The following is a 144,179-nucleotide window of genomic DNA, read 5'->3' as shown; positions in this document are numbered from 1 at the left end:
AGATCTACATTTTTAAGCCACTTTTATTGGATTATTTCACTGTTGACCTGAGGGATTTTAAAACATCAGATTAGAGCTTGTGAATTTCAGACTTCTCTTGATAAAATTGGATTCCTCAAAGTTTGACCTGTGGCAATTGTTTTGCTTTGCTTTCTTCCCCTGCGGCAGCAGTTTTCAGAAAAAATGAAATACACAACAGCCAGTGAATGACTGAATACACCAAATATTGTCACAACAACACTCACGTGGTAGGAAATGGATAAAACGACAGTTAAAAGGGACAAAAAATGATTTAACAGTATTCATTTTCTTCTCCCTTGCCCAATGGATTGTCTGTTGGTTCAACACCTGATGTGAGGCACATTTTGCTGATAAATCAAAGTGGCTCATATTAATCTTTAAAATGAGAGTTGTTCAAGCCTTTGTATACACAATAAGGGTTTTTTTTTTCTTACAGTGAAGTCTTGGGGACATGTGAAATACATTTCCGAACACAGGCTGCATGGCAGAGAGCAATTCAGCAAGAGTTAGATTTAGATCAGCAGTGCAGCCTAGCAAATCTATTGGGGATATAAAACTTGGCTGCCATGGCATCTGCATTCCCTCTCTGCTCAGGAAACTTGCTTGGCTTCTTGCTGCATGCTGAGGCAGCCCCTTTCAGTGATGGCATTTGTGCATTTCATCCCAGGAAAAATGCTGTCCTCCCATTATTCAGTACCACAAACAAATTACATTTTAGCCTTTTATCATAGGCTTAGACTAGTAGAGAATGCAAAAAGTGATTTTACCTCCCTACATTCCCCCACTGTTTCACATTTATAATGGCTCAACACAGGTTCTTCCCAATTTTTTTAAAATTACTCCCCCAGAATGGTACATCTTTTCCTCACAGAAATCTTTCTCCTCTCCCCATATAAATTTAGGATTTTTTTTCCTGAATAGTTTTGTTAAATCACAGCTGAATTTCCAACATCTGATACCCAGTAGCTTAAAGCTGGAGATGAACTTATTCAGAATACAGATAAACCACACAATTTTATCATGTGAATAATCAAATCTTAGAACAATTTGCCTACAGGTGTGCTGAATTCTCTCTCACTTGAAGTCTCCAAATCAGCATTTCATTTCTTCTAAAAATGTAAGCTCTAAATCAACCAGGAACTGCATTATATCTCATGCAATTGTTACTGCAGTAGATTCTAGGTGTGTGTTACCCAGCACAACAGACAAAATGAGCATTATAGGTCAATTTAACCTTAAAATATTTTAATAAATCCATATAGTTATTGGGCGGCTAACTAAGAAGTAAACGTAAAACAGTAAAACTTCTGTAAATGACAGCAGTATAGGGAGGCAGTTTGGATAAAGCTAGTCTGAGTTAAGACCTACAACTCAGAATTCCCCAAAGCTTCTTGAAAATATTTTATACTGGCAAAAGTAAAAGTCTCAAATAGAAGTAATCCTTACTGGTTTTGAGAGACTGGGGTTGGCATGAGGGTTTCTGGCAAAGGCAAACCCCCACCTCACAAAGCTGCCTCTGTATATCAATCAGCCAGTTTCATTAACATTCCATGGAAAGTCACTTAAACCAGGCAATAACACTGATAAAAATTCTGCACTTTTCCCCTGCATCTTTAAGTAACATCTTCCCCTCCAAATTGTCCTTACAAAACAAGGAAAACTAATGACTGAGAAAATGAGCTTGGTTCTTCCATTCTCATCCTCAATATATGCATTTATTTTTTCTTTAATCCACTATGAAACCAACTCTGAAGTATTTCAGCATCGTGTTTTTTTCCCCAAGTGATGTTTGTCTGATAAACAAGAGAGTGATTAAGAATGAAAAAAAGCTGAACTGCTGAGTGCAATGTTCTGGAGCATTGTGATAAAAGCACTTTGGTAAAACATGTCAGGATAAATACAACTCTGAAAAAAGATAATGGACACAAGCAGAAATATGGAACCTGAGTACATTCCTCTGATCTCTACCCTTTCCTTTTAATATATGCTTTTTACTTAGCCTCTGGGAGACACTGAAGACACTGAGATGCTGATTCTGCTACAGAAACATCAACAGGCAGACCTTTCAGCAGTGCCAGCAGATTAAATCAATTACTGCCTTCTCTAGAAAACCACAGATCTGCTTTCTTATAGCTGAAATGAAAACCAAACAAAATGAAACCCACTGCAGGGGCAAAACTTAGCATATGAAACTTAAAATCAGAACGGATGTTGCATTTGTGAAGTTTTCAGGTTATAACCATCACTCTGGTAACGCAGCTCAAGTGACAGGGCAATGTATAGGAACATTTCCATTTCTGAGCAGTGGTACCAAGTCTGAGGAGATGTGGTTCTATTAGGTTGGATACCTCTGAATATATTTTCAGAAGAGTCAAAGATAATGAAAAGCTATCAGAATATTATTGTCTGCTTATGTTTATATTCCAGCAGAAGTACATGACACTTAAGAGTGTATTTGGCATCATAGACTGTTTAATATTTTACTTTTAATAAATCATGGCCATCACTGATTACACTGGGCACACACATTGCATTCAATGCCAAGTTGTGTCTGAGGCCATTTGCCATTTTTACAACTCTGAATTAGGAAGGCAGAAGGAGAAACTGTAGGCATTTATGTGATATCCCATACTTCAAAATTTCTCATGGAAGACAAGTTTAGTGCAATAAAAGCTTCAAAATAGTACATAAGAGAATGAGAGAGTTCTTTAATTAACCCTGAAGCTCTCCTGTATCGTATATTTTATACAGAAAGCACTGAGAAAATGGACTTTATTCTTTTTAATAATAAAAATTACATATAAATCTCTAGCCAAATTCTCAAAGCAGTAAATGCATTATCAGCACTGCTTTCTGAAGACACTCTGGTATTAAGAACAGATAGTAAGACAGTGCCAGTTTGGAGGCTGCCACCTCTTTATCAAGGTATAAGGGCATAATCTTAACCCAAGCCAAACTTCCATTGCAAGTCAGTGCCAAGGTAAAGAACACAATCAAAACTATTTCTCTTAGACCAGTCAACCTAAGGGATTCTCCTCTTGCTTTGCTCTTGCCTGAGCTCAGACAAGACTGTCCTCTCTTCCTACTTGACAGTGGAAAATTTGGCAGCTCAGTTTCTGTCTTTCAGACAACAGAGAACAAAAATGTGTTCTTAAGATGAACGTAATTTTTTCCTCTATTGAAATAAAACAACCTTCATTTTCTATTTTTCAGAATTGGCGTATTCTGCAAACAATGTTCAATCCAACAAATCACTTGAACATATGCTTACAGGTAAATTGACTTTCACAGGGCTACATTTGATATTCGGCATTTACTTACTTTACTGACTGAATCCTGACATTGTCACTATATTACTTCACTGGCCCTCTATATTACTTCATCTGCACCTCCCAGGCATATCACAATCATGGTAATATTTATTCCAACACATAATAATGCAGCACCTGATACATATGTTCAATAAAGACAACATTATAAAATATCATGCCAGAACATTTGTTTTACTGGAAAAATTTCTGCAGACTCACATATTAGGACCAATATCCATTCATTCTTAAGAAATCAAGGGCATATACTTGTCCTAGGCTATAGAAAAATTCAAATGACTGAGGACACCTAGGTGTCAAGTTTCCTATGCAGAAGATTCCATTCTCTAAAGTCTTTGAAGGTCTTAAAGGCAAAGCAAGTTCTATTAATTGAGATTTTTTTTAAAAATAACTGACTTGAAAAACCTAAAGAAATATTTCAAATTTCTCATTGCTGACTCCAAAAATATATTTACTCCTCACATTAAGGAGTAGTTGTCAATAATGCAAGATCAGGTAAATAGATATTTGACCTGACCAGGAAGTCAGCACTGAATTTGATTTTTACATTGACAGAGTTGAAACTGGTAAAACTGGGGTTAAAGAAGGAATGCAAACAAAAATGAATTATGTTGCACATAAAAGCTAGTTTCAAAGGAGAAATAAAATATGAGGTATAATTTAATTGGAGTCACTAGACTGTTCTCCACATTATACATAGTCTTCATACAATCACTCGTGCAAGTAGGTAGAATTCAATAAAAATGAATAAAGTTTGCCAACAAATTTTAATGCATTTATCTCTTTTACTATGAATCATATACAGAAGTTGCACAGGTCTCCCAAGGACCACATTTCCAATTACACCCATCCCAGATAAAGGAATGCATTAAACACTGATTTGTTCATCCATTCGTTTACAGTGCTCATTCATTATGAAAAAAGGCACAGCAATTGGATTGAGCCAAATCCCATTTCCATTCTTTTCTGCAGCAAAATCCCCACTTACTGGTTGTTTCTGTAGTACTTTGCAATAAAGTCAAAGGTAAATCTGGGGGGAAGGGAATGTGTGCCTCAACTGGAGCCAGAGAGGGAACTTCCACAACTTTATTAACAAAGATAATCAGGTATGAAAAGACAGTCACTTCTTCTTTGATGAACATAATTAGTGGTTTAAGATAGGAAAAAGTAGTCAAAGCACAAATATAAAAAATGGATAAACTAAAAATATCAGGACTGAATTTCCACTGGCATTCCTTCTACCCAGTTTCAGCCAAGTCAGTTTTTCAAGACCTCCAACCCCACATGACTCCAGGGAGCTACCAGTAATGGACAATAAACGTTTGCAAGGTGGCATCAAAAAAAGAATAAATATGTGAATATATGCCTAAATAATTTCCCCAAGTGAGCTAGTCACAACTTATACCTACTTCTAGCCATTGCATAGTGAACATACAAACCAGAGGTTATGGGATACTGGGGGGAAAACAGCCTAATTTAGCAATTGTCAGCCTATTCCTCCCGTTCTGCATTACCAACAAATGAAAAATGCCAGTGACACAGGGCCTGACTACCGTGTAAATTATTTTTTTATAGTTTTATTTATAACATTAAAGCATTCCCTTTGAGACACTGAAGGAGAGGACTTAGCAATACATGATGCATGAATCATGCAGTACTTTTAAGGGAGATATCTATGTGCCCCTATAGCATAATTTTGTTAGAGAGATGTGTTTTAGAGTGCAGTGCTGGAGTGGACAAAGAAAAACATTATTGGACATGTGTGAAGTGTAATCACATCAGCCCAATTATAAAGCAAACCACTGGATATGTTTTGTCACTGATGTGGCACAGCTATAATAGAGAGCTTTCTGGCACTGTGAGAAATACGTTCTGCAACTTCTCCACTGTGCACGGAGCACATCAGGGATGCATCTAAGAGGGTCCTTTGGAAAAGTCCTCATAATTATTTTCAGATGGGAACCATCTCTAATTTTGTGTATAAAATAAAGATCCTTTTTCACATTCCCGTTTACAGGGCTGATCCAACCCCCCTGTTTCCCAAGCCACAGCATCTACTGTAGTTCAAGGAAGAGTGATCAAAGGTAACAAGGGGCTTCTGATTCAGGAATTGTTGTTTTTCAGTGGAGACTAACCTCATCTGCATGAAGTAAAGTACTAATGAGGTAAACAGCGCTGAGAAAAACTGAAAAAAATAATGAAGTGGAATGATTTTATAATACCATCTACATGCACTGTAAAGTAAATCAAAGGATCTCATCTATTAATATTTTATTGATTGTTACTTATAAATAGGAAAGAAAACCAGCAAATTCAGTGGACAGAGTGGGTGTAATAAACCAAACTACATAAATCACATATTGCCTCAGAAAAAAATGAGCAAAACTGAATCTTTAAGTAGTAAAAGACCTACTTTAAAAGTCAGTTCTTTTTGAAGATTCCTAAAATGTCAAGAGCTGGTTGTGTGGCAGTGTTCACTGGATTGGAAAAAAAAAAAAAGAAAGAAAGAAAGATAGATGTTTATGAGCAGTGGGATGCATCAGCTGAGCAGGACCCCTCCAACCCACACTGCCTGAGCAGGCTGCCTGCTACCTGAGAACAGCATCGTGACACACTTGTGCCTAAGTGTATCTTGCACAAAAGTTTCAGATTCATTTTTAGCTCCTTTTATTTTTCAGAGAGAAGCTTAACTGTTATTTAACCAATCGCAAAACTACTCAAAATCCCTATACACACAAAAACTTAATATCAGAGTCATCAGGCTTGTCTTCTAGCCACTCTGCAGCCAAGACCCAATTCCACAACCTTTCATTTTGGAAGCTGGTGACAAATCTTGATATGTCCAACTGTCCTTGAAGTTAGAGGGAGCCAAGCATCTGAGCAAGTGGCCTCATTTTTCAAACCCTCAAATTGCCTTTTTCACCTTTCAGAATCTCCCTGCTATTACCACAGAGCAGATCCTGACAGACCCTGTGCTGATGAGCAGGAAGAAGCATTTTAGCAAAGCTTTCATGTATGGGTTTGTCAGAATTGCAGTGCCAGGAGAGAATGAAGATCTCACAGCAGGAGAGGGGGAGGCATTTTGAACCACCACAAAGGACTGCATCAAAGCTTCTCCTTTTCCTAGGCAGCAAATTAATGCCATGAAAGAAAAAGGGAAGAAATAGACCCTCCTTCTCTGAGAGAATGGAGAACTAATAGAGATCTGTGGAAACAAATAACAATTTGGTTGCATGCAAACTTTGGGGGGATAACATTGACCATGGACCTTAAAGAGGCTGCTGCAGAAACGTTAATAAGGCATGGTGGGAGAAGGTGCAGGAAAAGGTGCAGGAATGCTGCTCCAAGAAATCACTCACTAGTTTGCTGTACAAGTGATGTGCTGGGAAGAAGGTCTAAGATTTAGTGTCACCTTTCCATTGTCGCTGGAATGTCCTATCCCTCCCCCTCATCTCAGTTATAATTGAACATTTCTGGCCAAAAAACAGAGTGTGCCAGAACCTCCAACACTGCCAAGCCTCCAGTGTCTCAGTATGTTGTCAAACAAGTTTTAAAAGTACACCTGACCCCTTCTGGATGTTAAAAATGTAGCAAAAGTGCTTAGTTAAGAAGATACTTCCTGGTCAGAAAGTAAAATTTATGGACATTTGTAATTATCATTCATTTTGCATTATTCTACAAAGATAAAATAAAAACAACAAACACAAAGAAAAATTACCCACAAACCTTATAACGAATTTGAGGTGGAAGTTGATTTCAAAGTCAGGTCTGCTTCTATGCAATTTGCGTGTAAATTCACATGGATTTCAGCACTGGGGAATTTTTTTTGGACCATTTGTCTGAGGCTGTTCTCTTTTTACAGTTAACTTGTAATTTTTTTCTGTGTTTCAAGAAACACCTAGAATCAGAGAATTCCCATGGACAAACACTGCCAGACACCCAGCTGCACTGCACGTTACTGATATACATGACTGTGCTTTTACCAGGAAATCAGCTGCAGTTCTGAGGGTAGGAGGAATTTTTGCCTACATTCAATGCATACTATTACTTGGCACTGATACTCATAGGATTCTTTTATGTTTCTAGGCATAGATAAAGTTATTTACAAGATAAGCATAGATCACAAGATAATCTTATGTGCCTAATACAGCAAATGCATAAGACCAAACTAATCCAATATACATCTGTCAGGGTTCAACCCCAGCTGGCAACTCAGTACCATGCAGCTGCTCCTCATATGACTGAGAGAGGAGTCAGGGAGGAAAAAAACCCCCAAAAACCACTAAACCTCGTGGGCTGAGACAAGAACAGCTTAATAACTGAAACAAATCACATATAACAATAATGATTAGAACAATACTAATAATCTTTGCAGTAAAAAGAAGTGGAGGAAAGAGACAAAACTCAAGAAACCCAAGTGAAGCACAATATAGTTGCTCACCACATGCTGACTAATGCCCAAAGCAGCCCTGAGCAGTGATTGGTGACCTCTGGCCAACTCCCCCAGTTTATAACTGGGCAGGGCTGTCCATGGTGAGGAAAATCCTTTGGCCAGTTCAAGTCAGCTGTCCTGGCCAAGCTCCCTCCAGGCTCCCTGTGCAGCTGCTCCTGGCACAGCATGAGACACTTGCAGAAGCAGGGCAGCCACAAGGCTCAGGCACACATCCACATCAGCACCTACTCTCACAGCAATCCTCTGGGATGGACTTGTAACATCTCCCTTCCTTCCTTTCTTCCTTCCTTCCTTTCTCTTGTAGCTATAGAATGCCTCTTTTGCTCCAGTGGGCTCTGGAAACAAATACTGAGCAAAGCAGTAACAAACACATGTTTTTGCCTGAATGCATCTATTTCAAGTCCCAAGATACCAGTAATTTTCTTACATTTACTGTATTAAAAAAACCCAAAGCATCCAAACAGTAAGAAATGCATAGGCAACAAAAATAACTTTAAAACTAGTGAAATAGTTCTTTTACAGGACTAGTCTTAATTTTAGCTACTCCACTTAATTTTAGCTACATGCTCTCAAGCTGCAGGATAATTTTGTATGGGATAAGGCTTTAGTGACACAGCTTTTGTAAAAAACACAACTCTAACAAAAGCAACACCAATGGCTTCTGACCAAAAGGGTTTTTTTTACACTCTTATTAAGGTGTCAGAAAAATTCTGCCTTACTTAATTTTTGCATCCATGAAAGTCTCCAGTATCCACTCAGTAATGCTTTTGATATCCAGGTAGTTGCTTATTGTATGGGCTTCCACTCTAGCATGGCCATGGATTTCAGTTTAAAACTGTGAGAACATAAGCCACTCATTCTCAGGGCTTGCCGGATGTTCTAGGGTCAAAACAGAGGACATAAACCACAACAAGGTGTATTTATTGCATCTTTGCCAACTGGCAGAAAGCTAGGGAGGACCATGAGAGAAATCTACTATTATTTTAACATTGACTGGGTTTTTATCCCATACAGGACACAGCAGTAGGGTGAACTCTTTCCTTGAAAAATACAGTTGAATCAGAAAATGAGTTCATGATCAATATATCAAGCTTCACGTATCATGCAACTGGAGATAAATAGAGTAAAAAAAAAATAATTATTTTTCTACAAAGAATAAATTAGGAGTCAACAGGGAGAAAAAAACCCAAGACCTGACTGTCTACTGAGCTCTTGGACTCCAGTCTCAATAACAAACTTGCTATTCGTGCTTCTATCCAAAGTCTCTCATTTTGTTTTCTTGTTAGAAATAATAGCCAAAGAAAAAAGAAAGAGAACAGGGTCTATTTGAGATGACAACAGATACATTTCTGAGAAATGTTAGTAGAGAAAGACTGAGACAAAAAAAAAATTTGGATTTCACAATCTTGACAGCATGACTTTGAGTTTCCTGCTACAAAGGCATTCAAGATCACACACACTGTTAGAGCAAACTCAGGCTTTGCTTATTCAGACACTCGTGTGGAACTCAACCTTCTGAGCTACTGTTTGACTTTCAACTCAGTCCTTACAAGTAAAGATTCAGCCCCAATTACTGCTTAATGAACGTTTTTTGTTTTAAACCAGTTTGACATACGGATTGTGAAATATACTCTTATTATGCCAAATCTAATATCTGTAATATAATAATAATAGTCTCCATACAAACCGTCCATTCAAAGAAGCCAATACCTTAAAATTAGACTTGTAAAAAGCATTTTTAAAGTACTTGACCACCCTAATTCACTAAAATTTTAGAAGTGTATTCTTCTATAGTCTCTTTGCAACACTAATATACAAACGAAATAAATAGTATTATTAGTCTCAGTATGCATGTCCAAGTTAAATACAAATTTTCTAGTAATCCCCAAAAGTACATATATAGCTCAGGCAAATCAAAATGACTCCTCGAATAAAGGAAGTGAAATAGGGCTATGGATCTGGTCTCCAGGAGGTGCAATGTTTTAGACTGATAACTGCTAATTTCTGAAGATACTTTAGAATACTCCAGGAAGAATACTTCTGGAAAATTAATGTCTTCATAAAAATGTGTAGAAGCAATAAACCCCTGAGATTAGCAATAGAGCATCTGTTAAGTAGTTTATTTTTTATGTTAGTGTAAGCCTGACAAAGGGGTCATGCAGAGTTAGTATGTATGTCACAAGTTACAATACATTTATTTCTCTGTGAAGCATAAAATATTTACTGTACTGTAATTTGTTGCTCATATTAAATAATTCTATCAAAGCCAAGACACACATAAGGATTTGACGATTTCCTGAGAAAACACCAACATAAATCTTAGGCTTCTGTATAATTATCTCAAACCTCCAATAGACCTCATATGGTTTCTTCAAGCCTCTTTGTTTTTCAGGGCAAAAAGCAAAATGGTGCTTCTTCAGGGAGAAATTGCTCAAATATAGAGACATTTACACTCAGTCTCTCAGCTTCATGAAACCTCATTAACTCTACTGCTACCCTGAACAAGAACCAAATGTTTTCTCAGTTACATCAACCAAAACTGACTTTAAGGTACTAATGGCAGTGTAAATAGAGGAAAATAGCCTCTTTGCACTAAGTGAGCAGGTATATCTGACTTTCTAACTTTACCAGTCTGAGCTTGAATCAAATATTTCACATCAGGAAGAACCATTACCTGGACAGAGTTAGCTAACAATACTACAGGAAGAGAGTATTCACCCTTGAACTCCTAGAAATTTGTAAATTGATGCACTTCCATCTACTTTTCAACAAGTTTACAGTATCTTGAATATTGTTTCTTGCTAAGCATAAACAAAATATTTTGTGCAGATCTCAGTGCTCCTGTTTGTCTTCAAACACCTGCAATGGGTAGTTTACCTTTCTAACTCTGTCAATGCAGCAACTGTTTACTGCTACTTACTGTTTATAAGCAGGAAAATAATACAGTCCAAACTAAAGAAATTTAAAATTGTTTCAGCCCCAGTGTTCTACAAATGGTCACTTTCTTCTTTAGTGTCATTTTAAGACTGAAAGTAGTACTTTATTTCAGAAAATCATCAGCTTAAATTTCTTTGTGAAAGCTAACAGTGGGGAGTGTTGAAATTTCTTAGAGTTACAGTTGCTGTGTAATGAAAAGCCCACTACTCCATTTAATTCTTTGCAAGTCTTGGTACTGCCATGCAGGTTTCAGAAGTAAAAGGAACTTTTCTTGTCTGTGTACTTATGGCCAGTTGTGCTGATCTAATGGCTATCTAATAAATAGCATTTAACATTTTATTGGATTAAGATAAAATAATCAGGCAATGAAAGGGCTGAAGAGACCAGACTTCAAAGAATAAAGTAGGTAGAATTTTGTGAGCTACCCTTTTGTTCAAAGCAGATCTCTCTTTCTCCAAATATTTAAGGAGCCTTTGCCCTCCAGCAAGACAGACACATTATGTACATCTGTCCTGGACTGAGGAGCCACTTCAGAAAGAACATCTTACAAATGAGAACTTCACCTTCAATGCTAACTGCTTTCCCTAATGAAAGGGCACAAACCCTCAGATTGTGGTTCATTTAAAGTCTTCAGTGCAATCACTGCTCAAGACCATCAGCAGGCTGCCCTCTGAGCATCTCATTACAGGCCCTGACAAAGCGATGAAGCACAAACCCCTGCAGTATAAAAATTGTCAACAACACTCTGGTGACATGATCACACAGATCATCTTCCTAACTTGAGGAACTCCCTTCTTAATCTCTTTCCAACACTCCCACAGGCTCTGCTAGGAGTGAATTTACATGGGCAGGTACAAAGAGTAAGTAGGTCTACAGAAACAGAGACACCCTGGAATCACCTTTGTTCCCACAACAAACATGCAAGTTTTGTGCAGATTCTCCAAGCAGGTATTTCCTCACAGATGTTGAAGAAGGAGCACAAAGAGCTATGGAGGCCAACTCAAGGAGAAAGTACCCAACTTGCTTAGGAGTCATACAGTAGTTCTGCCACACACCTGCACTTGCCATACACTTGCTAAATTTGCCCTGCAAAGTCTGTCTTTAGGAAAATAAACTAGAAGTGCCATGTGGCCATCAATGTGTTCCAACACCTAAGGCAAACCATCAGGGTCCAAAGCAGTGAGTTCTCTTTTGGAGAGCTTCAAAGAGACCGAGTGGAAATGATTCTTATCAGGGACCAGAGTAAACACAATCCAAAGTAACACAGGTGAAACAAATACAGCACAGCATAGATAGAGATGAGAACATCAGCTGTTTTGATCTACTGAACTGTTAGATTGCAGCAAGTTCCTTGCTCATGTAAGCTGTTATCATGTCTTCTTTTAAAGGATTCAGAGCTTAGACAATAATAAAAATAGCCGTGAGCTAAGAAGTCAAACACAAAACTTGCTATATGTTTATTATACTTTCCCCTTACGATTTTCCTCCACAATTCTGGGGGAAAAAAAGGTTTTATTTTGAAATATAGCCCAGCACATGGCTTCCAAAAATGTACTTGGCCCTGAGAGGACAGTAATTCACAACTAATCTAAATTTTATTGAACAACAAAGATTTCTGAAGACAAATATTGGTGTCTCTAGTTCTATACCTACAGAAAATTCAGCCATTAAAAAAAGATTTGAAACTGGTGTCAATTAAGGAAAATCTAAACCAAAGACCTCATCCATCAAGAGGAAAAGGGCCACTTCCTGGCTCCACCAGGTTCTTTTCTAGGCAATGATGAACAGCACTGGTTGTGCTGTATGTGTAATACTCTGCTTCAAATACCAAGCAGGTGATGGTAAGCAATGGCTTGGTTTGGTCAGTAATTCTGTGATGAGCTTTGTGGGGAAAAAGAATGACTAGCATTAGATTCTTGACTTTACCAGTCTGTTCATAATCTGTGCACCCACTGCCAAACCCCAATCCCTTGGTTCACTCGTTTCATCTGCCCAAAGGTTAACATATAAGAAAAGCTCTCCATGCCATATGAAGTCATTCAAATGGGGATGTTACCAACAGAAACTTTGTAGATACACCTACAGAACTGTGCTTTCAGCATCCCTGCCATTTATTCAATTCCAGCTGATGAAACAGTACAATTGATTTTAACCATCATAACAGAAAATGCACTTAAATCGGTATTAACAAACAGGAGTCTGGTACACTGGAAATTAAAATAGGCTTGCTGCCTAGAACAGAGGGACTGAAAAATAATATTTCAAAAACCTCATACTCTCTGGATAATGAGCATTTAAAATTTAATTTATAGCAATTCTATTTTTCCAAATGTGTCCATATTTAATTTTTTTTAATTTTTAATAATAAGCTTATTAACCTAGGAATGATTTACTTTAATCTACCTTCTTATTGGCAGTAGAAGTGATTGTGACTGGGACAATCACAAAGGAACCACAATAATGCCATAAAGAAAGATGTGAACCCATTTTCAAAGTCTCTTCACACCTGTTTCCTAACATTTTAATTTATTTTCATACTTGCACACCATGCTTTTATCTTCACCTTCACAGCATCAAGTATTTATTACAGTTAAGCAATCAGTGTCTTTATTTTCTCATCTACTGAGTTGTAGTGTTTTAGTCTGTATATAAAGTGAGGAGATTATCAAGTTAAGATCTGATTATTAGAGTACATTAGATATTCTGCATAATTATGGGCCCAGTGGAAGGCTAAGAAGATAATGCATGACAAACCTCATTTGCGAGGGGTTATTTTTTTATTACATAAATGAAGCTTTCCTTATCTTAAATTGTATCTCACTAGAATTCTTGCTGAGCTTAAAAACAGTTGGCCTTTTTTTTTTTTTTTTAATGAATGTTGCTGCACTTTGCCATGTGTCAGCAAAAAGGTTCTGAAATATACGGACTGGAGAAAAAAAAGAGCAGCAAGACCTTCGCCACTAAGGACCTAATGCTTTATTACTTGTCAAGAAACATAAAAGCAAAATAAATAAATTAAAATGATGCACCACTTTAGTGAGAATGGCAGCCTGTCATATAAATTTAATCCCAAAGATTTAAATTGTGTTCCACAGTAGCATTAGAAAAAGATAGAATCCAATTAAAACCATGCTGGATTTCAAGGACATTGCGATATTCACTCTGCTTCTGTCATGTAAAATAAATTTAGGCCTGATTCAGTGCTGAGTACAAGGAATTAGGTTTTGTAATGATCTATTTCCTCAGGTATTTTGCAGTACTACCTTAAAATACTGGAAAACAGTCAACAAATTTGCTGAGCCAAGAGGTATATTTATAAAGAGGCATATTCATAAAGTGAATCCAACCATTAGGCAAATCTTTTTCACACTCAGATATAAGCTCCCATCTCCACATGCAAAAGTGAGTGTTAAACAGTTTTCAGTGGGCAGGACACAAGGAAAAAAAAGAAATTAAACTTTCAGAATATAAATGAGGTATTGCACATTTTGTTAAGAGAAAGGACAGCTGCACAGCAGAAGGAATTTACTTTGCTCATTTTTCTGGCTTCTACACTCTGCACCAGGGCAAGTTGGAGCATGGCAGAGAGAAGATGTCACCTTGGCCCAGGAGCTCATCCCAGGGCAGGGGCAGGGATGGACAGCAGGAATCAGGGAAAGCCTGTTGGGTACAGCAGGAGCACAGCAAGGGAGACAGAGAGCCAAAGCCAGCATCTCTCCAGAGCAGGCAGCAAGGGCAAAGCCAGCATGGGGACATACAAATGAAGAAAAGGGAAGGAAATTCCCCAGGGATGCTGGAATGGAGGAAAGGCCATTACACCATTCCATCTACAACCTGCCATGGGATAAAGGACAGGGCACATGTCCTGACCTTTACTGAGGCACTGATCTTCATGACTTGACATGATAATTGTGCTGGGTTGTTTGTTTTTCATAAAGATTATTTCTTACCAAAGTCACTCTCATGACAAACACAATTAAAATATTTGCACAAATTCAGTTAGAGAAAAATTAACCGAATTATTTGTAGCCAAAAAATTAACCAAATTATTTTATACCTCATTATAAAAAAGGTATGAATTATTTTCTCTGCTTATGTTTAAAAAAAAGAAAAATCATGAAATGCATACTAACTACTGTTCTTCAGTTGGCATATACTTTATCAGACAATAAAGAATTTTCCCAAATTATCAGGGTATTTTTTCACCACAAGCCAGTCTTCAACAACCACAGTGTTTTGCTTCTTTGTTTAAAAAGAAAACACACTTGTGCCATGAAAAAAAAAACGAAAACTGTAGCTTGTGTGTGCCTCTATGCATCTCTTAGAAGCAGAGAAATAAATACACTTTGTTTCCTATACACAGATCCTATTACAAGTCTGTTTCCACAAATTGCAATATCTCCAGCTCTGCTGTATCTTAATTAGGTCACAAAAGAAGTAAAAAAAAAAAAAAAATCTACAGACACACTTCTAATCTCAAGTAATTCAAGTAATGCAAGAACATGTTTTCAAGAGAAATTCTCTCTTCAGATATGATTGCTTTTTTATCTTTAAAGCAATTAATTCTTTAAGTCTAGGACAACACACATAGTATACACTCCACATACATGTTCACTTAATGAATTGGTTTATATATAATTACTAATGGTGCCAAAAATGTTTTAGCACAACCAAGAGTAGAATGTCTCACTCAAACTATAAATTAGGATACAGAATGTATCAAAACAATGGATTTTAGTAACACTTTCATTACCAAAGATGAATATTTTTTCTAGGTGATGAGTAATTTTGTTGTTTCTGAAAAATTAAATCCTAATAGTTACTTTTCAGTACAAATGTTATCTGATCGGGTCTGGAGGCAAGTCCTCACACAGCACACCACTGAATTGAAATGCAGCATCATTTCTGAGATTTATTAGCACTACTCTAGTTACAAAAATCTAATATAAGTGCAACTTATGCAGCAACTTTGAGGGGGAAAATATATGTTCTATATCTTCAGCTCAACATAAAGAAGATTCTAGTTTTTATCTTGCCAATCTACCACTGTCAAAGTGAAAAACCTCTTTTCTTCAAGTCAGTCTTTTCCTTTTATCCTCAGTGACCTTTTTAGTAGTCTCAGGTCACAAATGATATAGCCTGGTGACCTGAGATTAGCCATCAGTGAAAAATAGGCTACATCTCTATTCAGCCTCCATGGAGTAGAGGTTTGACAAGGTAGTGCTTAATAGAATCTCCAGGTAAAATGACATCGTTTTCCTTTCTGTGTGGGCAGGAGGGAAAGTGCACCTTGCAGGGCTTAGACTTGGGTCACCATGTCAGATCAAAGCTGCTAACAGGAGCCACATGGCTGAGTGGAACATATGTTAGCATCAGAAATTCAGATCATCCACATAGAGTTTGACAATTTTAATAAAGCTACATAAAGGTATCTGAAATATGCACTTATGCTGAATTCAAAGGTCCTTATAATGGGTATAAAACACTGCTCTCCTCACAAAAAGAAGAGATATCAGAAGGCCATTCAGACTTACACTACCAACACTTCCCCTTCTCTGTGCTTGTCCAAGTAAATTGCAAAGGATGAATGAAAAACTGCAATCAATGAACTGGATGCAACCCCAGGCCAACGAGAGGATAAGAACAAGATGCAGCTTCCACATCTGTTGAGCTGTTTGCGGTTTTGCTGCTTATGAGGGAACACGAGGAGCACACAGGCATCTCATGGTGTGACACCTATCCCACACTGATAATTGTATGCATTATTTGTTGATAGGAATTTGGTGCTAGAGCAACTGCAATACTACATTTCCTTTTAAGATGTGCTACAGTTTGCTCTCCTGCTGAATATTCCCCCATTTTACTGGACAATCTAAGTAAAGGAAGGCATTTAAGTAAAGCAGGTACTGAGAACTAATCCTTTCATTTGCTCTTCTGGGAGAAGTCAGGAAAGAGGTCAAAAAGTAGCATTCCATTAATCTATTATGTCTATTAGTTTAATTTCCAGAACACAAATGAAATAGGCTTCTCAGTTTCCACAGTGATTGAGACAAGAGTCACGCTCATAAGACTTTTATCTGTAACACTTTGTTTTCTCATCTGTGACAATAACAACCTGATAAACTCTTGAATTGCTCTGCACCACTGAAGCCTTATGACAGAAAACACGTTTTCAGAAAAGTACATATTTGAGCAACATTAATAGATTTGAAGACAACTTATTTTTCAAAGCACCAAAGACAGCTCACCAATTATCTTGTTGAAAGCCAAAGTCTGATGACAATTAAACAGAGCACCAGATGTACAAAATGACATTCTATTCTGAAAGTCATTCAGCAGCACAGTCAGATTTAGATCCTTTCTGTAAGGAAACTGTACATGAACTGTGAATAATGCACAGAACTTTGACATTTACCAGTACAAAATTTCTGAGTGACTTGTGCCCTGCAGAGGGTCAAATTTAAAAATGCAGAGTTACTGAACACAAGGGCAGAATCTATTAACACCACAAACATCAAGAGGCTTTCCAAACACGTTTCAGCAACCGTTCAAAGCTACACATTCCACATCCCAGTGAAGTGTTTATCAAAGGGAGAATGGAACAGCCTGTAAGAAGTGATCCCTTCTGGTTCTTTATTGTTCGCAATATAACCTCGTGCCATTGCTCTATTTAAATAGCTGCACATTTTGTCTCTGCAAACCTCAGAAACAGTTGTGTGGCACCAGCAGACTTCCGGCTCAGGAAACACAAACTGCACTGAATGCTGACTAAATCACAAGCCAGAAACCAATGTGTCTATTCCCAGCCTCTCTAAACCTTGAGGGCAAGCTGTAGTGAGAAATGAGGTACCTGCAGCTGCATGATGAGTGGTGCAGCTCACACACTCATGCTAAAGTGAGGTTACATGTTTGTAGCAGACGTAGGGAAGGAACAAGTCGTTCAAACCACTTTGGAGTATTATTGAGAGATACTTTCTTCGCCTGTTTTGTTGCTGCTGGAAACAGAAAATTATTTCTTTTCTAGCAGAAGGAGCATAATACTGTATTTTAGCCTTCAGATCTGCCAATATTGCCCAGTTACCAGGTCAGGTCACAATGAAGGCAATAAGACCAGCTTACTAAGCCCAAGAATTTTAAAGGTCAAGACTTTAGAAGAAAGAAGAAATCTTTTGAAATATTTATATATTGCAGCATCAAAATTTTTTGGCATAACCAAGGTGATTAGCTTGTCATAGTAGTGCTATTTGCCAGGTTTAACATCTAAAAAGATACAGGCATGTTCACAGTAATTCCAGAGATGAGGATTTAAGGTAAAAGAGACAACCTGGGTCCTGGGACGAAACAACCAGCTATGTTAGCAATTACAGCTATATTCCAAATTCTATTGCTCTTGAATCCATTTCTCTTACAATACACCACTTTTCTGTCAGGTACCACTTTAGTTTCCTCTAATTTTCCTTGAACCACTTTCCTTTGAAGTGATTTAAAATGCTCCTGGCATTGCTCTTATTGCTATTCACAGGTGCAATGAACTTGCAAAATACTGCAATTCTCTTATAAATTGTCACATTAGGGCTTCAGACCTGTTCCCATAAATGTGTCAGTTGTTGGCTGGTTTGTTTTCTGCAGGGTGGTTGAGGCAGGGAACATTCAACCCTGTTTTCTTCCAATGTGGCTGTGAACATAAAGCACCATCTTTACTACTTAGTCCTTTTCAAATAATCAAGAACTACTACTTTAGTCCTAGTTTTCACCTCTGGAATTATTTCATAAAAATTAGACCAGGAAATATTTAATGTAACTAGCAAACAAGTCCCACTGAACAATATAAGAAGCTTCTAGGAGCCCAAGTTTATTTGTCTGTTGCAATGGCTCATTTGGTAATGAGCTGGGAAAGCAATAATTCATCCTAAAGACAGAATTGTAATAAAGCTCTTACAAGTTTATCATTTGGTACTTTTCAGCCATAAGTAAATAAAATACTTTTCCTCCATGAAATATCCTTATCTGCGGAAGCACAGAGAACTAATCCTCTCTTTGATCTCTGACAGATTCCTCTACCAGAAGAAAATCTGAAGTGGGATGTACATGAAAGAAAAACCATCTAGGGAAAAATGTTGTAACTACCCAAAACAAGTGTGCCAGGTACAGAAACCCATTGTAAAGACATGAAAAATTAAATTAACAATAAGAAAGGGATGTAAGGAAGGCAATGTTAGCAACCATAACATGGATGACCCCTTCAAGAAATTAGAGAAAACAACAGGGTTCTTTTCTAACAGAAAAGAGACTCAGTAAGTGCAGAAGATGTATCTCCAGAAATAAGTGTATCAAAACGTGATCTTTCTCTTCAGATCAGCAACTGAAGGTTACCCTCATTATTTTTAATAGCTAGTCCAAATATCTTTATCCCTCTGTTTTGAGGAAGATGATTATAGGATTCAATAAATATATGAAGAATATGTATAATATGGGTGTGAAATCATGTCCAAGAAGAAAGGAACATATGGGCATGGACTCTTTTTCATATATTATACTTCCCTGTTGAAAATGCAGTCTGACTGCACCAAGATCTTGAAATAAGCAACTAATCAATATGAATTTGAGTACTTATTAACATTCAAAACATTATGCTGAAAGTCTTCTTGCTTAAATATACACAATAAAAAAATCCATTATGTAGAAAAGAACAGTAGCCCACGTGACTTCTTGTTCTAATTATGACATGAATATTTTCTGCCATTAAGATAAGTCAGATCTGATATGAATTTAGGTGATTATCACCAGTCTGAGACAGAAGAAAAGCTAAAAAGCACTGCTAAACAATAAAAGTCCCAAGAACAGTGACCAACAAATATTTGCTGCAATTATGAATTAGAAAGCAACTTGGGCTTTGGGTCATTGCAGAATGCACTGTTTTCCAGCTGCAAATCTTTGCTGGCTCCTAGGTATGGAATATGTTACAGAAAGCAGAGGAATGGTGACATAAGCATCTACAAGACGCTCAGCACTCACAGACCACATTACAACTGTTTAGTGGATTTTACCTTTGAGATATATTTTGGTAGAAGAGCTAGGTCCTTCCAGATGAAGATGAAGATTTAAAGAAATGTTATCATAATGGTACATTTAGTCTTACTATCTTACTAGAAAAAATTCCCTGAATGTTATTCACTTTAAAAAACCCAAAAATACAAACCCTCACAACACCCACATCTGTCCCCCTGCAAAAAACCCCAAACCCAATGCAAAACAATGAAAGGAAAACCAAATCACCACCAACCACCAAAAAACCCTGACCAACCAAAGAAAACCTCCAAAAACCCATGAAACAACCAAATACTTACTGAAACAAAACCTTATTCTCCAGGAACACCTTGTTCTGGATTAGGAAAATTGATGTTATAATTAAAAAAACCCAGGCCATGTATCACTCTTTTTTAATATATTATTTATAAATAAGCAACCCTGCAATGATGCCTCACTTTCATGAGTGCAAGAAAATATTAACACAGGGTTGGGAGGGTTTTTCTTATTCGTAGCCCTCTTTTACACGGCACCCAACCCAGCAGCCTCTCTAGAGTTTTCTTGGAACTAATTTTTTTTCAAAGCTCTTTCTGATTTTCCCTGGCTTACAGCGCTGTGTCTGTGATAAGCTCTCATGTTCACAGTCTCTCCCCCTTGCACATCTAGTCAATCACCTTTTTGAGCTTCCTCATATTAGAAAGCACGTCCTCATTTCGGATGGGGAAGTGTATCTGAGCTTGGGAGAGAAGCCAGCACAAGTTCATAAAAGAAGCAGACCCATCTTTTGCGTGTGTTTTTAGAAAAATGCAGTGGTTACGTTAACTTATTTGGCATTCCATCAAAATTCCACCACCACAAATGAAATACAACATTCTTGAATTTTAAGTCCACAGACGTTCCACGCGGAGCTCAGAGCACAGTGCATTAGCATAGTTCTGAAGCAGGTGCCAATTCAACCCTTATTGTTTTGTTTAATTTAACACACTGTAACTTCCAGCAAATATTACAGAGCCTTAAATGCATAAACCAACCTAATTCATGGCAAAATTTCATCTATTTCTTAACTAGTTTTGAAACATGTATGCATTATATTGTGGAACTGATCTTTTCTAGCTTTGCTCAGCCCAGGTAGTGCTACTCTGCCTTTATTGAAACTTTTTTAGGAATAAATTAGTAGATGGTTCAATGAATGGCCATACTGAGACAGACCAAAGTCCATCTAGTCTGCAGTTCCAAATCCCTCAGCAGCCAGAAACTTGTCTGAGAAAGGAGTTAGGAGTAAAGCAACTACATAATGACTCTCTTCAGGTACAGCCTCTCAGGGTCCAGGGCAGCTCAAGAACCTCCTAAGTCAGAGGTGGTATTTCATGTTCCAGTGAGACCACAAGTGCCAGAATCTAGCTCAAAGCTAGTAATCTAAAGTTCAGAGAAACCTCAAACTGATAAAGAAAAACAATTTTAGGTATGTTAGAGAACAGAATAAAAAGTAGAAATTATATTTTAAAAAAGCCAAAAAAAGAAAAAATCTTTTTTTAAATTAAGTTTTTTAATAAAAAATCTTTGGAGAGTTAACTCTCCAAAGGCACTTTTATTTTTCTTAATGTCTATAACCACAACTCAGTCCTGCTCCCGTGTGTATGTGTACACTCTCTAGATTCAGAAGGGAGGAAGGTTCCCTTAACACCACTGGCACACATGCAAACCATGTATATATAGGCACATATAGACATATTTATCCCTATCCCTGTTAAAAAAAAAATCAAGCAAAAAAACCAAATCACAGAGGTGTTTAGATCTCCATATCTGTTGTACAGTTGTACCTTTGTGAAGTGAGATTTTTTTTTACTTAACTGCCTGTAAGAAAAATCCTCCTTTAGCTGTTAAATATTCTGCTCTCTTAGCTACAATACAGACCTGCCATATTATCTAATTTGGTTCAATGCATTTCCCCTTACCAATGCTTAAAGCCACAGAAGTGCTGTCAGGACCTCATATTTTACTTCTCTTTAGCTGATATTGTACTTCAGGGTTTGTACTCTTCAAGCCATCAAGATTGCTCCCAGATTGCCATCTTCTCAACCATTAATGCTCAATTCTACCTTTCAGTGTTGCAAATTCTCCTTTACTGCTGCTTTTTCTCAAGAATTTGTAGATAATGTCCCATCTTGAATTACATCAATAAAATACAGGGATAGCAACAGATTATTTTAATGCTGTTACGTTTACAACACTTGGGTGACATTAGGGGGTTGTCAGAAGGTCATCTGGTGAGGGTTTAGCCAAGGATTGCATCCAGAGGTTATTTTGATTTAACAACTACTGGAAATCTTTCTTTGACAGCTCTTTTAAAGCTCAGTTTAGTGACAAAAAAGAGAACTAAGGGGAATTCAATTTTTACTTATCATTAGAACTTTAATAGCTGATGCCTTACTATCATTATTGTCAGCTCAATTTATTGGTGAGTTTTGAGCAGTGAGTATTTCTGATTAACAGAGTGATATCAGGAATCATCCCAGAACAACTCAAAACCAGTGAAACCTCTGAGGTTATGAAATGGACCATGCCAACACTGAAGAACCTTCAATGAGTTGCACTTCCTGGTGACATCAGTTACTTAAGGACATGACACAGTTACTTGAGGACATCGTATCAGACAGACAGTACAAATGCACACAGCACCATCTAGAAACACTTGAAAAGAGCAACAGTTGGTGTTAACAGTAGGAAATAATCTTTGAGAAAGCTGAAGCCATAAAAAAAAAAAAACCCAGACAGAATCAGAACCTGAGAAAATAAAAATCTGGCTGGTTCAATATGAAAGGATAGACAGGCTAAAAGATGTTTAAAGCTGGTGAGTCCTTAGGTCCAGTTTCAGGTACAAGAGAAGCCCTTAAATAAGATAAGGTGATAGAATGAAAAGCTAGAATATGTCCAGCAAATGGTCTATAAACTCAGTTCAGAGTAGTCAGGTGTGAGCTGAAGTTGTCAAATACGTTTTTGAATTGAGAATTGCATGTTTGAACCTAAGCAATTACAGAGTCTATCTGCATACTGGAAACCTGCTACCTACCAGTATCACTGCTAAAAATGGAGCTTTGTTAAATTTATCTTTAATAAAATTCCATCTCTTTTTTTTCTTTTCTTTCTTCTTTCCAAAGGAAAACCAGAGAAGCTCAAATATTTTACCTAAGGTTTTTTTTTTCCCTTCTATAATACTAGAATGAAAGACATTAGCAGCCAAGAGAACCTGACAGTACTGGAACTTTCTGAAACAAGGTTTTGCATATCTCACTTGGCAGCTGGCAACAGAAAGTGACAAATGAGAATTCTCACTCCAAGCTGCTGGCTGCCAGTCATGAGTTATCTTATTCCTTGCAGTGAGAGCAGACCACAGAAAAAACAGGGAAGCAAATAGGCCATAGATACAGGGAAAAAACAGGAGGAAAAAAAAAAAAAAAGACAGGAAAAAATGAGAGGAAAAAACCCCCACAACAAAGAAAGCAAATCGGTGATGAACACAGTGGTACTCATACTCTTGATGCTTTATTTAGCAACAAGAATTCTTGTGTCACATCATCACAGGCTCTAATGAAGGTTATACAAAATTAAAAACATGGTCCTTGCTACAGGCATGTTTTAATTTGTTCTTGAGTTCATTTGAAGTGTGTCAACTTTTAATTGTTCTTTTAGAGGAGCTCGTGGATGCTGAATCTGATTATAATCCAAGGCCTACAGCTAAGCCCAACTGGCACTCATCAGACTGTCTGCTTGTGATATTACCAGCTTCAGAGCACATCCTGGCCAAATAAACACTTTTTCTAACAACCATGAACTCAGCTCCCATCAAAGGGGGAATTCAAGGGAGGAGCAACATTTCTCTTATTCATTTCCTGCTGCACTCAACATGCCACATGTGCTTTACTCCAATGCATTGTAACTTACCTACTGCAATGTTCATTTGTTGTATGTGTGAATCTCATAATCTTTGAATGATGCACTTGTGTCTAACTTCAGATGTGACCTCTCAGTACTTTTGTTCACTGCCTGGATAAAGATTCCTCTCTTTCACAGCCTTTTATCCATTCACAGGCCATTGTTTTGCTCTTGGAATTGAAGCATTCACTCTGTGCACACACAGATCTCACTGCTCCCACCTCATAAACTGGGAACTGGAAACCAGGGGAGAGCCCAGGTGACATGGCAGCATTTTCAGAAGATCGTTTCTTTAATGGAAGACATTGCAACAGCAACTAAAACCAGAGGGAGCTTGTTTTCTAAGCAGCCTGGAAAGGGAGAGGCTGAAGAGTATTTTCTGTGTCTTCCTCCAGTGCTGTAATGCCATTCATCCTTTCACAGGGTCTGCATTCCTTCCTGCAGCTCTGGTGCCCTGGCTTCAAGCATCTGGAATTACCTAGGCTTAATATTTTTATGCTAGAAATATGCAGATATTTTAATAGGTAATTGCCCTGAAGTTTGAAGAAGCAACAGATAAAGAACCAGCTAGCACCACCACCTATTGGTGAAATCAGGGAATTTAAAGTTATTGATTTGTGTTATATTATGTAAATTTATACTTAATACTTCAGGTTTTAGGGCGGATATAATTTATCCTAAACCCTGAGTGAGGATGCTTAAGAGTAAATAAAGTCCTGAAAATGACAGCTTGTAAAAAAACCCTAAATAAAATTAAGGGAAATAAGTACAAAAGCTTTCTATAATCTTTTTCTGCAAGAATAATGAAAACTGGAGTAGGATATCTCATACATGGGGTTTCTTAAGCTTTTTTTATTCCATTGTTTGGATTTACTTAAAGTTTAGACAGACCTAAAAAGGGTTCCTTCCTGCCAGAGATGACCACAATTACAATCCCTGAAAGGGATTTATGTCTTTTCCGGCATCTCATGACAATATACAAGAACTTCTCAGAATAGCATTAGATTTTAGAGAGAAGGAAAAAAAGTAGATGGCATCCAGTATCTTCTTAATATCTTGCTGTTGTGAGGATTCTACTAAGATTTACTCCACTATAATTTAGGAAAAGAAATAATCTTGTGGATGATTACTTTTACCTTCTTAGGTTATGGAGCTAGGATAGTCTTACCAAGTCTTATTGGGTATTAGCCCCTGAAATAAATATTTTTATCAGGATTAAAAGAGTATGAGATTCTTTTTTCAGTGACACCATTATTTCCTGCTTATTTCTTTTTCCTTACCTATTATTGTCTTTAAGAGCAGAAACTCCACAGATTAAGAGACACGCCAGGACTGCATAGGTCAGTTCAGACAGAACAGATCACAGGATAATATGCTATTTAGTTAAACACCAAATTTTGCTAAATGCTATTTATTGGAAACAGGGATTCCTCTGGTATTTCCTAACAGCATGAGATAAAAGTAAAGAACCTTAACATTTTCAAATAATAATGTGAAAAGCTGATTCTGCTTTGGACTGACATCTGAGATAATCTTTGAAGATATTCCTTAAGAAGATGGAGTAAGAATTCTTGGAAATGGATCCAGTATGTGGAATAATCAGACCTGAGATAGCACACTTAGCTAGATATGCACTAGTTCGGCAGTGTAGTAAGTGAAAAGATACTTATAAATATAGTTTTGAAAGATTAGTTAATTTTATAGATCATTAATAAATAACAACTTCTTCTGAAGCACCTGAAGAAAGAAATTTTGTCTGATAACAGCCATCTAGGATCCAACTGCTTAGAACAAAAAATGCAGTTGCTGATTAAAGCCTTGCTGATGTCTAGTGAAGGCTCTGTATGTTTTCCTACATAGAAAATGTCTGAAAAAATCTTGGATAAAGATACAGATAAAGAGTGGAACTACTTATGTTCATTGGCAGTAAAACAGAGGAAGCTTTAAGGCACATTCCTCAGATAACCTTTTTCACAGTAGATCAGTTCCCTTCCAGAAGAAAGCTATTTCAAAGAGACCAAACATCAGATATAAAAAGTTTCCAGAAGTAATCAAAATGATTCAATCTGTGAAAAGCAGGTGAGAGCAGAGCTTTAAATGAAAAGAGACCTTGCTTGGTCACTGAAAGAGCAAGGGACTTAACACCCTTCTACCTTCCTGAGAGGATGAAAAGCCACACGACCATTCCCATGGCATTCTGTCCCATCATGCATCTCCTACAAACTGTATGGCAGTGATAAAGGTTAAGATCCCAGGGCTGTGTGAGCATATGGCTGAATCTATTAACTGTGCTATTGGCACAGTTTAAAGCAGCCATTACAGAAGTGTTCCAATTTTCTTGGACATCATCCATTTAATAATATCCTGAAGACACAAGCACAGTCAGATGGTCATTCTGCATGCAGAAACTGATTCCTGATGACAACTCAGCCACCTAACTTGGGAGCTTACATCCACTGGAAGAGAGGCTCTCCCAAAATACAGTACAAATGCTTGGTTTTAGTGCCCTCCTCCCTCACCTTCCATTGTCATTAAGCCATCATTGCTCCTTGGCCCTGAGTGATCACAGTGAGTTTAAATCACACCACCTTACAGGCAAAATAAGGATTGATTCCCCACCCCCATGTCATTTTACACATATATGCAGCAAAATCCATTTGCTGTTTCTTTGTTCAGTCTCATGCCCTGTTAATCCCAATAGGGAGATGCAGAAAATTTAATTCTCTGATGTGGAATCATCCCTGTCAAAACCAACTGCCCCCTCAAAGCAACCCTCTCCTATCTGCATACAGATAATATTTGCAGAAACACAAACCTCAGCATCCACTGCCTCCCCTTCACAGGCTGCACAAACACAACTACAGCTCATGTGCAGGTTTATATATCCTAATCAATCAGGCTGATTTTAATTAATCCTAATTGTCCTATTAAGGTTCCTGGCTAACAACAACACAGCAAAAAGGATTCCCTAAGCAGCCTAATTGACTTAATCAGCTCCTTAATAATTCTTCTTCAGGCCTTTAAAATGAACTAACCTCTGGTTCATTTTAATAAGCACATTGAGGAGGAGTATAAAGCCAACTGCTTGACTCCAGGAGTCAGATCTCATCTCTGCAATGAAGAGCAAGGCAGGCAACAGACATGCTCAGCTCCACAGGTAGTGGATAGTGGACTGCATCAGAAATATGTGTCCAGCTAACCTCCTGGCAATGGAGAAAGTTTAAGGATATCGAGCTGTGTTTTCCTACAGAGTAACATGGGATTTCAGTCTTGGACTACAATTAGAGTTGTTGGTGAGTCCTCAAAATGTGATTGAAGGTACTGTATGTATTAATATAGTCATGAATTGAACACCCTATAAATTAAAAATACCCAAGTTAAAACTAGGGTGTGAAAGAGTAGCAAGCTACTTTTACAGTATTTTTAATTCTGAACTTCTGCACTGTATACATTTAAACCATTCACATTAGTTATATATTGGAGGCCTACAGTGAAAGCCAAAGTAATGAAAGGTCAATTGCAAAAGCAATGTGTATTATTTTCTTCTGGCCTTCTGATTTATTAAACATTTTAAACTATAGGAAAGCAATAGTATGATATGAAGTAATAAAGCAATATTTGAAGCATTAATTTTGTTGAAGTTCCTCCTGTTAAAGAGTCAGAGCATCTTTATGAAGCCAAATTTGGCCCATTTCAGCTCACACAGTGACACCTTTCCTGCAGGCTGCTCAAAGTACTCTCTGCAATGATTTATGTGAAATCCAAATCAACCTGGGAAAGCAGACTTGGAATTGAAAAAAGCTGAAACACTGTACATTCAGCCTGTTTCTATGCAGGCAACCTTCTGCTGATATTTATTTTCTCCTCTTTGCAGTGAGAGAAAGAGGCTTGATGTACCTGCAGATACAATTCCAAAATGCAGGTGGGTGGCTTAGCCAATATTCCATGTCCCCTCCAACCTCCAGAACCAGGAATGCACTTGCCTGGGGACTGTGGATGTGCTTCTCAGCAGAAGTCATAGCAGTAAATAGATGGCAACCTTCCATTCCTAAGAGTCCCTAGTTACATAAGAGGCTTATTCTCCTACTTGGAGATGTCATGATTTCAGAAGATTACGCAATTCTGGCCTCTTCATGACATTGTATTCCCCCAAAAGAAAGCCAGAGAATGTGTGACGTATTATAAAGGTACTCCAGGCAGTTCAATTGAGAGCAGTTTCCTTTACAATAATTATAAGTTTCAAGACTGAAAGTACTGTCCATTCAAAAATTAGTTTTCTAACAGTTCTTTTATAAATCAGATGAAGTATTTGTTTTGGTGAGTTAATGGAGACTTACCCTGAACATTATTTTAAATTAAGTTCCAAGAGATGGCAAGAAACCTCTTCTTCATCTTCATTGCCACACTAAAGGAATTTGCAAGAGTAAGAAATGCTCTGAAGTCAGACCATTTGTCTACCTCACCCAGGATTCTATCTTGGATGGAAAGAACAGAAAAGGAGAAGTAGGAATAATCCCTGGAATCAAGTCCATAAACTCAGTTTGGTTTTTGAGCTTGCTGATGCTCTCTGCCTCCACAGCCTCCCAGAACACTGAGCTCCTGGTGCCAGAATCACTAATCCTACCTATCCCTGGAGAAACCTTGAGTTCCCCCATCTGCTTTATGCTGTTCTGCTGCCACTGTTGAGTATCCGGATTTCTTCTATTCCACGAATCAACAACTCTTCTATATTCAGTTTACCAAATCCCTCAGCAGTTTTGTAGACCTGTATTCTACAGTCCTCTCAGCTTTTCTTTGCTCCAAAGTGGAGACTTTCAGATTTTTTAGCTTCTCTCTGCAGATGCCTGACCTGCTCTGTACTGCTCTGCTGTAAGCATGTCCAGGAAGACTTGAACAACACTCGAGGTGTCTGTGTAACAAAGCTCCATTTTCTGTTCTGAATAGCTCAGCTGCATCAGCATCCCTGCAATATTTCATTACTTTGACATTGAATTCAAGCTTATGAAAATACTTGAAAGGTGTTTGTGCTCGCAGTCAAAGTGCCTAAGTCATCTTGACCAAGAATGTTAGATAAAGACTTCTCACATACTAAAGACTTTTCTATTTCTCTGTAACTTGAGAGACTTCCTATCAAAATGTGTGCAAAAAAGCAACCCAAAACTCAACAGAATAACCCAACACCAACCCAAATTGTGCAAATGGTTTCTACAACTGTCTCCTTATACCTCACAACCACATCTTGACACTTAGATCAAGTAAACTAAGAGATCTTGATGTGTGTCTATGCAGTACTGCTCTGAAGCTGCAGTAGCTATTTAAAACTAACCTCCTACTGGAAATAATTGCTTTATTATGTTCCAAATCATCACAAACGACCCAGTGACATTCAAATATTATTTGTCCTTCTAGTGTACATTTGAGGAAAACATCTCAGTTAAGAATTTTGAAAGTATTTAATCTTAATCTTTCAAGCTCTCTTTTATAATTATTTCAAACTGCTATGACAGTATGATTAATAACTCTATAAAAGGCAGGGAAAAAATAGCAGTGTTTAGACTTTGCATACACATACAAATTATTGAACTGCTGATTAACATAAAGATTTTGGATATGGTAATAGCAAATTTGCATATCTACCCCTTCTAATATTTTTTAGAAGTTCAGATATTTCACATTTAATTTGTAACAAGATCATCAAAACAGAATTACCAAATCTGAAGGTGATTGCTTTTTATTCTGTGATTATTTTTCTATTCTGTAGTTTTGCAGGACTTATTTAATGGAAATAATACATTTCCAGGCTCCAGATGAATTTCAGTGTGCTCACTGTACGTTAATAGTCCAAAGAAATTCAACATTAGGTTGCTGTTGAAATGAAACTCCTGTAATTGTGCCACCATTCTTCCATTCAATAAAGGTCAAGCTGTTAGTTGACTGTCATTAGGCATAGTCTCTTGACTGCTTAAAGGTTATACAAATATTAAAGTTTATGAAGTCAGCCAGGAAACTTTCTTTTCAAATATCTTGTCACAATATTTTTATCTTTTACCAGAAACAATTATACATCATGCAAAATAGGGTGATGTGCTTTTCTTTTGAGAGAAACAACTGTTTTTCCATAAATAATGGCTTTGTCCAAAATCACAGTCAGCAAATAAAAGGAGACAAATCTAAGTTAAAAGTGATGATTCTTATGCTTATTAAAAAAAACCAAAGCCACCCTATGACTTTATTTCATTTATCTAGACTCTGAAGAGTGTGGCTTTCATTATTAGGTTACAATAGATCAAGATTTACGTTCACACTAACATTGCCCTCATTTCCATTTATATTAAACTGGTATTTGTTTTTTAAAAGAGGCACATGAATGAACAGAAATTTGCCCAATCTCTGTTTGTTCAGCTTGCAACTTGCACAATAGCAAATTCAATCTTGTTAAGAGGCTTATTCTTCCATTGTAGAAGTTACCTGAATGGTAAGCAAGTTGGAATCTGCATAGGCTATAGGTTTACGTCAAAGGAAAAAGACAAATTAGGGAAAGGCAGTTTTTAGCTCACACTAACACATTGCACATAACAGGCTCATTTCAAATATCCTTTGCCCATTTTATTTCAGAGGTGGAGAAATGTCCCTGTGTGACAATGGCAAATGGAAGGTCCCATCACAACAGTGTAGGAATAACAATGAAATCACATTTCTCCCAAGAACATCTGTCCTTGCCCACTGCTCAGGGAGGTAAGTAGAAGCCCAAACTCTGATACTCTGACCACAAGCAATTCTTGAAAAGGTGATCACTGATCTTAACTGTTCACCTTAACTCTGTTCCAAGCCTGGCTCCTGCTGGTTCTCTATTGCCCTCAGCAAAACAAACCCTGTTTCCAGCTTCACAGCTTGTAACATGAAAGAAATGAAGTAGATCTCTCTCATAAGGATATAGGGAGCCTTGTTTCTGGGAGGTTCCTAAGCATGAACTCAGTAACATTTACCTGAGCAGTTATGGGGGAAAAGTATGTGCTGAAACAAGTTGAGTATCTTGTAAACCACACTGATCTTCTTGAACTAAGATTCCAGGGGGAAAATCATAAGCTTCTGTTTGTTTGCTCTATTTTCCTCAGTAAAAAGGAAAAAAAAACCAAACAAAACCAAAACCAACAGTAATGCTCACATATTTGAGAGCAAAACAAGTAGGAGCATTCAGGTAAGTGACTAATCAGAACATATGCTATTATTGGATGTGGCTGATGACATTTTTTCCTTCAGTAAGTCATTAAAAATATTGAATAAAAGCATGTTTTAAGTCACTGGTTTCCATTTTCTATGTTTTGTGGTTTTATTTTTTTTTCTGCTGCACCCATAGATATTAATTCCATTCATAATTTTTGTAGTTGAATCTGCGTCTTATTCATGCAAATAAGAAATATCTTCCATTTCTTTACATTTTGAAGTGTTTTATAACTGCTTCTACATGGCCATATTTGCTTCTCTAGCCTCTACATCAGCTCCCTAATAACCCCTACCACTCCAGCACCAACCCCCCCCCCCCAAAAAAAAAAGAAGAAAAAATAGTTCCAACCATTAACATTTGCAATCATTGCAAAAAGAGAGCAAGAGAAGTTTAATCATTCTGCTGAGTTGCCTGCATTAACCATTAAGATTCTTCAGGACCTCTAGCAAAACAAAAACCAAGCAAACAAAACAATGCCAGCAGCTGTAAGATTGCAAACACAGACTGCAACAAAAAGCAATTGAATTGTAATCCTTAAATATCATCTTCAATATACTGCCAAACACTGAGTTAATTATCAAAGTTATTATGCACCCCACACCTTTCAGAGTTACAAAAATAATTGAATTTTCATGTGGAAATATCAGCTGCAAACAATATCATCACTAGATCTTGAAAAAGAGAATTAATTATTTAAATGCACAAGACCAACATGCTCAGACAGACAACAAAAGAGCTGAGTGAAAAAGGCATTATAGCATTCCCATGTTTCATTTTTAAGGCTAGTGTACTTAATGAAAAAAAATCATTGCAAGATATCAGCTGTGAAACAATGTTACAAATTAATAGCTATTTAATAGGCTTGAAGAATGAAACGGAAGTGATAGCAACATTTTAAACAGCACCAAGTCTCCATGAAACCTTTCCTAGATCTGCAAGCTCAGTGCAAGGAGGAAACTCTTATACAGTACAGACAACTTGCAATCTGAAGTGACCCTGATGACTAAAGCCCACCAAAATAAAATTAGACAGATAATCCCTTTCAGGTAAAAAGCACAACTCTTCGGAAAAGCCAAATATTTAATTAATAATTTACTTCATCAATGTTACCCGCTGTAATATGTTGAAGGAGGAGAAGAATGGATTCTCCAGACTTCCATTTCTGTTCAGTTTTCACAGTTTTGGGAGCCATACAAAGACAAACCCATTTCCAAGCTCAGGCAATATTTGCCTCTATAAATCTGCTGGATTAACCTGGTGTTACATTTCCTATCACTGGTTTTTGTTTGCTGTCTTAGGGGGTTGTTTTTGGTTTTTTTCTTTCCTGTAAAAGGTGTTTGCAATGATTGATGTGAAGCTATTTGAAATAATAAATTATAGCATAAAAAAAGTTAAGCTACACAAAATGTAGCTAGGGCTAATTCTGGATCATCAACCTGCAATTTCAAAAGGTGCACAGACACCTCAATTCTGTTTTGGAGAAAACAGAACTAAGCATGTTTAGAGCTTATATAATTTCTGAGTGGAAGATTTCATTGACTCCTGATGACATTTTAAAATGTCATCATTTATTTATTAAACAACTTGAAAACAGCTTAATGGTTTAATAAATAGTGCAGACTGACAAGCTTAAGACCTATTATATCCTCCAAAATGAATCCCCTGTATATTAGAACAATACCTAAGGGGCAGGGTAGAAATCCCAAACTTTTTAATATTGAACTTCCTAGAACTACACCACAACCTTAAAGAATAATATCTTTATACAAACATTGAGATCAATACAGACTGTGGACATTTCCATCTCTCAGAGGAGATGGAAAGCTCAGTATAAATATGGCCTGAAGGCTAAAAGCTCATTGGGAGATATTTTTCCTTCAGAAGACTATTGGGTAGATTGTTTATCTTTGGTATTCGTGCTGAGCTCCCACATGGACACTCTAGTGCCCAAAAGGGAAGTCCTTATAGGTGATACCTAATCAGCTTTAGATTTTTCCACATAACAAATTAATGTAGGGAGTTTACACACCATAAAGTCAACATTTCTTGTTACTCCTGATTATGGATAAACCCTAATTAAATGCTACCTCTGCAGTTATTTTAGACTGTGAAGAGGCTAGCATATCAAAATGGTTGAAAAAATTAATGTTGATTCACATTTGTTGTCTATAAATTATTCAGATTATTTCCTCAGTTTGTAGCAAAAGGAGTTTTATTCTCAAAGTTGTCAGAGCTGCAGATTCTAGTGAAACCATGAAAGTTAATCTCATTGCTTTATTGCTTGTTTTGACTTGTCCAGCATGAAAGTAGAATTGCTTCCTTAGCTGGAGCATTTACTAGCACAGATCAGATGCACACAGCACTGTTGTCCCTGCTGTGGGACTAATCTCAATTAAAAGCTGGCAGCTAAGTGTTTCCTATTGAAATGCCCACTTAAAACTCAACTACATGCAGGCAGCAGCACAAATTTCCCAGTCTTAAGTGAACTTTTTCTCCTAAGAGCAAAGTCAGGAACTTTTTCCTATCATATTTTCTAAACCATAATTCTAATGAAAGAATATAGTGCTCATTATAGTAATAATCCTGATTAAAAGAACTACCGGAGCCAGTGATTTCTTCTGCGATTTAGTTGGTGATATGGAATATTAAAAACTTCTAGAAATTATTTATTTTACTGCAGGTGACATGTGATTGAATATTACTGTAGAACCAAAGCTCCCAGAGGGTTTAATCAATACATTTTTATGTTTTCCTATCATATCTGCCTTGTTTTATTTCCTGTGCGCCTGCTTTGACCATGAAGGGTAGATGGTTTATATTCAAGCAAGTATCAAGAACTGGTGAACCCAATTACTGTTTTACCCTATTGATATTGAAGCAAAAAAAAGGACAAAAAAATTCTTATTCTTGTAGCATACACAGGAAAGAAGTCAGGAACATGAGTGTAAAATCTTCCTTATATAGAACTAGCACTGCATATTTCTATACTGCTAGCAAGTAGAAAACAGGTGTAGTCCTTAGTTAGGAGGTTCACATATTGTAGCTTTTCATTTTTTTCCCACCAGATGGCAGGTGAAAGTTTTTATTCCATATAGAAATATGTTATAGCAAACAATATGATTTCTACATTTCTAAGCGTTATCTTGTGTCACTTACACTAAGTGTTTTGGTTCACTCAGGGGTAGGTTAGTGTGAGGTTTTGGCAACTGGATTAGTGGTAACAGTTTAAATTTTGAGATTTACGTTAACTAACAGCTTAAATATGCAGAATCGTTCCAATTACAATGCTTTGGACAAATATGACTAAAGAGGAAAACACACACATATGTGATATATTTCTGTACTCAATATTTTAAATACAGGCAAGAAGAACACATTATAATTTTTTTCCTGCATTATATTTGCTCACTTGTGAACTCAAATCCACTCTCTTAAGCTCATTCTCTCTTTCCAATTGTCCCACATCACTAATGTGATTCTTAACCTTAGAAGCAAAGCCATCACAGGAAAGTGCCCTCAAAATACCTCTTGCTCCTCTTTTAAATGGAATTAGAAATTCAATAAAACAAACCAGAAAACTAATTTTTGCATAACCTAAACTCCAGGGACTAAATCCTGTAAAAACCAGTTTTCTCTGTCCCCATAAAATGTCTGTCCCAGAAGACAGAAAGGATTCAATTTTACCCTTCTCAGAATGGAAACCTGCCTGGGGTTGGAACAAGGAGCTCAAGCAAGGTTTGGAACCTTGCGGTTCCCCACTTACCCCAATGTGGTTATCCAAGGGCAGGAGAGCTGAGCCCTTCCTGGGGAGGCTGCAGGGGCTCAGGGATGCTCTCCAGGCACAGATGGGCACTGAGCTCACACAGCCTGGAGCCAGCAGGAAACATCCCTGAGGCACTGTTCGGGTGGAGGTTGGCTCAGCCCCACCAGGGCTTCCCCAGCAGCTCTGCCTCACTTGGCCCAGCCTGAAGCAACTCCCTGCTAGCGAGCTAAAATCAGCCACAGGTGTCCTGGCTTAGCTACCATTGCTAATTGGGCTGCCCATGGTCAAGGAGCCCAAAAAAACCATGATGTTATATACTGAGCCTTTCCCAAAGAAAGAATAAATGTTCATAACAAAAATATGAGGGTAATACTGAAATAAAGAATGTATCTTGCAGTACTGGGGCATCTAAATTGTGGTATCTTGGCCATTTTTACAGAATTTTATCTCAGTGCTCTACAGCTTTTCAATATTTGGCTTTTATCTCCTCTATTCTGCTACTTAAATATTTCAAAAACACAAAATACAAAACCCAGGACACAGAATGGAAAATTAGCAGGCTGCTAAACTCTCAACCAAGGTCAGTAAGCTGGATTTATTAGATTCTAGACACAAAACATATCTGAAAACTGAACTGTGATATTTATTAAAATTAAACTTATTTACAAAATAGATTTGAGCTGCATCTAATATTGCTTAATTAGAGTATTCCACAGAGTATATTTTTATCTCAGTGAGAAGGTATGGAATTACATCCAGAAATCCCTGAGCAAGAGGATTTAAAAATACCTTTTGGGTTTTACACTGTTTTACAGTGTAAGCTACATATTTGATAATTTCATACATATTATGTTCCTACCTACATCTCTCCTCCTACAGCTCCGCCTTGAGCATCATCAAAAGAGTGACATTACCTTAAATACAGTGTTTGTCTCGCTAAGGTTACCTAAATTAGGAACATTTAAGACCAAGTTTACCTTTGAAATCATGTTTTATCATGGCATAGTATTTGCACGAGTTATATCAAGCATGTTTACAAATAAACTTCAGGGTAAATGTATAGCAGGGTACTTAATAACTTCAAGACAGATAACAATGCTTAAATGGTTTTGAATTGTGAAGAAATATTGCTGAGTCTCATTCATTTCCCCTCTTAAACAAAATCAGCAGAACCAGAGATATGTTATTTAAAGCTCCTCCTTTCAGTTGGAGCTTGGGTTGAATTAATCTAAGCTGCTATACAATAGGCATCTTCTATTAAACAAGACTATCATAACTGTTTTTATCATCATTACTTCTGCTTCAAAAAAAACCCCCAAAACTATAAGTCAGAATCTGTGGTGAAAAAAACCCCCAAACCCTCACAAAATCAAAATTTCTCACTGTCCTTTCTCAATAACATTGACTTAGAGAAACACACAAGACTTTTCCATCTAAAGTAGTTTCTCCCAGATATTCAGCTAACACTGAAGTCCCACCCAGTCCTAACTATCAATGCCTGAATGCTTGGACTCAGGGCATTTCAGGGACATAAGGATGAAGCCTTGTGATGAGCTTGCTCCTCTTACACTATGGGATCTTCTTTAGGGTTAAACAGCTCTCATCAAAGTGCTCTCAGGGTGCTCCAGGGCTGAGGAACTCAATCTCAGCCCAGGGAGACAAATCTCTTTACCTTTTGTTCCAAGAACGGAGCACATCTATTCATAGTGACTTTCATATCAAACATATAAACACAATGTTATCTAGAAACAAATAAACTCTATCATAGTCCTTGTATCTCTCTGAGAAGGAAAGGCAAAACAAAGTCACTTTGCTTAATACACTCCTATCAGGTATAGTGTGGAACAGAGTGAAGAATGTGTGCACCACATGTGAGCCATCAACAGCACAACAGAGCCCTCATCCATACACAATTTATTTGGGAGAGAAAATTGGTTTTGAAACAATACCAAATATGCTAAAACAAATTTACCTTTGATAATACCTACACTCCCCTTTCTGCCCACATGCTCAGGCTGTCCCACACAATAACACAAACATCTCACACAGCTGCTTTGCAGAGTCTAAAGAGGCTCATTCCATTATCCACTGTGCCAGCTACTGCAAACACCTGCCTGTCTCACATTTGCTCAAGGAGCTGAAAAAATGGCTGAAAGGCTGACAATGGGATGCAGATCTTAGGTACCTCTAGCACTCAGTTTGATTCACCTCTGATCAAATTATTTAAGTGAACAAGCAGTTCAGACTAAGCAAAACTATCCTACTCGTCTCCTGAAGGAAGAAAGCATGTAAGCAGCTAGAACTGGGAGGGGAAATGTGGGAAACAGACCAGTGCAGCTTTTCACTGCATCTTGCACTTCCATACATTTAGCACCCTGCTGATGCCTATCACAGCTATCTTTCCCTGAAGCCTTGATTTCCTCCTAAATTTTATCTAAAGTGATATGACTGTGTCCAAAAGAATATAGAATAAGCACAACATTACTTAAATGCAAACAGGTGTCTTTTCTAAAACACCACAGGTGCATATCTCTGTGGACAAATGGGTAACTGTGTGCCTTTTGAGTGCAGGCACTAAACTGCTGCTTTGATATTTCTCATTCCAAAATTAAAATGATTGAGGAATCTATCACTGAGTGCTAATGTTCTGGTCACAGTGATGATTACAGTCCATCCTGTCCACATGTAGGAAGATGTAAAAAGTCATACAATATCAAAATGAAGTAAATAGAGGAATGACCCCACTTGCTACTCTTATGAAGAAAAAAAATACAATATAATCCACCAATTCTTTTAATGTCTCATTTCACACTCAAAAAGTAACACTAACCTAGGTTGACACAGTGTAACATCAAAACAAATTTAAAAAAATTCTAATATATCCTGTTGCAGTCTTTCAATCTCTGGCTAAATAATGAACCACCTTGAAATGGGAACAGTTTGAATTTTGTTTATTTACTTGTTATTTCATTGGCACTTTCAAACACAAACCCTTCTACAAAATGTTTACCATCTGAGCTAGGCAACACACTTCAAGAGCTGCCAAATTAGATGGTCCAATCTCAAAATGAAGAAAATATATCAATAACTGCACTTACTATAATCACACTTACTTCTGGCTTTGATGAAATAAAGCTGAAGGAGGAACTGGCAGAAAGGCATGACTGGTCTTTTGCCAGGCCACACTCCCTGCAAAGTCAAAAGTGAGAGAAAGTGCTCAGGAAGATGGACCACTGCAAAGTGATACGGGCAGCAGGAAGAAATAGGAGCTGAGGGGCAAGGAAGGCAGAATGCTGCAGTTTTAAGATCCAAACAGATTGATTTTGAACCAAAAGGGAGCAAGCTCTGACATCTGGCAATTCTGACTGGAACAGAACAAGTCCCTTGAACGGCTGTTTCCCTGCCTTGCCTGTGCAGCCCCATGTCTGCTGCTCCTGCAGCTGTGCTGTGCACAGGGTGAGCACAACGAGCTGCTCTCCAGCACAGAGGGGGTGAAGCTCCTGCTGCTGCTCTTGGCCCCAGAATTTAGTGACAGCTCTGGCTCAGCTGAACAGGAAGGCATGATGCAGCTCCTGAAGGATCCCACACACATGGCTGTGGGTGTGCCTGGTACCTGCAGCCCTGCTCAGTAGCTGGTACCTGGGGCCATGCCATGCAGCTGGCTTTTTAACAAGTGTGCCATAATTTCAGAAACTCTGGTTCAGCTTTTTTGTTTGACAGGAAGGCACATTCTAAACAAAAGAATCAGCCACATAGGAAGCTCTGGTAGAATTAGAGTTAAAGTGAAAATGGAAAAAGAATTAAAACCTCTGGTGTTAAAAAGATACTTAATTGCGGAAAGCAGGCCTGTTCAAATCAAAGAGAATATATTTTATTCAAGGAAAGTTTCTTAGGGAGTTTTCAAAGGAGCTGAAAGAAAATAGCTTTCTATTTCAATTTTAAATAATGCAGTTCGGGAGATAGTAATTTTTTATCAAAAATAATAAAAATTTCCTTTGATAAGAGAGGCATTTAGAAATTAGTTCTGTAAACATGTCTCACCAAAGATTGAAGCCAAATCTGATGAAAATGTTTGCCAGGTTCAACAGCAGCCAGACTACTTTTTATATTGATCAGATCTGGAATTCAATGCATTTAATCATTTCTCCAGAAAAAGATTTCAGCACACAAGCTACCTGCAGAGTTTCCACTTATTATTAGCCAGCTTCATACTCTTGTGTCTTAAAGAACCAACTACACCAAGTAAAATGCTAGTGCTTGCTCCAGCTAAAGGCAAGATTTGATTTGTTTGCAATGAACAAGAGTCAGGGAAGGTAAGAAGTCTTCCTACAAGTTGCATGGTCAAACCACACGGATTAAAGTGCAGACATTTTGATATAACATCCCTTCTCTGTCAAACCCAAGTGATTCTGTGGAAGTGAGTACCAAGCAGCACACAGCAACCTCCAAACAACACGGCCAGTTCACCAGCATGGTGAAGAGATTCTGAGATCTGCACCCTGACATTTCCCTTTCAGTAATATGAACCAGCTGTGGTAGGAAAAACAAACATATACTGAGTGGTGAAACATCTGCCTTTTTCAGACTAGACATTTCACATCTCTGCGAGGTACCTGATGAGACTGAAAGATGTTGGAAAGTAGAGGTGATGAAAGGTAGGTGACTCTGTCACATAGACCATCTACAGGAGACACACAGCTATTTAGAAAATAAGAAGCTGGTTTGTTCACTGGTTTGAAATGGAAATTTGCTAGTGTGGCAGAGAAAATGTAAAAATGAACTTCAATTTGGAAACCTGAAAAAAACGGAAAGCAAGGAATTGAGTAAGAAAGTAAACACTGCTGAATAAATTAAAGACACAAAAGCTGCTTTTTCATGGGTTTTTTCCCCCTAAACTGTCTAAAGTAGTATACTCTGTTGCTTAATTTCCATACCTGTCACTCATAATTGTTGACACTTCACCTCATGCAAATTGAAAATATATTCTTATAACCTGAAGAAAACGTGAAGGAGAAGAGACAAAATATTTCCTCAGTGACACTGATGGCAATGTACTCCCCTGGACAATAAGATGTTTACTGCAGAAAGTCACAGTACCTTAACAAAATCCTAATAGTCATAAGTCAGAGGGAGGCACTACTTCGAGAGAATCTGCCTCACACTATGTTATAATAAAAAAATTAAAATCTATACTCTTCTCTACACAATCAGAGCCAATATTCATTTAGTTCCACCAGGCTGCAACTTAAACTCATATGGATTGAAACAAAATACATTACATTAAATTTTATTTGGGAATACAGAAAAGTGTTAAGGAAAATTCATGAGTAATCAGAAAGGCAAAAGGATGACATAAAAAGGAATAAATGTGAAAAATCCTGTCATTTATCTCATAACAATTGAATGCATTGTTAATCAGTGACTTTTGTTACAGTGACAAAGGAAAATGAGAGCATCTTCCCAAACTAAGACATCTATTCAGCCTGCAGACAACTCAGTCCTTAAAAGCTGTCTGAATCTGTGAATTTTATTTCAGTGCTCTTTAGAAAAGCACAGTGTACAAGCCATTATACCTCTCAATCCTGGCAAATTTAGTGCATCTATGTCTATGTTATGAAAAATTATTGCTGTAATGATATCAGAGAAGATCATTAAATACATACATATCCTTTAAGGCATTGGTATGGTTAGCTTCAACTAAAAATTTTTTTTGGGGTTACTTGGAATTCCATGTTTCCTCAAAGGGCATGTTTATTTTAATTGACTAAAAGATCTTGTTTGCACAGCCATTTCTTGTTCTGTTGTTTTTAACAACTAATCTGGAATTCCTCCCATATTGCATTTCTGCTCCTTCTGTACACAGGTCAGTAGGATTTATAAAAAATTGGAGAGATGTGAAGATTGTCCAGGGTAAATATCGAAGTTGCTGGAATTTCATCTGCTTATACCAATTCCTAATTTGCTCTACAGTTTTGTGCATTAAAGATGGCTGGGTGAGGCAGCCAGGGAAAGCTGGCTGCAAGGTCAGCTCCTCGTGACCTGCTTTTCATCTGCCCATTGCTATCACATTGTGTGTTACATGATGGTGTCATTGTGATGGTTTTGGAAAAGATAAAATCTATATGAAAATGCATTTTCTTACTGCTCTCCCATTTTATCAGAACCTTCATTATCATTCCTCCTTCAAGCTCTTAGTGTGTTATTTAATATGAATGGAGCCATACTTGGTCCATCACTCAGATGTTGTACAGTAATTAGACCCCAAATGCACACAAATAATTTCCTGGCTGCCAGCTGGAGAAAACGCTCATTGCATGTTTTGTTGATATTTGGATTCTGATTTAACTCTTTTCTGTCTAAAAACCAAAAGAGAGAACATATTGGCAGAGGAGGAGAAAGGAATAGACCAAGTAATTCAGTGTTCTGTAGGCCTCATGGTAACTCATAATTATATATGAAATAGAAGAGTTAGTACAGCATATCTGTCAGGCTCAGTAACACAGGTGGGTTTGCTCCTTCAAGATTTCTCTCTCTCTTTTTTTTCCTTCTCCTTCTTCATCAGCATATTAATGCTCTTCATCATCATTCTTTGGAAGTGTGACACACACCACATTTCCCATCCTTCTGAGCATATGGTCTGGAACTATTCAATAGCTGCAATATGATGATTCCGGGCTGCTGAGCGCAACTGATTGGCACATTAAACTGCTGGGAGACTCTTATCTGGGGCAGACAGGATTCTTTCCAGTGCAGTCCTAAGGGGCCCTCAGTAATGAAAAATAGTAATTCTAAGTCTTTTCCACCTGTCTGTTGCCAGGCATTTTAAAATGCAGTTTCAATAGTTTTTCATTTCCCATAACCCTTATTAAAGCAAATCAAGTGTAAGCCAGAAGAACCTGGAGAGTTTCACTAGAGACCCTGCAGTTATCAGTTTAAGAATAGCTTTTTCAAAGCTTATTTAGCCTTGCTTTTAACACTGTAAAGCAACCTAATATAGAAAAGATGCTAATATGAAGAGGTATCAAAATAACTAAGTAAATCCAGCAGTATGATGTTTGGTTAATAATAATAATAATAATTAATAATCTGTTATTTTAAAAGAGATTTTTTCCTTCATTATTAAATTAATAAAGAGTAAAGAAAAACATAATATCTTTTGCATATAAGCAAAGTTAGGGAGCCAAAATCTAATTGAGAAGTTTACCAGATCTAAAGAGATTCTTTCATCTTTTTCAGTCTCTTCTGAGCTGTGATTATAGTGATAAGCACTCATGCTCCTGCCCGGAACAACAGTGAATGAAGTATTTGTTTCCCATTCCTATTTCTTCAGCTAAAGGGGCAAAAAAAATCAGCTTCCAGACTCATGGCTCTTTACAAAATAAGGGAAGGATTTTCTAAGAACCATGATTGCCTGAAGAATTACTGTAGGAATTGGATACTGATATTATGATCTAAAGACAGAGCTTTTGTGGTTGACATAGTGGCAATTTAATGGTTTAAATGTATTGTCTTTTAACCCAATAAGATAGTGCTTCACTTCCTTTCATCCGTAAAACTGGAAAAGCTGATTCTTTTCACTTCAGTGTAGGTTTTATTATGCTTAGATCAGCATAATAAACTGATCTAAGTTGTTCCCTTCCAGGAGATCCTGGTAAATTCTGAATAGGTATTAGGATGTACAGGACATTGCAGCAGATAAACCTTCTGCAGTAGTGCCCAAATCAGATAAATGGAGCATCACTAAGAAGTCTAGGAAATATTCTCAATTGCTTTACATTTTCAATGAACATAACTTTCTTACTTAGGTTTTCAACTTTAGTAACATTTCTTGCACTGGATATCTCACATCACTACACAATAAATAATAGTTTCTGTGAGATTACAATATTCCCACTCTCTGTCAAGGTCCTAATGCTTAGAAAATATGGATAAAGAAAGGATTTTATACCATAGGAGTAAGCCATTCATATTACAGACAGTGCTGGAAATTAGAGTTCTTACTTTTGAGATTGTAGAAAGATCCCAGAGAGAATCCGGTACTTAGGTCTTCCTCAAAAGTATTGCTAAAATTGGCAATTACAGCCCATTTGCAGGGATTAACTTCTATCATTTTTGTTTTAAAAACTTCTCAGAGGAGAAGCAATCACTTTAAGACAGCTAGAAAGAAATCACACACAAAATTGCTTATTTTCACATAAAGAGCAATATTTAAGTTATATGCTTGTCTTTATGCTTCACATAAAAACTGCATTAACATTTGCATTCTTCATGGGCACACAAATATTTTTACTTGGTTTCCAATGTTTATGTGTCAAAAGCTGTATTTTCCTCAAGCATCACTCTAGGTAAGGTTCTGGCAATGCTGTTTGCACTCAGCTTGGTGAAACTGAATTCCTTTCAATGGTGATGTATTAAAGCAGTTGGATACACTAACATTTGTGCAACTCTCCTGCTGGATATTTGCAAACCCACTCATTTTCATGTTTACCTATAAAAGAGAAAATCACTTATTTGGAGAACTTTATGAGTGGCTTCTTGCAGAGCAATCTGCTGCGAGAGACAGGGCTGTGGATCTCAGAAGAACTGCCTGACATAGAATATCTTACATGCAGTTTTACCTAAAGAAATATTTACCCATTTTACATTTGCTCATGGCTTGTTTTTCTATACAGGCTTCTCTTCAAATAAGAAAGAGTCAAGAATGATTTGCCAGCAGTGCAGTGACCAGCAGTGAGTACAATAAGAATTTGGACTAAAGGAAGCTTTCAGATACTGGGCACAATCTGTACTTTATTCAGGATCTTGGGGAAGAAGCAGCAGTTATGTAACTCTATTAGATATGTTCTACTACTATTAGAAGTGCAGTACTTCTGTAAGTCAGTAGGCAAGTCTTATTTAGCTGTGCATAAACTAAATTATCAGCTTATCAAATTTATAATGAGGCTCTCATGCTTAGCCAGCTCTTGTGTCCTACTCTACCTTTTGACAAAAGAGTACTGCAGGTGAGAGAGTACTCTAGAATTTCAGAATTTTGGAGGGTTGCTTCCACACGAAGGCAGATGTCACGTCACCAATATCATGTAGTTTTTTCAAACCTAATATAAATTAGAAGTGGCTATGGTAATCCTAAGTGTTCAAGGCTTAGAATAACTGTGACATATATTTTTCAAGTAGTCTAAGCTGAATCCTTTCTCTCCTGAGAGACTCTTGAGGGTTGCTGAATTGTATTTAAAAGTAAATAAAATATTTATTTTACTAAATAATTTTTGCTGACAGAGTTGGAAAATTAACATTATTGATTTTAATACATTTAATAAAACACTGCTATCAAAAATCAGCAGTTAAACACAAAATACTGTATATTTTCTTGTTCTGTGTTGAGAAATACCCTTTCATGAAATAAAGTTATACATTATGGTTGTAGTTTAATGAATATCTTTAATGAATAAGATGTTTAATTATCAGATATATTGGATTTGGGGAGATACTTAAAGAAAAGGAGTGCATGATGAAAGAAAAAGTTCTCATCTATTTAGGCTTCTTCCTACTCAGATCTCAGACATGTGCTCCTTTTCCCACCTTGACTAGATATCATGTTCCCTGAATGACTTTAGAAGAATTTTTTCCCGAGTCAAACAGTCTGTCATTAGCACAAAGTAATCCTTACTATAATGGTCTTTAATTGCCTCTAATTATTTTATATCTGAATTACCGTACACTGCAGGACATTCAAAGCCATAACAATAAAATATCTTATTACAGTGGCTTATTGAAGTACTTCTGGGCTTAGACTTCTGGGAATCATTCTAAAGTCCAGCAGTGACTGTAAATCATTCTGATCTCTGTGTAAGTCAATGGGGATATGGTGTAAGAAACTGAACTTGTAAACTTTAAAACATTCATTCCTGCTAGAACAAAAGGCATTACATTCCTTCACTCATTGTACTTGGGCTACACTAATGCTCCAAAAGTAAGGCAAACATCAACTACAGCACAAAATCAATGCTTTGTTTTCTCCTAAATTTCCAGTATTGGTGACCCATAAACTCCCTGAAGGGATTTATCCCAGAAAAGAAAGCATTGCTCTGTGGTTATTAAAGCCACCTGTAGACAGGCCATGTCCTGAAATCACCACTCAAAATCCATGCTTTGAATCTGGAGAAGTTTTAAGGTAAGGTTATTTCTTGAAAGGCAAAGCTGAAAGACAGCCTATCCTCAGCACAATCTGAGATAGCAAAATGGTCATTAGAAAAGTTGTTTAATGTAGTTGCTAAAAGCAAGTATTTAAAAAATAAGTCAATTATATTAACAGTAGAGGGAAGTTTTAGAAGTATTGTGGCTAGCACAGGTCTTTCCCACGAGAACTTTCCTCTGTGTTTTATAAACAAAGATAAAGTTTGGATGTTGTTAAAACAGTGTCTCGAGATTTGGACAGTTCAGGTCTGGCCAATCAGGCCTAGGAGGAGGTTTCTGACTGACCAATCTGGGTGACCTCTGAAAAATCTATATAGGTTGGAATCAAAATAATAAAGCTCTCTCTTTTCTTGTGACACTGAGAACCCGGGTCCTTTTCTCTGCTAGCGGCTCAACAGCGACAAAGTATGGAATGCTGGCATCAGGAAAGCCTTTAAACAAATTGACCAATAATATTTTCTAACACGAGAGGCAGCCCTGCCATCACAACATCATAGAATGGTTGGGCAGGATTTTAAAGATCATCTCATTTCAATCCCCTGCCATGGGCAGGGACACCTTTCACTAGACCACATTGCTCAAATCCCCATCCAAACTGGCCCTGAGCACTTCCAGCGATGGGGCAGCCACAGTTCCCCTGGACTACCTGTGTTACTCTTATTAGTCTGCTGTTCAGCCTCACACACAGCTCCTCTTTGAGCCAAAACATCAACACCTAAAATATGCAGGTAATGGTGCTTCAGCTGCACATGGGTATGGCTGGCCTATGTTTGTCTAGGATCTGGACTTAGAAACAAGGATTGTCCTCAAAGGAAACACAGTAATTACCATGAGATGCTGTTATTATGTGTTTATTGTGCAACACACAGAGCACTGGGTGTTCCTGATGTCTGGGAGTGCTGGACACCACACAGATCTGGGTATGCACAGGGGAAAGCTGCAGCCCAGCACTTGGATCACCCACCCCATTCTGGCTGCAGCACAACAGCAGAGATGGGAAAAACAGTTCTGGGTCGTGTCACAAATCAGCTGCCAAATTGCACCAGCTGCCATCAGCTCTGCTTTGCTAAGCCATCATTACTAATGCCTTGAATCTGTATTGACTCAAGCAGCTCACTGTGGCTGGGGCAGCAGGACAAGGAAACAGGCAGCAGCAGCACAGCACAGAGCTGAAAACAGCCCCACCTCTGCCCTCATCACTGCCCCTCCCCTTGGAATTTCTCCCTTTTTTGTTATCAAGTTTACCCACTGCAAGACATGCTGCACTTCCAAATGACAAATCACAGCTACCTTTAACATGAAGAAAGTCAAAACCATCTCCCATTAGGTAACAGAATGAATTAAAGTACAATTAAAGCAAAAGCTAAAGACAGTGTTTTACAGGAATTTCACTGGAAAACAAGACAGACATGAGAATCTCAAGAGAGAGCACTAGACATGATATCAAATAACTGCCCAGTGGCTTCAGATATTCAGATAGTATTTGTAGTGACACTACAGAAAATAAATCAATAAAACACTCTGATTTCAAAGCATTCTTATACATCTTGAAGGAATTTACTAAAGTTTTGCCTTACTCATCCTTGTGATCATTCTTTTTTTTGTCATCAGGTACCTCAGGCAAATGTCAAAAAACTGCAATCCTTTCCATCACAAACTAGTATTACCATCAAATCCTTTTTGTTCAGATGTAATACAGCCATTCTGTCAATATTGTGTCACAAGATGTGCCCTCAGCAAGACCAATCTTTTCATTTTATTGTATTTTGTCTTTCATTAATAGTGTGTATTAAAAATCACTTATGGAGAAGACAAGCAAACATAGACTTTGCTCTTTGGAAGACAAAATGTTTGTTAAATTTGTTGGCATATGCCTACCAAACCAGCACAGCTGAGACTGATAAATAAGAATTTGATTAGTATTCAAATTATAACTTGTCCATTTCTCTTCATAATGACAGCTTGACTGAGATTGTGTTTGTCCATTTTCAGAGATTAATAACTGTGGCATTTAGTAAAGAAGTGAGAAAACCGTGTTTGGTTTTTAATTTGCTTTAAAGACTTTCTTGGCCATGGTTAGAAGAGTCTAGCCAGATGCCTTTATTTCCCCTCCTGCTGGATTATGATCTCTCTCTCAAAACAACACTTGAAAATAGCTAATCTGAACAAAATTCAGAAAGGGGTACATAGCAGCTGAAAGACGAAAAGGAATTGTGCCAGCACCACTAAGCTAAATTCAGAAGAATGATTTATGCTAAAAAAACCTGAAGAAAATTTGTCCTCAATCTTCCCTATAAATAATTTGATTTTCAAACACAGTCTAGCACTGGGCTCTTCTGTTTCTCTGTCCTGAGGCATGGAGTGTTGTTAGACACATTTTCAAGAGTGCTTTGCGTTCTGCATTCACAATCCACAGAGAAGGGAAGAGAAGAGAAGGGAATTGCTGTGTGCCGTAGCTCAGGGATGCACCCTGCACACCTGCACAAGGTGTGTGTGAGTCACTGTGAATGTGGAGTGAATGTTTAGGAGCTTCAGTTCTCAAATGCAGGTCAAAAAGTGCCTTTCTTAAAAGTGCTGCATGTCAACTTTTCTGTGACAGATGCATTTTGTTAGAGCAGATCAGTGAGGTGGTAGTCAATCCACGAGGGGCTCCCTAAAACATTCTCTGTTCTCCATCACAATGAGCTAATATTTTCACAACCATCATTCTCTCCCTTTCCACAGGACATACAGTGGTCTATCAGTTATTCCCATATTCTTATGCCATCTGGTGAAGTAGGATGAGTATTTGTGACTAGAGAACACTGTCAAGTGGCAAGTCATGAAAAGATGAATTTACCAAAGAATTTACAATTGTTCTTAGTCTATGTATGCTAAGCAGAATAAAAATAACCTCTGCTCAGTTTTGTTGGTCTTTTTATATGAAGTATTTTAGGCAATTCGTTTGTTATCAACAAAATCAAAAATCAATGGATGTTTCAAAACTGTTCTTCAATGTCCTTCTCCCTTCCACAAGCTTCCATGCTTTATTCATTTACATGAACAATATGGATTTCTACTCTCCTGTGTTACATATTCAATATTACATGCCAACATAATTCAAGCCCAATTTCTCAAAAGTACTTAGCCAATTCAAAAATATTTAACTAGTTCATCAAATGGCTTACTTGAAAATTCAAAGAGGTGAGACCAAAAATCTCAGGTATCTCGAAGTGTTTTCTCTGTTCATTACACAGAGTAGTAAGTCAGTGCATCATGAAAAATAAACTTTACATAAACATTACACTATCTAAAGACCACACTTATAGGCATAAAGTATTGGCCATCTAAATAATTGTGGTAATCCCCTTTTGCAGTTATAGAAAATTCTATCCAAGTGAAAATTCCAAAATCGAATAAAATATTTGTCAGTTCCTGGGCATCTGACAATTTCTTCTTGCTAAAAATCCAGGCTAGCATCTCTGCACTAAGCTACAAAAGATTCTCAGTATGATAATTAATTGAAATGAAGAACAGTCCCCATGTGGCACCAGATTCACATAGGAGCAGAACAGGTTTCCTAGTCAATGGAGTATTTGTTTTACCTTCATATAAAATATATTAATAACAAAGCAGTTAAGATTGTTCAAAAAGCACCTACTTTACACAATATTAATATTTGTATTGTAAATCAAAATATACTGTCTTTGAAAGTACAAACCCAAGAACTTCTTATTAAAAAAAACTCCAAACTTTAAAGTAGCAGGTGTTTCTGCTTGGACTGAATACTGTCTGGTTTTACATAAATTCCTGTCTTAGAGGGAGCTGTAATGTTACAGTACATCTGGCACAAATGGGCCAAAATTCAGCACAAGTTCCCAGGCCCGTTCACTGTGAGGCTTTCAAGGTGTGGGATGTGTTACATCCACAAGAGTCCTCTATAGATACAATACAATCTCATGAAAAGATTTCTGGACTGACTTTTTTATTACATTTATATAATAAAATTAATTTTTATAATCAATAAATTCTGGAGATTTTGAGGGAATGGGTAATTTCAAAAGAATTAGCTTCCAGATTTCATCTTACTTCTGAACTTCATATGCAGGAACCCAGAAACGAAACTGCTTTACAGATCTGTAACATTTGAATATGTCAGTCTAAAATATTTGTTATTTGGATATTTACTGCATTCAACTGATCTTTTCTTCTTTTTACATCTTTTTGACATATTCACACTTCATTAGCATTTTGTCTCTCTCCACAGTTGTGACAGGATTGGCTGAAAATTAATACTCTTAATAGTTTCCTGAATTCTCTTTCCTTCTGTGAGCTACAACTAATTTTGCATGCATTCTGTTAATGCTTCATAATTATCTTATCTCACCAACTGCTGTGCCACAGCAACAATGGCTTACTGCTACTGGTATGGATGAGGCATTTTCCCTCCTATGAAAGCAGGAGATATGGAATACTCACTGCTCCCAGCAGGCTCCAGGGGATGGCTAGAGACCCCGTTGAATATCTGCTCTCCTATGACAAAGACTTTTCTACAAACTTAGAAATCTGTAAACAATGAGTCCACGATGAGGATGTCATGGTGGTAGATAAGAGTGCTAGTGAAGACATTAAAATAGCAGCTGTCAACTGTTCTCTTCAGTGAGCCTTGCTCTTACAGTTGCTCAGTGCGAGGGAAGACCAGACTTGAGCAGCACAGCCCAAAGCAGAATAAGCCCCTTGTTCTCAGGTGAAGCACCAACACAAGCCAGAGTCAGCATTTGGACACACAGCACAGCTCCTGTACCCTGCTCAGGAATGAACATCAGATACAGCACAGCTCCTGTGCCCTGCTCAGGAATGAACATCAGATACAGCACAGCTCCTGTGCCCTGCTCAGGAATGAACAGCAGATACAGCACAGCTCCTGTGCCCTGCTCAGGAATGAACAGCAGATACAGCACAGCTCCTGTGCTCTGCTCAGGAATGAACATCAGATACAGCACAGCTCCTGTGCCCTGCTCAGGAATGAACATCAGATACAGCACAGCTCCTGTGCCCTGCTCAGGAATCCACACCCAGATACAGCACAGCTCCTGTGCTCAGGTGGTTGTGCTGCCCTGTGGTGGGTGTTGGGTGAGGTAAAATCCATTCTGTTCTGCAGTGCCCAGGTTTGGGGATTCCCTCAGCATGTGCTTAGGCAGAGTTGAAGTTTTACAAGCTCAGCTGGGCTGTTAAACAGCTCAACAGTTATATTAGTACAGATTCAGGACAGGCTGTTGCTGAATTTTAAATATGACTTTTCCTTAAAAAATGTGGAAAAGACCAAAAGTGTTTCCCTGGTATACAAGATGTGACGCATTTATTGCATTTATTGTAGGGATTACAAGCTCTGTTTGTAATCCCACCTGGCCCATTCTGATGGAAAATCATTATGCTTTATGATTTTTTGGCATTTCTGTCCCTGCTTCAAAGAAGTAGTGCAGCAGGACTTAGTGAAAGACACTGAAACAGTGTGCCCTGGACAGACTCTGAAAGCATTAATTAAAATAAATAAATTTTAAAAACCCTATATTTGTAATATTAAAAACTATAAGGATTACTACTTTTAGTGTATTCATTTGCCCTACTGCATATATTTGTATAATTCAAGATGTATTCACAGCTGTTCTATAGTCCTGAGCTTAATATCACTTGGTTTATGAAAAAAATTCTCAGCTGATAAAAATACTGATTGTTGCATTGATTCCCAAGATCTATGCTCATTGAAAGCAGTCCAGGGATACAATTGCACAGATATCACTGTAAACTCATCTGCGTGGGCCTAAATTTGCAGCAGAGCAAAAATCACAAGTACCACTGCTCCTCTATTTTTATATATTTCTTCTTGCCTGGGAGAACTTTAGAAATAGAACCTGCAGTTTCACATGTCATATTTTGAAAGGGAACATCAGAGTGAGTCAAGAAAAAGGATTTTTCTGATCCAGATCCTGACACTTCACCATTACAGAATGTAAAGATGTTCCAGTGTCACTGTGGAGCTGTCTGCACTCATCAGACACACAGAATTGACATGTCCCCCCTTCTGCAGATTCAGTTCACCAAGGGGATTCAAAATGAGAGAGAGAAAAGCAGAAAAGAGAGAGAAGGAGGAATTGAAGCACCACTTCATACCATCTCTGTCAGCAAAATAACCCAATAACTGCAGTATTATTAAAACATGAATGCAGAGCACCTTGCAATGGTGTAGGGCTCTAATGCCATCTGCTCCAGGATCCAACACTGCCCTGGCAATATATCCATGCTGTTTACTCATTGCATCACACACTGAATGCCATGGATATAGTTTTAAGAGAAAAACATCACTTGCTGAATACTGCTAGAGATATCTGCTTTCTTCAATATTCACTCTTCCTCTGATCACTATTTACAAACTCTGGTTAAAATTTTCCTTTACTTTTGAGAAAGATGAATTGTGTCTGAAGCCACTAATAAATATACATACAAATTGTATTACATAGTCAGAGACAGGAGTACACCTTGACATGAATTTATTAGCAATACAGAACTCTCATCACACCAGTTACAATTCCATTTTCACCTGCCTAAGGGGATATTGGCATTAACGTTACTTACTGCTTATGAGCACTCCCAGGCTGTAGGTAATCCTTATTATTTTCATTATTTCAACCCTTTGGATCTGATTCTACTTCATATGAAGAGTTTATGAAATCACATAGATTTGGATAGAAGCTAGGAATAGCTGAACTAGGATTATTTTATACCCATAACTTTTTAACACGTAGCAATTTTTTTTAAACACAATTTTATGCACTTGCTGGTGTGATTGACAAAACACAGAAAAGTTAAATCTGGACAAATCATAAACTCAAAAATGGCTGTATCTTTCTTAAAAAAGAAAAAATCCACAGCATTTTTCATCTGAACATTGTGAAGTTCTTTTACAAAAGTCTCACCGTCCAATTTTCACAACTGGGAGAAGCAGTGATAAAGACAGGTTCATTCGCTCTTAAGTACATGGAATAGTTGAGACTAAACACTTGGGCTTGGTTTTGTTCTGCAAGATCAGAACGACCTTCCGTGTTCTGGAAGAACTACTCCATGTACTATCTTTTGGCACAAAAGATTTCAGATAAGACATCCTGAAGAAGCAGGATCCTTCTGGCACCACTAAAATCTGTATTGTCTTCTTTTATCTTAGGTGAGACATCATTCAGCACTCCTTTATTCACTTCTCATGTGTTCAGTAATTTCTTGCCCTGGTTCTGTCCTGGTTACAATTAAATCCTTATGACTCCCAGTCGTGGAATTGTCTACTTACACCACAGTTTACTGCGTTTCACATTACATATATAATCCAATTACCACTATCTTTGTTTCCACTGCATAATGAATTTCAACACCTGTAAAGCAATTTTCATTTAGAATGGAGCTCACTGCAGTTGATGATCCAGTTCAAAACAGTGCTTTTTGTGGGGTGGGAGAGCCACAACAGAATGCATCATTATCTTATTAATGAGAAAGCAACTAAGCAGGTGTGGAACACTCACTGGCCTTAAAAAAGGGAACGTAATGAGTGGCCAGAAGGTGTAAAACCCTAGCATGCAGCACCAACTTTATCTATCGCAAAAGATGAATAACAAACATCAGAAAGATATCGTTAGAAATTAGTATTTTAAAGTTAAATGATTGCTAAGGATGGGTGGATGAATATTAAAGCCTAATTCAAATTGCTTAGAAAGTGATACCTGATAACAACTAAAGCATACCAATCATCTACACAGGTTTTTAAAGTTCAGGTCTCAGTCTTAAATTTGAGTGATAGAAAAATAAAAACATGTAATTGCTCCTCTAGCCTTTCTGAGAGGAAGAAAACATATTGGGATACTTATTATATATCAAGAGTTCAGACACTGCTGTCTTTGAAGCAGCCATTAAGGAATAGTTAAGTGGAATAACCTGATTCAAAATACCTTCCTCTTTAACTTGACTTTCAAAAGATACAGCAGGTGACAAGGAGACTGTTCACAAGACTTTCTATCCATGTGTGTTTTGCATTTCAGTACAAAGCAAAAGGGCAGAAAAGCCATGAAGCCTTAGCAGTGACACATCTGTCCTGACAAGCCCTACATGGCATCACAGTCCCATCTAGCCAGTGGAGCCCTTCAGACTCAGAAGCAGCCTTGTTAGTGAGGCACGAGGCTGAGAGAGAACTGTTTGGGTTCACTTCATATGCCAGGGACTGGGGGTGGGGAGCATGTTCCTTTCTTCTTTTTTAAAGAGAATGTGAAGTCCATCAAGAGAATTAAACACATTTCTTCTTTACCCTGTCAGGTCACCTCTTCTCTTGATTGTAGGAAAGATAATCCAGGAACACTAGTCTGCTGCATTTCAATTAGAATGAAGGTTTGCCTGTTTTCACTGCCTTACAGGAAGAGCCAGACAAGGTCCCTCATAGAGCATTTCTTCAAATGCACCTTTATCATGTGCCCTATGAGCACTCCACATCCAATACTTCCATTTGCCTCCCCACTATTTCCAGATGTGGCTGTTGGGAATTCACATTTGAAAGCAGCACTGAGTGTCTGCAGTACTTGTATCAGTGACTTTTCTTGAGTAAGGCAAGGCCTTCTTGAGTAAGGTGGGAAAGATGTTGGGTCTCCATTGAGGGGATGTGCAGGATGTGCAGACTGTCCTTTCCTTCACAAAAGAAATGCAGGATTGTTTCATTACATAAGAGGCCTCACCTGTCAGTCCTTGTGCCATATAAGGCTTGGAGTTTAATTTTAAAGGGAAAGAAAGCCACAAACCCTTCCTGGTGATCTTAAGACATTATGGCAGTTTGTATGCAAACAGCGTCTTTGCCTTAGTGCATTTTTAGAGAGTTGGAGCCCTCAGTTTCCATCTGTCAGGAATGAGGTGTGTGGATAGGTGCTAGTTTCAGGGGAATTCAGGATTCAGAAGAATTCATCTTAAGAACAGGTGGCATTGTTAGGCTGTGGAGCTGTTTGCTAATTTAAGAGACCTATAACCTACTTAGAACTCATTAGTTTCCAACAGCGATGAACAGGGTCCTCTGGGCTCATATTTGGGCTTAACCTTCCAAACAGAATAAAGTAAAAATACTAAGCTCAGAGCTTGCACTAAAGCTAGAGTTATCTAATACCATCAGCAGCATTTTATAGGGAAAGGGGAGTGACACTGTTAATGTGCAGTCATAAAACATGATTTCCATTTGAATGTTTGCCATGTTTGAGTGAAATTTTCACTCTGGCTTCAGCATGTAAAAAACAATTAATTTTGTTGTGATGAAACTAGCAACATCGCTCCAAGTAAAATAGGATTTAACAAAACAAGGATTAGTAAATGGTTTTTGTTCTCAAGTTTTCTCCCTGTATTTAGCAAAATATGTGCAAAGTACCAAAAATGTTGTTTGCCTGTTTCCAATAAAATACAGTAACAAGGTAAACATTAAAAAAGATTAATGATCCAAAAGCATCACAGTTTCATGAACTAATCATTTGTGACAAGTATAATGTATTGACCAGTAAAATGCCCCAAGGTTTCATATTCAATCCAAAGTTTAATGTATTTATTAATGGCAGTGCAGATGAACAACAAAGCAGCAGTATTTGCAAATAACAAATTCAATTCAGGGAAAGCTGTGAAGAATTTTGGGGGAATTTTGCCATACTGGGTGAATAGGCAATGGGTAGAAGTGCAAAGTGAAGGAAAGAATTTGAGCTGCTTGCACTCCTGCTAGGTTTGGACCTGGCTGTTTTAACACAGGAGGCTCAGTGAGAGCCTCTGCTCGGACTGTTCTCGCATTGAGATGCTTTAGGTATGAGTGGAAGTTGATGTGCAATCCATTCTAATTCAGCCTCCTCTGGAATGCTACAGGCTGCACTAAAGAAGGACAATAAAAGCAATACAAGCATAGAGAAAGTATCACACAGAGAGAGACTGTAAGACTTAAACAGTTTGTCTTGAAGAAGAGACAAATAACAAAGGACACGAAAAGGGCATATTCCAAACTAAAACGACAGGGAAGATAGATCTGACATTACCATTCCACACACATCATAAAGCAAGAGTAAAAGGAAAGCTAATGAAAGATGGTGGAATTGAAAACACTGAATAAATGCTTTCACTGTGACAATTACACTGTGAAACTCCCTGCCACCAGGTACTGCAGATGTGCATATAAGAGTGCATCCCATGTCATTTGGGATTGGATATTTACACATGTATAGTAAGGATATCGTGAATTATAATGTCGGGAAAGAACACTAAAAAAGAAAATTCTATTTCATCCTCAAAGGTTGAATTGATATCTAAGTAGGGCAGTTTAAAATCTGACCTCAGCAAGAAGAAGGGTCTGAAAACATTATTTTACATGTATCTACCTTGCAGCTCCCAAAGTATCTGCCATAAGCCACTATCAGAAGCCAAATTCTGAGTAAGATGGACTGCACTGAGTACAGCAATTCATGTCACGATTAGCTTTCCCAAACAAATTATGATTTTATACATTTTTAAACAGCGTATTGTTCAGTCGCTGCTCCAGAAAACACTTTCTGTATCAGAAATGACTCCAGAGAGGAGCCAGGATGTCTGACTCCTCACACACATGGACCTGCCAGACTCAGAAGACAAAACAGGGAGGCTTCACTGCTTATGATTTTGCATATCAGCTTAGGCCAGCACAGCTATGTTTATCCTGGTGTGTATCTGGGCTGTCTAGAAACTGTCTTAACATATACTCTGATCCTTCTGCAAATAGGTACGTGATATAACACTCATAGGCAGAGGTCTGAGACTAGAAAATTGAAAGATGCCAAACTGTGAAGAGATGCACTATAATTATAAATTACACATGCCAAAACCCACAATCATGTACATCAAGCAAGCTTAAAGTTACTCATTAAAGCAAACAAAAGAACAGGTTCTACTTACTGATTCTGATTGTTTCCCTTGGCTACCAAATTTAAATTGATAACACCAAAGGGAATTTGCTGTTGCTGTTTTGTTCCATTATAAAAATAATACACAAATCCCCATTCCCCTTAAGCAATCTCAAAACAAGAAGACACAAATTTCCTGTATCTTTTATGTTTCCACAGTTCACTTGCTATGATGCAAGACCACTTACTTTTTTTCCCGTTTTTTTATACTGTAGTATAGTATAGAGGAAAATGTGACTGCAGAAAAAAAAGTCTAATAGCCCCACTGCCTGATGCCTGAAATTACTCTCCAAGAGAAAAGGCTTTCACTAGGAAACACATCATTTCAGACTCCTTCTTCTTCAATGACTTTGAGAACACCTCTCTCTCAAAGGTACTGTGGCTAAGATGTACACAACAATATTGTTATCATCTTTACCTACAAGATGTTGGATATTCTTGTGTTACCTATTACTTTCCATTTCAGCAAGAGGCAACAGACAAAGAAAAAGAAAGAAAAAATAACCCCAAAGCCCCTCAAGCTTCTTTGCCAGGTTCAAAGATGATGCAGTCCAGCAATGATTTCTGTAAAGCTGTTAAGGGAGCTGTGAGATTATGATCTTCCCTTTCACAGTGCCCACAAACCCATCATAAATAGGTTGGACCACCTTTTCCATTTGCACACAGCCCAGCACAATCTCCTGCACTTTCAGGCATTAACTAAACCCAGCGAGTTACTTCTAAAGAACTGTGAATCTGCCTACTCAGATTAAACAGATCTTCTCACTTTCCCAGTGCAATATGATTTAGCTCTCACCTGGCCATTGCAAGAAGGTTTAATCAGGAGAAAAAGCAGCTCTCCAACAAAAACAATATATTTGAAATGGTCCCTGAATCCATGCTGAATTTGGGTTTTCATGCTGGAAAAACTGAATTAATAACTTTCAATAATTTCACTTCCATAAAAATGAAAGTGGCTGCAGAGGTGAATTATCACACAGCACAATCAAAACTGAGCTTGGCATCTTGGTTGATACAGCTTAGGTTTATTAGTGCAGCAACTAGACTTTAAACAGCAGCCTGTTTGGGGTGGATAGCCATCATTATCTATTCAACTGGACACAAAATAATTTGTTACAGCCACTTGGTTTTATCATTACTTGATATTGAAAACTGACAAGCCTCATAACTCACTGGCATTTTGAAATCTCTTAATACTTTGATGCTTCAGAAGATTTGTTTTCAGTAAGTAATCTAGGTCTGGCCTGCTAGGCTTATAGTAATTAGTTTCCTAAGTGTATATACTACCTCAATGTGTCTTATGGCAAGAATGAAAATGATGAAAAGGCCCTGTCATGGTTCAAACTAATAGTTTCTCCAACCTCGTTGTGAATTCCCCAAGCATATCCTCCTCAGCTGCTACACTTCAAGGCTTTTATCTCAGGTAAATCACATGAAGCTTTCAGACCAGAAAATGTCCTCCTGATTAACCGTTCTTATCATGAGGGCAGCTCTCTAACCTTATTTATTTTTTTTCTACCATCTACTCCCTCCTCTGCATGCTATATTTTGCTCTCCTTCTTTACTGGTGCAGAACTCAAACAGGGAGCCCCTGATTCCCTCTGTCCCTGGGCTCTGTGGTGCCAAAATCCTCTCTGCCCCCTAGGCCTCTCCCTGCCTTTCCCAGCCACCCATTCCTGCCTCCTCTTGCTCTGCTGTCCTGTGGTCTGACTCCATTCACATTTGATTTCTTCAGTGCTCCTGCACCCCTCATGCTCATTCCTGCCCTGGCACTACCTCTCATACTCTGCTGGCACAACCCTCCTATGGGGCCAGGAGGGGACTGAACATGGGAAGTGTTCCAGCAAAACCTGGAGACTCCTTCACGAGCTGGGTCAGTTCCCTGATGTAACACACCAGTTAACGAACATGAAAGCTGAGAATAAAAGTTGGTGCTGCTTAGTGTGGGTGAAACTCCTGTTTGCCAAATGAGACACCACAGTCCTGGTGTCTTTCATCTCAGTATTTACAACAAGGGAGACCTGGAGACAGCTGACAAACACAGCTTGGTCCAAATTCCTGGAGGACCTAATTTTTATACAGAGTCCTTTTTCCACTGTATCCACTTAACTGGGTTTTCAAATTGCCAAACATACGTGTAAAACCACAGAAAACTAAGGGAAATACTTTATCAGTGCTGATATAGCCACCTTGCTCCCTTCCCTTCTAGTCACTAGAATTATTCTAGTTACCCAACATTCCATAAACACCTTCTGACCATCAGAGAAATGAATATTCATAATTTCACTTAAATTTTATCACATACAGATTAAAATCTAAAGAAATAAGATAATATTATCGCATTAGAATTTACTCTTTCCTTCCATTTTGAATTCAAGCAGCTGTGATAATCCAAAGTTCACTTGTCACACTGCCAGAAAGATCCCCAAAATTTTGTGATATGTTCTGTATTGGATGCTACTTCCCTCTAGTGTGCAGCCCTTGTAAAGCCCCAGTGATACCAAACTTCATAATCCTTTAAATTTACTCCAAAACAATAAAAGCTGCAAAGCTGTTGAATGTTTAAAGGACACCACCTTGCAACACCATCTCATTTCTTTGCAGTCAGATGTGGCCTAGCATCTTTTTAATTTTCTGAGTACAGCCAGAGTTCCTAAGTATGATAGAGCAGATATGAAGCTCAGGCAGAAACTTAACAAGTTACCTTTTGACACTACAGAAAACTGACTAATGTATCATCTAGGACTTGTATGAGAAGGTGGTCAGTAATATGTAACTGATTATTCCTTGGTTCCTTCATTATTCACTCATGAGACATTTGTAATAAAGCACTTGGTCAAAGGCAATTTTAAAAGCATGTCAGTATTTGTTACAGTCTCACTCAAAAGGGGTGATTGTTTTTGAGAGTATTTTCCACCAGCTCATAGTTAATGCACAAGTCTGTAGTAAACTAACACAATCATACTGAGCATTATTTGAAACAATCTAACACATTTATCATGCTGATAATTTGACTTTTGCCTAAATTGTAGATAACTGACAATAAGGATTGGAGGAAAGATTTATTTCTGTCATTTCAAAGCACAATTAGGCTTCTGCCCTTCCTCTGACTGTTATGGATATTACAGGGTACACTTTCAGAAACAGTTATTGAAACTGAGCGTTCAAGTTCCCCATTCACATGCAGAAAATTAGCATTAAACTTTCCTCTTAAACAATCTATCAAAATTGTCTCAGAACAAAAATTTTTCTCATTTCAAAATCAACTATTAATGCACTATTTGAACCTGCCACTGGCCATAAGAGAGGTGAGAGACAGGCAATGTGTAGCCAAAATGAACATCAACAGCCCTGGTTTTCCCCAACATCAAGGGCTTCCCTGAGCAAAGGTGATGTTATCTTCAACTATGTTATCAGCTGCCCGTACTGGCTGGCTGTCAAGCAGCCAAACAGGTACAGATTAATTTCTTCCTTTTCTCTGATTTCATGGGCAACTCACACATTCCCTGAAGAGAAGTCCCATGACTTCTCTTTAGCTCCTCTTCCACTAACTTGTCAGTCAACCAGCTGCATCTGCCACAGCAACTCTTGGAGCAGGAGAGGAGCTGTGCAGCTGTACAGTTCTGTAGCCTCAAGAGAAGTGAACAGTTTTAAGCAAACAAGTTTGAAAACAACCAACAACATTGCAGTAACTAGACAGATGCTAAAATTTTAACAGCAAGTAGATAGAAATTGACTGTAAATAGATACACATGGATTTTTACTATTGATACATAACTTGAATTTCCAGGGTCCCTGAGAAATCTGGGAACCTCGAAGTATGAGTGTGGGCATTAACAAGGATATATTAAGGCAAGCTGGAATCATTCTGAGAGAACAATAGTGAAATTCTGTGTTCTAAATGAATGTAAATCTGTCTCTGAAGAAAAATATACCCTGATGGTATTTCTGAGAGCTGTTGATTCACAAGATGAACAGGTTATCCAAGCAATAATACATTGATAGGCTGCCTTCACTGAGAAAACCACTTAAACTCTTACAAGAATCATTTAATTTAACCATGTGGGGAATCATTAAACCTGATCACAACTTAATGCCATGAGCAGAGTCATCTCTGTGTTGACTCTAAGAACACATCAAACTCCAATGAGCTGTGCAGGCATTTCTTTTTTTTTCTGAATAGGGTATGCAGAATTGTACTTCTGCAAACCACAACTGTATTTCTTCTGTGCTGCTACTTGTGTAAGTCTTGCTCCATTATTATTATCAGCCAGGCTGGAACTCAGATGCACAAACAGCAGTATCAGAGCACAAGCACCCTCACACCTCCCAGGCACAAGCTCATAGTGCATGGCCCTTGGGAGTTTTTGGGTTTGAACACTTCTGCTAAGCCAATATCCTCTTTCTTCCACTCCCCCAAATCACTTTTCCTGTTTTCTTGGACACTGAATCAGGAGCAGAAGCAAGTATATTGGAGTACCTTTCACATAATGTAGGACACACTCCACAAAATCATGTAAAAATTCTTTACACCTTATCAAAATATGCACAAGCTGGGGAAGAACAAAGGCTGTTCTTTCCTCCCTTTCTAGTCCTCTGTCTCCACTAGTCTTGTATGTGGGAATGAATAACTCTATTTCTAGATTCATTGCTAGTGTAAGCTTCTGTACAACACAGACAAGTGTAATCACTTTGTCTTTTCAAACTGCTTTTCCCTTTTTGGGTGTAGCTAAGCCAGCTCTGCTACCTTATCACACCAAGTTGGCTCCCTCTCCTTTCCATTTGAGCCATTTACTCTCACTTCTGAACTCAAGCTCACTGCCACGTAACTGTACTGAAATGGTCCAAGTTAAAAATAAACCTCTAAAAGCAACAGCAGAAATTAAAACAAACAAACAAACAAACAAAAAGATTAAAAGGGAGGTAATGCACAGTTATATGGTGAGTGTTCAGGGAAGAAGGTGAGAAATTTTTCAGGCTGCAACACCTGGTATAACACAGCCCCAGTCACCCATGGGTGTCTTGGGTATTATAATACAAATAATTATGAACTAGAAGTAAATTCACTGTTTAAATCTTTAGCGTCTCTTTCCTATTCGGTTCCTTTTACTTCAGTTGTTTCACCTGGGGTTACTGAATCCCTAACTTATTTTTTAGCAATGTACCAGAAATATTTAATCCTTGTCCCACATTAAATACTGAAAATACTTATTTAGAGAACATGAAACATAATAGATTATATGTCTTAACACAACAGACCTATTTGAATGAGTGTATTGAATTCAGCCTTGATTTCGAAATTAAAAATTTCTCATTGAAACACCAAAATTAAAAATTTCTCATTGAAACCCCAAGGTCTGTTGGGGTTATGCCTGCAAATATGTACTTTACAAAACTAGTAAAGGGGTAATGACAGGAACTCCTCAGAAAATCACTATACCTTACTTCATATGCCTATATTTAAAATCCTATGCCATTTTCACAATTGTACTCTCCTGTATTTTTTTGCATCAGTTTTTTAATAAAGAACCATGCTCAGACTTGTAATGGTAATGAACTTACAGACGTCCATCTGTCTCCTTTTCTATCCATTCAAAGAGTTTTTAGCCTGTGGCTGTGCCTGAGGCAAAGTTATATCATCTTGACACAAAGAAATAGCAAGTCTTGCCTTGGAGATTTCCCTGGCTTGAAAGCAGCACTACTGTAAAAGCTCCATGGTGTTATAATTAAAAACATATCAATTAGTTATGCAGCCAACTAAAAGAAAATGGCCATTCAGAATTATTTTCATCCATATAGAAACCTTTCCTTGTTCCTCTGCATTTGTACTTTTAAATTACTGATTAAAATGCTGTGTTTCTTGCAAAATAAAATCATACCAAGTGTGTCTTAAATGCCTCCAAGGACTACTAATCTATGAACCTTGTTATGTATGTGTTTAACATACATTGGAAAAGACATCAATTGAGATGCAGATTTTCTGACCACTGCTTTGGGCAGCTGAATAGAACCTCTCTAGAAATGCTAATATCATTTTAATAACAGACATGAAATTGAAATTTTAATTAAAGAACACTTCTTTTTTATTATTTGATCCTTTTTGGTACGTATACAAATGTGGAATATAATTAGACACATTGTAATTAAAGAAATAATTAGCACTGCAGGCTGGTAGCACAAACATTTAGGGCAATTTCAGGCTTTTACCACCATGTCACATCAGCAAATTCCCTCCCTCATGCAAAGTTTGCTTAACAAAATCACCATCACTTTAGTCATTTAAAATGAATAAGATATATTAACAAGAAAAATGAACATTTTATCTTGTTGGGAAAGGGAATAAAATGATTCCTGCATAAATTAAACCACAGAAATCAGTTCTACTTAGACAAATAAGAGCAAACAAATTGCTTTTTATGGACAGCCTTATTTTATTTTAATTAAACGACAGACTCAACCCACTGCAAATAATTGTGGTGTTAATCTCACTACATTAATTTGAGCAGAAACTGAAGAAAAACTGGTCAATGTTAATCAAGTGCCTTGGAAAAAGAGAGTACTTTTTGACAGACTTGCATAATGGATGAAGCAGAAAACGAGATAATTGGGAGATGTTTGTCCTAGAGGGTGCAAAGTTTGTAATTACAGGTAAAAAGTTTCATTATAACCTTACATTAAGTCCTTTTCATGCATGACCATGGTGTGCTCACAGAAAAAACTCAGCAAGGCGGGGTGAGGTTGGTACAATGTTATCAGATAATAAAAACTATGCTTACTTTATTGTGCTAATGAAGGCCTTAGTCAACAGACTGTCACCTTAGGCAATCTTCAGCAAACTAAATTAATAAAACAAAAGAAGAATATTTCATATTTGCCACATACTTACTTTGCTTATAATATATACCAAAACTATGCAAATTGAAGTGATGCATATTTAAATCTAACTTAGAAAACTCAAAATCCCAATATTTACTTTTTCCTTTACAACCAACCCTACCATTACTGCCAAAGTACATAACAATAAAACCTGAGAGCATCCTGTAGAAAATAGCATCATAGAGACAGTATTTTCACAGGAAAGTAAATTACTTGGATTACCTGGTAGATGATACAGTCTGACATTATCAGAAGCAAGTAAGTAGATGATCTAGAGATGGTCTAAAGACCCAGGCTTAAAAGAAAAATTTTCCCCAGGAGAGTGGGAAAGCCCTTCTTCTTTCATTAAGAGGTTTTGATCACACTCCTCACTAACAGATTCTGGGTAACACTCAGGTAATTGCTCTATTTTCACCTTCTCTAATGACAGGACAAGACAAGCATTAAGAAAACTCCAGTATGTTATTTCATATATAATTCTAACAAGGACTTGGAAGAATTTTCCTAATACAAAATTAGAATGCAATCTTCCTTTCAATTGTAATATTTTGTTTCCCCATATGTTATGTTATAATGCTAACTTAAGAAAAAATTACACCTAAATCATAACAGCAAACAGCCCAGGGGAAGTTTGCATTTATGGCCATGAATTCCAGCAATATAAAACTGGAATTAATGTAGTGAAAAGCAACATGTCAAAGTGCAGCTCTTGTTCCAACCACAAATTTGATTCAGTAAATCAAATTATTCTTTTGAAGCTGCAGAGCAACTTGTTAAATTTTGGAAGCAATCTTTACAAAGAAAATTTTAAAAAAGCAAAACAAATGAAGCTGAAGAAATAGATCTCTAAGCCCAGACCTGAACTAACTTTCAAGGATTCAAAGAAGTTTTGGATATCATTATAACCTTTTAACTGATGTAAATTTGGCCCTTCCTCTTTTAATAGCAAGTAGTTCCTATCAAAAGACAAAACTGTAACACCTGAGGGAGTCAGCAGCCTTTGCATGGGGAGAATTCAACAATTTTCCAAAAAGCTTGAAAAAGTTCATATCTATGGCATCTTGCAAGGAACATAATCAACACAATAAACTAATCACATTTTACTAATGACTCTTTCAGCTGTGAGGAGCAACAGAGTTTGCTAATTTGCATCTAATTTTTAACAGCACAGCAAAGCAGGCCACATCCTTCATCCCAGTGCTACATTTGTCAAACTTTTGGATTGCTTTGTCACTCTTTTTCTTGGTTTTCTGCCCATCTACAAAGGTATACACCTGTAGCCAGAAACACCTAAATTCCATATCAGAGTTTGGGATGAAAAAAGTGTCATTTCCATAAGAGACTGTTTTGAAACGAGCCAGTTTGACAGTAAATTATAAGCTGTATTATGATAAAACTCTAATAAATTGGACACACATCTCATTAATGAAAGCACAGTGACTGCAGCAATATTCCTCTCCTGGACAAACGCTTATCTACAGGGGGACAAAAACCAGACCTTTTGCTGAGATGTGCCACTAATGATAACATTAACTTTACACGTTAAAGACTGTCTAAACATTTCTGAAAATACACGTTTCCACCTCCAACTATGCTGTTCTGATTAAGTTACTGTACTAATGAATTCTGTGAATTTTAACTTTTCTCTATCACAGAACTGCACTTTAATTTAAAGAGAAAAAAATGTTTTATCCTGGATTTATTTTCATTGGCTTGCAACTTTCCATTTCATGCAGTAGAATAATCTGTAAATTGAACTTGCTCTTGACCTGCTCTACACTTTGAGCAAATTTAGAAGGAATATTAAAGAAGAAGCACTCTGCTGTTATTGAGCTTGCCAGGCTTAGCTTTTATTTCTAAAGAAATTTATTGTGTTTCTATAGACTGTTGGAAACTTAATTATAGAAAGCACGGAGGAAAGTCTGCTCTGCAATACATGACATAAAGCATTGCACTGATAGCATTAATTAATGAAGGCAAATATCACATTAGGATTTCCAATCACTCCACACTTCTTACAAAAGCAATCATTTTGTGTTCTCAGCCAATGTCCCAAACTCACCCTGCTATCAAGGGAGTTCTGTAGCTGCACAGTAACAGAGCTCTGCCCAGTGGGAAAGGACACAGCCACACCACAGTCTGAAAACCAACGTCCTGCCTCAGCACAGCTGTCATATGTGCTGTAGGACAGCCCAGAAAATAGGATCTTAGCTCTCTGTCAGCCTTTCTCCTGGTCCTTTTTATCTGGTGAGGTGTTATGGGAATGTCTATTGCCAAGAGTCTGGGTATCTTGCTTTGATCTGGGTATCACTCTCAGAATTTCCATTTTGGGTACATAGGAAACTCTCAAAAGAAACTGTAAGTCTTGAACCATCAATAAATTCAAATAAGCCATGCAAACAAGCATCCCTGGAATCTTAAAAAAATCACCCTTTTTCTAGTTGGCATCTTTTTTTTTTGGTACAGAAACTGCATGTAGGGGAATGACGTTCATCACAGAACAGGTGGAAGGTGTAATTCTAAGGTGATAGTAGGATGTAATTTCTTTTTGAAAGCATGTCTATCACAGAAAAATTTACAGGCAAAATGATACTGTGAATATAACTTGAAAAGAAATTACTAGTTGTGAAATTCAAAGAGCTCTTCTTCCTTTATTCAGTCCAGCCTGCTTGATTTTCTCCTGTGATGGTAATATATATTCTCAAATAAAAAAACCAACCCCAAAACAATTTCCAAAGTCTCTTTAAATATCGTATAATACAGTAAAATCTTATTCTAATATTCTTTACTTTCCAAAAGTATTTTAAACTTCAATTTTTATTCTAAATTACAGAAAATTCCATAAAAGATAATTCTCAAATTCAGATATCAAACTCAGATTTAAATATTATGTAATAATTATTTATTTTGAAGGGAAAATATCAGATCCCTGTAGTGATAACATTGATATAAAACGTGGCCTCTTTCTAAACAATACTGGAGAGTTTAAATTGGCAAATGTATACATTCTATGAAATTTAGGACCCTTGAAATTATTTAGTATTAGATGATCTTCACTAAATGTATGAGACTAGGGAGACAGCAAAAATATTTTATGAGATGATGGCCAAAGAGGGCAATAAGAAATACAACTACAGCAAAACAGTCTGTCTGCTACAGGTTAATGGACCCTTGACCAATGTAAATCAGAGTAAAATTAAATCCCTACACTAAGAGATTCTTTCCTAGCTGGTGGTTCTCTTCAGGCCCTTGGAGCTGACTCCACACCTGATGCTGTGGCTGCTTCTCCTGCCAAGTCTCACTGCACCATGCAGCTGCTTGCCAAATCAGTTTGGTTTAATAAATAACAGCCCACTTACTGAGAAAAGTCTCTCTGAAAAAGTAAAACTAAGAGAAAAAAAGTCTTAATTCCTAGGAAATTTTCAGCCTTGTGAAAACCATGGATTCTGCTAGGACTGATGCATTTAACCTCTTGTGAGTCTTTCAGCAAATCAGGTCATCCTGCATATGCTTCATTTCCTACAGTTTCTCTCTTGCATTTATTTCCCTACCCTGTAGGTAGTACTGCAGAGACCAGCCCCTGCTTCTCCTGTTATTGTTACCTGCAGATGCAGAAGTGGAGAATGTAGAAGGATTATTTTCAAATTTATTTCTTGATCTAAATTTTACTAAACTTTAACCCCAAGATTCCAGAAGGCCATATATACTAACAGCATCTAGAAGCTCATCTTTTCCTTTTTTGTTCACCCTGATCTCAGAATTCACCTTAATTTTAAATATTTTTAGTTGGCTTATACTAAGTGTAACACATAGCAGATAGAGTTCACAATATTCCCAATACAAGAGTAATTTTAGGGAAAAGATTGTTAGTGATGAGATTCAAAGAATAATTATCATGGATTTTTTCTACTAGGTATTTAAAACCGCAGGTATTAAAGATATTCTTGTGGTAAAATATTTTCATTTTCTCTGTTTCCAAACTAACTAAATATTTGGACAATGAACTGGGAATTGCCAAGAGGCAGAATGTGATGGAATCAACTTCATGAGGCACAACCAAACTTATGTCAATTGTGTAGCCTTTCTTACACAGATACATCCAGCCTGAGGAGGGACAGAAACCCCAACTGAGTCTGTGAGTTTGGCTTACACACTGGGTGAACTGGGGTCAGCACACACACCCAAACAAAATCTGTCCCAGACCTGTTCTTTAATATACCACAATCAACTCAGAATTAGTTTGAACTCGTATTAGTGCAAGGGCAAACCATTACCTACACCACCTCTGGCTTATCAGAATTATAATGATCAGACAGCACTGACAATGAAAGGTATTCCAGTTTTTTGGGGGATCTTATTCTATAATACTGCAAAGATCATGCTCAGTAGAACAGATGAGCTGGAAGGTCACCTGAGGCACAGATACTTAAAATCTTATTAAAAATAAAATCTTATAAAATATTAAGGTAATTCCACAGCATATATGATTACAAAATATCCATACAAATAACTTTTTCACTCTTGATTCTGCAGCTGTGTTTACACTTTTATTCCTGCAACTCAAACAGATTATTTTGTTGGCTCAGTGGCAAAGTTTCAGCTTGACAATCTACCTTCTTGAATACCTTGTCACAACATCTCCCACAACTTGTCCTTGCTGACAAGGACATAAAAGTAAGAAATAGGCAGCAAACTGCCTCTGTTCTTATTCAAGGAGCTCTCCTGGCAACACTGCTGTGTGTATGGCCCAGACATCCACAAACAGGAAGACTGGCCAGACAGGATCCTATTGCATTTGGTCTTTCATTTTGGTCTCGTCTGTCCCTGAGATATCATCCCAAATGTGTGTCTAAAACGAGAAGATTGATTTGTGGCATTCTATGGCACAGAAAGCACAGACTGGCTGGGGTGAGATGTGGGAGAGCAAGGAGCAGTTTGGGATAACCTTGAGGAAGAGTTTTGAGCAAAGGAGCCAAATCCTAAATAGGTTATGTTTGCTCAATCCCAGGCCACTCTTCCAGAGATTCATCAAAGACTTGTGACTTTAGGAATTGTACTTTTCTGGGAAGTCTGACACAAGCACTGGCTTTTTCTGTGTGATCTGAAATCATAGCCTGACATGCAAAGTCTAACTATTAATAGAATTTACATGTCATTGAAATACTTATTAAAATTTTAGAATCCCCTCCTAAAATAACTGAACCCTTATTTTAGCAGAAATTCCACCATACTTTTAATGCTTCATAATCTGTGTTACATGGGTAATTGCTCTCAGGATGGCATGTCATATTTAGATTCCATTATATTATTGTATTAAATCTGAACAATATTTATGAACAGCCCTTCATGGGTTTATACTCAAAAGAGATTAGTTTGTACCAAAAATTTCCAGCAAGCATTCCAGAATATTTTTTCTTGTGTTCAGAAGACTTTATAAGACAAAATCTAGACCACAGCCCAGACAAGCTGTGTATTACAATGAATAATAAATACATTACATTGGCACTTCTAAACTTTCCTGTAAATTAGGCAAAACACATATCTGCATTTTAGCTAGGCTAAACAAATATAATTAGTTTTTGCTGCATAAAGTTATTGTTTGTTTAAATGTTGTAAGCTTTATACTAAATATAAGACAGAAGTTAATTTGATAGCACAAGTAAATATTTCAAAGCAGTTTCATCCAAGCTACCTAATATAACTTTTCTTTTTCTTTCCTCATGAAATTTATATTCACATAATTAGAATTCTTTACAATTTCTCCTGGTGTTTCCTACAGATTGGTTAATAGATCTTTCATGAAGAAAAAAGACAAGAGGAGAAAAAAAGGAGCACAACATCTGTTAATTTATGAAAGATATGTTGATCTCTTGGTGTGTATAGATTAGATTTATATGCAGATGTGACAGAGTGAAGAGAAAAAGCAAATCATACAACTGAGAATTTTAGCATTTGGTTCAATTGTCTCCAAACACCCATGTCATCCCTGGGAGATGGTTTGACCACAGTCTCTGATTCAGGTATAGTCCATGCTTAAATCCTTGGCTTTTTAAAGTCCCCTCAATCTATTAAAGTGTAGCTTTAGTGCTTGACTGATGTAGAAACAAAGTTTGAATCAGCACATGCTTGGGAAAACCCACACACTCCAATGTGACTTTCCAGCTATTCTGCCACTAATCATCAGGCAGCCTCAGCTCCTCAGGGTGGCTGAACACATCTGCTCCAGGCAGTGGATGCTCCAGGTTTCTCCACATTTCTGAGCTGCACTGCTTCCACTACAGAAAAATCCCACCGTTGGACAGGAGAAGGAATGCAAAGGGAAAATGCATCTGAAAGGTCAAAAGCAATTCATTTTCACAACTTCTGAGCACTTGTGACATGTTACAGAGAGATTCCAGCCATGGATCTTGACCAATCCACTTTCAGCAGCAGGGAGATGAAATTTGAGCTGTGCTGAATCTTCAGCTACTTTTTAACATCTGGGGGGTTTTGACAGCCCATTCTTTTTATCATTTACTAACTACACAGGGGAAAAAATATTCTTAACTGGGGATAGTGAACATTCATGTATCATTGCCAAGGATGCGAGAACCACCTGATTTATATGGCAATTAATATGTACCCTGGCTGGATGATCAGACTAGAATGAGTGAAAAGCAGAAGGTAAAAAATTCCAGAAGGTTCTTTCCAAATATCCAGCTCCAGATTAGCTTGCATTCAGATCTCACTAGCTGAAGGGATGTCTCTGCTGAACTCTAACTATGCAAATTCTGCCACAAACATTTGGAAAGTAAATAAAAATGAAATGGGAGAGGTAAGACTGAAATAAAGAGCAATTCACCTTCATCAATGCATCTTCTGGGACATACTGTTTTTTTCACTCTTCCTGAGATCTATTCCACTGGACAATAGGCTGATTTTGAATAAACTTCAGAGCTTTTCTCTTCCTCTGAGCATTTCCAAGGGATTAAGACTGTCACATTAAGCCTTCTCCTGACAATTTGGCTCCTATTTTTGGTGAACAGCAATCCCATCTCAGGAGTGTAGAAAGCAGATCTCTTTGCTGATGCCATTTCTAAGGTATGGGTTTCTGCCCATTGGAATCCATCTTACACTTCATTTATTTGCTTTTAATCGGTTTCAGTATTAAGAGCAAGTTCATATTTATGTTTCTATTATGCTGTAATTTATTTATTAACTATGAATAATGTACTAAAGTGCAGAACACAGACTGGGAAGAGGCATTTATGAAATGTAAGGGGAAATTATTGTTTCTTCAGAAGAACACAATGTCCTTATTCAAAGGTCTTGAAGTCAGAGTCTGAGCACTAATTTCTTTAAATAAGATCTGGTGAATCTCAATCCCTCCAAATTAGAAAGCACTTACAAAATGGGCTGGAGCTGACTATAGCAAGGTGAAAAACAATTAAATCTGTCAGTGCATTATTAACTCATTAATATGAATTTGCACGGTGCTGCTAATACAGGAAGGCAATGGTCTCTCTATTTCAAACAGACCTGTTCCAGCTACACATAGAAGCACTGCAGTTAAAGAGGGTTCTCATGCTTTTCAGTTGGCAGTCAGGCATGTAATTAATCAATTTCTAAATGCTGATGCAAATGCTGGGCTTTGCATGTGCATATTTACCATCTTCAAACACTATTTCAAAATTTGGACCACTCAAGTAAATCATCTATAAACTGCTTCTTGTCCTTTGCTTTATGTCTCTTTCACAGCAGTTTAAATATTACAGGCTGGTTTGTACTGAAAGCTTTGTTTCTTTGCATAAATAAATAAAATGCACAAAAATAACAACAATCTATTTCCATATAATAGCAAACAATTTCAAGGCAAAACAGCTGCCTTCAACTGACATTGGACCTAAAATGGCACTTCAGAACTGAGGAAAAATGTCTGTGTTGTGCAGCTAAAAGCACATCTAATAAATGCTTTTTTTCCCGAGATGATATAAATAAAACAATTTGATCTCAAAGGACAAACTAAATACAAACAGAGGCAGCAGGACATGTCCTGCAGTCCTTCACAAACAAGGGAATAGTTGTTCTACCAGTAATGATTAAAAGGCATTTTTACTAAACGCAGGTGATAGCAACACAACACTGTAATTTAACAAAGAATTGGAACTTCTTCTTCTGGGTGGACTTCTATAATTATTTTAATCTTGGGCCTCATCAGCATATTTTCTTGCATCTTGAATCATAGGTAGTATATTATGTTTGATCTCACAAGCTGTTTATTTGACCATGTAAGAAAAGAAATATTACTGAAATCTTTTAATGTATTAAAACCACTTTGTAGATCAGATAAACATTCTCCAAAGGAACAGGAATCGGCCATCCTGGTTCCTGCCTTCTTTAACTAATCACCTGAACACTTTCATTTGTTTTTTTTGTTTTAAACTCTAAATCCAAGTAATTTCTTGGAAGCTGAAATGCTGATTACAATTGGCAGTCACAAAAAGGGGAGTGCCATGTTACAGAAAAGAACCAGACTGATTCTTCCAAGCTCCTGGAGGACTTCACACACATTGTTGTGTATTGGATTCACTAAATGGAAGGAAATGAAAGGGTTCCTGCAACTGGATGAGATTTTTTACTATTTTCTTAAGAGCTCTGACCAGAAAAACAACAGCAGCCATTTACACAGGACTTGAGACTTAAAAATTCTCTTTAGTTGCTGAGGTGTGAGAGTATTCAGCCTCAGAAATGTGGTTACAACTCATTAGAAGTTGAAATATGCCTTGGCAAGGCAACTCTATACTTAATGCAGTGAACAATGAACAGCTGAACCTTAGACAATATTTCTCCTTTAACTAATTTTCATTTTAATAAAGCTCTCTTCATGTTTTTTGGGACTAAAAGCCTATCCAGGGATTTTATGCTAGTCAGACTGGAAATACAGTATTCTGCAACATGAACAGTATTCATTTAAGATACTAGAAAAAGTCCTGTAGACCTATATGGTTGAAGACCAAAGCCCTCTTATTGCAAGCCCCAGCACACCTGAGAGTGCGGCAGGACATCACTCCAGCCCTGTCACTTGGTGTAGATCACTTCCTTATCTCCTCCTTTCCAAAGTTTCTCCCTCTGCTAAGTGGCAGCAATACTAAAGCTCCTCTGAGGTATTTTGCTTCTGCCTTGCACATTGGATATGCCAAAGACAGTATTTTATGTATAAAATGCTCTTCCTAAATCTTTATATGCTACCTCTCACCAGTCTGTTTCCCTGAGGTTCTAAACAAGCCATACAGATCCTAGAAAGAGCAAGAAAAAAGCAGTTAACAAATACAATTATCAATTTAAAGGGATGCCTGGAGCTATTTTGCTGCTGAAGTAGTTGCTATTGATTTAACTAGAAACTTCTCACCCTTGACTCAGTCAGCCCAGTACAACAGAGTTCAATCTTTCTCTTCTCTGACCTTCTTGGCCTAATTACAGGAGAGGTTCATGGGAACACAGGATGGCTGCTGACTGGCAGCCAACTTCCACCCAATCACAATTCCAAAGTAATTATAGCATAGGCAGTTTAACTTTTTTTAAGCATTTATTATTTACTAATTAGAAAATGCCAATCACACAGAAGCACACTCTTTCCATGCTCACAGTTCCTTAGCAACACTCAGAAATTGAAGCATGTGCACTGTCTCAAAGTAGCACACTTACAGCAGAGCCACATCTGTTAGCAGAGCTTTCATTTTTCAGACTTCATTTTACAGAAAGCACAATTATGTTGGAGTTTGTTTTTTAAAAGCATTTTGAGACCTATATTACATACAAAATAACACAGAAAAATATTTAATTGGCCCTCTCTCTATAAAGCTCTTCGCAAGAAAACTGCATTATTTTGACAGTAATGCAAATTTTAACTGCTTCACTATTATTAAGAAAGAGTAAATATGCAAACATAAGGTTCCTAGCTGGAATTTCAACACAAGCCTCAAAATAGCTCAGCAACCCAGAATAATGTTTGAAGGTCATTTCAGTTGAGAGGCCATGGATAATCACTATAGGCCAAATACTCAGATACTTTTCAGGCAAGTTCTCCATCCAGCACTCCCAAAGTCAGATATTTAATTTTCTAATTTTTTGTATTTCTCACCCTTTATCAGGGTTTAGAAACTATGTCACACCAAAGTGACCAAAGTCCCATGCCACCCACATGGCTGGACTCAGGGTGCTTTGGGACTGAAATGGAGAACTGAGTCCAGCTTTGTGCCAGGCTTCTCACAAGAGGGACATTGAGATGACATCAGAGTATGTAACATGAGTGAGTTAATAATAGGAGCACTAAAAACCTGAAACATAATTAAGAATTATTTCAAAGCTCCAGGAAGAAAACATCAAGTGACCTCAGAAATCCTTTCTAATGCCAGATAGAGGCTGCAGGAGGAGTCTGATCTACCAAACCAATCTGCAAGAGCACCAGTGTTGTAGAGAGAATAGATTTAGATTATTATAGTTTTGTTTATTGGATTCTGTGACAGGTCTGTGTGAAACATAAGCAGAGTTATCATCCTGATATAGAAAGAACATGGTCCTGGAGATGCCTAAAATATAGTTGGTTCCATGCAAAAATGTAACCTTTCAGAAGAGAGTGTCCGTGGGAGATAGCACATTTGAATCTCCATCTTCCTTGCTGGATCCAATTACACTTTAAAATCCTTATTTTCATTCTTACAATTACAGATGTTTAGAACACACATCCAAGGGAAGATCTTATTAGTACAGTGAGAATGAGTTGAGGATTTTCTCCCTCTTATGCTTGTTACAATCATTATCACAAAAAGAGATTCATGTTGTGCTGTTTATTATTTATAGTTCTCATTATATTCTTTGTCACAAGACCACCGAATCAGAATTTTAATGCCTCATATATTCTGTGGGAGATAATAGTAAAGTGTACTGCTCTGACCTTTTCAGTGTCCTGCAGTTTGATTCATTAGCCATTCCTATTCTCTCCTATTAACAGCATCAGTAACCTGGGAAGAGGTAGCTCAGGCAACCAACCAGAAAGCAGAATATTGAAAAGGTTAAAATCTGGATTTATAAATCTATTCAAAGTTTACAATCCTTTCCAAACTATGCTTAGTATAAAAATTATATTTTGGTCTTCTGGCAAAGCTGTCACTGTACACAAGTAGTGTAAATAAACTACTTACAGTCACTTTTGAGATTGAAAGCCTTTGCTTTTTAAAAGGAGTCAAAGGTGAATGAGCTCAATATATAGACTATTTGTCACATACTATGTCTATCAATTTATATCCAGGTTATAGGTGCAGTTTGAGGCAATACTGTAACCATTCCATTGTCATGCAGTAATAATATTATAAGTGCCAGAGAGAAGTGCTGCTTGCAAGATATTGTAAGAAAAATATATTGAATAACAGACTTGTATTTCATTTCACAATAAAGAGGATTTCAAGTAGGAAAGCTGAAGCAGCTTATACACAATTATTTCATGATCAGCAAGTATTCTCAAATGATTTCTTAGGCAATGTTTACTGTGCAATACAACTAGACTCTTGAGTACAATATAAATGCATTCCTATTATAACAAATATAACGATGCTAATAGCAAATGAAAACAATATCAGGGTATAGAGGAGATGTAAGAAATGCATTGTATCACCATTCCATTTTACTACTGCATGGTCACAATTTGAAAGCAGAATTATTTTAAATTTGGTTATAAGTTAAACAAATTATGAAATGGCAGTAAAGCCATATCCTTTATGTGCCTTTGCTTGGCTTAAAACAAAACATACAATAGTGTTGTGCATATAGAAGATTCTACAGCTCAACAATTCCCTAAACTAATAAGGACGTTATAAAAATTTGGTTATGCTAAATCTCCCCAAACTCATGTATTTCTCAGCACAATATAGCATTCTGAATGGAAACTATAAATAAACCAATAAAGTAAACAAATCCTGTAAACTCAGAATTTCTTTGCTTGACTATGAAAATCTGGTTTTACTGTATATCCACAGATAAATTAAAAGAAACACAGGACATTATCAGTAACAAATTAGCTTTGTTAGGGCAATAGGCCCATGGTGGCTTTTCTTTCTGCTTCAAACACTTAACTATAGCAGACACTGATGACTTTGAAAAAAAGAACTATGCACTTTTCCACTTTTTTTTTAATCTGAGAGCTCATTGTTTCCCTTTTTCACATCCTCAGCAATTGTGTAGTTAACAATTTGCAGAGGTGAAGCTAGGAGGGATATACATGTTTTTATTCAATGCAGTCTTCATCAAGCAGCCAATAAATGTGTTTTATTGCTCTTCCCATAGTAGGCATTATTGCCTCCTCCATGTAAAAATGGCCATATATTTTGAGTCCTTATAGTCACTCAATAGCTAATCAGGAACTCATACCATTATAAATGTGCTGAAGACAATGCATATTGTCACAGCCTGAGTGTTGATTATTCCTTAAAAAAGAAACTTCTACAAGTAATAGGTCACTTGTGCAGTATCATGGCTAACTCTAGGCATAAATTATTTTTTAAACCCAAATATATTTGTATAATAGGAATTATTTAAAGACCAACAACAGAACATAATATATTTACACAAATCACAGGGTAAAAATGTTTTCCATGTACTAATTTAATTCCTTGCTTTTTCTTGGCCCAGTACACAGACTGTATAATGCTGCCTCTACACTTGCAGCACAAGCTCATCTTGTGCTTGCAAAGGTTTCTGCACTACATTTGTTTTCTTGGTTAATCAGTGACGACATTCCCATAAAATGCATGAAACACCTTATTCTTATGCAGAGTATTGTGAAGATTTCAGTAGTTTCCTATAGCACAAGCCTGTTATTTCATGTGAGCTGCCTGCACTAAGCTTGCACTGCATTTGCCTTTTTTCCCAAGGCACTGGAGCCCTTTGCTGTTTGTCTGTCCATCCTGGCACTGTGCTCCCCCAGCTGCTGCCCCTCCAGAGCCAGCAGGAAGCACTGCCCAAGAAGCTGTGCAGCATTTCCCACACTGCAGGCCAGCTCACAGCAATTCTTCCTGAACAGCTCAGGAACAAGTGAGAAACGAAGCTATCTAAAGAACAACCTTACCTGACAAAATAATCCAAACACATTGAACTAATTAAGATCAAAACAATGAATTGTAACACCACCACTTCTGTCGAGAGATACTACACTCTTCCTGCCCATTAGATTTGAATTAGGGGAGGTTTCAAGGACCTTTACTCTCCAGTTCCATGATACCCACACTCCATAGAGATGCTTCCACTCTCCAAAGGGATGTGGCCATGATGTGTGATGAAATTTTCCTGGAGCTTCTTTAAATATACAGTCGGGATCAGAAAGGTATGTGTCCAGATTCTCACAGAATTATGAACACTCCTGCACTTTCTATTATTTTCCTATATATTATATAGGAGCTCTTTCTCCTATGTTTAGTCAAGAGGTTACTTTAAAACAAAATCATATAGCAGATGAGTCATTAGGATATCCATAACTGTAAATGTTATTCAGATTTCCTTCTCAACACAACAATCATTTAAGTGGACTAGGAAAACCTCTGCAGATTATGACATTCATCTTATTGAGGAAAGAGAACATTAAATAGTTTTTGAATCATTACAGATTAAAGGTGTAACTGTTAACTCAATGGCTATACATTCAGCATATATATATCCAGAATAAGGATCAAGTGCAATAGTATTTTTAAATTTCATATTTTATCCTAGAAAGGAAGGGTAGATTTATAGCAGAAAACCAGCAAGAGGTGAACTAATTTTTCCCCTCAAGGCTTCAATTGTCATCATAATATTTCTGCAGACTCTTTCATGTTTGCACCTGTCCCTAACACAGAAGATAGAGATGTCAGTAGAGATGCAAAGTAAAACACTTCAGAAATATTCACAGCCAGTATGACATAGAGGGGTATATTTCAAGTATACTTTCTGGAGAAAAAAAAAGTCGTCATTTTGGTCTTAAAAAATTAAAGCCCTAATAAAACAATTAACATAATTTAATAATTTAATATAATAATATAATTTCAGTATCATATTATGCTACATGCTGAATTTTCAGGGAAAGGGCAATTCAGAATCAAGCCCTTTCTACTTCAATGAGGTAGTAGGAGTCACAAATACAAGAATAATAAACTTCCTGTGAACTAAAGGAGTTTCTTGGCAGTCCTCCTTCGTTTGCCATGCTTTGAAAAACCCTATGTGGCACACAATTCCTTAAACATAAATCCATCAAGCACTGCAGGTCTATTCCTATTTCAAGTGAGGCAAGTTATTTAACAATGTCTTAGGCAATGTCTCTTGGGTTTAGCAGTGGGCAGGAAATGAAGCGTAATTAGCACTTTTATGTGGCATTAACAGACAATCTTGTTACTTCATTACTTTTTAATATTTGCACCAGTCTTCTGAAAGCAGATTAAGACCAACAGCAATTTCCATATGTGAGATTCCAGGACTATAAGGCTCAACGAATGTTCACTTTAATAAAATTGCTATGATGTCTTCAATGATTATTTTCCCCAAAATCTTTTTGAAAACTTATTGTTATGTGAATGAAGAGCTAATCTGAAATGTTTATTCACTTGAGTATGATTTCTCAACTCACAGATATGGCTAGGGTCATAAGGAAAAGGGTAGGTGTACCAGCCCAGAGTTGAATCCATTTATTTACTGTAAAAAATTACAATAATATTAACTCAATTGTTGAAGTGGGAAAAAACCCCAACCAAACAAACCCACAAGCTAACAGATATTCTGAATTAAAGATAGATCTGACCAGGGAACTTAAATAATTAATCAGGACTTCTCAGCCCTCTACCTATAGGAATACTTCAATCTTTGAGTTTTATTCATTATTACAGCAGTTGATGCTGTTGGACAGTTTAGAGCCTGCTATGTGGCAGTTTATATCTTAGTATGTGGATTCTGAGGAGCACTTTCCCAAAACACTTGGCATAAGTGCCCCAGGGATGCTAAGTAAAAGCCAACTCTAATTAGGTTTACTACCCATGCTGTAAATGAAAACATAGTGAACCAAGTGGTCTAACACTCTGCTGCATCCTTCCCTAAAACATGAAAGAGAGAAGGAATTGCAAAAAGTCCTTCCAAAGTTTAGCTCCACACTGGTGTCAAATAAAAAGCTTTCCTTTTTAATAGTTTATGCAACAAAACAGGCGCAGAACTTGCATTTAAATGGAAAGTGGCAAGAGGGTATTGAAATTTTTGTAATGCATGCTTTCCTTAGAGTGGACATGAGGAAGCATTTCTTTGCCAAGGGTGATGAAACAGTGGAACAGGAATACTCGAGAGGCAGTGGAATATCCCAAGCCTGTCAGAGTTTTAGGGATATTTGGGCTTCATGCTTCAACTTTCTGTCAGCCCTGAGCTGGCCAGGCAGTTGGACTGGGTGGTCACTGTAGTCCCTTCAGTGAAATAGTCTGTTCTAGTCCCTTCATTAGCTTTGATCATAATTCAAATTACAGAAGGTATTCTTTTAGAACACATTGTATTATCACTGTAGTCACAGAGAAACCTAAATAAATTCCTTTTTTTAATTTTCAGGACTGTCCTTTAGGCTCCCGTTTTACACTGAATCGTGGATTTTATGTTCATGACATTTTATTTATTAAAGTCTATACGGTATTACAGGAAACTTACTTTTTCTGGCTAAAATCTACATCTTCCATTGTTCCCTTTTCTTTTGAGTCACTTTGCCCCCTGCTGTATAGAGAGTTAAATACTACAACTAGCACAGAACTGTGCCAGGCAGATGTTAGAGCAGCCACTCTGCATTTCATGTAAAGCACCTCTTTTCAGAAGCTGCCTGTTCTGGCTTCAGGATCATTAATGTCACAGCAAGCACTGCTCTGTGCTATCTGCTGCTGCAGTAAACAGAAACACAGGCCAGCAGAAGAGAGAGAGGAAACAGCAGGTCACAGCACCTTCATCATCAGTGAATAAGGAAATTAGCCAGTAGTGTTTGTTTATAAGTCTCCAGGCAAAATGGTGAGGTGGAAAGGGAAGGTGCATGAATAATTATCTTAACTCAGTGGATTTTTTTAAAGATGTGATCAGCACAGGGAAGACCATTACTTGTTTTTTTTTTTTTTTTATGTTTTGCAGTGAAAAAAGCAGCATAAACACTGTCTAATCAGAGCTAAAAACCAATTGGTTGTTTCTGAGTGAGAAACTTTAGGTAGAGTCTGGTAAGATTTGGGAAGAAAGATATTTATGCTTTGTCATGAGCTAGAACCCAGTATACAATGCCACCAATGTATGGCATGGTCTGATCACAAGAGATGTTTTAAAAATAGTTGGGTTCTTCTTATTTGAACAGTGTACTTCTGTTGATCCAGATATTTCTTTGTTCTGGGCAAACTGGGTTCAGTTTACTTTCATCTCACCCAAAGCAGGACTATGTCTTTTTATACATTCTTAAAAAGTTTTGCCAGTGACCAGAGGCAAATATTATCACTTTATCTACGAGGTTTATCTCTGAAAACTACTTGGGAAAAACATAGTATCGGAAAAACCAACAGAGCAGCATGGTTCAGACATACAAACACAAATACACATATACTTACACAATTTACTTTAAAAAGAAAAAAAATCATAACAAAATAAAATCAATAGAAAAAGAACCCTTAGATCCAGAAACATAGATGCTTCTAATATTAGCTAAAAAAATGAGCAAGAAAAACCAGAGACATCACTCTGAACAGATAAGAATGGGAAGAATTGTATTTCTCAACCAGAGAAAATGAAGGCACAATAATCAAGATGTGATGCCAAAGGCCTATATGACAGATTTTGATATTAAATAATTCAGATATTAAACAGTTCATTCACTATTCAAAAGATTTGCTCTTTGTTAGACATCCAGAGCTGTATCTCAGCCATCACAACTGCATACAAAATACAGTTGCTGCACTGTAAGGAGGACCCACCACATTCTGCTTGGAGTGGGTTCTTTGTGAAGTGTAGCACAACACAAAAATTAATTGCAGTGAAATACATTTACAGTATTGGCTTGAAACAGTTAACACTGGTCAACCTAGCTTGAAAGTTCCTTGTACTATGGATTTTAGCCAGATTCTTAACAGCATTTGAACATTTTTATTGTGGTGGCATTATACACTAGCATATTAAACATTTACTGCAGGCATTTTCTGGATGTGAAGTGAAAGATTTGAAATACTTCTCAATATCTCTGAAATACTATAAAAATAAAGACATAGAGACTGGATATATCATAAGATTTCCAAATCCAGCCTATATGACAAATGAATGTAAGTTGTATTACAAAAGCATTTTCATTTCTTACTTTTATTTAGAACACACCAACTCCTTTAAATATCACTTTTCATTCTACATTTTACATATCTAAGCTGGCAAAAGGAAACCATTGATTTCATAATGTCTGTAATCAATATGAGTGTCAATTTAATTGATTACTTAGGCTATGGTCTCCATATTTTCAAAATATTTTGGGCAGCATATATTGAACTTGTGACAATTTGGCAACTGGTATCATAATGGGAGGCACTGGCTGCTATTCCAGTGCCAGCTCGTGGTTAAGTTGCTACTCAGGCACTTAAAAGTAAAACTGAGCTCTCAGTCCTAACTGCAGATGGTGAACTTTTGGAAACATGGAATTGCATTAACTTTTAAAGCAGTGGCTTGGCTTCAGTGCCCACTGTACATTATAAGAACAAATAGTAATACCAAGCCAAATGAATATACAAAATAATCTAAAGCCACATACTGTTGCTTCTTAAAATGGCTGAAACGTGCATATTTTTGAGCATGGCATGAGCTACTTAAAACCTATTTTATACATCATCTTGCTCTTTCTTAATATCAGCAGATGAGCTGATTTTATAATCAGAGGCAATATCAGCTTGTCGCATTCTGCAGTTCAGAATGTCAGATGCACTGTAAACAGGCTCAGAGTAAGCCAGGCACTTTAGAACAGAGGGACTGCATGCTGAGTTTGGAAGTAGAGAATAGATGAACCCTCTTTATATTACACAGAATAATACATGAGCCAATACTTGTTACAAATTTCCTTTGAGGGATTATGATGAACAGGATAACTGTGGGCAAAGAAGTACCCATCAATAGAGCCCTAGCAGTCTCATTCCTTTCCTCTCTTGATTATCCTTTTAAAAACATGCATGCTGGATCAGGAAAAGCATGCTAAAAGCTGCTCATTTCAATTAATTTTCTATCAGTTTTGTGGGTGTTCTCCCCTTCTCTCTTCCTAACCCCCTCAAGAGTTTGACACATGAATGGTAGAGTTGGCTGTGAGCAAATATTTGAAGGAGATTAACATCCATACAACCATGAGAGTGAAAAACAACTATGAAATCTTGTATGGTTTTGGAAGAATCAGGAAAAAGATAGGTCCACATGTCATTTGTTGAAACATTGTAATTTCCATTTTTTCCGTTTCTATTCAGTTGAAAAGGTTAGCTTACCTTTTGCATTACGTATCAGCCTAACAGCTACCTAATATGTGAAGTAATATAAAAACCAGCATTTCACTGGCAGATCCATGTGAATAGAATCATAGGTTTGAAAAGATCTCTGAGATCATCAATCCAACCATTAACATAACGCTGCCATATCCACCACTGAGGCATGTCCTTAAGCACCACATCTGCATGTCTTTTAAATCCCTCCAGGGATGGTGACTTAGCAAAGAAAAACCTTTTCCTAAAGCAAAGAAGATTGAATTAACCAAAGCCTGTTAGAATGAGGATAATTTATATTTAAAGAAAGTGACTATGTTATTAGCATAACTGTACTAAGCCCAAAACATTTTAATCACGTTTCCTCTGGGACCAAACAGTGAAATAATAAAAGCCCCACAACTTTGCTTTAAGTAACACTGAACATATCTAAATTAATCCTTGAGTCTTTCTCCTGAAACCATGATGAATAATTATGTCCTAGATAATAAAAGCAGGATTCCCAAAGATTGGAAATCAGAGAGGCTGCACTACCCCTCCTTAAAGGGGTTTGAACACCTTTTAATCTACAACAGCAACTCTGAAGAAAGTAGGATGGAGTCCATGAAGGACTTGGGATACCAAAGTGACTCCTCTGAATGTATCATTGATCAGCTGAAATGGTGGGAAGGCTATAAAGACATACAGACACCCATAAGTATATCAGAAAGACAATTCTGCGTGTCACAGAAAGGCTAATCTATGCTTCATGATTAGACAACACATTTTAAGGCATACAATGCTCAAGTCTTCTCAAAAACTTGCTGTGAGCAGTCTCAGCCATCAATCTGAACTGAGACCACTTGTCACAGAGTGAAGTAAATTTTAAGGAAAATTTTATTGGTTACGCCTCTGGCAATGTGGGCTTTTTGCTGTGTGTTTCTCAATCCCTCTAACCTTGCTCTAAAAGTATTACATAAATATCTAAAATTATTGTTCTGAAGGTCAAAATCCATTTCTGCTAATACCAGCAGGTGCCAGTGACTAAAGGCTGTGTTGACTGAGCACCTCTCCTCACTCTTGGTCAAGTCTCTGGTAATTGCCACCTAAAAACAAAACACTATTCTCCTTTAGTGGCAATACTCAGACTTTTACTAACACTGGATTTTTTTTCTTCTGTATGAAAATGTTGCAATATCCAGTTGGGTTGCCATGATTAATTAATCTATCACCTGGCTAACGAGGAGTGGTAGCTGTATGTCAGAGAATTTCGAGAAAAACTTCAAATTCTCAAGGATCTCAAGCTGAAATTTTTCTGCAGACAAGTGGTCTAATTGAATTTTAATGAGCTGAAAATTGAGTCTTTTTAGACTCCTTAGCTTTTATAAGTCGACTTCTTTGTGACAATCCTATTATAATTACATATACTTCAAATGGTTCTACATCACATATGCTCCCTAAAGCAAGCAGTTTTCCCAAGTCTTTTACCTTACCTTTGAAAACACTATCTGTATTGGCCCCTTAGTTCTTGTTCCTCTTGGTTTTTGTTGGTGTTTTTTGGTTTTTTTCTCTTTTTTTACTACATCTACAGTGGGAAACTTGGAAGCACTTTCAAGCATCTATGGCTCTGCTTCTGAGCCAATTTTACTTTCACATGGAGTGAACATTAAGACTACTTTCTAAATAATTTTTCTCTCCCAGAAAAAAAGAAGCCTGAGTTCCTGGGAGCTGCAGCACAATCCCCAGCTTGTACTAAGCAAATGAGAGGATTCCTCTGTGCTCTATGATCCAGGTCACCTACTCGTGTCATGTACACTTCTGCCTACCACAACATTTCCTGATAGGTAGTTACACCAGTATGTCCCAAACTAAACTCATCTAAATGACTTGATTCTTTCCATGATGCCACTGGAAATACCTGTAGCTAATAGCAGTTGTTAACACTCCAGTTTGTTCCTCAAAACAGAGACTTTTCTTTCCTTGCATTTCTCAGTCAGTAACAGCAAGGCTTGTTCTCACTGACATCCTCTCCTCTGAAGTGCACTGCAGTGCATTTGGCACTCAGGCACAGCCTACACTCCAGTCAAACGCAAGCTGTGGTGCTGCATCACATCAAATACTCCCCAGGGCTACAGGCTTTACATGGAGACAAGAAAAAATGTTTCTCCTGCATTTCTGTGTTCATTGGACATGTCTGCAATTGTAGCTAATACAGTATTGCCACTCAGTATGAGCTGAGTAGGAGCAACTTTCTTGATGGAATAATGCATTATTCACAAGGAGAGAAACAGTGAGCTGGATCTGTGCTGCTGAGTTATTCTGTTCCCTTTCCAAGAACAGTGCTTCAGTTTAACATCTCCCTTACCTCACGTTTTATCTCCTGAGCCTTCTAACCGGCCCTATCCAGTCTCTTAAAAAGAAAAACAAAACAAAACTCCAAATAAACACAGAAAACAAGCTAAAAGAGACAGTGTGTGGCACGCAGAGTCTAGGGCAAGCACGTCCATCTCAGGAAGGGCAGTACCAGTTGGAGAGGAGCAGTGGTCACTGCTGAGAATGCATTTGAGTCAGCATCATTCAGACTGAGGAGAGCTGGGGAAGCACCTGCTGTCAAAAATGCCATGTTGAAACTGTCTGCTTGCATGTGCAAACAGCACTGAAACTGCTGCTCTTGGGATGAAGGAGAGGACTGAGTTCAAAGCAAAGCTGTTAATTAGCTATGAGATACTGAAAAGCTTAGTCAGCACTAGCTTTCAGAGTAATATTGCACTGATTTGGGGAACATTCAGAGCTCCTAATTTTAGAAACATGCAGGCACTAAGAAACATTTTACTCTTCTTAATGTTTGAACTTCAAATCCTCTAAGATCTGGCTTCTTAATTAGCCAAACAAGGACAGTCATTTTACTAGCACTGACAAATCAAGCAGTGTCAAATTAGTTCTTTTCGTTAAATCTACATCACTCCCCACAAAGTCAGCTAAAACTGCTTTTTGGTAACCCCATGTTAAACTCTTGAGAGTGTCTTGGAAACCTTTTCTAGATACTTTCTTGAGTTTTTCAACCACTTTAATGGCAGTTTTCTTTATACTGGCAGCCAAACACAAAGAAATTCAGAGCTGAGAGAAACACTAAGGTTCTGCTCATGCACAGAAAACACTTGATATCCAATGCAGTTTCCTCCTTTGCATTATCATCAATGATGAACAGGTTTAAAACTTTAGCTGTTTTACTCATCTACATTGTCCTCTGGAGCTACCACAGTTCTTTGTTTTTAAGATGGGACTGTTCATTCCCTTGGGTGTTTTTCTGGAGTACAGACAGGTTTGGCTGGTTGGTTGGGTTTGTTTGATGATCAGCAGTTTTCACACTTGTAATCATTGCAAAGCAGAAAGAAAGAATTCTTTTACTAAAAGATCATGCAACTTTAAAGAGAAACTTAACCCCATAAGTAATTTTTAAGGAGTAACAGCAGATTGTGACAAGACCACAGATGACAAAAACTGTCTCTCAGGTTATATACAACCTGATTAAATAAGAACTGTTTGTCTTTACCTGCTCCCCAAAGCCCTTTAGGAGCTAAGACAACAGATGTTTGTCACTTCAGCCAGTCACATGCTGCAATTTCACTCTGGTGAACATATTTGGGAAAAAAGCTAATGAGGTGATCTGCAAGAAATATGTTTGGTCCCCTTTGGCTAATATTTCATTACTGATGTCATTTACCTTTCATCATTAGGCAGAACCAACCTGTAATTATTTTATACTCTAGAAAGAAACTTTTAAAAAGTAAGAATGTTCTCTAGGAATCTACATAAAAAGTCAAAATTGCACAAATATCTCTAGTTCTTCATAACAACAAAATTGAGAAATCAAATATTCAGAAACTCAATGTTCCAATAAAAATTTGAATTACTTTTCTTTGAATATTTTGCTGCATTGCAATGTGATTCCTTCTCCCAACTTGGTTCTCTCCTGTGCACTATGTGCTTTCTGAAGCATCCCTTTTACCAAGCTTACCTCTCAAACTCTCTAAAAGTTATGCCAATACCTCAAGGTTTTTTCTGGAAGAGTTTGTGACAAATTTAGACTGTTCATTGGAAATTTTCCAAGGATAAAGACTCCTTTTCCAATTACTTCTAGTCATGAAATAAAAAAGTAAATTCTTTTATTGTATTGATTGCTGTCATCAGGATTCAAAATAAATTTTAATTGCACCATTGAAGACACCTGCTATTTTGCATTTACTGGCCCAAATTAGACACTTTCTCTTCTCCGTAAGCCACAAGATTGAAAATTACCTTAAATTTGTGAGCACTTTTGTCAAAGTGAAGCCCTTAAAGCTTTAGGAAGTATTAGAGACAATCTTTAACACCTATTAGTCATGGTGAGATCCTGTTAAAAAATAAAACCAGGATAGCCTTTACCTGAGATAATTGTTATTAAACTAGCTAACAGAATTCTAACAACATCACAGGCTGGATGGAAAGACATTTCTAAAAACTTCACACACTTTCAGCTTTAATTAGGCTGTTCATTTCTATACTCATTGTGGCAAAAAAGACAATGAAAAACAAAACTTAAGAAGGAAGAGTCAGTGAATCTGTATTCTGGTGTGCTTTTTTTGCTAACGACTTACTGTGCATTTCTTTAATGGGGTATTTTCACATTTACATCTAGTCAGTTAAAAAGAGAATTAAAAATATCATCAAACCCATCCACCCCAGCTCATTCTGCCAAATATTGTCTCTTTACAAACACTTTTTTTTCCCAAACATTTCTCCCTCCTTTACTGCTGTGTGAAATAATCAAACATGAAACAGACAAACTGAAAACCAGGCTTTCATTTATGATCAGTTGTCATTTGTAACTGTGGTAGGGTAACGACTTCTTGGAAGGAAGTTTAATGTTTAAGAAAAAGTATTAACTTTAAGTTGGATATCAAATAATTTTCCATTTATCTGCAGTGTGGTTAGAGAACACTCTTGAAAACAGAATAAAAAATTAATCTTACTGGGACAGTAACTATGACACTATTGAGTGTGATGAACTGAGGTGCAGTTTTCACAGAATCAGAATATTCTGAGTTGGAAGGGTCCCACAGGGATCAGTGAGTCCAACTCTTAAGCAAATAGCCCAAAGAGGGATTGAACCTTTTTCTTGAAAGAGATTAAGCAAAAACAGATCAGCACTCAGCTAGCTTCACATATATACTGCACAATTTGTGCCTGTTGAGGTCAGACACAGTGAGTTTGCAAAGTCCAGGGCTCAAGATGAGAGACAGCTGATGGCAACTCAGTCTGTGTGAGTTATGAGGTGAATCCAACCCTGGGGAGCAGCAGCCTTTAGGTGAGCACAGAATGGTGGAACCAACAGGCAAACCACAAAATCACCACTGGAAAGTTTTGGTCCTTTCAGCATTTCCCCTTATTCATGTTTTTCCTCAAGATTTTATTTTTTTTAACTGAGTTTTTTGGTTTAATGTCATATAAAACTAATACTTTTAAGAATGGCAGAATAGCCCAGTTCAAATGTTTGGAGCCTGCTGCTCCACTGCTAACTCACAGTGTACAAAACATCACAGGATCCACTTGTGTGCCTAGAAGCAAAATTCATAAAAATCACTCTCAGTCTCTCTCACATAACAGCCAAAGATGTGACTCAGAACATGACAGTCATGGCTCAGCAAACCCCAGATTGTGACACAGCAATGTGGGACTGTCACAGCTCCAGAAACCACACCATTTAAAGTTACACTCAAACCCTTCAGATCTGTCCTGGGCTAAGCAGCGATGAAAGGCAATAAATGGTCACTAATGATCAACTGCTATTGCAGAGATACTACAGAGCTCTAAAAGATTTAGATTCTCCCTTACTTCCTCTGCACAGCACAGCTCAATGAGTTTGTCCTTGTGTGCTTTGCAGCAGGAGGGAACATGAACAAATGGCTTCCACCTAATGAAATCAGTTGTTTAAACTAAAGCAAATGACTACATTATATGAAATAAATGGGATAGATTGTTTGATTGATTTATTGAGGAAATAATGAGGTATTAACTGCTTATACTATAAAGACAGTTTAACACAGTTGATAAGATTGCCAATTAAAAATACATTTGCAAAGCAAAAGAAAGGGAATAAGAATAGAGTACCTCCTGAAAAATGAAATTAATCAAGCAAAATTGAAATCAATTAACAATTAGTAATATTCTAGGACTTAATAAACTTGTGCTTAGGATGATAGAAATAGTCAACACAGTTTCCATGAATTTAAATTCAGGCTTTGGGCAGACACCCTAAAGTGCATAAGGTTTCACAGATCACCTAGTCTTATATTTAAACCTACATCTGTACCCTTCCATCAAATACTCAATAAACTGTGCAACAGCTAAGGTAACATGAGAATTCATAATAAATGGCCTGAGTCAGGTTACATTTAAATACTTCTAAAACACAAAAATGAAAATAAGCTCAAATTAACTTCATTAATTTATGAAGTCCTAAAATATATATTTAGAGCCTTCTAAGCTATTAACTTTTAAAGCTAAATAAAAGAGCGAGAGTTCTTTTTAATCATAAAGTTTTAGTTCATATATAATGACAATTATTTACAAGTGTCTACTTTAAAAATTTTCAACTTTAACAAAGTCATCCAGTTTGATATCAAATGAAACTAGGCCTTTAGATTTATTACTATCCATAATAGTTGGAAAATTGTTTTTCAGTGTATTTTTCACTTTTTCCCTAATTAATTCCAAACTTTTTCACATAATATTCCTGCCCCTCATTTTTATTCCCTTCTACATACATATTAAAGTCATATCTTTGATAATTAATTTCCTTTGAATGTTACTATCATTAAATGCATAATAAAGTCAATAATAAACAAACTCTTAACTGCAGACACTTTGCATCTTTGCTGTTTTTCTAACACAGTATGGATTACAGTAAATATCTTTTATACTTTTTACATTTTTGGATGAAGTTTAAAGGGGACTCAGTCATGGCGACACAACTGAGGAAATACACCCCTAGTAAAGATTTATATGGTCATATAAAATTGCCTTTTTGATTTACAGAACATCACTGTATCCTCTCCATAGCAGCTCAGGGACCTTACTTTTTTCCTACAGTCAAAGAGTGGATTGAGTAGGGTGAAACAACAAAACAGAAATTCATGCTTTAAGTACTTTGTCATATGAGTTTTTGCAAAACAAGGGACAGAGTAGGCAGATGTGGAAAGTGCACAGTAAGTTCTTACTGAATCATAGGATCACTTACGTTGGAAAACTCTCTAAGATCATCAAGTCCAACTGCTAATCTAACACTGCTGTGTTCACCAACTAACCTGGTCCCCAAGTGCCACTTCTACCCTTCTTTTGAACACTTACGAGGATGGTGATGCCACCATTTCCCTGAGCAGCCTGACAACCCTTTCAGTGAGGAAATTTTTTTCTAATATGCAACGTAAAATTATGCAGCTATTTGTATTCAAAATTATGGGAATTGAACAGAATTCCATATCATAATTTCATATCAGATGCCTGACAAATCTCTCACGGGGGGGATACTCTGTTGTTGTCTGTAGTGACTTACATGAGTTTACTTCAAATAAAACAGGACTGTTATTAACCAGGTCTACTAATATTTACTAACCTGTCACTTTCAGTTTGTAGTTGAGAAAGTAAATAGGAAAGACCTCTAGAGATGTCTTGTGTACCTCAAGGTACACAAGTCTACTTTCAATTGGTTCCAAAGCTTTTAATAATATCTTCCTAGAAGAAATGGCTCTTTCCCAGCCCAGGTCTAACAGTGTCACAGTGGGCACAGCCTCAGCTCCAGTCCCAGTCCAGCTGTGGGCTGATAAATGTGGTGTGTCCTCCTGGTCTGTGGCTGCCAGGAGATTAAAGCAATACTCCTACTGCAGCAAGATGTTTACACCGTCTGACAACTTCCCTTTTAGTTGCTGAATTTTCTGAATAATTGCACATGTAAGTGCACTGAGGACTTTGCTTATTTATATTCTCATATTTAATGACATGGTGTTGCTGTAACTTCTGAAATTATGATAAATGATGTTTTAAATTACTATTCTTGCCTATTTCCATTATATATGTACTTGATAGAATCAGGCAAAGTAATATTATTTCACATATATTCAGAAATAATGTTGGTTTTTTTTCAAAAAATGCACGCTGAAGAAAATAAATACTCATATACAAACTATTCCAAAAGCCTTCTTAATTAAATTTTTAACTGCAAATGATATAATACTCAAGACATCACAAGAAGGTAAATCATATTTATTTTGCCCAATGTTAAAATGTCGGGGATTGCAACTGTAGTATTTGAAACAGTTTACAAATTTTACACGGATTTCTGAGTATTTTCAGTTTTTCTGCAGGGTTTGGGATTTTCTTTTTCTCTACTATATTTTCTATCTCTCTATAACTCAGCTTTGATGCAGGCCAACCAACCTGAGGTGGAAGAGTAGATTCCCTGCAAGAGCTGCCCAAATCCATGACTGCCTTGCTTAGGCAACCAGCTTGGATGCCATAAGGGCTGGCTATAACATTTTGATACAAAGACTGTAAAAAGATATCATTGACCAGCTACTAATTGATATTTTCTGTTACTACATAGCTGTCTGAAACAAATTTAAGATATATTGAGGCAAGTATCATTTTATTCTTTTTTAAACATTCATTTTTGGGGTTTAGAGAAGGTTGTAGAAAAACATTTAATAACAGAAAAAAGTATATATTTTAATTATTGATCTAAACTATCAAATTAAATGCCAAATAATCCATAAATGCTAATTTAAACCTACTTTCACTTCTATGCAGACTGCAGAGTAATGAATAAGTTACAGATTATCCTCCACAGAGCAACATACTCCATGACAACTCTTGAGCTGGATATCCTCCCTTATTTTAGTCCAAATTATGACTCCAAAAGATATTATTAAGTTATAACACCTTAGTCCTTTTCAAGCTCCAGGCACTTAAGATGCTGAATTTTAGATTGCTGTTTTTTATATTCTGCCTGTTCCTGCCTTCCTTACTGTATGTTAAGGTATTAAAACTGTCTGCTCCAATTTCCCCTCTGCTTTGTAAGATATGACAGAGAGATGAAAAAGACTACCTTTCGTCTTGAAAAGCTAAACATCCCATAAAAAAAGAAACAGTGGAAACTAATAGTGCCTCACCAAGGTAGTTTTCATCATACAGCCACTGAAATATACTAAAAGACAAGCGAGTGACATCGCACAAGTCTGGTCAGGTTTTTCCAGAAAAACTACAACTGATCTTCCTCGTATTTTGAGCTTCTACTAGCAGGCCCGAATATACAAGAAGTTCCATTATATCAGTCTCATTATAACAATTAAAAAAAACCAAAACTGAAAGGTTATTTAGTACAGTGAAAGCACCAATTTTTAAATTTCCTTGTGCTTAAATAAAAGTGGCTAATCTTGGGGGAGGGTGGGGAAATTTCAAGATACCAATTAGTGACTAAAATTTAGTCTGAATCAATTCATTCTCATAGATTTTAATACTTAAAATTGAATCCTGGCAATACTTTTATATGCAACTCTTGGAAAAATAAGGAAGAATCAGGTTTAGATCTCTGTGACTAAAGTACCCATCTCTGTGGGTGGAATTTGAGGTTGCAATATGTAATCCTAGAGGCTGTTGCACCATAGATGACATAATTTGGGGGTGGAAAAAAAGAAAACAATTTTTGCATAGATCTATACTAGGAATCATTGGGTGTAAATATTTTTGCTTGTTCCAGAATAACATGTACCTAACACATAATAAATGTCTTCAGCTACATTTTCTGGGGGAAGGGAAGGGAGAAGAAAAAGTCACAAACTCACCTGAGGGGAATACTATAAACTTTTTTGTTTTATATATAATGGATTTTTTTGTGTTGGAAGAGATTTGAAGATAAATACACACACACATATATAAAGAGACTGCTCTCCAGACTTTTTGGTACAAGTGGCATTTGCCACCATAGACCACAAATAACCCCACTGCCTGTGTCTTCAGGCCTTCTGCATAACCTGGACATCGCTGATAGGAAGCCACAAAAGCCAACCTCCCAGCCATCAGTTTGTACACAGCCAAAACACTGATTTTGCTCTCATACAACTTCAGAAGAAATATTGAGCCATTAGTAACGTCAAAGGTAAATGAAATTATTTCAGATCAGAAGGAAAAAGCACTTGAAAAGGCTCCTTAAACTAAATGAATGGCATCCCAGGCTGTATCAGCTGGAGCAGGAACCAGCCCCAAGGCCAGGCAGCAGAGGGATGCTCCATCTGACTGGCATAGTGGAGTCAGACCTCGTGTCACTGAGTGCAGATGTTACAGCCCAAGCAGCTGAGATAGAACTCAGTGCCCTTGAGAATGTGGAGGATTGGGATGAAATGGGAGAAGTGCCAGAAGAAAGTGAAGAAGAGATGGATTATCCCAGCAACCTCCCAGAAAAGTATTACAGATAGTATAGGCCGTTATCTCTCTCCAACCACTCGACGCATGCATATCTCATTGTTAGACATTGGTAAGTTTAGACTGTAAATTACTTGTATTCACTTTTCTATTTGTTCTGAAAACTTGTAAACCCGCCTAGTTATGTGCCCTTATAACCTGTTGCCACATGCAGCCTCAGTCCAACCCCACACACTGGGGTGTTCCAGCCTGCATTACCAAACAACTCTACCACAGAGAAGGGACACACTGAGCTCCTCTTCAAGTTTATAAAAGTAGTTGTAGGGTTTTTCCTCAGAGCTTTTGTCAGTAGTGGTTAACTGAGCCTGTTCCCCCTTGGCTGCTCAGCAAAGCCTTGGCAAGGCTCGATGGCAGTGGGTGCCTTGAGGCTGGGGGAATCTCCTGCCTTTTCTGGAGAGCTGGTGACAGCAGCACAGCTGATTTTATGTGAGGTATTTGCATTCCTTTTGTGCTAACAGCTTCCTTTTAACGTTATGGAAATCAAACATTGCAAGACAGAATAATCAAGCTACATCTTCCTAAGTAAGACACTCAGTTAATTACTGTTTTCCACAGAGGTGAAAACAGTGGTGCCTCAGATAGCTCTGTAAAGCAAGAGAACAGAAGCAATAATTTGAAACAAGTGACTTTTTCAAATATACTTATTTTAGATATCAACTAGTGGGAAATTTACTATGTAATCAGTGGGGTGTTTTTCACAGACTGAGAAGATTATTACTTAGTGAAACAGTTGTCCTATATTGATAATAAAGTGGGGAAAAAGTTTCACTTAGCAAACTTGGAATATTTTCCTACAAACTCGTTTTGACCCCATGTAAGTGCTGATGGTAACATATTCCAGAACTTTCTCTCACATAACATGAAACAATCAAGATAAGTTATTTTTCTGCAGTGCAAAAGCAAAATGGTAGAAGTCAGCTCCTGGTTTGCATTCCACAAGCTGCTTATCTGGAAGATCTGATGGGGAGAATTTCCTTTTAATTAGCAAGTGAGAAATGCTAATATGAATATGCTGACATAGGATAAAAATCTACCCATCCCATGCTGTACAATGATATGTATATATAATGTGATATATATATATATTCAGTCTACTATGAGAGTCAGCTTCAAAGGCTCTAAAATAGACTAATAATGTCTCCATGTCATATAAAGGACACCATGTAGCAGAAGAAGGAGTAAAAATGAGTACAGTAATCAAGGTGATTACATATACATCTGTTTTGCATTCAGCCTTTCTTTCCTGCCTTATAATGCACTCATTCAGCCATGTTGTCTTCCTATGCTACACCCACTGAGGAAAAAATAATAAAAACAGTAAGGAGAATAATCAAGGAATTTAACTTACAGATGCAGTAAAAACTCTTGCTATGCAGAGGGAGAAATTGAATAAATGCATATACTGATAAAATAGAACTTCTTTATTTGTTCAGGCAAAGGGATTTTGAAGCAGCAGAGAAAACAGATCTTTTAGAAAATAGATCTATTAAGATCACTAATTAAGGTATGGTAAAAAACCCACATTTAGTTCCTGACACTGGACATCAAGTTGATAGCTTGTTGCATGTTACCTGTGGTGACTTGAAGGAGTTATTCTGGATAGAAATCTTTCTGTTCAGGCTGTGTAAAACATTCTCCATTAATAAACCCAACTTGTCTGCTTACAATCCCTCTAACTTCTGCATGGAGACAGAGTACTTTGCTTTGGCTACCCTCGCAGAGAACTGTAATAACAGAACTCCCCAACTACTGGGATCAATACTACCAACACTGGTCTGAATCTCCACTGTGAACACACCTCTCTGGATATGTAGTGAATTAAATGTCCCATGAAATAAGATCGAAGTCATGGCTAAACATCAACAGGAATAAAACAAGTTTATCTGTGTTTTATTCACTGGATTCTATTAAAACAGCCCAAATCAAGGCAGTTATAATAACCCGAACTGCATTATTTTGTTATTTTAGTACTTTGAAAATGTAAATAGAGTGATAGGAGTTGAACACAACCTCTGCTTTCATAACGTTTTTCAAAGCCCACTTACAAAAGAGTAAATTTTCGCATAGCAAAATCCATCAAATAGTCAGATTGTGTAAACATCAACAATTCATTAGCTCCTGTATCCTGCTCTTGTAAGGGTTTTACATTCATCCTCTGCTGAGCAATCAGAGAGAATATGCATGGTAAAACTCATAAATTGTAAAGCGGAAAAATTCAAATATCTTAGTGTTTGGTAACAGGAATTTGGTGAAATTTGCAAGGAATAGCATACGGAAACTGGAAATGACATGATCATGACCATATGTTAAAAATGTACAATGTGTGGAGAGATGAAAAGAGAAAATAAAAACAAATACTAAACTTATCTCACTGCTGATTCTGAAGAGTGACATATTATCACTAGCAAAGTAGTCATGGATTTACAATAACAACCAACAAAAAACCGCCTCTGATATCAAGAAGGTAATAATAGACCAAAGACAAACTATTATTATTCCTGTTCTTATACAGGTTGACTAGTCATTTTTAATATCTCCTGATGACTTTCTGATGTCTAGGACACAACATTCTGTACTTTGTAGTAAATGCTTGAATTTAGGTGACCATGCTATGCATAAAATATTCTAAGACAACTGTGGAAGCACATTTGCATTGTCTTTGCTTAACTTCTTTTGGATATAAAAGCTCTCCACAGTGTTCTCTGCTAGAGAATTCACTCCAATGGGAGAGTTTCAGAAAACATTAAGAAACATCCTTTCTTAAACACATTTTGAAAGACCCCAGTTGATGGTCGTAGGAATTTTCTTGGCAATGGGTCTAATTATGGAGAGTTTACTACCAGGAAAAGCAGACACAGAAATGATGGCCAACAGTGATTTCATCAACACATCTTAAAAGTTGTTCTCATCTTACATTAATAGCAATTACTATAAAGAAATAAAGGCATGAATCCAAATCTTACAAGCAACAGAATTTCTGTGAAAATCATGAAGTTTGAAATCTGTGAAGTGATTAAAAATATTTGTTTGGTACATGGCAGTGGTGTGTGTGTCACATGAGCACTGGCTCAAGCATGCAGATAGAGCAGTAGCACTGGAAAGGGAGAGGACATGATGCCCAGAATACAACTGCTATTTTTGCACTGTCTTTTCCCTGTCTCTCTCAACTAGTCTTTTGCCATGCAGGAAGCAGATGCAGTCTCCAGATGAGCATGCAGCTGTGCATATTTGGCTCAAAGGTGTGTCAGCTCCTATTTGTTAACAAGTCAGCCACAGGCTCTTGTCACAGGAGCACGGGGAGGATCAATGCAGACAGATGCTGAAAAGAGCAAGTCAGGCTGGGTGGGCCCTTGGTGCTCCTGCACAGCCCTGTGGGACTGCAGGAGTTACAGCCTGGGCACCACCAGCTCCTCAGGTTTGCCATCTCATCCGAGGTGCTGCATAATCCAGAATAACCCAAATGGAGACTTTACTGTTTCAGGATGTGGGAAACTGAATTTGATCATTGCTATTGCACTAAATATCAGTAAAGGAATATATTTGTATTTTTACTTTCATATTTCAGTTCCAAATACTTTAAAACTGTGTGGATTTTACTTTATTAATTTTTTCCTTCTCTAATATTTAAAAAGTCACACCAGATCTCAATGTAAATTATTTTTGTATAATTGAGCACTTCTTTCAGTACATACCATAGTCAATATAATTTTTTGTGTGACTTTAAGGAGGCAGGAGTTAGTGGTTCTCACTCCCCTCAGCCCATTCCAGTAGCTCACTCCTATTGCAGTGCTCCACAACTATGAAATTTAAGTCTCAGGGTTTCCTTTCAGTATCTATGGTAGCTACTAATGTTCTTTTGAAATCGTGCTGTTCCACAGAGTTTCCTGTCCTCATGTACATAAAGATGACAGCCCTCTTCTCATTTATTGTTAATCTCAGTCTTGGGGTGACTCACTGAAAGTATCTTATTTGATGGCGATTTCATGACTGCAAGATTTTGGGGAAAATTTGAAAATGGAAATCTGCATTTATCCAAAACTTCAATGGATATTTAAGTATTCAGAATATTTTCAAAAACAGTCCTGATTCAAAGGCCATCTCATCGTTTTCAGGATTAAATTCACTAGTTTTGAATTCTTAAAGCACAATTTTACCTATATATAAATAAATATGAACCCCATGTCAGAAACATTTGTTCTGGATGTAGTTGCTTGGCCTACGACTACTTTTGTAGCAAAAATTATAAAGCAATATTTATTTATTTTATTTTACAAAAAGGGATGTTTAGATATCAGAGCACATACTTTCCTAGATGGATATATGAAAACCTCATAGGCAATATTGCTGGTGTGCCACATCCCCCATACCCATTCTCTTCTCATCTACCCTTTCTCAGCATATTTGTTGATACACATATTGCATCTAGACTCCTCATTTTTTCTTCAAAACATAATTGCAAAGCTGAGGAAAAGAAATAAAAAATAATAGCAAAGCTGCAAATGCTGCAATTCAATGCCTAGCAACCTGTGAGAGGCTGAAGGAAAAAATCACAAATTATCTGCGAGAGGCAGTTGGAACAAGGGTTTGGGGTAAACAGACACACAAACAACATGTCAGCCATGATAAAGAGTGTAAATTTGAACAGATGTCACTTCCAGAGCAGCAGCAGGCAGATTAAACTGAATTGGCTTTGGATGAAATCCAAGGAAGAGCGAGAAAATATGACGCTTTCGCCCTGAGCACTTACAGAAATCTAGTCTCCAGAACCTCTTTTCTTTAGTAATCATAATTGAACCGGGCTAAAAATAGGAAGAGTCTTCAAGAAAGCCAGTTTAAAATAAACTCATTCATTGCACATCCATATTGTTCTGTAAATGCTTCATTCTCAGGTAAAAAGAACAAAAATCCCTGTCTGCTATGAAAAAAGTACTAAATGAGGAGCCTTCCAGTTATGTTGGTCTACAGTGGTAGAAATTTCACCAACATGCTACTAATGCTTAATGAATCTAGGCCAATACTCTCAAAGAAAACATAATGTGGCAATTTTCAACTTAAATCATGGCCATTATAAATTTTTGCTGTATTTGTTTTTTCTTGAATGATTTTAGTTACCAGTGCTTTGTGCATGTATGTTTTAAATCACTGCTCGTTCTTACTTGCATGCTTCAGTTTAACATACATGATGTACCCCAGCAGAAAGAGAGAGAATATAGAGCTCTGAACATCTGAGTGAAGGAATAACAGAAATATCTATTTGGATTCCTCCTAAAAACATTCTAAACAAACTTCATCCTCTAATTCTGGTCAGTTACATCATTGTTACACTTCCCAAATCCCTAAAGAGGGACCAGTTACATCTCTCTCTGGAGCACATAAGTTTGTCTGCTGGGTTTTGTTTTGCTTTTTGGTGCTTTTTTCCCCAGGACTGCAATGTCTTGGCTTTGAATGCTAAATGATGAAACAAAACTTTATTCCAGTGGCCATAATTTAAATTAGGACGTCCCCAGAAGTGTTCTCACTTATTCCATTTATAAGTGCACAATTATTCCATGAATTTCAAATCTTAACAGTAGTAGAAATAAATGTCTATAAATCTCACCTCTCCATGTTTCCACACTCTAAAATTGAGAAAATTATATCTAATCCCCATACATAATTAATTCATCTTAATCAGCAGCATTATATACCTTTCACTGTTAGAAACAAAAGAGAAAAACAACATTCTGAGAAGTGGAAAAATAAAATTACTGAAAGGGACTCCCCCGTATGACTCAGGATTATACCTTTAGTTCCTGGAAAAGCCCTGCTTTCAGTATGGCCCACAGAACAGCACAATTATTTTCATGAAAGCAAAATGAATGACAAGTCATTATTTCTCAAATTAATTAATATAAGCTCTCCTAGTTAATACTAAGCTCCATGTGGAAGAGATAAAAATCACACACTTTGTTTAATATGCACAACAGATGCCATCTCCTCACATCTGAACAGAGTTTTCATATTTGTAAGTCAGTATTTCAAGCTGAAACACTGCAGGTTTTTTAAGTCAATAATACAAGCCTACGAAATTAAAATGCACTACTTGTGTGAAGCACAACAAAATCATTGTTTGTTTATTTTTAAGGTGATAATAAAAAAGATTAATGATACTGCTGTATAATGAAACAATCTGCCACAAGGCGAGTTGCAGAATATAGAGTGAAGCTCTAGCAAAAATGCTAAGGAAAGCTTCAGTTTTATCCCAAACACATTAAGAAGTCCCTTTTATAACCAGGTGACATTTTTACATTTAAAAGAGAGTTGATTTTCATGTGGTTCTTAAAGGTCAAACAGTTAATCTACCTCTGTAAGGAGAGCGTATTCCTCTGAAGAGATTTCTAGAGGACATCAAATCAATAAGAGTCATCAGACTCAAAAAGAATAAAACCTTTCCCTGTTCTCAAGGCAAAAGCTTATACCAATCCTAAAGAAATTGGATCCAGCTCATGAAAAAAACCACCAGTCATCATGCAGCAATAAAGAGTAGCAACCTTTAGAGCAGAGCAGATATGCAAAAGATTTTTATACCAATAATTCTGAAGAAAAATCCCCTATTCAATGTGGAACCTGGAAAAGTATTGGTTTCATCATATGTGTTCCCTTTGCTTTTGCATCTGTAAGTGGTAAAAACAAGAAGATTGAAAAGTTGGACCTACCACCGTCTGATATGCTGCAATGTTCAACAGAGTGCTCTTCAGCTCTGTCTGATGTGATACAAACCCACCACGGTTCTGCTGGAGGCAAGAGAGGCAAAAAGGGAACCCCAATGAGAAAAGGACACTTCAAGCTGTACACTTCAGCTTTGCTCAGCTATTCAGCATAATAAACCCATTTCTTATCTTCCTGAGGAAATTGCCATTTGCCCTGCATACAATGGCTTGAGAAATTCATTGGGGGTGCCTCAAAAGAAAGTAAAATAGTGAATTCTGGAAATTGTGACAAGTCATTTCCAAAAGATTTTCTGGGTTTGTAAGTCACTGACCTGGAAGAAGGCCACTTGTGAACGTGCTATTTCAGAATGGGATTCAAAAGAATTCATGTTCTGTCCCTGGCTCAGTACAACATTGTACAAGACCTTTTGGTGTCACTGTCCCATTTAGAACATGATGATGATGATAATGATAATAATACCCATTTTTAGTCTTTTCCACACCCCAGGAGATCTTCAAGGCAGTGACTGTGTCAAAACAGGAATTGCATATATAAATATATACTCACATGTATAAAAGAAAACTCATCTTAATATTCTAATCTCACTTAAATTTGCCAGGCGTCTCTACAGCACAAATGGAAAACTGCAAAAAATAAACTCAGGTTTTGACCTTCACTATATGTGCAAAACACTTCTGTGCTTGAAAGGAAAGCAGAGTTGAAAACTACAAGGCAATATTAAACCTTCCATGAGCACTGCTGTTTAATGTCTTTCTGCAGGTACAGAACAGCACTGGTTATAATGGGTTTGCTTCTGAATTAAACTAAAAAAAAATAATACAGGGAAAACAGACTGAAAAAAATTCTTAAGTCAGGAAACAGTAAGACAGGAGATGAGAATAAAAATCCTATGAAATCTATAACTACAACACTGCATTTTTCAGGCAGAACTAGAGTATAATTATTTAATTTGTTGGAAAGTAATTATTCAAGTGATAGCAAAACAATACAGCTGCTTGGTCTGTATAATGTCTTGAGGAATTCACCTTGACACTGACATTGAGATTTCTATCTGAGTTTTATACTGAAGCTATAGTACATACATTTTTAATTTTCATTCTCACTTCAGCTAATCTAGGATAAATCTCAATCATTACTTTGCCTAGCTTGCTTTCAAATCCAGGAATAAAAAAATCTGTAGCCTATAGACTTTGATGCTTTTTGTTTATATGATAACTGCTTTTAATTACCATTTTGTTTGCCAAGTCTCTTCAATGAAATTTAAAATGCAATTATTTTCCACTCAAACACACAGTAATTTGAATGAATTATATTTTCATGTAATTAAGGTAAAACTAATCATTATATATAAAACATTTTATAACATTTCCTGACAACACATTATTATTATTATTTATTTCTGGAATTCTCATTTCATTCATCATTCATTTTGAAACTGTTTGCAAGGTGAACACAGATTGGAAGAAAATTGTGTTTTCCTCTTATGTCCTCCCCATACATACCATTCCATTAAGAAACTGCACTACACTTCAGTCCTGCTGCAGAATCAGCCCCAAACAGTTACCAGGTTTATAGATATCTGAAACCTGAGCTAAAGAAGAACTGTGAAAAAGGGGTGGGAGAAAGATATCCCAACTTCCAGGCATTTGGAGAGATGGAAGTTTTGGGTATGACTTTGCTCACTATGGAAATTTCACTGAGGAGACAGAAAACTGCCTTTATATTGGAGGAGAAAAGGGACATCTAAAACAACAAATCTTGCTCTGACAGCCCAGAAGTCTTGTCTGTTTGCCTATAGAGCCATAATTGTTGCCATTTTCATACAAAACCAGGGTTTAGTTAAAAGAGTGTCTTTGCAATAAAAAGAGGAAACAGAATGCAAATTCTGCTCCTATGCCCCAAAAGAAGTTCTGCAGCAGATGAGATTCAACCATTTACTGACTAATCCATTATACTTTAAACCAGAGAAATCTTAAAGGTTTCACACATGGAACTTTAAAAACATTTTGACAATGTTATTTTTTTCTGAATGTGCATGTGCATTAAATACATTTCAGTTTTCCTTCCTTCCAGCACTTCACAGCAATACTTTTAATGTGCTCACTTAAGACGTTTCTTCAAATTTTAAAGGTCATTAGAGTTCAAGAAGTATGTTCTATACTTGAAAAGTTCAGCAGAATTTTAGAGTTATTAATAGATCTCATTATATTTTTCATATATGAGTATATCTCTACAAGTTTGTGTTCAATTTTAGATAACTAGAATTTTGAAGGGTCAAATAAATAATGAGGTGTCTCATTGCAAGAGGAAATATATTCACTGTTTTGCCACAAGGTTTTTCTAATTCAGTTACTTCTGGAAGAAAATACTCTTCTCTATTGCCTTGTTGCATTGAATTCTCATCACGCTTATCATTACAGAATATAAAATATAAACCCATGTTAGACCGAAGCACAGTAAAATCAGTAGTGATGGTTTATTCATGATAATATCTTCTCAAAAATTAAATATGTCAATATTGAAGATTAGTACTTCACCACTACCTACAGCATCATATAGTTTCTTTATTGTTTGTTGGTGATAACAGTAGAGACTGCAACCTAAGTTCCCTGCCTAACATTCTAGAGGATAATGAACCTTTCTGGGTGTGACTACATTGCTCAGAAGTTGATGTTCTCCTCACTTAAAAGGCACTGGTCTCTCTTCCCAGCACCCTCCTCTTCCCCAGCCATTACTGACACACATCAGCACTTCACTCCACCGGTGCCAGGGAGAAAACCAACTGAATTAAACAATCCACTTAAATATCTGATCCAGACAAATAGCACAGCTTTGTGGTGTGCCATATCCCTTGCTTTGATTCTTTCTTCAATATATTATACATTCTCCTATCAGATAACAGCTTTCTTATATTTGTTACACACTTCATAATTTTGCTAGTAAGTTTACTAACTGGGGGGGGAAAAAAAAGAGAGGCATTTGTATCAGTAGCACCTATTCAGTTTTTACACTAAGCAACAAAACTTAGAAGCTACCTGAACTACTTCTAGGAGCTTAATGTCATGACTGTATAAAGCATTTTTGTACCAGGTATCTGTCAGAGCACCACACATGGTGAGGCCTGGACATTTGTCAGTCTTTTGGTCATTTGCCTCTCTTGGGGAAATCAACCTTTCCCAGCTACAGCTGCACTTCTGCTGTACAATGAAAGAGTTGATCTCCCCTTTCACACGCTTGCCTAGTGTAGTCTAAAGCTCAGAGCCTTACCCTACTCTGAATCCCTAAGTACCCCAAAATTAGGATTTGACAAGTAGGTGAAGGAATGCTTTGACACTAAGGTCTAATAATTTAAATCAAGCTCAGAGGAACCCAAGCCCAAAATGATTTATGTAAGTGTAAATGAATGTCTGACTATCCACAGTAGGGACTCGAAACTTCACTATCTCTCGCAGGGTTAGAATCAGCAGGTTGGGTATTCTGGAGAATTGTTCCTTAGACTGCCTTATGAGCTGCTCTGTTGTACTGGAGAGGTAATCTAAACTCGATTTTTTTTGTGATTTTAGATTACAGACTTGGGTTTTGTGTTCACTAAAAGTTTCAGTTAAAAATAAATTCTCAGCAGTCCCATCTAAATACTCCAATCAATTGGCTAATTAAATATTCTGAGGCTTTCTCTTTTTTCTTATATAAAATCCAGGCAAGAAAGTACATAGATTCTCAGGTGAGTCACATGTTCAACAAATGGTTTCACAACATAAGCAGCTCAAAACCTGTTTGACCATGTTAGTGCAACTCATCCTTTCTCCTTTCTTCTTCAGGAGCCATTCCCTGCAGAATTATATCTGCACCTCTCAGTAAAGATCAGTAAGAGATGAGGATTGCATTTGATTGCATGATATAATTCAGTAATTCAATGCTTATTTGTGAAAGTACTGCTTTGAATATTTTTATATGTATATTCATATTTACATATACATACATTTATCTATATATCTATATATTTTTAAATATATATATATATATATGTCCATCTATGGCTCTCTCCTACCACACTCCAGTCCAGAAGCATGAGCAAGGTCTCAAGTTTGCAATAAAAGTAAAAACCCCACACTTGTAGAGGAGCATGTCAACCTGCACTATGAGGGACTGGATAAGCCTCTGGCTTCAACCAGCACCCTATTTGGTCTCCAGCACAGCTTGAAGAGACCCCAAAAGAGGTACCAGAACACTGATAAGATCAGATTAGCTGGACTGATGTGAGGACATCTGGGAGAGGAACAAATTCAGAGAAAGACTTTTTCAGCCAGGGGACCACATAGCCATGGCAATCCTGGCTTCCAGAAACCTCTCTGATCCTTTCTCATTCCTTCAGCCTCTCCAGAATCTGCTACCATAAAACTTTGCCTGTGAATCATTCTGCTTTGTTGAGGCCACCCTCCTACATTCAACAGGGGTATAATAACTTCACCACAGCAAAGAGCTGCTTCTTCAATCAGGCTATCACTCACTGACATAACACATTTAATCACAGAAAAGTTAAAAGAAAATATGCAAAGAGGTGTCGCCTTTCCTCCACTTTCAAGTTTCAAAAAAACATGAACAAACCGTCTCACACTACAGACCTGTCTAATTAGATCTGTATCTCTGGGAGAAAAAGTATGATGCAAAATAGGAAAGACATAAATTGAAATAGATAAATATTGCCCTGGAGAATGTTGATTTTATTCTACAATAAATTGATCAAATATTTCCAAGAAATTCAATCAAAATAAATGTGTGGTTTGAGCTAACATTCCTTTGACCTTTAAGAGTCTGCGATTAACAAATACCTCATTAAAAAGTAGAATCAATCCCCGAATGCTTATGAGTTTCTAGGCAAGCATATTTTAAACTTTTAAACTAATGTAATACAAGACAATGGTGAATGTATGCACAGATCTTTTTCTCTAAACACATTCAAACTGCACTCATTGGATAGTGAGGTAGAGCTATCTGAAGTTATCTTGTTTGATATATACTAAAGTTAACAGTTTAACTAAGTTTTCATAACTATTTCTATGATATATTAAATAGTCCCATTAGGCAGCCATAAGGAAATCCTAACTTTTGTAAATTCTTGAATGCATTAGCTGAATACAAGAATTATCCATTGCTTTACTCTGCTTTCCATGTTTTTCATAAATAATGTCTCATTTCTATCTTCAGTGTTAAGTCTTTAAGGCACTGTTATATACAATGTGCTGTATTCAATTCACTTTGTCCAAATTTTCACTTCCAACCTAGAAAATTCAGAGCCAGAGCTCTGGCACATCAGTCACACAATCAGCTAAATTAGGCTACTCCAGTTGGTTTAACTGGCAACTTTCAAGCATGCAAAACAAAGCAGCAAGGTTTTAATGGCTTAAAGCCTCCAAAGTGGATCATAATACAAAATGTATTGCTCATCGGCTGGCAGAGAAGGCAAGGAATGCCATATGCTTTCAGTTTCATTTGTGTTGTTTATCTTTAATACTAAACCCTAATGCAATACACTTTCTATTACTCTGTTGTGTCAATCTTTTTTATGTGCAAGGGGATCAGGAAAACAAGAAAATATTGGTTTCAATAGTCACAAGCCAATACAGGCTCTACTAATTCAAGGGTAGATCAGAGCTGTGAAGTAGTAAGTTACTGTTCCATGCATGAATTAGAAAGTACAGTTCACAATATAGTCAAAATACTTGTTTTGATGGCTAGCTGATGGCTTGGAGTTAATGCTTAGACAAACCTGAAAGCAGAACAGCAATAGGTCAAAAATACAGGTGAGCAACTCCAGATTTAAAGCCTTGATGTAATAGTTAAGCCCTACACATGTAACTGTGGTTTAACTATGTAAGCAAGGGAGTTTCCTGCAGGACAGCATTGCATTCATGGATTTAGGAGATCACTTTTTCCACTTACAATACGACACAAATGACAGTGTCTTGGTGACAATGACTCACCACACTGCAGGGCAGGAAGTCAGTATTTATGAAAAGCCAAACTCCATCTGATCCAACTCAAAGGTTCCCATATCCCTACCAGGTTGCTGCTGCTCAACATACACATGGACAAACATCTATGTAGAGAAAGGCAGCAGTGAGTATCTCTGAGAGCAAATTTTAAAAGGCAAAATATTTCATTGCAACCCCATTATGGATCCTTAACACTACTCATATTTGTAACCAATAAAGATGAAGACATAAACACATTGAGACAACTTTCTGATGTCTCTTTGCCCATAAACAATCCTTTCAGCCACCATTTTCCTCTCTATAAGATGGTGGAGGTTACTTCTTGATGACAAAGTGTTTTCATAAGTATGCACACTATGCTCACATTACAGAAGGTGTTACATTGCTGCTTTGCTCCCCTTGTTATTTGTGCAGAATTTGAAGCACTAGACTCGATTCCACTGCAATCTCCTAGTCCTCTGCCTTTCCCTGGACCTGAACTGCCCCTTGTGAACAAGCAAGATGCTGCAATGTGACATGATAAGAGCTCAGAGAAGGCAGACTGCCAGCTGGCCAATGTCCTGAAACCTCTCCAGGACAACAACAGAAGGCAGCTAGCGGAATTGCTAAAAACAATCGTGGGGGAAGACAGAAAATGCAGCTTAATAGAGATGCTGTAGAAACTAAAGCAGGAAACAATATGAATTAGATACATGTGATGATCACTGGGGAAATGATCACTTAGAACTGCATTCGAACTCCAGACCTAACAAACCCATCTTGAATCAGGGAAACAGTAATTGGTTTAACTGGAAACTTTGCTTTAGCTGGTAAGGAAAAGGCAAGAGACTGTGGACCAGATTGAGTTCTGTGTGTTTGGATGATGGAAAACTGGCAGATATGCAGATGAACTAGGGGAAAAAAAAAGAGAAAAAGTAAAGCAGTTTTTGCTGAAGAGGAGCACATTAATTATCTTCTAAAAAGAATTAAGTCCCTGAAGTCTTAAAACACTTTGAACGCAGTTTCACTGGCATAAGGTCAGAGAAGCAACTGCTTTGTTCTCAGTTGAAATATAAAATAAAAGAACACAAACAAACCAAAACCTTCACAAAACAAACAAACAACCAGAAGGCCCCTGGAAGTTATGTATTTTCTAAGCTGTTGGATGTATTTTTGAAAACAACTAGAAATAAATACTCAACTCTCCTTCATATATCTGTGATGTATTGATCAGCTTAACAACATATTTGTCCAGTATTGCTTAATAGTTTCTAAATAGAACAACCACCATAATCTAAATTTTCTTTTTGGTGAGGGGACACATCTGCAGACAAAGATGACTTTCAAAGCATTTGCTGGAGGTGTCGCAGAGAGTTAAACCTTCCTAGTAAAAAGTCTTTGCTTTGATGATTTTAAATAAGACTGTGGTCTGTTCCTACTCTCAAGCTCATGACACAGCATTTTCTCCAGGTTTTACAATATTCTCTACTGCTTAGCTTTAAGACCATTACCTGAGAAAGATTTCACTACATATAAATGTGCTAAGACACAGATTAAAGTTTAATTAACAAGATTCATGTTTTTCTGTGACATCCTTGCAGGGACAGCTTATATAATTACTTATAGAATTTTAAAATTAAATTTCAAATACTGCACCAGGAATATCATTCTTTCTAATACATTATTTTACTCTTAATCTTAAGGTGACATTATCCAATCCTACCCAGCTGAGAAGTCTTGAAAGGTTCTGACTTGCATTAAAAATTATCATTAAAAATTATCTATATTTGAATTAAGTTCACTTTTTGTGAAAACATTTAATTCTCACTGTAAAAGCTTTGCAGCTGTAGAATTCATCAAGATCCTAGGCAAATATTTAAAAATTAATTGCCTTCACTTAAAAATGTACTTATGGTGTGAATTTATGTAAGTTCAGCTTGTGCCCATGCATCCATATCACAGAAGAGCTGAGGTCTGCAGGGACCTCTGGAGATCACCCAAAGCAGGTCTGCTAAAGGAGGCTGCCCAGGACTGTATCCCATCAGATTTTGGATATTGCAAAGGATGTGACTTAACAACCTTTCTTGGCAATTGTTTCAGTGACCAACACCCACCACAGAAAGAAAAAAAAATAAAAAGAAAGGGAAAAAAAACCCAACATAAAAAACCCAAGTTGTTTTTTTCCTTTGTTTGACTGGAATTTCCCACATTTCAGTTTGTGGCAGTTGACTCTTGTGCTGTCACTGATCACCACTGTGAAGGTCCTGTCTCCATGGGTTACTGTACCCCATTAGGGATGTAAACTCTTTGACAAGATCCCCTTGAGCCCTTTCTACTTCAGGCAAACCAATTCCAGCCCTCAGCCTCTTCCAGGATGTCAGATGCTCCACTCCCTCAGTCATGTTCTTGGCTGTTTGCTGAACCTGTCCATGTCTCTGTTGAACAAGGAAGCCCAGAAATGGACACAGTGTTCCAGTTAAAGTATCATCAGTGTATTCACAAAACACATATATGTGTGTTTATAAAGCAGAACAAGCTGCAGACTGATTTATCCAGGGTATTCATAGAGGTTCACCCTAAGCTCTCATCTGCATTTATCTAACACAGTTACACAAGAGCTTTTGTCTCTGCTCTCTCGACTGCTCAGCTGAGCTGAAGAATGTTGTCTGCTGCTCTTAGATGGCACATTTAGATCTCCATTCCTTCTCTAAGACCCCTCTTGTTATATCTTGGAGAGATGAATTTCTATTATGCATGAATTATGTTTTGCTGACTTCAAGAGGTGTATTCTCTGACATGAGATTTTTAGCCCAGGATGGGCACAGATGTTGTTGCTACTGTTCTGGCAAAAACCACAAGCACTAACAGGTGCTCCATTTGTCTGGCCTTTAAAACAGGAGCCAAAAGGGATCAGCATCTTAGAATTTTAAAATTCCCAGATCTCCTAGCTCTTTGGTAATCTGCAGCTCTAGTATGCCCAGATTTCCAACACTTGCCATTCTTCTGAAAAGGAAAAGGGCCTGGATAAAAAGCTCCAATGCTTCCAAGGCCAGTCTGTGCTTTGCACACCTTTCCCTATCCGAGCCCTTCAGGAGCAGTCTGTTCTCCACTCTGCTCCCTGCTTTTTGCTGCCATGGACCTGCCAGAGCAGCCACAACCCAACTCTGTGCAGAATATGGGGGGCTTGTAGTTACTGCTCACATCTCTGCAACCAATTAGCAGCTCCCCTGAGCTCCTCTGGCACTCAGAAAGCAGTGAGTTTCCAGGAGTAAAAACCAACACAGCTTCAGAATTCCCTTCTCCAGGGAAGTGAAGGAAGAGAGCCTGACATTAAAGATCTGTAACTCAAGTTTTGATTATATACTGCCATGCATCTGTGTGTGAGTGACCTGGATATCACTGTGAGCAAATTCTCAGGAGGAAGCTAAAGCAAGCTTGGGATTTTTTTTCTTTATATTATCAAAGTACGAGGAGCAAAGGTAAAATTATATCTGCTTATTCATTGGTGCAGTTTGCAATTTCCATAAACCCACAGAAGGTGTTGTAGATTACTGTTACTCTCATTAAAATCCATCCTTAATGCTAGTTTTTATTTTTCTGATTTAAAGAATGCAGAATTTTGTGCACAGAAATTAAATGTCAGAGTAAAACCTCCCTAGTATTGCCATAATTTTGTAATAATTTCTCAGGATAGTTTAGACTGTCCCAGCCATCATTATTCTTGACTGTGATCAGATAGAGAATGAATACAGACAACTCTCAAAAATTTTAGAATTATTTTTCCCCCAGAAGAACCCTCATTTTTTGCTGGGCTTTATTTGGTTGGTTGGTTTGATTTTTAATACTACTCATTAGCTCCCTAGGATTCTACTGCTTATTAATCCAGTGGTTTTTAACATGAAATGACTAATTTAACAAAACCAGTTTGTCATCCTTTAAAGGGAGATCCAAGGAAGTGGAGTGAAAACACTTTATTTCAGTTAGAGATGTAATTTTTTTCTTTGCTTATGCAACCTAATCCTTCTTTCCTAAAATCTATGGCATCCATGGAACAAACAAACTGAATCTCTCATAATAAATTAGTATAAACATATTAAATCCTTTAATAAAGGATTTATTTTTCAGTCTCAGTGGAATTGGGAGTTTCTAGCATCCCATGATGCTTCTGACAGCAGCTAGTTCACTTACAGTAGGATCTCTGGCCATTTTACATGCTGGACACCAAGAGAAGGTCCTCTGACTGTTTGCACTGGTTTTTTTTACTTTTAATGACTGTTGTACTGTCATTAACCAGACAAAAGCATCTCCTGAAGTTTGCAGCCTAGAAAATAGACAACTGAGCTTTCAGAGCAGCCCTGGGTCCTGTGCTTTAGCACTGCAGCTCTCAGCACCAAGCCAGCTAACAACTTGCTGGAGAGCACTGAAAGGATTTTTCTTTTCCATTAAGGTCACTAAGCACCCCTGCTGAGCAGTTTTCTGAGGACAGAAACTGAAACTCTTTACCAGGCTTGGCAATTTACAGATTCTGAAACATGGATTTCAGCTGTTGTTTCGTGGTGTTGCCACCTCCCATCCCTCTCTGTCTTTTCAGGGACTTCAATTTGCTTTACTAGGAGAAAAAAATTGTATTGAAGAGAAGAAAAAAAAAAATCACTATACTACCATATAAATATATGATGAGCCTGCACCTTGTGTGCTGCATGCAGCTCTGGTCCCCCCAGCTCAGCAAAATTATAAACAAGAGGGAAAAAAATAGTAAATAATTCTGATGAATGATGCAGAACTGTTTCCCAACAAGAAGCCAATCAAAGAGAATAGAATTCCTCAGCTTAGACCAGAGATGCACAAGACGTACCTGCTGTATGTACACTCACAATACCATATTCCCTTTCTGAACCAGGTTTTATAACATAGCACACTTTATCTTTTAGAAAAAATTATCTAACAAATTCTACAGGTTGTTTCTTTGGGGAACTTGAGTGCCACAGAAAGTTTTGGAAACGTTTCTACTTAAAAGCAAAACCTTGTTGCTTAGTATTTTCAGTTCTCACAGTAATAAAAACATACAATTTAATGAACATTTAGTCATGTAAACTTTTAGTTCATCATAGGATCAATTAATTTAATTTAATTTCAGGTTATTACAGGTTGTATAAAATCTCTTTGTTTTCTAACATCTTTCTATTTGTAGCACCTCATCATTCTAATGAAGTCACTTAGGATTTCTATGTAGAAGCTTTAAATTAAGAAAACCAACATTCCTACCGTTTCAGTATACCCAGGAATATTATAGTCAGAGCAAAGAACTCACTGAATATTAATGAAAATTCTAATAATCTACAGTGTAGTATTTTAACAAGAAAAATATGACCTTTAGATGAATAAAATCCTTAGATTATTTTATTTTACATTTCCATGAATGTGTATATTAATTTTATCACAAAATAATTCTGAAAATTAAAATGTATTTACTGAGAAAGAACTGAGTACCCTGGAGTTAAAAAACATTACTAAGAGTAGTATGTGAAAAGATTCAGTTTAACAGATCTGTAATTTCATCACTGCTTGTTTTTCCAAGCTCATTAGAAAGAATCCAGCAAAACACAAATGTCTGAAATAATTTTAATGGACATTGTGTAAGCTTAATAGAGATTGCTTTGATTGCTTTGAGATAGGGCTAAGTTATAATATTATATGTGTCCCTGTTTTGGGGGAATAAAGTAGCTTCATAGAATAACTAGGTAAAAGATTGCATCTAAATAATCTATTATTTTCAGAAGGAAGGGATGGGATTTTGAGCCCAAATACATTGAAATCAGTGCAGAAAGCTGGCCATTTACTAAATACTGTATTACCAGCTTACAAATACATCTGCTGTCTCAGATAGAACAGGTGGCAATAAACAAACCCATCTGCCATCATACACTGCAGGTAACATTCACTCACTTTTGAGTCCAGGAATTATTTCAATCAATAGTAATATTTTCAAATACCTTTTTTTCCCCACTTAGCACAATATTTAATTTATGCAATGCAACCTTTCATGAGGCCAAAAGAAAGCTCAAGTTTCCAAAAAGGCTCTTTGAGGCTGGTAGATGCTGAGAGGATCACACAAATCACTGACCCACAGCCCTTCCTGTGCCCAGCTAAGCAGAGTCTGGGGCTCGCCAGGAGCAGCCTGGTGCCAGCTCCACTTCCTTCTCAAAGTGCCACAGACACCTGACAGAAGATGAATCCTTCCAGAATCATGACAAGCTGTCTGTCTTGCCTACTTATAAACTAACTGCTGTGATCCCAATTAATTCCTGCTTGCTTGTTTTCCCCCTGAAGAAGAGGTAGCAATGCATAACACAAGACAATTGCAATATTCTTGTTAGCCACTTGTTTGTCATGTGAACTATATGGAGGGGTTGAAGTAATATATTTGCCGTATTATAAGCACAGAATGTCAGTTTTACTGTTAAGAGAATTGTTTTCACCTTTAAAGTTACATACAGAGGCTTGGACAGTTTGTCTAATTCTTCAAACAATTGTATAGATTCCTTGTCCCTGACTCAGTCCCTTTGAGCTATGCAGTGTCTATAGACTTTCTACAGCAAGCTGCTAATGTTGTATGGAATTAAAAATTCCTTTTCAGTGCATAGAGACACTATTTTGTGCATTCACTATGGCAATATTTCTTCTAATATTAGTTTTCATACTACACAAGTCCTTCACAGAATTATCATAAAAACATAGTTAGAAAAATATATGCAAGTATTTCAGAAAAATTCCTGATGTTCAGAGTGCTTGATACATATGTAACTTTATATGAAAGCTTTACAAATATAAATATTTAATTTAACCTCATTAAACATTTTCCAGCATCCAACTAACTTTTTCTTCCTTCATCTCACAAATTATTTTTTTCTTTGAAATCTGATTCTGGACACTAAACTATTTTAGATATGGAGTTGACTTGGGCAGAATTCTGTATTCTCCTGTTTCTTTGATCATCTATCAGATTCAAGCTTTCCACCCAGTCCTTCAGACATGACTCAGAATGTCCAACATGAATAATAAAAAGCTGCAAGGTCTGACTGCAGCAGCTCAACAGGACTATTACTCCAGGTTATTAGTAAGGGAACTCTGCCCAGCACAATCTTCACACGTACAAAAGAACCAACCAGGCATATTAATGAGCTCACTTGGAGACCAATCCTCAAAAAATTGCTAGTTTGAAAATTCAAATTCTACTAAGTTATTTACCCTGTCCTCTAATTTAAGAAAATATCATAATTCATTTCTAGGCAAAGTTAGCCTTTTCCAAATTTTTTATGTTACTAGCAAATAGTTATCAAGATGAGAATTCCATGGTCTTGCTCGTTAATATTATGCCATGTTTTTTTCTGTCATTTGAAAGCCAGAACTCAGGAGCTGGTGCTTTCTGAGTGATATTTAGGTGGTCTGAGGTGTCTCATCCTAACCACAAGTCCCAGTCCTTGACAGTGCTGGAATTTCCCTGCAGTTGGCACATTTGCATCTTTCCGCAACCCTCAGTCAGATATTCCTTCTTCATGTTATGTTCTCCCACCACCTCTGTGGCCCTGGTACTTTATTTTCAGAAGTTATTTTTCAAATTTTCTTCCTTCTTAGCAACAGTCCATACCTAAAAATTATACTTCTAGAAATCTAGAGAACCATCATTATCTTTAACTCTTCAAATCTAAATATATGAGTTCGGTTTAATTTAAGTATTCTGTTTGTATAATTTTTCTGTTTAATTTCCTCCTGGTAATTCTGGGATAAATATTTTAGTTATTTAAACTCAATAAACTGCTGACTGTTAGACAGACCTAATCAAGACCCTCCCATTGTTTCAGCATCTGTTTATTCTGAGATTTTCTCCTAGTTTCCTCTCCAATGATCCTTTGTACCATATCTGTCTCTTCCATGAAAGCCAGCTCACCAAAGCAGCTTACTGAAAGAACTACTGATATCAGCCAAAGAAATATAACATAAAAATGTAAAAACTTTCTGCATGATCTCTGGGGTTTTAGGGACACTTCCACTTAGTTGCAATTTGGTTGATACACAAAGCAAGCTGAATGAATCTCTAAATACATGAGGACAAGCAAATAACACAAACAGAATGCAAGGAATTATTACTGTATTCTCAAAAAACTAATAGCATTCATCAGGTTCATTTCAGCCCTCTGGAGAAGCACTGCTATGGATAGTAGATAAAAATGAAGTTGATAAAAGTAATGAATAAAGTCTTTTGGAAATGACAGTCTTTCAGGGCTCTGCATTTTGAACACAGGTAGATGAAAATGACATGCCTGACCTTAAATGCAGTTCTTTGCTTTATATATTGAGTTATTTGTGTTAGACTTGTCAATCAAATCAGGCATGAATATATTTCAGCAGCTGTGAAATTTGATTAAAACTTATTGCAGTCTTTCTTCTTCCTAAAGTCTGAATACATTTAGATGGCCCACTACCTGTGAAATTTTGATTTTGCTTGTTAATTGTTCATTATTTTTACTGTTAAGAAAACCTATTCTTGCTTTGCTTTTAACTGAAGGGAACTAAAATCAGCCCTTTCCTATTAAGACTTCCATACCTTGAGGCAATGTTTGTCTTTTACAGTAAGAATCCTGACTGCATGCACTGCTAAACTTTATGCTTAATACTAAAAAAATAAAATGTTAAAACACTTGCATTGTGAGAAGCTAATTATAATTACAAGAAACTAATGCTTTTGAAACTTCAAAATCTAAGTGTGCCTAATTGGACTTCCTCCTCACACAGCTTAAAAACCTGGGATGTCTAGGAAAAAATGCGAGACAGATGAAAGCATTTGGTAGACCTTTATCATTCTTATGGACAAAATAATTCTGTCTATCAGGACAATTGCTCATTACTATTACTTTTATATAGAAAATTATACACTGCTATGAAAATACTTATTGAGCAACCACTCTTTAAATATTAGGTAAATTGGATAAATATCAGACAGGCAGGAGTTTTATTCACTTCCCATAGCTTAAAAAATTTATGTTATCACTAAGATAATTCTATCTCTTTGCAGCAACAAGAAAGCTGTAGGGCTTTCAATCCTGATTTTTAGCTTTCCTCCAATCTCCAAAAGGAACAGTTTCAAAGGTGCAAATGGCAGTGAAGGTGTTTTATGATGAACTTGGCTTTATGATAGTGATCTCAGATAGATAGGGCTGTCTAATTGTGTCCATATTCCTGATGCAGTATTTTTACGATTAAATGACATCAATTGCACTCATTATCTGCAGCTCCAAACCAGGAAGACTGGGTTTAAAATTCTTTTGCTACTTAGACCTCTTTAAAGTAATTTCAATAACTGCAATATTCTTTTTAACATAGCCTTCAGGCTGTAAAGAGAAAAGATATCTTCATTCTTTCATAGGAGATTTTTAATAGCAGCACGTAATTATTTTAGTGTGTTTATAGAGAGAAATGTTACATTTGGCTAAAAGAATTACAATATGTGGTGTATATAGGGGGTGATGTGCATGCATCATCTCCACATATATAACCAAATTGATTTGAAGCTGCATGGCCAGTATTCTCTCCCTCCTGTAGCCAGCAGTTTGAATTAAACAAAATTTTTGAAATAATAATTTTAACTCCAATATTCTCACCTAAGTTAGAGATAACTTGATGCTTTTTACATTTGTCAGTACAACATGCAGTCTCCATCTCCTTTTACAGATGAATTTTGTGTCTGCAATACTCTACCAATTTGGTCTCAAAAATCTAAGGTAATCTTTCTGTCTTTATCATTTTTAACATGGCAGAAAATTTTTAGAAATATCATGCATCAGGCTATGTAACCACCCAGAACTAGTGCTGAAGATAAAATTTCCTCCCCAGGAAGCAATCTTCTCTGTGCTTATAAAGAATTGAAATATTCCCAGAAGTCAATTTTAAGTTGTATCCTCTCTTTTGTCCTTTCAAAAGACAACAAGTGGTTTTAAGAACAGTCAGGTATTTGGCCAATATTGTAACACAAAGAGAAGGCTTAGATAGCTAGGCATTTTTTTCTTTGATTATTTCACCTGTAGCAAGATTTATGCATAAACACTTATAAATCACTCTGGCTACAACTTCTAAGGTCAGGGATTTATGCACTACTACAGAGTTACACCCACAGGCAGGTAAGTGCAGTTTCAAGGCTTGGTCAGGGCAATTACAAGCATTGCCAACAATGCCCAGGTCAAACCAGAGAGCTTGAAGAGGCTCACTGTTCACACACTGTACACTCCTGGGGTATTTGTTAGCTGTGGCTAGGTGGGGATCTCCAAGCATTCACTATGTTCATGCTCCAAGTCATTTTTATAAAGCAAAGCCAGACATGCCTTTTATGAGCACAGCACTGTTACAGGGATAGAACCACCAAATACTAGTGCCACTTTTAATAGAAGTATCACCCATTCAGTCAAATATTTTTTAGAATAATAGCTAAGCTATTATAAAGATCATAGGCATTTTATTAATTTGGCAGCTGACAGAGCATTTTAATGTATTCCATGTGCTCTCCTTTCCTTTTAATTGTTTGATGAAGGCACATCAAAAACTCCACTACTAAAAACTATATTTTCTATTTCCCTTAGATTACCAGAGGCTGAATAACAAAGTATAAAGTGTGTTAGTATTTCTATCCATTAGTCACTATTTGAGAGAGGAGCATGAATATGTTTTGCTACTTAAAATAGAAAGATGGCCAAGGTTGTCAGCAGGAACTTGATTAGCTTGCAAAAGAAACTTGCCCAATTTGTATGAGACACACTGTCAGAGTTCTGTGAGATTAATGACAGATGCCCCATTGGAGTAAACAGGCAAAGAAAATGTAAATATAAACATACCATCAATGAAGAGAGATTCACATTCTTCAAAGAGCACAATCCAATTCAGAAAGGTCTGGATGCTCTTCTCCAAAGTGTAGTAACAGTGTCAGTGCTGAGTATTCCTCCGAGAGAGATTCCTCATGGCAGTTCTAGACTGACTGACATCCTGAAATATTCTTTTTTCACTCTTTGAGCTGAAGCAATGTAAACCTTTCTTATACTGGATGTGATGAAAAGTTACACAGAAGTTATTCTGGATGACGAAATCCTTGTTCCAAGGGTAGGGAAACAAAATGAAACTGCAATGAAGTACACTATTTCACATCCACAGAGCCACTCTCATTTATTGCAGCACTCTAAGACAGCCATAACAATAACTCAAGCAAGGCTTGTTATGAACAAACCTCCACTCTTCCCTGCAACCTCTACAGAACCTGCTAAAGTCAGGGCTGTGGTGACTTATGGATCAGAAAATCTACTTCTGATTGATTCATTGTGATTAAGCACGGGGTAAAAGCAGAGGGAATGTGTGTGGTGGTGGGAAGTTACACATCAGATATCAGGCACTGCCAGATATCAGGCAGTCTTAATCTGAGGCAACTGTGCTAGTACAGTTTGTGTGCCAAGATGCTGGAAGAACATGCTTTATTTGGAGAAGAAATATACAATATTAATATACATTTCCAAATCCTTTTTCTTTCTAAACCAAGATGCCTTGGCATATAATCACCAGTCCAGGCTTCTTATATTTCTGTTAACTCAGAAGGGATCTGTACAAATCAATAAGCCCTGCATAAGCAAGTGAGAAAAAGTCCAAGCAAGCCTCAGCTTGTCAAATGGAAAGTGCTGAAGAAAAAGTGCAAGTTACAGACATTTTCTCTTGATTTGCCTTTGAAACTCATCTTTAGTATGCTGAACAGAATCAGGGCAGAAAAGGTTCATAAAACATGGTGTTACTATTTACTGAACACAAAAAGTAAACACCAAGAAACTTCTTTGCATATCTCAGTGAAACTTCTAATCAATTAGTTGGACTGTACATGCTTGCAGCCAGTTTACACGTATTTCCAATTCAAAGAAACTTTCGGAAAATACAGCAGCAACACAATTGAAATACAGTAGAGATGCATTAGAACAATATAAGTAAGTCACAATCAATTACCTTCTTACTCCTGGAATGCATGTCAATATCTAGAAACAATTGCTCTAGTTTAATTACTAATAGTTTGGGTTCTGTGAATTCTTAATAGTACACTCACAACAAACTCTTCTGATATTTCACAGCAATAAAACCAAGTTATTTTAAACAACTTTGGGGAAGGTTCAAACCATTCATGATTAGAACAATTATCTGGGCTGATTCTTAGATGAATGAAGGCAGAAATATTTGGTGGACTGCTTATCATGGCCTATAAAAAGAGAATTGCTCTATTCATTTATCTGATCAGTACATAGAAGTGGAATCATCCCATTATGTGAGGTGTGTTAATCCCACACAGCACTGCAAGAGATTCTGATTTGTTGTGCAGATGGAACACATGAGCTGTGATCACTGCTCTGCTACCATGGTTCTAAATTAGACATTATGTTATGTAGGCATTGCTCATTAATAAAACTACCACTAATAGTCTGACAAGACTAGGATAGTCCTGAATTTCTATTGTCGAAGACAATGAGCTGAGAAGGAGCATTGCTACCCATTTTGGCACCCAGAAGCAGATGGAACTGTCTTGCCATCTCATGAGATATTAGAATATTGACACCCAAAATCCTGTTAATAGCATCTATTAACCTAATGACAGAGAATGTGCAACTGTAATAAATTAATTTTTAAATCAAATAGCTTCCAGCACATCTCTTATGACTGTTGATTTGAAAGCCTGACAACTCAGTTTTTTCAACCAAAACAACAAACAACAAAATACCTCCTCACCTGCCAGAGATTTAAAAGTCTTAACAGACCAAACAACTATCCTCTTTTTTAGGATACAAACCTTCAGCTTGTACATACATGACACCAAATATGATGACATCTACCAGAATTTCCTTCAAACTAGTATTCAGACTTAAAAGGAATTTGGACTCAGTTTGAGTTTTCTTACCAATTTCTCTATTTTCTTTGTGAAAGTGGCTCTCAGCTGAGTTTAGCAGTTGTTACTAATGATGCACATGTGTGTGAGAAGATAAATGAGCATGGTTAATTATGCAGTATCTGGTGAGATTAATGTTGTATCTGTATTATCCACATGTATCATTGAGAAAGACAATTTTATACACAAGATGAGGCAATTGATTAAGATGAATCATCAGATCACTGAAACTCATTTTACCAGTCATTACAATGGGCTCTGTCTGGCAATTTCAGCAATTTGGGTTAACATGAAACTCTTTCCTGAAGCTGTTTTGAGGGGGTAATTCAAGAGCAGAAAGTCTCAATCCTTACTGTCAGATAGACGATGTTAGAAGGGGAAATTATCATTACAAACTATCTCCAGTGTAAAGGTTATCTTTCACTTTACAACATTTCTTTTTGGGGTGAAGCAATTAAATGTCTCCACACTAGAGCAGGTAAAGCTATCACCTCCTGGCTAAAAACAGTCTTACAGTTAAATTAATCTGGGTATAAAAAAGATTCATCAATATCACGAAAAAGACCTGGCAAACTTGCACTATTAGATTTACTATGTGTGAGCTATTGAAGTGACTTTGATTCTAAATGAATTATTTGATTATACTGTCTCCAACACTGTCAACAAGCCTTACAATTTTCTCCTTTTAAAACAAAGACTCAAAAGCATTCAGTGGTATTAACACTGGAAGCTATAAATCCAGGGCAGGTGAATTTTTGCCATTGCTTTAATACTTCTGTGTTATTGGCTATTCAGTGTTGACCCCTATGTTTGCCAACAGTGATGAAGAAAGAGGTATATTTAATTTATTTTTAAGCAGACTATTAAAAATTGACAGTAGCAGTTAGATCTGATGTATTTTTAAAACTGGACCCAATTGGGTCCTGCACATCTGCCACAAATAAAGCAGGCAAACGTAATAGCATCTTTATTGCCCACAAGATAAAATGTTTGGATTAGGTTTTTATTTCTAGATTCAAATTAATCTGCACACACTGGAGATTGGGTCTGCATTTAGAAAAAGCAAGACTGAAGAAGCCTGTCTTGCATCTGGAATGGAGCTTTGTGCACTCAACACTTGTGGGAATTTTCCTCTCAGCCTAGCACCATTCCCTGGAAGCTCCATTTGCTGAATAAAACGGTTTAACTTTTCCTGGAGAACTTCCCATGTGTTTCTTACTAGAAATCACCATCACTTAAGTACTATTGGAATATACTGAATGCCTAAAATGAGCCTGGAAATTTAAACTTGGTTATACATCATGGGCACGGCAAGAATTCAGCAGGAGAGGGATATTAAGGGACTTGCTGATCTAACTTTCCTGACCTAGATAAAATGGTGACATTCCAAATGTCTGTAACATCTTTCTATTTGAAGGACCTTTACAGATTTAAGGAGATGGGGAAAAAATATTTGAAAGACCAATATATTAAAAATTAGGCTGCATTAAAAAAAATTTAGGGAGAGTAAATGCTTTTCATGTAGCAAGTTGTATGCCATATTATAAAATCTTGTGGTTTTTACAAAACCTCTAAAGAATAATACCAGCAGATGGATAATGTTTTAGTGGTAATCTCTTCTATGTGAATTTCCAATCAAATAGAAAAGTGAAACCTTTCCTGACCTGTGATGTTATGATGATACTTATAATGGAACTGTGCTGTGACATAATCAATTAATTAAGCTCCCTAGGAATTGTACTTTTAAAATGCAGAGGAACACCTCCATCTACTACTTAGGCAGATTCCATTTGTATTTCATGTAGCTAAATCATAATAGTCAATCATTACTTTGAACATGCTCTCCAATGCAGTTTTGTATAGGTGCAAGAGAAAACATAAAGAAACAAAAAAGTCTGGAGAAAGCACAATGAAATTCCGTTTTTCTGTGGAATATATGGCCAGTGTGGAATTAGACTATGATCAAGCCATATCTCTCAGAAGCCCTGAAGAGTTTTGCAGCACCTGAAGGTGTTTGGGCCATCCCCTTGTCAAGGTCCCAACATGTTCTGGCTAACTAAACTCTCCCAAAAGATGCTGACATTTCCCCCAGTTCCCTGCTCTGTGCTGATTGCAATGTTCTCTCTGCTGGTGCTCTGTTCCTCCTTGACAATGGACAGTAAACCAAAATTCCAAACCCCAGGCACCAACAGATGCCCCAAGCTGGCAGTCACTCTTGAGCCAATTCAACACACACACTAAAGCCCAACACCAATATCCTTCATGACCATATTTGCAGTATGACTCAGTAAGGTCTAGTGCATGGGGGGGACACCAGTTCACAGTCAGAGATAATCTACTTTGGTAGACAAGCTGTCCTTCTTTTCATTTAAAAGTGATAATTAAATGCTGGTTTTGCTTACTGGCCATGCAGGGTGCTGTTACTCTTATGACCCTTCAGATACTGAATTTTTAGTGAAGAATACAGTAAGGCAGCTTTCAGAGCTTCACACAGTATGAGTTGAGAGGGTTGTGGATTGCTTTTTCTACTCCAACTGGCTTATTTTTGTCTTAGCTTCTACATTCAGATTTGGGGGTTATTTTCCCATTATTTCACAAAGGTGTTATAAGGTTTAGTAAAAAAGAAATTGTAAAATATTTTAAGTCTGTTGGATGAAAAACACTGCAAACCAGAAACACCACAAAATCTGAGTGTTAACACCCAACACTCACAATCTTAGCATTTAGTGTTGAAGAAAGACCAGCAGCACTCCTGATACTGCAACACTCCTCTCTTCCTGCAAGGATCATACTTTCTCTGCCAGCTTAGCATTTCATGGGTGTTTTTGAATTCCTCTTTCTTTTCATGTACAGTACAACATTAATAATACCCTAAAATTCTGATAGTCTAAAAGAGGTGAACATGTCAAAAAGTTTAGCACTGGCTTATAGTCATCTGCTCTGAGCTAACATGATCCAGAATTACATAAATCTAGTGACTGAGGATAGACAGACAGATAGCCCCCTAATCCTGCTCTGGGAAAACCAAACCAAAACAATATTATTGACATTAATGAGATCAGAAGCAAATTCATCTGTTGGTCATAATTTAAGCATTGGAAGACCAGACTGGGGACAGCTCAGAGAAACCAATGATTTAATTTCTCTCTGACATTTCCTATTGAATTACATAATTTCTGTGTTGTTTCATGTTGCAAGAAATAGTGGTCACCCTGACTGATAATGTTTCCTTGCCCCTGCAGAGGGGACACAAGGTTTACACATCCTATAAAGGAAGACATAGGAACATCAAAATGCTTTATAAATTACATTCTTTCTTTTTCTGTAAATATATTTCTTTGACTGCGTATATCCTACAACACAAAGTACATTTATAGAATCCAAAGCAGCACACAGAAGGATATTTTTTAACTGGAAAATAAAGGATAAAAACAGAGCACTTCTTCTTAAGTATTTTGAATGTTCAGACATCACCAAAGATGGAAACATTTTTTTCCACTCATTTTTCAAAGTATCAGACTATGCTTTTATTTTCTCTTGTATGGCTGATAAAATGCTAAGTGCTGCACCTCATATATCTCCCTGCATATAGTTACAGAGCAGCTGTCAAAGGCTTTGTGTACCTCTGAAAAGGTGATGAAGCTCCACTTTTCGAAATGACCATTTGCTGCAAAAGACACTTCAACGTTTTCTATCTTTTCCTCAGTATTAAAGCCATTGTTGAGATACTACCTATAAATAGACTTTGCTTTGTACACCAGGTGCTTTTCTCTCATCCTTTCTTCCTCCCTCTGATTCTGCCCACTGAATAAGCACTTTGCTGAAGCAATTCAGAAGTGCAGTGAAATCAAACATTCTCCTGCCTATTTCTTTTAAAAATAATAAGGATCAGTTGCAATTTTTTAATGTTTCCATCTACTGTGATAAGCCAGCAATTTTTTTTTCAAATATTTTCCTGTGTGACAGCTGATTGTCTTGATTTTGAAGATTTTAAGTGTGAGTTTGAGGATTAGGATTGCTTAAATATAGTTTTATACCTCTAAAGGTTAATGCTAAAATCATATTTTTTATTAAAGAAAACCCCAAAACATTGGGCATCCTGGTAGTGACAAATATTACCCAAATAGACCAGGCCCTGTTTGAATGGTTTTTCAGTCCAATAAAAAGACTCATCCTGGGATCCCATTTCACCCTAGTGGTTTTTTTAATGGCTTCATAAAAATTAAAAAATAATATAATCATTTGGCAGACAAGGTAGTGTCAAAACATGGAGAAAACAGGTATGCCATGTCAAAATAGTATGGGTAAAGAAAAGGTAAAGTCTGCCACTCACCCTGAAAACAGCAGAAATCAGTCAGAAATCTGTGCTGCTACAGTAACCTTCCAGCAAAGAGGATTGAAGACAGCAAATCACCACTCACACATAGAGTTATGTCCTCTGAAATTTTAAAAGCTTAAGCTAAATATTGAAAGAACATCAGTTTAGAATATTCATGGGTCTGATAATGATATTTAAAGAGCTTCCCTCGTAGCAAGACATAAAAGCACATGATAGCTCCTGATACATTGCTGGCTGTAAAACAACTTACATTACAACCCTTAGTATGTTTCCCACATAATGTGACTTGGAAAACTGATAGGCAACCTTAATCGAGTACACATCTGCATCATTGAATATTTAATACCAAAAACTAGGAGAGGCAAATCTTAGGTAACAAAACTCATACAACATTAAACACTGTTAGGCAAGACATTTTTCCTAGTTCTGCTGTTAGAGATACTAAATGTGTGCCACTACATCCTGAAGACATGTGTGTAAGATCAGAGCAAACATTCCCTCTTCACCCCATTCAACTGTCTGCTGTGGCCACTCAGTTTGAAAATGCTCCATTCTGCTATATTATCTGAGGAACAAAAATACTTTATCTGGGCTTACTGCTTTTATTCAACACCCAGAACAATCTATGTCTATTCCTTTAAGCTCCTTTGGATGTGAAAAAAATATGGTTACATAAATCTTTGTAATCCTGAGGGTAGGATAGCATATAAAGAGTTTACTGGCATTAGGATTAAGTCTAGTGTATTACTGTGCAATCTTTAATCTCCTAAAATCTACCTCACCATTCCAAGCTGTTTTGTGCGAGTAGATGAAGCTTTGGAAATAGGACACAGCTGGCAAGAGTGATAGAAAGAAACACTTAAAAAAAACCAAAAACCCAAAACAAAAACCAGAAAAGAAAAAGAGAGAAAAGAAGCAATTGTTGAAACTGCTAATGGGCTGATTTAACACAGGGACATGCACAACAGTATTTTTATTAATTTAGAAATTACAGAAATTGGATGAAGTTCTTGTAAAACAAATTAGGAGGAAACAAAATCACCACAATTTGAAAACAGGGAAGATTCAAATGTGGATCAAAACCCATCTCAAGCCACTATACAAGATGCCAAAGTCTTGTCTGGTTCTGAGATTCCTTGATCGAAATTAATATAACAAATGTTTCTTAGGTAGCAATAAACCAAAACCAAACCAAACCAAACCACTACTTCATGCTGAATGAACTTTTTGCTCTCTTTTGATCGATCTGTATGGGATGAAGATACTGCTGAAGTCATGCATTACTTGAGAGACAAATGTAGAAAAATGTTATTAGGCACATTTCCAAAGAATGCTATACTTCTCTTTGGACTTGTGATTTCCCATTCTAGCAGTTTCCTGTTCTAACCTATGGCCTGGGCTGGTTTAAAGGCTCAAAAGGCCAAAAGCTCAGCGAGTGAAGCACAGGCCTGCCTGGATGAGATACTGAGCACTGATCCCCAGCTCTGCAGCCTCGGCTGAGGGATTTCACTGCATAATCTCAGTTTCCTCTGGCTCTGCTGAGTTCAGGAAAGTGTATGTACTTACAACAGAGCGTAAACATTTGCTTAAGGGCTACTGTGACCAGTGGTGTTTAACTACACAGTTAAATGATAACCAAATTAGGCCTTAGATACTAAATACAGATGACAGGCTTGTGCTGTGTTTGGGAAAGCCAAGTTTCCATCTCCTGCTCTGTGCTGTGATCTCAAGGCACAGGAGAATCACACAATGAAACAAATTCTCTGCTTCTATTCTGAAATTACACTCAAATTTTGAACCTGAAACCACTGTTTTGAAAAGTTACAAGTGTCAGTGCAGCAAATCATCAGACATCAGCACAAACCTCTGTATCTACCTGGGACACTGCCAGCAGAGTTTTTTTCCTTTCCACCCTCTCCCTTTTATTTTAATTGGGGATGCAAACTTTTTTCTATCTCAGATTGTTCCACATGCATCATCTAATCTTTAAATAAAGTTATGGCTAAAGATGAGCCATAATACACAGAAGCACATTTATCTGATAAAGTTTTGCAAATAATTCTGCATATAACTGATATTTATCAGCCTTTCAACTCTTAGGTAAATTAAGTTTTATTTCCAGCACTAAGGAGAAATACAAGCAGGAAGTAAACATGGTATTGCAGAATCTAGAAGATTGCACAATGATAGCATTTCTTATTTAGTAGTTTTATTTCCAAAGCACCACACAATCATGAACAAATTAATCTGAGGCTTACACTGAATTTTACTGATAAGGACATTTAAAAGCCTTTAGCAAATGTTTAATTGAAATAACTGCTTCACATTAATTCCAAGAAACTTGTTTTAGTATCCTAGAGATTTAGCAAACACCTAATGAGAATGAACTCAATATGCCCCAGTGCACAGAATTCTCTGTGTGCCTCTTCTTGAGTCTGAGCTAGCAAGAAAATGCTTTGAATGACATCTTAGAAGCAAAGGAAGGGCACATTAACAGAAAGAATCTAATGATACACTGTCCCATGGAGCATGAGCAGAAACCAGAGTCTTTAAGGCTTTCTTTTACCTGTCAGCACAGTTTTCCATGGGGGAAAAAAAAGTCACTTTGTCATTTCATTAACTCTGAATTTGACTCCCAAATCCAAACGTTTGCCCTATTTAAAGCAAAAGTGTGACTGTCACCCATTTTTCCTGTCGGAACCAGTAACTTAATTGTAGTAACTCAGTAAAACCTGGCAGGGGATGCACTGTGATGGACCCAAGGGTTTTCCCAGGAAATTATTTTTCAAAGAAAAGCATCACTGCTTCCTCTTCTGCATTCTGCTGTCTCCAGACAGAAATCAGAATCCTTTGGGTTTCCCACTGAACACCCCTGTCACGAATACAATTTTTATTTTGAGTTTGTTCTTCTTGCACACTCATTTTTAACCAAAGTGCCTGGCATTTAACCAATTTGTCTCTCTCCCCAGTAAAAGTTATATGTAAACAAAAAAGGTGTGATCCTTCACATCCAGTTACCCACATCTCAAACCAGTTTCTGGGTTTCATTTGCAAACTTCTCAGGGTATAGAAACAATAAAAGAAGTATGCCAAGAGAAGAAACAAAAACTGAAACTGTTTAGGCACTTAGTAAAATCAAAATGATACCAAACAGAACAGCAGAACTTACTAGGCAGATATGAAGTGGATTCCTTCCTCTCAATGGATATTCAAATGCAAATGTTTCCCTTACTTCTAAAGAAATGCACATTTAAGTTACATTGCCTTGTATTATGTTGTTTCTATCCTAAATGTTGTCAAGAAAGTATTTGTCATCAACTCAAATTTCTTTAATATATTTTGCATATACAGAATTGACTGATTTCACTGAACAGAGATTTTAAATCCATGAGTAATTTTATTTTCAACATTTTTATGAAAGGGGGGGACAGATAAGAATATATATGCACATTCATAGAACACTACACCACAGGAGAGTTAAAACTGAATAAATTGTGAACAAATGTTGAATTGGAGGGTGGGGTTAAAGCAACTTCACATTAGTGAAATATCCTATGGTGCCTTTCATTATTGATTCTCTGTCAACATCATGTTAGTTCTTTTCTAAATTAGTTCTGCGGCTTGAACTTGAAAAGATCGTGATGCAGAGTCCACAGGTTCATTCTAATTGCTGTTTTTCCTGGTGGACTTAACCATGCCAACCTGTCACTCATCAAGACCATTTGTCTGTGAACAGACTTAATTAAACACCTCAAATCCAATTTCTCCGATCCTTTCCACTATTAAAAAACCCACATGTGCTCCATAAGCTATGAAGGGCTTTCTAAAGGAAAAACTCTAACACCCTCACCGGCATTATTCTCTACTATTGAAGAAAGGGAGAATTCAAAAAACAAGAAGATTAATTATGAAGGGGAAATAAAATAGTTCAAGAGACAACAAAGAATTTGTTAACTCCTAAACATACAGTAGAAGATCAAAGAATTATTCAGAGCATCTACACAAGTTTTCCTTTTCTTTTTTTTCCCCATCTCCTTCATATGAGATCTTTAACATGCTGTACAGGCTTGACTTGAATATAAATTTTATCTTACTTCAGGTTTAAACAGGTAACTGCATTATTTTTTGTGAAAGAGGTAAGCATTTTCAGCTTCCTTTTTCATGACTTAAATATCCAGCACACTGATAGAAATGGTGAAAGTGAAAATCCCTCAAATATAAATGTGCAGTTTCATTCAAATTATTTACAAGGTACTTTTGCTTTCTATTCTTAACAAACTTTCTTGCAATTTTAGCTTTATTTATTAAATTGTTTCCAAATTACATTTAGCCATGTCTCATCTTATAATTGCATTCCAAAGTATTTTAAATTTTAAAAAAGAATAAATCTCCCATCTTTATAAAAGATTATTCTGCCTTTGATAGGTATTCACTGCACCATCAAGTAGCCTTCAATGTAGATTGCTGAGAGTTATAATTTAAAAGCATTTCTTAATAATTTATGAATAATTAATATATCCTACATTGGGAAATATTTAGAAAATGTTATTCCTATAAGAGCTTTCATGAAATAAAAATTAGTGGTTATGGCTCGTTTTATTGCTGCAAGGTCTTTATTGCCTGGTGAGGTAATTCTCTCTTCTTGCTCCCAGTTACACATTTTCCAGAATTTGAAGGCTGCACTGAGGAGAGCCAGTCTCTGCAGCCATGTTTGAAGAGGAGCTCCTACATGACAGATCTTTAACTTCCTAAATAGTATTTCACCACTCTAATTAAGGCTGAAGTAACATGCACTAAATAAATACTCAGCCCAACCTCTAAATTTGAACTATACTATGAAAACATCTCTGAATTCATACCCTCCTCAAGCACAGCAATAGCTTTTTATTTTATTGCTTTATCAATTTGGAGTTTGATAACACAAAGTTCATGTCATAAAGACATTTAAAGAAGAAAGTCATTGAGGCTTCAGAATTACTTTGAGCTTCTAAAGCAGCATTCAAATATTGCCTCAACGGGTTCTGTCATTAGAATTTAGATGCTTCATGCCATAAAAACCTAGAGGCTTATTTTCATGTTTGGTGCAGCAAATTATGTGAGCTGCCTTAAAACACAATAGTAATCAATCTAGGAAAGACACACATATCCAAAACAGTGCTTGTGCCTGATCTGTGTACTGCCAGCCTTGATACTTCTCTTCCATTGAGCTTGTATCACCTCCAAGAAACATAAAGTAACATGACAGGATCAAATAAAGCAAACTAATGTGACATGATTGATCTCTGGTGGCAGGACAGCCAGACTCATCCCTGTGTCATTCCTAGAGCCAGACAAAAGACATTTCCTCTAACACTCAATAACATATTGTACCTCTATAGCTGCTACAAGATCTGCCTCACAAATACATGTATTAGCTTTTCATAATACTGGTCAATCTTCCTGCATACAAAAGTTCTATTAACCCTACACATCACTGGGATTGGAGGAAGAAAAAAAAATATATTTGTTCTTCTCAGTGCAATCTTTTACATGAATGAAAATCACTGCCTGAAATAAGGGGGCAGAAGCACCTGAATCAGGCAAGATCCAAAGTACTCTTGGAGGTGGAGGTTCTGCTGCACACATGCAATGCAGTTTATCTGATTCTGAGAAAGACTGAACATTCACGTATCAGATATGCTCTCTTGGCAGAAAGACACATCCCTGAATTTGGAGGCGAAAAATATCTATGCTGAAAGTGTCACTCCATTCTCTCTTGTGGTGACTATCACTCTTACTATTCATTTCACCCATTCTTTAAATTCTGTTTTACATCACACCAGTGTACATGTGAGCAGCATCACTGATATAAATGGAGTTAATCAGCATTCAGCCTGATGTGCTTGGCAACAGTACTTTATTTTTCTAACTGTTCTGGTTTATTAGGCTTCCAAGCATCAGTTCTATTTGGAGTGAAGCATAATAATGAGAAAGTAGAATCTTAAAAATTGTATGTGCTTGGCAAGACTCTTACAAACAGGTATGTGCTACAACAATACTCCCATCCTCCATAATAATTTTTAAAAAAATTACCCTGGGTTAGAGCACCTGTCCTGGTGGCTGCTGTGCTGTCTCTGATGTGTTCAGTGGGTGAAGCTGTCACAGGAGCAGAGGTTTGGCTGCTTTCTGTGGCCAACTCCCCTGCACTGAGCCAGAGCCCGCAGCTGGAGGGCTGGGGTTGTTAGTGAGCACAAATTGCTTTCAGCACTTTCAGGGATAAAAACCAACCCCATACAGTACACCAGCCAAACAGACAGACACTGCATCAGTCTGTCATTTGCTCTTCCACTGCTAGTTCTTTGCAGACATTCAGAGACATCCTGTCTTGCAGACAGAGGACACTTCCACACCACAGCCCAACCAGCAGTGTCACATGTTGATTGGACATGCCCAAACTGCAGGGAGGATAATTCCCACCAGGGCTGTGGGTGAGCACTGTGAAAGGCTCAGGTAATTGGCACAGGCTGAGCCCCAGTGCTGCCTGGCAGAGCAAGTGGCAGTGCTTTAAGGAGAGCCAAACAAAACTCTGCTTCCAGGAGATTTACTAATGTGATAGTTTCTGTTCGCACACGTAGCTGCTGCAGTTGGTGCTCAGCACTTGCCACCTTCACCTTTATAATTCCATATCTTTTAAGCTTATTCTGACTCAGAAGCTTCATTTCAGACTTAGCATTAATAATGAAAAAAAGCAGCAAAATTTTTGAACATATCAAAACTGCAAAGACAGGAGAGAAATATCAATTTGTAGATAAATTACAAACAATTCAGTAGGTGGGAGGTCTCAAGCTTGCCAAACCAATAATAAGTTCCAGTTCAAGACCTCTTGTTCTGCAATTACACTTGGAAACTTTTTCTGATTACTCAAATAGAGATAAGCACAATTTAAACACCTTAGTTTATGGTTTTAACAGAAGCAATAAGTCCTACATTTAAGCTCTTTTGTCCCACAGAATAAAGATTGAGAGGTTAAATTTTCTAAATAGCTTCTTTTTTTATGCTACCCTTGAGAAAGAGTAGAGTTGTTTTTTTCTATAATGCTAAGGATGATTAGAAATAAATTTTTCACATATATTTGTATATAAAATATTTACTTTCTCTTGAATTTGAATCTGTTTCTTCTATTAATAATCCATTGTGAAAGATACAAATGTAATCGAAGCAGAAATCTCTTCAGAGTACATCATTAGTTTTTTACTAAGTTTTTAGGATTCTTTAGATAATGAAAGTTTTATGTGGTGAATGCAATAATTTCATATTTCAAGTGTTTTTAGAAGCACTTTTGTTACTTTACACAATTAAAAATATAAAATTCATTTTACTGTTTACTTTTCCTAAATTCCTAATGCTTATGACAGAGCTTTTTAGAATAGGTAATAGCACAGGGTTGCTTTTACTACTCTTCCATTCTCTTTAAAAATACACAAGGTTTATTTGAAAGTTTGAGGAATTGTAGGATAAAACTTATCATGACCAAAGCTGAAAAGTGGCATTACATTTGAGTAAATAAACCAGTGTTAAAAGAAGATAGAAGGAACCCAGCACAAAATAGTAAATTTCACATAATCTCAAAAAAGTCTCATTTCAGACTGCAATGATACTCCTCTATGCTATTGGTCATCAAAAGAGCAACACAGACATAGCACAGCCACACCTGCTGTATTTCTTTCTGAGCCTTACCAAATTACCAACACAGATTATTCTCTCGACACATGTAGCAGCAAACTGCATTTTTTTTTTCATTTTACAAAATACCAGGCTTTTGGTCCTTCATCCCTAAAATAAATATGAGGAGAAAGATCCTATGTTTGTTAGGTGTCTTATTGATAGTTCCCTGTGTTTTTCCAAGGCACAATGACTCAGAGTTTCAGAAAATGGGACTTGTGACAGATATTTCCAACACTAGAAAGTGAAGTGCAGCAACTTCTACTCCTTCACAAGTTATCAGAAAATGTAGTGGCAAATTCTGTTGCTCTACAAACTACAACTTTGTCTTAAGAGCACTTTTCAAAGATTGCAAATACCATTTTCTTTGTACATTGAAATGGCAAGTGGTTAAACTGCTATTTATAAAATGTCACACCACTCTTAATCCCCCGCTCTTCAAAGTATTAGGATTTGATCTGTACTGCAAATAGTACAGATCAATTTTTTCTTTGGCATGTGGCTACAAACAGTGGAGGTTATGTGCCAAGAACTAAAATGTCCATTTTTCTCTGCTTCCCAACAGTGTGAATTGACATCATTTGACTGAATACTGAGATGGTCTCATCAGTACTGAAGTGTAACAAGATTCAAATGTGGCTGAATGCACAAAAGACTCTCATCTACCATTTCTCATTATCCCCAGCAAGTCCTATAAATAGTCAGTTGTTAGAAGGTGGTTACTGAAAAAATATCAAGCAGAGGCAGCATGTCTCCTGTATCAAAATAACTTTCTTGTAGAAAATGTAAATAACTTCTTTTTCAAGAGAAACTAAGCAAACTTGCACTTAAAGAGGCTGTTGGTCTGCCCACTTTATCAGTCACTGACCTTACTTCAGAATAGAATCAACAGGACTTCTTTTTCTGTTTCTTTTCTTTTTAATGGTCTTGCTTCACAGTCCTCTAGAATTTTCTGAGAAAAATCACTGAAAATAAATAAACTGAGTGAGTACAAGGGAGGGATGGTTAACACAGCCAGTTCTGATTTCCCTGAAGTATTCAACTAGGTCCAATCACCAAAGGGTCTTAAATTAAGCTGACATAAGAGGGAAGGTCCTCACAGGGATAACTAACTAAAGGATTAGAAAGAAAGAGCTGCAATAAATAGTCAATTTTCTCAGTGAAGGGAAGGTACAAGTGGAATCCCACAGGGATCTTTGCTAAGGCCTCAGCTGCTCAGCACATTCAGGAATGATCAGGAAAAGAGAATGGAGAGGAGATTGAGTTTGCTACTAAAGACAAGTTTTACAGGGGAAGAAAACCAAAAGTGGACTGGAAAAAAAAGAGTTGCAGAAAGACTCCATGGCACTGAGTGATTGAGGATAAAATGGCAGATGACATTCAAACTAAACAAATGAAAAGTAATGAACCTGGCAAAAAAACCCAAAACCAAAGAGTTCTCACTTTATGTACCCAGAAATTGATTCTGAGACAGCTACTGCCAGAGGCAAAAGAGTTCTTAGGTTGAAATGATGGCCTTATGAACATATCAGTTCAGTAGCTTCAGAATTATAATCATAGAAAAACCTCAGAAAATGCAATTCTACTGGGTAAAGTTTGCATAGTGCCCACACTGTTATTGTTATGTGAAATTCTGGTCCCTGTATCTGAGAAAACACATTTAGTAGAATTTGAAACAGAGCTTGACGACAATTATAAAAGATAACCAAGTAACTTCCACAGAAAGACAGACTAGTACTCCCAAATTAGAAAAGCATCAAACAGGAGCCAACTGAAAAATCATGACAGGCATGAGAAAGGTGAAAGAAAAATCAGTTGGCTGCCTCTTCCATTGCAATAACAAGAAACCTTCAAATGCAAATTCACAGGTGGAGGTTCAAATCAAAATCAGGCAGGTATTCCTTTACTTAATACAAGTTGGACAGTGGAACTCCCTGACATAAGACATATAATGAATGCTATAAACAGGTATGGATTCACAAACTTGACAAAATACTAATAAAATAAAAATGTTACAGGCTCTTAAAACCAAAAATCCTATCCTGGACTCGAGAAGTCCTTTTTCCTCAGAAGCCACAAAAGCATCCATCAGAATTACCACCAAGAGTCATCTTCTCATATACATTCATTTGTCTTGGACATTTCCATGGGCTCCACAAACAGGATGCCATTTAGCCACAGCAGGCAGCAGGTTCCATAAAGCATTCCTTTGCCAGAATCCCAAGGATAACAATTTCAAAATCCTCTCTCAGCAGGACTAATTCAGAGTATGCAATGCCAACCAGGCAGTTTGTCTATCAATTCTCCTTAGCTTTGGTTTTTGAAAGACACTTCTAGAAACAAACATTCATTTTAGAGAACAGATTTCCATTCTGGTGACAAAAGGAATTTCAAATGAGAAGGAAATAATAATATGCATATTAATAACTTCACAGTTATCAGTAGGTTCAAAAGTCCCTTATAAGGGAAAGGAAGATTAATAATCTGTTCTGCCAAAGAGAGGAATAAATGGCAGAGCAAGCTGTACATAAACCCAGCTCCAAATGCTGGTTCAGTGTTCTATAAATTGAGCAATGCAGTCTCCTTGGATATACAGGAACACTTCAGTGAGAGTCAGAACAGAGATTTTCTTCCATATATTAAAATAAAAGGTGTTTTTTCCCTCCATTCAAAATTATTTATCCTCATCTTACAGCTAGTTTGAACTGCAAGAAATATGTCAAAAGTCTGAAATGTGTTGTAAAAAATAGAGGAAAAAATAGGAAAGCTGCATCTCAGTTCAACTATGCTACTAACTATAATGAATTCAAGAGTTTTTAATGACAATTTCTAGCAAATTGAAGTTCTTGTTTACAAAAATATTGCAGGTGCTTTTTTCTTTCTTCATGAACACTACTCAAAACATTTCTCTGTCTTCCAATTCTAGGAAAAGAAAACAAAGGCTACAGTCTTACAAAATAAAAGTGAATTTGAACTTGAAGATTGAGCTATACATTCTGTATAAGGTTTTTACAGTCCTATCAAATGCCTTTTGGTTTTAGGAGTTCTGTTTTGAACTGCTTACTATGCACGATCTAGAACTAAAATCTGTAAAACATTTAACAAAGTGGGGATTTTGGGTCATTGGGGTTTTCAGATTGTTGAGATTTTTTGGTTGTTGGGATTTTTGGTTGAGTTGTTTGTTTTTTTAATTCAAGACAAAATCACATAATTACACTTATTGGGTTTACGTTTGCACATCCCAATATTGAGAATTTGGTGATCTATTCAGCTATATCTTAAACAGCCTGTTCTCTTTAGTGAAAAAGGTTATGCTATGATAAACAGAAATGCAGGACAACTTTGGTCATCCATCTGTGTGCTGATCAGCTAAGACAGCTTCACAGCACAAGCAACTGTTTGTTGTGATGATCCAAAAATAACAACTGAAGTTGAACATTTTGAGGAATGGGTGAATGTAACTCAGTAAATATTGAGTTATATATTCCTCCTCATCTCCCATCACATGATTAGAAAACTAAAATATTTTTTTTTAAATCCACACCCTCTGAAAAATTAGCTGGGGCATTTAAATGTTATGGTTTGCTAAAATGTGCTGATAACCTTCGTCAATTTTGGTTTAATGGTATTTTTAAAAAGGGGCCAAAAGCATTCAGCTTTGTTCAGAATAGGAAAAAATCTCCTCTCTACTGTCTATGAATTATAATTCATTCCATTCATCCTATCATTGAACATTTAGATTCTTGATTTTAGGCTCCAGGCAATAGCTATTCAATTGTTTATAGTAACATTTCTAACTTCCCTCTACTGATTTTACAACAGCACATTCATTAACTGGTATACTAAAAGTCCTGAACTAAAACATCACAAATTTTGCATGGAAGTCATGTTAGAGATAACACAAAAGTGATAGAATATATAATGAGAAATGAGCTGAAATTCCAATATTTATCAACCAAATGCCTCTGGCTACCCAATGCACACCCCAATACAACAGGTCTGTAGGAACAGTAGGGTAACAGGTAATGAAATTGTAATGTTTATACCTCAGTATCTTCAAAGTAATAGGAAAAGAACCAACTTTGGGAGCTAAGCACAAACAAGAACAACCTGAGATGCCACAATGTTTCCTGAACTGTGTAAGCAGCACAAAGTCCCAGGTAATCCCACCAAGGAGCTCATTGCCATGCAGGCTGTGCTTACATCAGTCAAACCTCCCTAAGCCTTGCTCACTGATCATCTCAGAGCTGTGATGATTCACTTTAAAGATCAAAGTGAGCAGCTGCTTGAAAGAGCTCCAACTAAGTCCATTAACATTCCTCCTCCTGAGAATGTCTTCTTGTACAAAGCTCAAAATGTGGCCAAAACCGTCATGCATTCAGAGGATCAACAGGTTAGGAATATATATGGCAGTGAGATAACTGCTGGGGTTACAAATATAGGTAAGGAGGGAAATGTGTACTGCTCTTGTATCCACTCATTTAACATTAGGTGAGGATTCCAAACACTGTGAAACCAGATGGTTATGTCAGAATTTTGCAGCGTCAGAAGAACTTATTTCATTGCTAACAGGAGCTTAAATTTTACATGCAAATCCTCATGATAATTGATTCAGAAATGTGCACTGCCTTTCTGGTGCTGCATTGCCTTCATTGACATTAATTTGTGTTTTCCCCTGCTATCTGAAAATAAAAGCTGAGTGCAGGTAAAAGATTAGAGGGGACAGAATTAGCGTTCCTTTACTGGCATAAAACCTGCCCTCATTTATTTATGGATGGAGCTCTGTGGTTTAACAAACACAGGCACTAGCAGGATAATGAGTAGATGCACACTCCGATATTTAGTGCACAAAATTCAAATTGTGAGCTGAAGATGTCATCATTAATTTTGTTGTGAGTTTTTCTTGAGGGCTCATCACAGTGGTATTTAAATTTTTCTCCAAAAGAGATTAATTAAACTCCACAATGCTCCTTATGGACAATTAGGGCCAAAAGTCTCAATACAGTGAGTATTATAGTATGATACAGCCAAAATGATACATGAAATACAAGTTTCTGATGTTTTCCTAGGTTTTTTTAACTCTGGATTCTAGACTGGGGCCAGAAAATTATTTTCAAGGAAATGGAAACCTTAGATTCACTTCATGATCTTTTGCCTCTTGATTACACAGTTACTGAAAGAAGGACTGTCTTTTTAAACATTTCCTAGTAAAGTTAGCAGTAAAGATTCCTTTTGACTGTGAACTATTTTATTTTTCAAAGTAGGGAACATGGCACTTATTCTAAGAAAATATGATATTAATGAGAGTACTTTGACTTACAAAAGTAAAAATCTTTGGGATTTAAATAATGTAGCCAGCTGATTTGAGAACATCTGAATTAATATTGGTGATAAATTATTTCACAGTAAAATTATTCCTACTCAGCAGGAAATTAAGTTGTCCTAATATGATAGTGTTAAAGAAACCACATCTTGTATCTACTCCTACATGTGTTGTATGAAATCACTGAATAGTCATTTCTCGGGGTGTTATCTATGACATATTCCACTCTAGACATGGAATAAAGTCATGTTGCTTATTTAGTACAAGTTACTGACTTCATTAACTGTAATACAAAGTCCTGCCCCCTTCAATAAGTGCATGACTTAGCTAGGGAAACAAATGCACTGAAAGGCAAAGTGCACAAAGGACTGAATGCAATGATGTGGGAGTTCTGATGCTTCATAATTCAGGTGTTTGGCAAACAGCATTTTCCTCATGAAGAAAAATACCAAGTTAAATTGGGATTTGGAAGAGGTGTAGAATAAAATTTTGTATTTAAAGGCTGGTTTTCAGTCCTTGATGTAACAATTTAACATGGTCCTAATCTTGTTATTTTCTTCCTATCAACTAAAGAACTCACTAAAAATGTGAAATGGCATGAAGAACTTTTAGCTTAAGGCATCTGTTAGTCAATCAGTTTTGCTTTACTAGGTAAAAACTTTATTTGTATCTTATAAACAGCTCAAGTGAGCGAAGTCATCACTATGATTACATTTGACCTTCACTGTTTGAACCTCAGGAAAAATAATCACAATTCAGAGAGTTAATTAAAAATACACAATGCTACAGAAAATTGAAAACTGTTTGAAAATAGAGAGAAAATTTTATTTGGTAAGTAAAGCTCCAGGTGCAGCTGTTTCCCAGAAAAAAGACCTTTTTTAAAAAAAATCCCTGCTGTTATAATTATAGTAATTGTTATTATTCTGCAATTTCCCAAATTTGCCAGTCTCTTGAATATTATGGTATAAACCTACTGTTAAAATTACATCTGTTGATAAACCAGATGTTCCATAGATTGGCCTAAAGTGTAAGGTGGTATTTTGCAAATCTGAGAGGTTTTTCCTGATATTAAAATCTGTGTTTGTATACACACATGAAGACATATAGTTTGTGTACATCCACCTTGAAACATAACTACTAGGTCTAATGTAGACCCCAATGCAACACTAAAATAGCTGATTCTATTTCTTTTAACAGATTTTAAATACATTAGTAGAATTATCTATTTGCCCATTTGGGGAGGCTTCTGATTGTTTTATAATGTTGTTACTTTAGCATTCGCTGCTTATAATAAACAGACCAAAGAGCTACAGCCAAAGGGCTTAGTCAGAATTGGGATCTCAATAAGGCTTTTCACTAAATAAACCAGAGATTGTGCCTGTACAGGAAATTGATACCTGCACATTGTGTGCATTCTATCAAAGCATGGTGTGCTCACAGGACTCTAATGAGGAAGTAAACAACTGAGGTGCAGATCAGAGGGCTGCAGCATTCTGCCCTTTACAGGGAAAAGAAGGGTGGAATTAAATCCTCTATACGTAGCACAGCCACAGGTAGGGAAGTATTTTACTCTTTGGACAAATAAGCTGCTCTGAAAAACCATTTCCCAGCTTATTGTCACAGAGGTCTTCTATTGATCACAGCAAAACAACTCTGATTGATTCTTCTTGTCTGTACTATTTCCAATATGCTCATAAACTAAAACTCCAGATACCATTTATGAGGAAGTTAATGGGACAGCATGCTTGAGCTTAGGTTACTGAATATATGAAGTTTTATAAAACAGACTCCAACTTCTTTACATCTACTGGTTTTGCTGCAAAGGAGGAGCAGACTACTTAAATATCATTGCACATAAAAATATTGCTTGATAAGACTATCAATGTATACACTTCCAATTGAATCTCACTGATTTTATACATGTTTTCATGCTGGCCTTAGGAGTACAGTAACTGCCATATTTATCACCCCAGTGTTCAATGCCACCTTCTGTTATTTCAAGCCTTACCTCCTTTTCTACCAGGCTGTGCTCCAGGCTCTGTATTTATGCTTGCCCTTGATCTTCACAGTGACAACTGGGAGCCTTTACTGCTCTTTAGAATTCAGCTTTCCTGTTGACACGTTCCATGCAAACACACAATCTTTTCTCTAAATAAAATCAGTCTTTGCCTGACAGAGCTTGGCACGTTAGCATGTAACTCAACAGAAAGTGGACATTTGGCAAGGAAAGGACAAGAGAAAAGGCCACAGTTAAAGTGGTGCTTGCCAAGACAACAGAATAAAGTTTGTACACTGTGTTGTCAGCACCAATGCAGCTGCTTTACTCTTTTACACCTTGAGAATTCTGTACTTAGTGCTCTTGAAACTGAGGTACATGCACACTTGTCTTTCTGCTACCAGCAATGACTTCACTGAGAAGGGATAGATCTGCCACAGCAAATATGTGTACTTTATCAAAAATGAATCTTGAGAATACTTCCTAACATTATAAGCAAAGAAATGCTTCTTTGAATGTTCAGCCAAACTCCTGAATCTAATTATCAGTTTGTCTTCACATTGCGTAGCTCTATTTTTAATACATTTCTAGTCAAGAAGTCAGTTAAGAGGAATACTACAGCATTGGTCAAAGTCAAAGTAAAAAAAAAAAAAAAAAAAAGGTGCCTGGAAAGTGAATCTTGATTTAATAATTTTGCTTGTATTATAAACTTGGTTCTGAAAGAAGTCATTCCTTTGGTGTAGAAAATCCTTACTTGTTGACCTATGAGAGTAAACCAGTTTTCTCACAACATATTTTGAGTAGGTAGTCTTTGCTCACAACGACTTGAATGCATACACATAATCCCTATATTAAATATTATTCAGAAGTAACTTTTGAAAATGTGGGTTCTGTACAAACCAGTCTACAAGGAACAAACTATTGATTAAATTCTTAGCTCTAATAATTCACTGTTGGTTTTTGCCCACATTTTTCCCAGACTTTAATCTGATACCATTCCTGAGACCATGGGATTCATAGCAAAATCTAGCAGCAGTTTCTTCTTCTAAACTTACCTAATTATTACTTTGAAAATGTTTGCCATTGTGAAAACTCAGTGAAGCCTGTCCATCTCCTGCAAGCTCAGCTGAAGACAGTGTCAGGGTTATGATGCTGTAAAGAAGATGACAGATGAAGACAATTTTATTCAAATCTGAAAAATAAGTTGGACTTGCAACAGAGCAACAAAACATAGTAGATGGGTTCAAAGCAGCCACTTTAAAGTAAATGCAAGTCACTATTCTAATACAATGGCTTCAGCATTAAATACTATTGCTTGATCAAAGCCTTACTGATATTTGTGACCCTCCAGATTCTGCAGTAGGTTCCACTCCTGGATAGCTCTCCACATTAGAAATACTTGCTTTTACTAACACTGAAATATAGCAAATATTTAGGAATAACGGAGGAGCAATGTGTAAAAGCAAGACATACTACAAAGAAAAATTCTATAGCAGTATTACTTTTTTTCACTAAGAAAATATCAAGGAGAAAAATTATCAGTTCTGTGTTAATCAAGCTAAATCTACTACAATTCCATGTGATTTGCACCAGTCAAGCTGCAACATCAAAGTCCCCTTCTGTGCTTCTTGATAACAAGGACTGTGTCCATTAATTACTAGATCTGGAATTGGACTTAAGAAACACCAGTTTACACAAATTTTGAAGGTCAAGATATTGTCTGAAAAGGGATTCTCTTGCATTAATGTATTTATACAACACAGATTAACTAGGCTGCAAGATACTGAAAAATGAATAAAGGTAGTTATTAACACATATTGCTTGTCTGGGAACTGTGAATGAGGCTACTTTGCAATTCTCTTCTACACAGGAAAAATTGAAGCTTGGTTTTCATTTGCACCATTGTATATTTTTTTCCATATGCATTAGAATATTCTATTTTTCATGCTGTGTGAATTAAATATATTCAGAACAGCTGCAAAACATTGCAAAGAATTATTGTCTTAAAGCTGGCACTGATTTCAAGCAGATAGAATGTTCATTATTTCATCTAACAACCAGCATACTAAGGATCAGGGGGAAAAAACAACCAGATAAGCATTCCAAGTGCATTACTTTATTTCAGCTTCCCATTTTGGTGAAAAAATAGAATATGGGTTCATCTACACCAGAAAGCATCCATAGTGATATGCAGGGAAAATGAATTCAATAAACAGAAGGTGAGAAGTGTCTATTTCGGTCATCATAACTCAGATGAGCTTATTTGGTAGGCAAAAATATTATCAAGGCTTTCACTGAGATGTCAAGTTATAGCATGTGCTCTGCTGGTAACAACTGGAACACATCAGGTGTATTAATTGGCTTTTCCTCTCCTTCATTTCAGTCAGTCCCACAAAAACAAAAGTATTATTGCCATGAATAAAATTTTTTTGTTGTTCAGTAGCAAGAAGACAGGTATCACTTGGTAAAACAAGGTTAAATTTACAAATTTGAAACTTATTTTTTAGGTCAAATTCTGCAAGTCTGAAGTGATACATTAGACTATTTGCAATATTTTTTTCTGTTTCAAACCACCACCAACTCTATTTAACCACCATCTCCCCATCAATTTTTCCCACTCAGGCTTATTTCCAATGCAATTTCCTAGAAGTCAGCTTGGGCATATATAGAATATATATCATTTTAACCTGAGTGACAAACTATAAGACATGAAGCTGCTGGTGGAGCTAGTAATTTCTCTCTACAATTGGGTTTTCAATGTTCCCTCTATTTCATATTTCTGTTTAATCACATAGCAAGGGTTATTCTCATTCAGCTACCCTATATGCATTTTACAGTTTTGATCAAATTTTATCATTGTTCTCAAATCAAGTTTGAAAATATTCCTGAATTTTTCACCAAATTTAAAAATTATAATATTCCACAGTGTTCAGAAGTGGCATATTCTTTGCTATTCTATAATTAGTTTTAAACTAGATGGACTATTTATAGTTTTGAAAACAACCAAAAAATAGATGTAATTACAAGTAATCACTGCTGAGTTTGCCCTTATTTCTCCATTAAAAAAAAATGGAGTGGTAGTTTTAACATGAACATTTAAGAAGTCATTCAAAATAAAATTTGAAATACTTTTGCCTCTGATAAGAGAAAATGGTTTTGCATCTATTATAAACATTTTCAGAGGTCCTGAGGGAGGAAAACCAATTCGATGAGCTTAACTCCACCACAAAGATGACCAATAGTGTCTTTATAGCCTCCATCAGAAATGCTTTGTGTAAATAGCTGTGCTCAAAAATAGAAGATTGAAATTTCAATTGGAGAACTTATTTCAACATATTTTATGAATTTGTCAAGTATGGATTCTCTCTGATTAGAGTGGTAGCAGTTATATATTTTTTCTTAAATTTAATTATATACCTCAATTTCATCACTTGCTCTGTCAGGAAGTAAGAGACCTTCTATCAAAGATCAAACTTGCTGATTGTGCAAAGACAAAAGTAATTCTTAGAGAAGTAATCAAGGGCAGCAGCTGTTTGCCTCCAAGTTTTCCTCAGCCTTCTAACAGCATGACCATTTCTCCTGTATAATTTGTACCTTGGGATCACAGTGTATAAAAGTTTGTCCCCTATTTGCCAAAAACACGCCCTTTGTGTCAATATCCCATTTTAAAATAGGCATATTTATTAACAACTTATTTTTATTATTCTAAGGCTGTCTCCTACCCAATAGAGTCCGGTGTACAAACTGGAAATGTCCTGATACCATGGCTGCAGCACCCTGGGTGGACAGGCAGGAGTTCAGGGATCCACAGTTGGAAATTATATTCAAAGATGACTCTCTCTCTAAGCTCCTGCCCTGGACTGCCATGAGCAAAACCAATTCCTCTCTCCAGTCCATCTGTATGTATATGTAAATATATTTGCATTTTAAATCCAATCACCTTTTTTTTTTTAAGCTTAATAATGCCTTATTAAAAAAAAAATCTATAATTTAACAGAAATCAGTTCCATTTGGTACTCCCAGGTCTCTTTCCAGAAAAAAAAAAATAACCTGAAAACCCAATGATTGAACACTTCTTGCAAATTATGGACCTAATTTAGTTTCTATAGGAAACACTTATTTTCACAATGAGTTTTTCTATGCAAAGTTAGAGTATCTTTCAAAATGCAACAGAAGGATAATCTGGCCAGCACTACTGAGGATGCATTTTTATAGACACAGATGCAGGTTCACAGTGGTGCTAGAAAAAAAATGAGCCCTATGTCCACAAATAACTCAAAGGAGGACTTTTCAGTAATTTCTGATTCAGAAAATATCAAGTGTATTCTTAAATGCTTTATTAGTCCATAGAACAGAACACTATCCAGACTGAAGAGTAAACAAGTTGCTTTTCAACTTCCTAGCTTTCAGCTAGTGAATATTCATTCATACCTTTGATAGTTCACTAGAAAAGGGATCTTATTCTTACATTAACTTTCATGATTTTCCAATATATACAGCAAAGCAGTTTGATTACCATCTTTTGAGGTGGGAAATTGGAATTTGAAGTGTTATTGTTTTGGAAATCTTGAGATTTCTTGGAGTAGCACAATATTTCTACCATATGTTTTGTTTCCTTTGCTTGTAGTAGGGACCAGGTTGCTGTGGCAACTGAGCTCCAGGATGACTCCAGAGCTGTGTTTGCTCACTCTGTGCAGCAGGATGAACATCCTCCGTGAAGGAGACAGCCATCACAGTAACCCTGAATTCCCCAAACACAGCAACTCTCAGGTTAACCTGACTGCTCAATCATGTGTGGTTTGATAAAGAACACAAAAGTACAAGAATTAAACTTAAGAAGAAATATGGAAAAGATCCTCCAATTTATGCTGATTTTTCAACCTGTGCTATGTTGGGAAAGAAGTTCACTTTTCTTTCTGTTTGCAGGTTTCTCTTTAACAACTCAGAGTCTTTCATCATATTATCTGCATTACATATATATTGCCCAACAACTTATATTAACATGAAGCTTCAGGGCAAAACCCTCACCTCCCTGAAGTTAATAAGTGTTTTAGCATTCAGATCCTAAGGCCATGATTTAATTGCTGGAAAAGGTAAGACCCATCTACAAAATATTCAGGTCTCACCTCTGTAACAAATGTACTCTCCAAGGTAAACAAAATCCTGAAAATAACTTATTATTAATCTAACATTCCTTTAGCTCAAAAAAGGGATTGTGTTCATTAAAATTGCATCCTGGCATCACTTATCAATTTGGCAGATTTCATTATTTAGGTTTTGCCTTTAAAATCTAATCAGTATCTTCATCCCAAATCATTTTTATGCTCCTTCCTCATTACAAAAACTGCTATTTTCAACTTAATCAGTTTCACTACACAGTAATATTTCATTAGATACTAAAAAGCTGTGAGATTGGGGTAGTCTATTAAAGAAAACATTAAACACAGAGCTTGGGTTTTGAGAAATAAAGTGCTCTACAGGATGCCTAACAAATTAAGAGATTGGTGGAAACATCATCCTAATAGAAATTTAGGAACCATACGTTGCAATACATTATTAGGCTTAAAATGCATTATGTTTGAAAGAACACTCAAATACATTCAAATGGAATTACTGCCAGTCTATAATTAGAGTCACATCTGTTTTCCCTGTGTACAAACCTTCTAAATCAAGAGTACCATGTAAACCTCAGGTATATTTTGACACCAAAGGCTGATCGTATATCAGCTTTACTGGGATGGGCAAGGTGGAGATGAGGAAGGAGCAAACCACAACCCCCCAAAAAATTTCAAGCTTTTGTTGGAGCTGACAGCCCTGTCAGTAAGTATTGAACAAAACCCCACTGTTCTCATGGTTGTTCTCATGAGTTTGCTGAGACAAATTGAAATTCTCCTGGAAGTCAAATTAGACAAATTTTGTGGGACCTTAAAGAAGAAATATGTAAGTGCATTACACACCAAATACCTATTACTGTGTTTTGGTGCTCCTCTGGCTGTATGATTCACACCTAAAGCTGAACACAATAATTTTGTTCAACAGCAACAAGAAATTGGTTTCTCTTGTTTGTAAAAGCCATTCTTCAATTCAATTCACCTTGTTTAAGAGAAATAAAAGCAAACAGCAGAGAAGATCAATGCAAAAAACAAAATCCCATAATGATACTGTGGAGGAGACACTATTCAAATTGAAGTTTGTCTGCATAAAGAGTGAGAATGAGTCTATCAAGCTCAAGGACAAGATTTTAGATAATAATAATAACGAGATGCCAAATGTTCAAGTTGCAGCTTCTTAAAAAGACTCATTTTCAAAAAGCACCAAGGGTTAGTTGAAAAAGTCAGGTTTTCTTTCAGCCCACACTGCTGTTTTGAATACAGCAGCAGTTCAGGACATTTTTCCAGCCCAGGCCCAATCTAAATTATAAATCAGGAGTAGACCTGCAAGTTTATACCAGCAAGACTTGGCTCATCTTTGGCAACATATTTTATTTTCAAGGAAATAATACATTTTCCTCAATATCACTGTACAGAAAACAGGGAAACACTAGCATTAAAATATTGCTTCCCAAGGATAACACAAAGTAGGCCATAGCACTGCTTGAATACAGGTGAAAATGTGCACAATATAATATTTAGATATGCAAGAGATACTGCTGATGTGCCTGCTGCTCCGAGAAAATTTAGAGCACAAGTGTTGTATGAGTCAGTGTGATGACTGCTGTCAGCTACAAAAATCATCTGCATCTTACGCATCTACCACATGCAAAACACTCCTGCAATGATCTTATTAAGGAGGCTGTGCCATACATCAAAATAATGTTATACCTACAGCAGCCTAGAGATACTAAAATATGCCCTTCCTGCTTATTTTGTACACAGTGAAAAATGAGACACTTGTGGGTAAACTTGCTCATTAATTCTGACAGATAATTGAGAGTACATGCCTGATACCACAACTTAAGTATCTGAAAGCCATAGAAACATAAATGTTCTAAAAGTTCGTGAAAAAGAAAGAAAGGGAAAGGAACAAAGACGACAATTATTTGAACTACACAGAATTTTAAATGGGTAATAATTAACTCAGTGGCAAATAGCTGAGATGAGCGACAGAAAAATCTCACAAGCTTTCTTGAGCAGCATCTAAAAATAGGGCTGAAACAGAAGAAACACTTTTTCAGCAATTACTTCTGAGTTTCCTTTTTCCATTCTTCGTTGAAAAACCAACTTCTATTTACTTTAAAAAGCTGAAGAAGTTCTGTACATAAACATGAAAGAATTGAGGACTGTCTTGCACTTGTTCACGACCTTTAGTAGATCAGCATTCATTAAGACGAGATAGAACTGAAGAGAGGAATTCCTAAAAGTTTTCTCTCAAAGACACAATTAATCCCAGAGGTGCCTTGCATGGCTGAGATCATTTATATCTCAGTACCTTTGTGCATCATGGGTATTCCTCTCTGTAGTTACAGTTCTGTGCAC

The sequence above is a fragment of the Lichenostomus cassidix genome, chromosome 4A, assembly GCF_008360975.1.
Source record: "Lichenostomus cassidix isolate B80296 chromosome 4A, HeHo_3.0, whole genome shotgun sequence".
Lineage (NCBI taxonomy): Eukaryota > Metazoa > Chordata > Aves > Passeriformes > Meliphagidae > Lichenostomus > Lichenostomus cassidix.
This window is presented reverse-complemented; position numbering follows the sequence as displayed.